Source organism: Vulpes lagopus, chromosome 6, assembly GCF_018345385.1.
Source record: "Vulpes lagopus strain Blue_001 chromosome 6, ASM1834538v1, whole genome shotgun sequence".
In the NCBI taxonomy this organism is placed as follows: domain Eukaryota; kingdom Metazoa; phylum Chordata; class Mammalia; order Carnivora; family Canidae; genus Vulpes; species Vulpes lagopus.
Window position 1 is genome coordinate 130911542 of NC_054829.1, and position 107851 is coordinate 131019392.

General features: G+C 38.2%; 2 protein-coding genes and 1 pseudogene across 3 annotated transcripts; 2 read left to right on the forward strand and 1 right to left on the reverse strand.

The window, feature by feature from the left end:
* Nucleotides 1-904: 904 nt before the first annotated feature.
* LOC121493856 lies at nucleotides 905-1688 on the forward strand (annotated as a pseudogene).
* A 6564-nt stretch (nucleotides 1689-8252) lies between these two features.
* On the reverse strand, nucleotides 8253-13965 carry NDUFC1 (NADH:ubiquinone oxidoreductase subunit C1). Its single transcript, XM_041760274.1, has 4 exons — nucleotides 13806-13965; nucleotides 13337-13440; nucleotides 10540-10619; nucleotides 8253-8566 (listed from the first exon to the last, which is right to left on the reverse strand). The coding sequence occupies exons 1-3, from the start codon at nucleotides 13888-13890 to the stop codon at nucleotides 10560-10562; spliced, it is 249 nt and encodes an 82-aa protein (XP_041616208.1). The 5' UTR covers nucleotides 13891-13965; the 3' UTR covers nucleotides 8253-8566; nucleotides 10540-10559.
* A 6817-nt stretch (nucleotides 13966-20782) lies between these two features.
* Nucleotides 20783-104471, forward strand: NAA15 (N-alpha-acetyltransferase 15, NatA auxiliary subunit). Of its 2 annotated transcripts, none has more exons than XM_041759080.1 (20): nucleotides 20783-21131; nucleotides 52560-52644; nucleotides 54943-55047; nucleotides 58430-58587; nucleotides 59423-59557; nucleotides 60734-60887; nucleotides 64793-64912; nucleotides 66249-66344; nucleotides 66495-66601; nucleotides 68907-68979; nucleotides 71597-71766; nucleotides 74024-74176; nucleotides 74715-74843; nucleotides 75926-76139; nucleotides 84883-85076; nucleotides 89562-89670; nucleotides 92324-92422; nucleotides 98560-98703; nucleotides 100006-100103; nucleotides 102031-104471. In XM_041759080.1, the coding sequence occupies exons 1-20, from the start codon at nucleotides 21078-21080 to the stop codon at nucleotides 102229-102231; spliced, it is 2598 nt and encodes an 865-aa protein (XP_041615014.1). In that variant the 5' UTR covers nucleotides 20783-21077; the 3' UTR covers nucleotides 102232-104471. The 2 variants fall into 2 exon arrangements, with proteins under 2 accessions (XP_041615014.1, XP_041615013.1); XM_041759079.1 differs by having other exon boundaries at nucleotides 20784-21131; nucleotides 98557-98703.
* Nucleotides 104472-107851: the final 3380 nt, after the last annotated feature.

Genomic DNA, 107851 nt, shown 5'->3' on the forward strand with positions numbered 1-107851 from the left:
TCTTCTAGTGTCAAGTTCTCTTGGCATGTTACAGGCACATTTGCACATTTTGCTGTGCGAATAAACACTCCTTAGAGGTTCTACTTCTGCACCCAACTCTAGTAATATTTGACATACTCTCACTGGAAGAATACAAAGTCAATGATCAGAACTGATTTTTTGATACTCAGAGTAGCTAGCTATCCCTAGTGATGAAACTTTTGAATAAGAGTAATTAGGTGGGCAGCCGGGTGGTTCAGCGGTTTAGCCCCACCTTCAGTCCAGGGCCTGATCCTAGAGACTCAGGATCGAGTCCCACGTCAGGCTCCCTGCATGGAGCCTGCTTCTCCCTCTGCCTGTGTCTCTGCCTCTCTCTGTGTGTCTCCCATGAATAAATAATAAATAAATAAAATCTTAAAAAAAAAAAAAAGAGCAATTAGGTGATCTGTACGTAACGAGAGATCAAATTTTGGTTTCCAGACAGTGTGAGAAGGGGCTAGGCCTCCACCAAGGAGATAGTCCTGATAGTAGCAGAAGGCAGGTTAGTGCATTTACTACGTTGAGCAGCATCAGGCACACATCCGTTGGCAACTAGAGATTAGCTATCTCCGTGGGGTGTGGGATGTTTAGTGCACTGCTAGCTGGTAGGACCAACGGACGAATCAAATCAAATCTGCCTTCCACTATGGCTCATTCATTCCCTGGTATACTTGGCGATGAATTTTTACTTGGTTGCCAGGGAGAAGTAGTCAAAGGCAATAAATGCATTAAATGAATTAATGCGTGCGTTATATTATTATTTAGTGTGTCAGAAGCTCCCCTAAAATGTTTCTTTTTTTCTGCCTTTCCTTGCTACCCAGGGAAGGGTCCATATGGCGTTGTTTTGCCATATATGTTTTGCAATATGACAGGGGAAACTTTCACAATGTCTGGGGCCCTTGATGTTCTGCAAATGACGGAGTTGGAGGCCCTCAACTTCCTTGCAGCAGGAACCCACTTCGGTGGTACTGACCTTGACTTCCAAATGGAACAGTCACAGGGAAAAGTGATGGTATCTACCTCCTAAATCTGAAGAGAACCCGGGAGAAGCTTCTGCTGGCAGCTGGTGCCCTTGTTGGCATTGAAATCCCAGCTGTTGTGTCACATCATCCAGGAATCCGGAATTTGCTGCTGCCGCGGGAGCCACTCCGATTGCTGGCCTCTCTGCTCCTGGAACTTTCGCTAAGCTGATCCAGGCAGCCTTCTGAGAGCCAAGGCTTCTGGCGGTGACCAATCCCAGGGCTGATCCCCAGGCCTCACCTTAGCCTGCCTCCCGTGGCTCTAACACAGACCCTCCGCTGCGTGGGCATTGCCATCCCTGCAACCAAGGGAGCTCACGCAGTGGGGTGCTGGCCCGGGAGATCCTGAGTGTGTGTGGCACCGTGTCCCCTGAGCACCCATGGGAAGTCATGCCTGATGTCTGCTTCTGCGGAGATCCTGGGGAGATGGAAAAGGAAGAGCTGCTGACCAGGCTGTGACCAAGGAGGAAGTTCAGGGTGAGTGGACGGCTCCAGCCCCTGAGTCACTGCAACCCAGCCTGAAGTCGCAGATGGTCTGCAGGCGGCCTGGGGCCCTGTGCACCTATTCAGCCCCCCTCCCCCAAGGACTGGTCTGCAGCTCCTGCTGCTCAGGCCACTGAGTGCATAGGAACAACTGCGGAGGGGTCTTAAGCTGCTCTTCTACAGAGGCAAACAAAATGGAAATAAGGTTGATGGAAAATAAACAGTTTCTAAAAAGCAAAAAAAAAAAAAAAAGGATTTTTTTTTTTCTGAGTAAATATTTGTAAATGATGGTGGCTCTGGGGACACTGTTCTAGGCTCCTCTTCAGAGTGCAGTTGTATTCTCTTTCTGGGATAGTCTGAGGTCTTCTGGATCACCTCCAGGTTGCATAGTAGTCACCCCATCTGTCAGACTCTAAGTGGGTGTCAAAATGCTCACAAGATGCTACAGACCGTGCTAGACGCTGGAGATTGGTCGTAATTTATCTCACAAATCCTTACCGAGTATTATTACGGTAGGCACCGTTCCAAGGCACTCTCCAAGGAACAAGACAAGATTTCTGCTATCACAGAGATGTTACAGTCGCAGGTATATGAGGCGGAGAACCACCTTTTCTCAGAGGTAGCTACCAAGCCCACTGTCAGTGGGGCCAATGATCACAAAGAAATCTCCGATCGGATATTAATAATAAATGTAATCTAAGGCCTTTGGTTAAAACCAAACTAGGTTTTTTAAAAAAATATTTTATTTATTTATTTGAGGTGAGTGAGAGTGAGAAAGATCACAGAGGCAGAGGATGGGGGAATAGCAGAATTGCCACTGCCACTGAGCAGAGAGCCCAATGAGGGCCTGGATCCCAGGCCCCTGAGATCATGACCTGAGCTGAAGGCACATGCTTAACCAACTGAGCTCCCCAGGGACCCCTAAAACCAAACTAGTTTTAACAACGCAAACCGATTGGTTTAAATGATGCAAGAATAACACACATGTATAGGACTTTAAAAGCTTTTCCTAAAGTATTGCCTCATTTATTTCTGTACTCCATCCTCTTGACAATCCCAAGGGATATTGGGTAATGTTGCTTATTCCTTTATTATCACTCATGAGAAACACTGAGGTAGTATAGTAGTGTGGTTGGAAGTGTGAGTTTTGGAGCCAGATACCCAGTCTGTTTTACTGGTCTGAGTAAAATGTGGATAATTCCTTTATTCATAGGGTTCATGTGAGCCCTAAGGCACATTAAGTAGGAAACGAGCTCACCTAGTTGGAGGAGGCGTTGCTAGATTCCGGCTACCAGCCCAAGCTGGAGCCCAAAGCTCCTTTTACCATATTCTGCTTTTCTTTCCTTCCTTCCTTCCTTCCTTCCTTCCTTCCTTCCTTCCTTCTTCTCTTTCTTCCTTCCTTTTTTTTTTTTTTTTAAGATTTTATTTATTCATGAGAGACAGAGAGAGAGAGAGAGAGAGAGGCAGAGACACAGGCAGAGGGAGAAGCAGGCCCCATGCAGGGAGCCCAACGTGGGACTCAATCCCGGGTCTCCAGGATCACGCCCTGGGCTGAAGGCAGACATTCAACCTCTGAGCCACCCAGGCGTCCCTCTGCTGCTTTTCAATGCACACACGACAGGACCCATTGTATTCCACTCTCTTATCATATGGTAAGATCTAGTGGGGTGTCTATCACGTCCTCTATGCTGGGTGAGGCCTTGCCAGCTGAGAGAGGCCAGAATTGTGAGATAAATAGTGCCACTCTCCAGGTCCTATCCATCTTAGTTAAAAGCTTAATGCCTCTTGTTTGTTTGTTTTGTTTTGTTTTTGTTTTTCAAGTAAGCTCTGTGCCCAACGTGGGGTTCGACCTCACAACCCTGAAATCAAGAGCCTTGTGCTCCAGTGACTGAGCCAGCCAAGCACCCCAACCTCAGTGCCTCCTGGATTGAAGGGGACTTTTCTACCTACTTTACTGCTCCTGCAGAATATGTGGCTTTCCATTTTGATGGCAAAATCTTCATATCTTGATGAAATATTTCCTAAGAGAGGACATGCCCATGGGTTGTCAAATTCACTCTGTGGTAAGCTGTTTCTCCCAAACACAAGAGAATTTTAACATGGGTCTTTGGATAGAGGACTGAGAAACTCAGGCAATAGTGTCCCAGCTGTTGGCCACGTTGTTGATAATACTGCCCTTGAGCACATCCTTGACATTTTTCGTGGTCTGGTTGGGAAAACAAGAATCAAGGGTCAGAAATAATTCGGCTTACCTAAAATGGACTCTACCTAATTGTGATTGTTGACAAAGAAGATATTAGCCTTGAATACCTATTGTAAGGGGCCTGTATTGGCAATATTAATCATACTTACTCAAGGCTTAAATACTATAAACTAAAAGGAATTTTCAAAGACGGAGTGATTTCCAGGACTCCATCAAAAGTTAGAAAAAGCTTTGTTTTTCTTCCTTTTTTAAAAGAATCTATTGATTTACTTATTTGAGAGAGAGAGAACACAAGTGTGGGAGTGGGGGCCAGGGAGCAGAGGGAGAGGGAGAAGCAGATGAGGGGCTCAATCCCAGGACTTGAGATCATGACCTGAGCTGAAATCAAGAGTTGGTCGTTTAACTGGCTGAGCCACCCAGGCCCCCCACAGCTTTGTTTTTCTTAACATTAAATTCTTAGGCTATCACCTGTACTTTCAACAGATCAATATAAAGTGTGCTTTATATAGATCAACATAGATACACCTACAGGAGTACCTAGGAAGACAAATTGGCAATGAAGAAAGCCCTGATAAATGCCCTTTTGATGGGCCAAAATATTTAGATAAAATGACGGAGAAAGGTCATCAAAGGTGGTAAATGCTTAAATTATTCTTGGAGGTGACTCAGTACACTCTCCACCTACTCTTCTTTGGCAAAATAAACATGAGATGCCCTAGTACTTCTGTATAATTTTCCCAAGGTTATCATAGCACGTTACTACAAATTTGGATGGCTCAGGACAGCAGGAAGAGATTCTCACAGTTTGGGGCCCTCAAAGCTCGAAATCAAGATGTCAGCAGGGCCACGCCTGCTCTGAAAGCTGTAGCGGAGAATCCTTCTTTGCTTTTTCCAGCTTCAGAGTTTGTAATAATCCTTGGCTTGTAGCTGCATCACTCCAATCTCTGTCTCTATCATTACACGGCCGTCTTCTCGGTGTGTCCGTGTGTCTGTCTCTTCTCCTAAATATGCCAGTCGTACCGGATTAAGGATCCACTCCATGCCTGTATGAGCCCATCCTAACTAATTACATCTGTGGTTACCCTATTACCAAGTAAGGTCACATTCTGAGATACTGAGGGTTAGGACTATGATGTTATCTTTTTTGGGGGGGGGCAGTTCAACCTATTACTTCTTATCTTTTGGGGGGGGACACAATTCAACCTATTACTTCTTATACTTGCAACTGAGTTTATATAGCTTATTTTTTCCATGGCAACTTAAGAAAATAATTTAGGGACACCTGGCTGGCTCCGTCAGAAAAGCATGCAACTCTTGATCTCAGAGGTGTGAGTTCAAGCCCCATATTGGGTGCAGAGCTTACTTAAAAATGAATGAATGACTAAATAAATGACCACCTCACAACTACTAAATATGAAAAAAGCTCTACCTGATTGTCTAAAAAAGACTTTATTTGGGAGAAAGAGGGATCCCTGGGTGGCGCAGCGGTTTGGCGCCTGCCTTTGGCCCAGGGCGCGATCCTGGAGACCCGGGATCGAATCCCACGTCGGGCTCCCGGTGCATGGAGCCTGCTTCTCCCTCTGCCTGTGTCTCTGCCTCTCCCTCTCTCTCTGACTATCATAAATAAATAAAGATTAAAAAAAATGTTTATTTGGGAGAAAGAGGATAAGGGGGTGGGAAGGAGAGGTAGGGAGAGGAGGGAGGGAGGGAGGCAGGGGCACAGGGAAAGGGAGAAGCCAACTCCTGGCTGAGCAGGGAGCCCAACCTGGGGTTCCATCACAGGATACTAGGACCCCAGGATCCTGACCTGAGCTGAAGGCAGCTGCTTGACCAACTGAGCCACCCAGGTGCCCGATTTTGATCTGATAAAAAAACAAACAAAAAAACTTGACTGTCATTAAAGGATTTTGTCTGCATCTTCTCTTTAATGGAAACTCTCTTATATTATCACTGAAGAAACCATCATGTGACCACAGTTCCTCTTGGGAATTCAGAATCAGAATGATTCTTGTTCCGTCCAGCTACGTTCTTCAACTAAGATGTAAAGCTAGGACCTATGGACTGTGGCCTCTTACAATGTGGACCAGGTTAGAAAATTGTGTAAAGAAAACAGACAGCAGGACCAAGAGCAAGTCTTGATAACATTGGAGTTCCAGACCCATTATGACTGGGCCCAGGTGCATTCCTGTTCTTGGGGTCTGTATCCTCGGAACTCTTTTTTGGCTTAACCCAGTCGGAGTGAGGTTTCAGTATTTAACTTAGGAGGCATTTCTCCCAGTGCCGCTGTGTACAGGGCTCTAGGTTAGTGATCTACATCCGTGCTATCCAGGAAAGCGGCCGCCAGCCTCATGTGGCCATTTAAGTTAATGAAAATGAAATATTCAAAATTCAGTCCCATTAATCATATTCCAAATGCTCAACAGCCACACGGGACTAGTGGCTACTATACTGGAGAGCAGACAGGACGCGTCCGTCAGTAACAGGAAAGTTCCTTTGGACACCCTGGTCACGAGGAATGGCTCCCCCTGGAGTCACACAGGCAGTCAAGATCGAGGTCCACACCGGGGAGGCAGCTAGGTTTGCAAAGCCTGACATAGAGTGGATATTGTTTATATTTTATTTCCAACTAAGGGTATCAGTTTCTGGAATTTCAAGTGTCTTGGAGTTTTCAATTCCCTTTTGGGAGATGAATTTCTCAGGGTTTCCTTTAGTGGAACACGGTTTGATTTGGAGTTGATACCTGGACTGCTTGTTTTCGATTACCATGTGGTGCTGCTAGTCCCCTACTGCTACCACAACAGTGTTTTAAAACAACACAAATTTATTATCTTACAGGTTTTTTTTGTTTGCTTGTTTTAGGTGAGAAAGCCAACACAGTTCTTACTGGACTAAAATCAAGGTGTCAGTAGGGCCGTGTTCCTTTCTAGAGGCTCCAGGGGAGAATTTGACTTTGCCATTCCTCGGCTCTTGGCCCCCTTCCACCTTCAAAGCTAGAAACGGCCAGCTGTGTCTTTTTCACAGCACATCACTGACACCCTCTTGTGTCTCCCCTTCCACTTACAAGGACCCTTGTAATTTCATTGGGTCCAAATGAATAATCCAGGATAATCTCCCCCTTCAAGTGTCAAATTTAGTGATTAGCAAACTTAATTCCATCTGTAATCTTAATTCATTTTTTCCACTTAATCTAACATATACAGATTCCAAAGAGTAGGCAATGGGCATCTTCGGAATCTATCACATGTACCATAGTGCTGTTCAAATCACTCTTCGTCTCTGGTTTTTGCATTTGTATAAATATGACATTGGTCTATATAACCCCCAAGGTCCTGTCTAGGTCTATCAGCTAGGGCTCCAAGTCAACAAAAGTTTATAGTAACTATTATATCTGGTCTTTCACTGAACTTGCATCATATAATTAATCTAAAAATAATATTAAACAAGGAATCCCTGAGTGGCGCAGCGGTTTGGCGCCTGCCTTTGGCCTAGGGCGCGATCCTGGAGACCTGGGATCGAATCCCACGTCGGGCTCCCGGTGCATGGAGCCTGCTTCTCCCTCTGCCTGTGTCTCTGCCTCTCTCTCTCTCGCTGTCTCTCTCTGTGTGACTATAATAAATAAATAAATAAATAAATAAATAAATAAATAACCTATACTGAGCAATTAAGATTAAAAAAAAATAAAAATAAAAATAATATTAAACTCAATTTATGTTCAGAAGTGACTTCCAAGGATATTAGGCCATGAATCTCCCAGAGTAAGTGTTGGCCACAGCCCAAAACACATACAAAACCAATTATAATACAGTAAGTCTTTCCACTTAACATCAGAATGGAGACCTTAATAATGAACTTTCAAATGTATGGTACCCTAAGCATTTAAGTCACAAATGAATGAAGCAGCATATAAATAAATCTTAACTGACACACAAGAAAGGTTCCCTTCCTCCCGCCAAGAAAGGAAGATTTTTTTTTTAAGATTATATTTATGTATTTATGAGAGACCGAGAGAGAAGCAGAGACACAGGCAGAGGGAGAAGCAGGCTCCATGTAGGGAGCCCGATGCGGCACTCGATCCCGGGACCCCAGGATCATGCCCTGAGCTGAAGGCAGACGCTCAACCGCTGAGCCACCCAGGCGTCCCCACAAGAAAGGATTTTGATGAGGGATAAATGAAGTGTATTTTATTTTGTACCTATTAACCCTCTTTCCTCTCCCCCCCCTTTCACAGACATTTGCTAAATCATATTACAAAAAGAAAAAACAAATCGGTGCCATAAGTGGTGAGTACAAAAGCCATCCAAATGACAATCATTGAAATTCAAGGAAGTAAGAACACTCTAGTAATAAGAGTAAGCGATTCACCTTTCTGACTTAACGGAATGGCTTCTCTCAAAGAAAACAGTATTTGGGTTCTTAAGTATTTTGAAAAATAATGTAGTTTTATCACCTTAACACACTCAACAATATTTGGATTAGAAATGAAAAGTTGGTATACGGAGTAAATCCTTCAGCAGCGATTTTTTTTTTAACAGCGATTTTTAATTTATCTCCTTAACAAGTTTTCTTACCAACGTACCCTTATTACCACCGACCCCATTATCAGATGGTACTTTCTCCATCAGAATACTTCAAGTTATGTACTTTAGAACTGACATTTTCTACATAGTTAAAATATGCATAATCTGAATACATCAGTATTTTTATTTTTTCATTTAAAGATGCAAAACACAAATGCTGAGTTGGCATACATTCACATATTCACATATAACTTTTTCTCTCATGTTTACAACTTAACAGGTTGCTGAATCCAAAGGAACTAGTATAATCACAACGTGGAGCATACCTATAACGAAGAGAAAAAAATTAAAACTGTATCATTAACCAGCAGAAATAATATTAAACTGAAACCATTCTGAATAATTTACCTTAGAGTATCTGGTAAAGTCTAGAAAGTAAAATCCACAAAAAGTATCAATCCTTAATTGTGTTGTTTTAGCAAAAAAAATTTTTTTTAAATTTTTATTTATTTATGATAGTCACAGAGAGAGAGAGAGAGAGGCAGACACACAGGCAGAGGGAGAAGCAGGCTCCATGCACCAGGAGCCCGACGTGGGATTCGATCCCGGGTCTCCAGGATTGCGCCCTGGGCCAAAGGCAGGCGCCAAACCGCTGCGCCACCCAGGGATCCCCTAGCAAAAAATTTTTATGTGACCTATAAGAGTAGCAAAATCATCCTGATTTAAATATGTACTTCATTTTTATCAATTGATTGGCTGACTGTAGTAGGGATAGCAAGGTGATATTAATAGGAAAAGAGAAGTGAAAAAATTTGGATAATCAAACCCTAGAGAGCCGAGCTTGAGAGTTGTTACGTATTAAAAAAAAAAAAAAAGTGTATGCTAGTGATTACTATTATCAAGCAGATTATAACTTACCTACTTTATTTTTTAAAAAGATTTTTATTTATTTATTTGACAGAGAGAGAGAAAGAGCACAAGCAGGGGGAGCAGCAGGCAGAGGGAGAAGGAGAAGCAGATTCCTTGCTGAACACAGAGCGCGATGCTGGCACGATCCGATCCTAGAACCTGGGATCATGACCTGAGCCAAAGGCAGATGCTTAACTGACTGAGCAACCCAGGTGCCCCAAGTTACCTACTGAAATCAATCTAATCCTTATTAAAGCTGAGATGTATGTGATTTTTCATTTTGCAAAAAGATTAATGTAAAATTTCTTTAAAAGGATTTTCAGAAATAAACTATGCATTTACATATATGTAGACATATAAAGTAAACTCATTCCTTCTTTTTTCTTTTTTCTTTTTTTTTAAGGTTTTATTTATTTATCCATGAGGGACACAGAGAGAGGGGCAGAGGGAGAAGCAGGCTCCATGCAGGGAGCCTGAAGAGGGACTGGATCCCAGGACTCCAGGATGATGCCCTGAGCTAAAGGCAGACGCTCAACCGCTGAGCCATCCAGGTGTCCCTCATTCCTTCTTTTAAATCACAGAGCATGCAGAGAAGAGTACCTTGTTCACAGCTAGATTTTACTAGGAACTGTCCAATTGGGTGTTAGTTGTAACAATCATAAAGAAATGGTCATATGGTAAACGATTTCCCAATCTATTGCCCTCATACATTCACCTGTTCTAAAAATACTAAATTACCAGCAGGCCCAAGCACTGGGCAATTTGCTGAGTACATTATGATTAATAAAATAGGGTTTCTAGTCTCATGAAATTTACTCAGGTGTCACATATAACAAAGAGATATTAAGAAATACATGAATAATGGTAACTTGTCTTCAATGTTATGAAGTCATTGTATACATTAGGTTCACAAAATGATACGATTTTGATTTCATTCTTAAGCACAACTTTCTTTGAACATAGACAAAGCATGATTGAAAATGATGCTAAAAATATTTATGCTGAGAGATGCTTCAGCTAAGGTATTAAAATTCATAAATTTGTCACAGACAGGAATATCAGTGCTAAAAGTATAAACTCAGTAGGGGCACCTGGCTGGCTCAGTTGGAGTTGCATGCAACTCTTGATGTCAGGGTTGTGAGTTCAAGTCTCACATAGAGTTTAGAAATTACTTAAAAGAAGTAACAATAAAAAAAAATAAAAATAAAAAAAAATATATAAAAAATAATAAAAAATTTAAAAATAATAAAAAATAAATAAATAATAAAATAAAAAAGAAGTAACAAAAATATATATAAACCCAATAAAAAAAATCAACCAAAATACATTATTTAAAAAGAGGTCAAATTAACTTGCATAATTTATTAATCCTATAAAATTGCATACTTACTATATTAGTATTTCAATGGTTTATTCCAACCCATTTCTTCTTTTATACTCTAAAACATCTTCATTATGTTTTTTGATTAGCTAGAAGTAGATAACAATTAGAATTAGAAATATATATATAAATTATTCTAGTTAAAAATAAAAGGCTAAGAGATGCAAGTCCAAAAACTATGAATGGTATATACTAGTTCATTTTAATCTAACATACTAAATTTGAGGAGAAGATAGCCTTTAGGAGTTTATTTTTATTTATTTATTATTTTTAAAAGATTTTATTTATTTATTCATGAGAGACACACAGAGAGACAGAGACACAGGCAGAGGGAGAAGCAGGCTCCATGCAGGAAGCCCGATGTGGGACTCGGTCCCAGGACCCCGGGATCATGCCCTGAGTCCCCCCAGGCGTCCCCTTTATGAGTTTAAATTCAACTTCTGTCAAATAAATTATTTCATTCAGCAGGTAATTAACGTAACAGAGTAAGTTACTACAGAGGAGTTAAACCAACACAACCGACCAGAACGGAGTCATTAAATGAGGCCCATCCTGGTTGCTGTGTTACACCTCTAACCTTAGATGCCGGACACTGTGAGTCACCATCCCCATCCCCAATTGTCTGTGTGTTAATTCAATGTCGCGGGACATAGAAACTTTCTTAGAACCACCGTCTGACAGAATCTGCAACCAAAACAATGGTCGATACACAAGGGTGACATTTGCTGCAAAGATCCAATTACACTCAGAGTTCTCGGCAGCAATCAAGCTTTTTGGGGAAAGCTTTAAATTAAAATTCATTATAACACGGGGATCCCTGGGTGGCGCAGCGGTTTGGCGCCTGCCTTTGGCCCAGGGCGTGATCCTGGAGACCCGGGATCGAATCCCACGTCAGGCTCCCGGTGCATGGAGCCTGCTTCTCCCTCTGCCTGTGTCTCTGCCTCTCTCTCTCTCTCTGTGACTATCATAAATAAAAAAAAAATAATAATAAAAGAAAAAAAAATAAAATTAATTATAACAAATATTTTTTTAAGACTAAAAATTTTTTTTAGGGATCCCTGGGTGGCGCAGCGGTTTGGCGCCTGCCTTTGGCCCAGGGCGCGATCCTGGAGACCCGGGATTGAATCCCACATCAGGCTCCCGGTGCATGGAGCCTGCTTCTCCCTCTGCCTGTGTCTCTGCCTCTCTCTCTCTGTGTGTGTGTGTGTGTTACTATCATAAATAAATAAAAATTAAAAAAAAAAATTTTTTTAAAGATTTTATTATTTACTCATGAAAGACAGAGGCAGAGACACAGGCAGAGGGAGAAGCAGGCTCCCCACAGTGTCCCATGCAGACCTTGATCCCAAGACCCTGGGGTCACGCCCTGAACCCACGGCAGACACTCAACCACTGAGCCACCTGGGCATCCCACAAATATTATTTTTGAAAGGATTAGTTACTATTGTTATGTTGTAAACCATGTCCACCATCTCTTACTCCTTCCCATTATCAACAAGCCATTTTAATGAGAAAATTCAAAACGAGAGATCTAAGCATTGGAGATGGGAGGCAGTGGAGAAAGCCCCAAACCCATGAGATAAAAACAAACAAATCTTAAATACTAACATAGCACACAGCCTTTGAGTCAACTTCAAAAAAAGGTGTCTACAGAGAGGCAGTATTTCACGGTGGTCTACAGTGTAATTCTGAAGTCAGGGAGAATCGGGTTTAGCCAACTGATTTCTCCAAGTGTTTTCTTTTTTTGTTTTTTAAATAAAATATTTATTTATTCGTGAGAGACACAGGCAGAGGGAGAAGCAGGCTCCGTGTAGGGAGCCCGATGCGGGACTTGATCCCGGAACCCCGGGGTCACGCACTGGGTCAAAGGCAGGCGGTAACCGCTGAGTCACCCAGGGATTCCCCTCCAAGTGTTTTCTTTACCTATAAAAAGTCAGTGATAACAGTACCTATTACACAGTGTTGTTGAAAAAGATTAAGTGAATTTTTATATGTAAAGCACTTGGAGGGCGGCCCAGGCGGCTCAGCGGTTTAGCGCCGCCCTCGGCCCAGGGCTGACCCCGGGGTCCCGGGTTGAGTCCCACTTCAGGCTCCCTGCATGGGGCCTGCTTCTCCCTCTGCCTGTGTGCGTGTCTCTCTCTCTCTCTCTGTGTCTCTCATGAATAAATAAATAAAATCTTAAAAAAAAAAAAAGCATTTGTAATACTGTAAAGAGAAAATAAAAAGCTGCTACACACAGAGTACGATTTCCAACAGTGCATTTACCCAAACGTTGATTAAAAGCTTGTGTTTTGGGAGTCTAGTGGGGCTTAATTTGTATTGCTTGTCCATTGATGATGTGTCCGTATAGCATCTGGAAAAAAAACGTCTTCGTAAAACCCAACGGCAGGGAGGCCCGGGTGGCTCAGCGGTTGGGCGTCTGCCTTCGGCCCAGGGCGTGACCCCGGGGTCCCGGGTTAGAGTCCCACGTCGGGCTCCCTGCAGGGAGCCTGCTTCTGCCTCTGCCTGTGTCCCTGCCTGCCTGTCTGTGTCTCTCGGGATGAATGAATGAATGAATGAATGAATGAACCCAAGGGCAGCCTCCATCCTCATTCGCCGGTACAGGACAAGCCCTCCTCAAACTGCCAGCTAACGACCGGCCTAACTCCGAGGCTGCTGCAATCTTCCTTCCCTCTGCTGGTCCCCGGGTTCCGCTGTGAGGTCGCACGCGCTGAGCCCTTCCGCGAATCCGCGGCTGGGTGGGCCCGGCCCCGCGCCCCGCCCCCCCACCGAGCGGGGCCCGCGCACCACGGAGGCGCCAACTCACGTGGATCCACAGGGCGGCGGCGGTGCCCAAGGTCAGCCCGACCTTCAGCCAGTCGGGGCGGTCCCGCGGCGGCTCCCGAACGTAGAACTTCCACCGCGCGCGAGCTGCAGGCGGACAGCGGACGCGCAGGTGCCTCAGCGTCTCTAACCCTCCCGCCCCGCCCCCCCCCGGCGGAAGTGGGCCTCGCCTGCCGCCCCGCCCCCACCCCGGGCGGAAGCGGGGCTCGCAGCTGCGGGCCCGCCGCCCCCGTCCTCCGCGCCGCCCTCCACGCCCGGGCACTGGCCTCCGCCGGCTCTCGGGGGCCCCGAAGGCCGTTCGCAGGGACCGAGAGAGGGCGGCGGCGGGCGACGCCGAGCCTAGAGTCGGCGCTGCGATCCGCGGCCCCGACCCCGCGTCCCCGCCGGCTGGGCCCGCCCCGGGGGCGGCAGACGGGCAGGCCGGGGCAGCCTGCGCCGCCAGGAGCACTCACAGGCGCTCGGGAGCCGGGCCGGAGCCAGGAGCCGGGCCGGAGCCAGGAGCCGGGAGGCCGAGCGGGACAGCACGGGCGGCGCCATCTTGCCGGGCGAGGCTCCGCCTCCTTCGGGGGCGGGGCCGCGGGGCGGGGCGGCCGGGCGCCCCCTGGCGGAGCGCGGCGGGAGCTCGCGGGCGGGGCGGCCTCGCCTGGTGGGTGGAATGGGCCTCGGGAGGCGGTGGTGGAACGTGGAGGGGGGGGGGGGCCATTTATCCACTTGGCTGCCCCGTTTCAGGCTCCTGCCCCAGGGATACTCAGCAGATCTACTAAAAATCTTTTTTTTCTTTTTTAAAGATACTTATTTCTTTATTTCTTTATTTATTTATGAGAGACACAGAGAGAGGGAGAGGCAGGCTCCCTGCAGGGAGCCCGATGTGGGACTCGATCCCGGGTCTCCAGGGTCACGCCCTGGGCTGAAGGCGGAGCTAAACCGCTGACCGCCCCCCCCCCCCCGGGCTGCCCAGATTTAGTAAAATCTTGCAACATGAGCCAGAAAACTGAAAATGAAGCGTCGAGCAACAACTAGCACTTTGCATTCTGTGTTCCTGACGCTGTGCGTTATGCATCCTACTGGTTTCTATGCATCATTTCCTTTCACCTTCATAACGACCGCTTGACAGGCCTTACTATCCTCAGGTTACAGATAAAGCTCCAAGAAGGCAACTGGCTCGTGCAAGGGGACATACCGTCTATTTGGAAAGACCTTAGTTCCGGAAGCCTGTTCACACGCACTATCCTAGTGAAGCTTCCCGAGGCTGCGAGGAAAAGAGAGAATTCTTCGTATTTCGGAAGTGCCCTGCCCTGCCCTCACCTGCTCAGGCTTAGGATCCCACAGCCAGGGGAGGTGGGGTTCAGATTGGGGTCTTCTGAGCCCAGCTCTGCTGATCCTCAGTAGCCCACCTGGCAGCCTCCACCAGTCCCGAGCCCCCGAGCTGTAGAGAACAAGGTTACAAGAGGCGAGTTTATTTTTTTTTTTTTTTTACGGATTTTATTTATTCATTCATGAGAGACAGAGAGACAGAGGGAGAAGCAGGCTTCCTGCGGGGAGCCCGACGCAGGACTCGATCCCAGGACCTCGGGGTCACGCCCTGGGCTGAAGGCAGGTGCTAAACCGCTGAGCCACCTGGGCTGCCCTTCCTTGTGCTTTTAAAATCTTCCTAAATGGCATTAAGTTTAAAAGATTATAGTGTTAAATTATTTCTATTACATATATACATATTTTTCATGGCATTTAGATATCAGATTGGATTGAGAAGTGACTGCACAAAATCTGGCTCAATTATGAAAGATAAAGCTTATCAGCAGTACAATGTCTTCGGTGGGCAAAATCAAATTGTTTACGACTACCAGATACTTTCTAAGCTCCCCAAGGACCACATAGGATAGGGTTTATGTTACAGCTGTAATACTGAGGCATAGAGACAGTAAGTAATTTGCCTAAAAATCAAAAGCTGCGAGGCTTTTGATCCTGGAGACCCAGGATCAAGTCCCACATCAGACTCCCTGCATAGAGCCTGCTTGTGTCTCTGCCTCTCTCTATATATCTCTCATGAAAAAATAAACACAATGTTTAAAATACGAAAAAATAAAAGCACAATGAATATTAGCAAATCTCTTTTCCTTCTCTCTATATATTTTTTTAATTTTGTTTTTCTTTCTTCCTTTTCAAGTAAGCTCTGTGCCCAACATGGGGCTTGAACTCACCACTCTATGTCCAAGAGTCTCATGTTCTACTGATTGACCTAGCCAGATGCCCATCTCTCTGTTTTCTTCAGCAATATTACTGGGAAAAAAATAATAATTATTGTCCAATGAATAAAATCATCGTACGATGCTTTCTTGTTCATTTTTACATGCAATTGAATGGCTAACTAGATTGCTAACTGTGAGTCACATTATAGTTTGTAACCTGGTTTGAGCTTCCTGGCCTCATGCTCAAGTAAGCAAACCACCCAACTAACATGCTGAGTCAGTTGTTGGTTCTCAACTTCTTGTCCGCTCAGCAACCTGACAGTTGAATATTCTTTCTACATCGTCCCTTGGAAGCTTGTCCTGACACAGCTTTTGCTAGTATCTAACAAGTCGAAACAGAAGCCGTGTTTAGTCAGAGCATACAGAGCCAGGAAGCAAATTACCAAGTTCAGTACTGCTGGTGGAAAAAGCTCGTTTGTTCTTTTGGTTCCTGTATCCTTTTACTTGTGTATATTTTGGGAAAGTGATGAAATACAAGTACATTCCTCTCCGCGTGTTAGAGCTGATGGAACCCTACACTTGGGAGGAGGCAGCTGTAGGTGAAACTCCATCTTGAGAAGAATCCTGATGAAGCAATTCCGGCCAGGAGCTCATAGCCACAGATATTTTGGTAGAAGTTGCTACATGACATGCACTTAAGCATTTCCAGAGTTTGAATGCTAAAACCTTTATGACCTAGGCAAAAGGGGAAAGGATTTGAGTTAGCAGCTAAAAAACTACAGTTCTAGTCCCAGATTTTTTCCATTGGGCAACATCTTACTCAATTGACTTCTCATTTCTAGGGAGAGTGAGAGAAGAGCAAGAGTTGAAAGAGTATAAAATAGAAGGTCACTACACTTACGTTTATTGATTTATGATGCATGAGAATTTCATATATCAAATTCAGCATCTGGAGAGGGATGTAGTTCTGATATATCCGCACACCTATTTTTTTTTTAAGATTTTATTTACTTGTTTGAGAGAGAGAGAGACAGAGAAAGAGTGAGTGGTAGGAAGTAGCAGAGGAAGAGAGAGAGAAGCAGCCTCTCTGCTGAGCAGGGAGATCCTTGTAGGGCTGGATCCCAGGACTCTGAGATGATGACCCAGGCAGAAGGCAGATGCTTGACAGACTGAGCCACCCAGGAACCCCAGTTTATCTGCAAATTTTTATTTAAAAGTCGGAAGGGGGCACCCTGGGTGGCTCAGCGGTTAAGTGCTGCCTTCAGCCCAGGCATGATCCTGGAGACCCAGGATCGAGTCCCATGTCGGGCTCCCTGCATGGAGCCTGCTTCTTCCTCTGCCTGTGTCTCTGCCTCTCCCTCTCTGTGTCTCTCATGGACAAATAAAATCTTTATTTATATTTTTTTTTAATTTTTTTATTTACTTATGATAGGCACACAGTGAGAGAGAGAGAGAGAGAGAGAGAGAGGCAGAGACACAGGCAGAGGGAGAAGCAGGCTCCATGCACTGGGAGCCCAATGTGGGATTCGATCCCGGATCTCTAGGATCGCACCCTGGGCCAAAGGCAGGTGCCAAACCGCTGCGCCACCCAGGGATCCCCAAATAAAATCTTTAAAAAAAAATCAGAAGCAGGGGTGCCTGAGTGGTTCAGTCTGTTAAGCATCTGCCTTCAGCTCAGGTCATGATCCTGGAGTCCCAGGGATGGAGCCCCACATCAGGCTCTCTGCTCAGTGGGGAGGGAGTCTGCTTCTCCCTCTCCTTCTGCACTTCCCCACTTGTGTTCTCACTCTCTCTCAGATAAACAAAATCTTAAAAAAAAAAAAAATCAGAAGCAATCACAAAATGTTGAACATTTGTTAAATCTGAGTGACAAATATATTGACTTATGTTGTATTTCTATAAAATTTAAATACTTAATAATTAGGGCATAAAAATGTCAATAGAGAACATCTTACATATATGGAGAGGGAGAATTTTCACTCCACATATCCTTTTCAGAGAACTAAAGTTTGAAGGTAAATTATTTATTAATGGTTAGTTTTTTTTTTTTTTTTGGTGAAGAGGCATTTTGACAATAGTGATATGCAAATACTTAGGGTAAGATGAATGTACTAACCATCATCATCCTCATTGTCATCATCCAGCCTTGGACATATTAACTTCCTGCATAGCTGTCATTCACAGCATATGTGTTAAATGGAATCTCTGTCAAACACTGGGATCTATGAGAACATATTTTATTATTGCGTTCAGGCTAGCAAGTACTGATTGTATGGTCCAACTGTTATCTATGGGTGCATATATATATATATATACATATATATATATATATATATATATATTAGATTTTATTTATTCATGAAAGACAGAGAAAGAGAGAGGCAGGGACACAGGCAGAAGGAGAAACAGGCTCCATGCAGGAAGCCTGATGTGGGACTCGATCCCAGGTCTCCAGGATGACGCCCTGGACTGAAGGCAGCGCTAAGCCGCTAAGCCACCTTGGCTGCCCCTAGGGGTGCATTTTAACTAGGAAATGACCATATGTGTTGATGCAAACTTTGTGAAATTTTGAGTCTTAAAAATTTGTTATCAACCATAAAAAGGGTAACATTTACCAAACTATATTGTTGGCTTGACTATTAGGTGCTCAGCCTTTTGTGGGGAATACTATTTGTTTCAAAGATCAGAAATTTTCTTTCCCGAAAGGGGTGAATAGTGGATATGAAACCAGAGATTTGAAAACCAAAGTTAGTAGCGAAACTAAAATTATCACAAGGTAGATAACTTCTTACTTCTTAATAGTTTAGATGGTTGAAAGAAAGACCTCTTGGGGGCAGTGAAGTTCAAAGGTTATCACTGAATGACAACTGTTTTTGTGAATTGTTTTTTCTTAGATATATATATATATATATATATATATATATATATATATATGATTTTTTTCATTTGCTTATGAGAGACAGAGGCAGAGACATAGGCAGAGGGAGAAGCAGGCTCCACATAGGGAGCCTGATGTAGGACTCGATCCCAGAACCCTGGGATTACACCCAAAGATGAAAGCAGATGCTCAACCGCTGAGCCACCCAGGCATCCCTGTTCTTGGTTATATTTTTAAAAAGTTAAGGTTAAGCTTAGGACGCCTAGGTGGCTCAGCGTTTAGCACCTGCCTTTGGCCCAGGGTGTGATCCTAGAGTCCAGGATCCAGTCCCAGGATGGAGTCCCACATCGGGTTCCCTGCATTGAGCCTGCTTCTCCCTCTGCCTATGTGTCTGCCTCTCTCTCTCTGTGCGTGTGTGTGTCTCTCATGAATAAATGAAAATCTTGGGACGCCTACGTGGCTCAGCGGTTGAGCATCTGCCTTTGGCTCAGGGTGTGATCCGGGAGTCCCAGGATCAAGTCCTGCATCGAGCTTCCTGCATGGAGTCTGCTTCGACCCTCTGCCTGTGTCTCTGCCTCTCCATCTGTGTCTTTCATGAATGAATTAAAAAAAATAAAAATAAAAAAAAAAAAGTTAAGGTTAAAAAAATGGCCACATTCCAAAACCCAAACATGATTTCCTGTAGATACTTTTTTTCAATGAAACTTTTGAAAGAAGGTAACAGAATTTGGAGAACTGCAGGATTTTTTTTTTAAGATTTTTATTCACAAGAGACACAGATAGAGAGGCAGAAACACAAGCAGAGAGAGAAGCAGGCTCCATGCAGGGAACCTGATGTGGGACTCGATCCCTGGGACCCCGGGGTCATGAACTGCAGGATTTGATTGATAAAACCTAAAAACTCATTTATGATCCAGGCAAAAGAAGAGGGCATTTGAGATAGCTAGAAAACCCAAGCATTAGTCCCAGATTTTCACACTGGGAAACATCTCTGACACCTTCCGGGGAGGGTTAAAGAAGAGCAAGCTGAAAGGGGAAACTATCTGGGTAAATGCATTCAAAAGAGCAAAGCTACTGCATGTACAGCGTAACTCATGATGCAGAGGATGCTACTGACGGATGGAGTTCAGCATCTGGAGAGAGATCATCGAAAATAATCAAGTATATTGGGACGCCTGGGTGGCTCAGTGGTTGAGTGTCTGCCTTTGGCTCAGGTCGTGGTCCAGGGATCAAGTCCCACCACGGGCTCCCTGCAGGGAGCCTGCTTCTCCCTCTGCCTGTGTCTCTGCCTCGCTGTGTGTCTCTCATGAATTAAAAAAATCTTTAAAAATAAAATCAAGTATAAAAAAACCGGCTCATATGAAAGATTGTAGATAAAAGGAATGCCAGTTTTAAAATAGTTTTACTTCTCAGCTTAAAATTTTTTAAAAAGTAGGCTCCATGCCCACCCTGGTATCAAAAGTCCCCTGCTTTAGTGGCGGAGCCAGCCAGGCGCCCCTTTAGTGGCAACTGTTCGTGAAATCACTAACACATAGCCCTGTGTGTGTTGGGGGGAGGCCCTGTCCGGTTGTCTGGCCTGCCTACTGCAGCAGTTCTGAGTACCCTTGCAGGATCCTCGGGTTTTTAAGATCTGCAGGTTCCCGGGGATGGGGAGTTCAGCACACCCGCTAGCTTTCAGGCAGCCCCGGGAATTCCCTGTCCCCGAGGTCTCCACCCGCCCCCCCCCAAGGTGACCCAATCAGCCCTGGCCTCCCCGTGGTATGGACTCAGCGATGGAATAAAATGCACTTTAATTCCCGATGCTTCCGCGGCAGAGCAAACACGGCCGCTGGGACCTGGCTCTCCTGCCAGGCGCACCGTAAGTAATGAACGAGGTCAGCGCGGGGTTCGGACTCCCTGAAGCCCCAGGACAAGCCTCCCCCCGCCCCCCAGCCCTGCGCCCCGGGGGGATGCCTGCATCCTCCTTCCTTCCGCCTCTGATGCTTGATCAGGCCGGTGATCAGACGCAGGGCTTCTGGAGCCCCCTCGCTTCGGCACTGCAGGCTCCAAGCACGATCGTGCGGACCCGGGGCGCCCACCCAAGCGGGGAGAGGCCGCTTCGGCAGCTCCGAGCACAAAGTCCGCCCGGGAAGGCGGCGGGAAGCGCAGCTCGCACAGCGCCCGCCGCGCCTGCGCAGAGGCGCCGCAGCGCAGGCGGGGCGGGGGTGGGCGGGGCCTGCCGCGGCCCTCGCCGGCTCCGCCCACCCTCCGGCCTCCGGGCTTCCCAGCAAGCTCCAGGACAGCGGAGGTGGGGAAAGGGGGTCATCGCGCCTGCGCGCTAGGAGGCGTGACCCGGGTGGGAAAGCCCTCCGCGTCCGCCATTTTGGCTGCCTCTGTCGGTCTGTTCAGTTACCACGTGAACCGCCGACGGAGACCCGTGGGGGGGGGGAGGCGGCGGCAGCGTTAAGTGAGAAAGGAAAAAACAGACCAGGAGGGGAAGGGGGTGTCGGGGCTGCGCGGCGCGGTGACACTCGAGGCCCGGAGGCGGCGGAGGCGGCGGTGGGTCGGGGCGAGTCAAGGCTGAAGCAGCCAGGGGCCGGCGGCGGCGGCGGCGGCGGCGGCGGCCGGACACAGACTGACCGAGCCGGGCGGCGGCGGGAGCAGCGGGAGGAGCCGGAACGATGCCGGCCGTGAGCCTCCCGCCCAAGGAGAACGCGCTCTTCAAGCGGATCTTGGTGAGCGGGCGACGGCGGGCCGGCACCGGGAGGGCTCGGCCGGCGCCCGGGCCTGTCACCCCTCCCCTCGGCGCCGCCGGGACCCCGCCTCCGTGCCCCGGGCCGGCGGCCCAAGCCCCCCGGCCTCCCCGCCGCCGCCCGGGTGCGCGTCCGCGTGCGCGCCGCGGAGGCCGGGGATCGGAGTAGGCCCCTACCCCGCGCTCGGGCTCGGGCTCGGGCTCGCGGGCGGCGGCGGCGGGCGGGCGTCCCTCCGCCGCGAGGGAGGGGAGGGGAGGGGAGGGCAGGCCCGGCGGGCGGGGGCCGCGGGGGGCGGGCGGGCGGGAACAGGTGGTGCGGGTGCGGCGCCGCTCATTCATTGCCCGGGCGTCCTCGGCGCGGGAGGGATGCTCACCTGTCCCCGCCCGCCCCGGCCGGACGCTGCAGAGCCTCGGCCTCCCCGCGCTCGCTGCCTCCTCCCTGCACGGAGCAGGGCTCGGACGGGGATTCCTCGGTCTCCCGAGCGGGAAACCGCCCCACCCCGCACCCCGCTCCCCGCTCCCCGCTCCCCCGGCCCGGGGCGGCCCGGGTGGAAGCGTAAAAAAAGTTTACCGAGTTTTCGGTCGGAGACGTTGCGGACACGGATTTTCCCAGAAAGACCCACAAAGCGTATGAACGCCGATGCAGAAAATCGAGCAGCCTGAGAACTTCGGAGATGGATCCTCTGGACTGTAGCTCACACTCCCTTGTTTTCCCTACATATTTCCTCTGTGTGCGGTTTGCTGCCCCCCCCCCCTTTTTTTTTTCTTTTTTTCCCCCTCCCCTCTCTCTCTCTCTTCCTCGGATGCTATCGATTGCAGTGATGTTTGGAGGCATTGTTTACGTTGCACACTGTGTCTTGCGGCTCTGGCCCTGGAAGTTAAGACATTGTGGCCCGTGTCTGGTTTGCCATTTTTAGCGTGTGGGTTGCCCGTCGGTGCACACGTTTCTTTGTGCAAAGAACGAGCTGTTTGCCAGACTTAAAAAAAGAAAAAGACTCTTAAAATTTGGAGGGTGTGTGCATGAATGAGCGTGTTGGCTGTTTTTTCCGTCGTGATTGCTAATTAGCTTCACTTTGTTTGAAAAGTAGAACAGTTTTGGGCATCCCGTCTTGAACTAACTTTGATTTTACAAAGATCTCTAACGTGCCTTACGGATGGAGTCCATTTATGTTGAAAGATTTATCAGAAAGTCACATCCAGTATCGCATAGCTCTTTTACTGCAAAATGCTTATAGCTATTTTTGGCTTGAGAATAACGACTGTAGATGGGACTATGGCATAGTTTTAACACAACAATTTACTTTAAATGTTTTAAAAGGCTGATTGGTGTGGAAGTTTGACTGTAATGTAGTTTTAGGATGAAAATTTGTCTTAAATCTTACTCCTTGACAGTCTTTTTTTTTTTTTTTTTGTGGAAAAAAATTCAAGCAGAAAAGTTGAGAGAAGGGTACAAGGAGCACTCCCAAACCCTTCAGCTAAATTTAGTATGTAACATTTTGCCAGATTTGCTTTCTCTCCCTTTCCGTGCACATAAGAGTAACTTGCAGACATAGAATCCCATCCATAAATGCTCCAGCAAGCATTTTCTGAGAACAAGGAAGTTGTCCTGTAGAGCCATAATACTGTTAATGGTTACTCCCTATGGAGTATCTAGTTGATATTAAAATTATCCCAATTAGAGTAGCAGTTTTTGAAAAACCAAACTTTTTATTTGGAGATAACTGTAGATTTACACGTAGTTTTAAAGAATAATACAGAGATCCCTTCTACCCTTTACCCAGTTTCCCCAGTGCTAATAATGTCTTGCTAAACTGTAGTTCATTATTGTAACATTTTGATATACTCTACCAATCTTATTTAATTTCTCCAGTTTACTTGTACTAATTTGTGTGTATAGAGTTCCATGCAGTGTTATCACAAGTGTAATTACATAACCACCACTACAGTCTGTATACAGAATGGTTCCTTCAGCACAAGGATCTTTCTGTTGCCCTTTTAGAACCACACGCTCCCACCTCCTTTCTAGCCTCTCTAGCCTCCCCAAACTCTGGCAGCCACTACCGTTATGTTCTGTATTTCTATAGTCTTGTCATTTCAAGAATGTTTACTGAGAAGAATCATACACTATATGACTTTTAGGATTGGCCTTGGTTTTCTTTCTTTTTTTTTAAATTTTTGATCTTGTTTTAATGCAATTCCCTTGAGATTTCTCTGAGTTGTTGGCTGTATCAATACTAGTTTGTGCCTTTTTATTGTTGAGTAGAATAGTGTGATATGGATGTACCACAGTTCAGCTCTTCATAGAAAGCATTTTTTGATTAAGCATTTTACGTATTATTTTTTTTTTCTGGTTGTGATAGTGCGGCAGAACTTTTAAGTTCATTGCTAGAATCAAAGTGCTAAAGGAGTTACTATGATAAGGTATATGCAAAAGAAATGCAAAAATTGCTAAAGAAAAGGGGGTGTAATGTTCTTATTTTATTATATTAGGAATGAAGAAAGCATTCCTAACCAAAAGCATGCTTAGTATTTGCTTTTTCACAGTTGCTTCTGCTTTCTCAGTTTTTATGGTAGGTTAGCTCTTTGATTTAAGCCCCATCCCCTCTGAAAAGTTGGGCATATCTTAATGCCTGTAACCAGGTGTTAGGTTGGTAACTGTTAAATCATTCCACCTTTTGGGCTACTACTTTGTTAGTTGTACCATACTTGTTTGTAGTAGGTTCCTTTAGGAAATGTAGTTTGTATTTTAAATACTTAAAACCTCAATTACAGAGTAATTTTATGTGTTTGTCTTAATTTTTCAAAGGAAACTCAAAAAGTTTGTGTAGTGGATTCACTTGGCTTGTTCTAGTTTAGGTGATATCTAAAACTCAGTTTGTTGCAAATTGGGCCCTTTTTTTCATGTATTACCTGTTTTCTGACTAAAGAATTGTAAATTGGTCAAAATGCCTACAAAATGTGTCTTGTCTATAATTTGTCTAGAGAAAGGGCAGGGGGTGAATTTAATATGATATATCTATTCTGTATGGGTTTTAGTTTAAAGAACAGTTACGTGTGTTTACCAGAAGCGGTGTTTTTGTGGGCTTTTTGTTGTAATTATACACTATTTCAACAGTTTGGAAAACGAACTCATTAGAAAATGGTGACTTTGCCTACTCTTGATGGTTTGTTTACTTAAATAGTTTGAGGGAATAAACAGATTTTTACACGACTTTTTTGGGATCTAGGTTAAGGGTGGGGAGAATGAGTTGCTGAGGTGGAATGAGATTCACACCTTTTTAGATGTTAGCCCACTTAGACAAGTTGGATATACCCTAATGCTTTACACTCCAGTGTTACCAGCTTGATGACTATTGCTGCCACTGCTCTTCTTTTCCTAAGGTATTAATGTGAGGGCTAAAAGCCTAAGTTGGGAGTATTTAAAATATTAGTCTATTTTTGGACTTTTGCCTGAATGATTTATGTTGTTAGTTAAAAATCTAGAGGACAGAAATTATCTTTTCTAGAAAAAAGTGGTAAGAGAAGTTAGTATGGCAAGGTGATAGTTTTTGTGATTTGCTGAAAACTTAGCATTTGTGCTGCACGCACGACAGACCTTTCTGTAGTGATGGAAATGTCCTGTATCTGCTCTGTCCAATATGATAGCTATTAGTCACATGTGGCTGTTGTACACCTGAAATATGGCTAGTGCAATTGAGGAATTAAATTTTTAAATTAAGTTTAAATTCAAATAGCCACGTGTGGTGGTATATGGTTACCTTTTTGGACAGTGCACTTTGTGGATCCTTCTTTATTCTTAAAACTTCTCAAAAAAAAAAAAACCTTCTCAAGGTAGGGACATTTTTAAAAAAATTTTTTTTATTATTATTTATGATAGTCATCAGAGAGAGAGAGAAAGGCAGAGACACAGGCGGAGGGAGAAGCAGGCTCCATGCACCAGGAGCCCGACGTGGGATTGGATCCTGGGTCTCCAGGATCGCGCCCTGGGCCAAAGGCAGGCGCTAAACTGCTGCGCCACCCAGGGATCCCGGTAGGGACATTTTTATTAAGGAAACAGACTGAGATTAAGGTTAAAAGCTTAGTGTTTAGATTCAAGAATCAATTTGTTTGTTAGCTCAGGGCATTTGTGTCATACCTGCCTAGTGTTTGTCTATTTCGTGGGGGCTGGGGTGGGGAGGTATCCTATGGAGAGGGAGTTAGGTAAAAGTATTGTAATAATTGTAGGTTTGTAGGTGGCTAGATGTATTGTAGGTACCTGCACATTGTAGGCAGATTCATTCTTTGTGTCTTTCTTTTCTTTTTCTTCTCTTCTTTTCTTTCTTTCAAGATTTTATTTATTCATGAAAGACACAGAGAGGCAGAGACATAGGCAGAGGGAGAAGCCTACTCCCTCACAAGGACCCCGATGCAGTACTGGATCCCAGACCCTAGGATCATGCCCTGAGCCAAAGGGAGATGCTCAACCACTGAGCCACCCAGGCATCCCATAGGCAAATTATTTCATGCAGTGTATTGCGTTTGGAAAAAAGTGCTCTTTCTACAGTTGGATGATACTTAGGTTGGATTTAGTTGCAGGTGAAATTAAGATTAGGAATTGATTGTCAAGTAAATTTTCCGTATGTATGTGGAAATGCCCTTGACTTAAATTTCTATGTGACAATTCTAGTTTTGCAACTGAATGTGGACAGTAACCTTGAAACTGGTTTTAATATGCTTTTGGCTGCCCTGCATGTGTTCAGAATGTAACAAAGAAAAAAAAACAAAGAAATGGAAACAAAGTTTTATCTGCTATGAAGTCCTTTTTCTTTTGCACACTGTAGGCAATCAAATGTTTAAGCTAGACTACATTTTTTCCCTGGAAGCATCCTAGAAATTTTGCTCTAATGTAAATATACTATATTGTAAAATACACCAAATACTTTTTTATTTATTTATTTATTTTTTAAATTTTTATTTATTTATGATAGAGAGAGAGAGTCAGACACAAGCAGAGGGAGAAGCAGGCTCCGTGCACTGGGAGCCCGACGTGGGACTCGATCCCGGGTCTCCAGGATCATGCCCAGGACCAAAGGCAGGCGCTAAACCGCTGCGCCACCCAGGGATCCCCTACTTTTTTTTTTAAGTCTGTAAAAATTTTAGGAGAAAAAAACCATTTGATAATGTGGTGAATTAACGGTTTTGTTTTCCTTTTTATTTCTGCCCTAAATCCTTTCTGGAATGGGATGTAGTATGAATGAACAAAGATATATTTTTATTTAAATTGGCAAAGTGTGTAATTTTTATATTTATTTATTATTATTTTTAAAGATTTTATTTATTAATGAGACACACACACACAAACAGAGGCAGAGACACAGGCAGAGGGAGAAGCAGACTCCGTGCCCTCATAGAGCCAGACGTGGGGCTCAATCTCATTCTGAGATCATGACCTGAGCTGAAATCAGGAGTCAGTGGCTTAACTGACTGTGGCACCCAGACCCCCTAAGCGTATATATTTAAGTGGTTTATTGTGTTAGAAACCTGAAATGTTTCAAAAGTGATTCTTTGGGGTTGAGAGCAGGTTAAAGTACTTCTTTGTACAGATTATTTGGAGAATAGAGTACTCTGGTTTTAAAAAAAAAGATTGACCACAGTTTTTAATAGTTGTAGGCAACACTGTATGTTCTAGTTGTAGGCAACACTGTATGTTCAGAAAAGCATGCAAAAAGTTTAATAGGGAATTGAATTTAATGTTCAGTACTGTGGGTGTTTTAAAGGTTTACAGTCTTGGGTCACTATTGGGGATTACACAAACTAAGTTTTCTGATGATAATAGAATTGCTATCCCAAGTATTACTTTGAAGCACTGGTTAAAAGAGTTTCCACAGAGGCAGGCATGGTGCCCTATATGGCTGGAGGATTGGAGAACTACTGGCCAACCTGCTTTAGCTGAAGGGATCTCTTTGTTTCGCATGCATTATTTCCTTTAATATTTGTGCTTTTGACAATGCAGTTCACACAGAGCATTGATTCAAATATATCTTCTTGTTCATAAAAGTGTTTTTGGACATAAAAAGCTGGGTTATATAAGGGATCATATGCAAAGAACTGTTCAGAATTTTCTCCCCCACATACCTGCATGGCACATTTCTTCTCTTAGAATTCTGTTCAGATGTTCTCTGAATGTTTTATAGAGGCCTGCCTCAACCAGAAGCCCTCCTCAGCTCAATCTTATTTTCTTTACTTTTTTTTCCCCTATAACACTGTATTGCCATATGACTTATATGAACAAGTAACTTATCACTTGTCTTCTATAACTAAAATGTAGATTTTATGATGATAGGGCCTTCTTTCTGTTACTGTACCCCCATTGGTTGAAATCGTGTACCGGAACAGACCCTGGATAAGTACTGGTTGCATAGAATGAGTGTTAAGACACTGACAAGAGAGAAAGCTCTTTTGGATTATGTTCTTACATAAAGGTTTTTGAAAAAGGGAGTTACTGGGCCTTGGCATTGTAGATGGAGTACATTGTTACATGAGGTAATGGTAGGATGGCAGGCAGAACCTGTATTACCCGGTAAGACCTTAGAAGTTTCATTTACGGATGAATCATAGTATTAGCTTGTTTACATGGCCTTTCTCCAGTCGCAGAAGCATAATAAGAGGAAATTTTATTGTTTCTGTTTTGGTTGTTTTAGCACTGGAGGAAAAAAATGGCATCTGAATTAAATGAGGATGTTTGTTGTTAGGAGCCTGATGAATCAGATAGTAAGGCTCAGTCATTTATAGTTTCATAAAGCTCTGCAACTGATTCTAACACAAGTTTGGGGGTGAGGACCAGTGCATATGCTATTATAAAAGGGGAAGGGAAAATTTTGTAGATTAGAGTTGCTTTGTGAGTGTTTTACAGAAAATGTAAAGCTCAACGTGAATTTTTGGAATTGGAAAGGTATGCTGGGAAGCTGGTGTGCAGAGCAAGCCGCATAATTAATCAGTGAGCCTGGCCAGCCATCAGTTTCCACATCTAAATACAACTTTGCTATTTATAGGTTGTAGTCCTGTTGAAGAGAGAAAAACTTAAGATTCTTATTGAAAAGTAGTTTTGAAGAGCATGTCAGTTGCCAATGTTGATGGTAAGAAGAGCAAGTGAAGAGGTTTAAAAGAGTGATGGTTCCTAATAGAAGTATTAGGGTTTGGAAAGGAGGGAATTTTATGCTGTGATTGTATTCTTGACTTTTGAGAATTTCCCTGGAATATCAGCTGTATACCTAACATGTAAGCTGTTTTATAATGCATGCTGTACAAACTTGTGTTGAAGTTGTAACTTTTCAAAAACTAGTTTAACTTGTTGCATATGCCTTTTCCCCCTTAAGTAAGATAGGAATTCTGTTGTTCACTACATAATTTGGAATTAAAATAATTCTTCAAAATTTTAATTTAACAAAAGCAATCTTTTTGGCTATTTAAAAGTAAAATAAAATTGTAGTATAGAAATAAATGAGGGAGTGGTTAGTATTTTTGTTGCCTGATATGCTCTATTCCACTGAAATTTTCTTTGGTTAGTATAACAGGAACACATTTTCAGTTGAGATAATTTGAAATTTCTGTCAAAGCCTACTGGGCAAATTATAATCTTATTCTAAGCCAATGATTTTTTTTTCCTTTTTCTTTTTTAACTAAGCCCTTCGCCCAACATGGGGCTTGAACCCATGACCCCAAGATCAAGGGTTGTATGCTCTACCCACTGAGTCAGCCAGGCCCCTCTACCCAATGATATTTTTAATCTTAAAGATTTCATTTCATTTCATTATGTAGGAGATTATTTAAATAATCCTGTGTGTTATCTGTAAGAGTTGTTCTGTCTACGTATCTTGTATATAAAAGGAGAAATGAAAGTTTGCTTTTAAAAGTATAGACCTAGGGGAAAAACCCCTTAAGATTGGTTGTTTACTTCCACACATGGTTGTTCCAGTTAAAAAAATTTTTTTTCTTCTTTTAATAATGGCTTCTACTTAGTCTGGTACTCTTTATTTTTCAGAGAGATCTCATTGGAGATTACAGGATCATCTTTGATTCTCATTGCTTTGGAATTGAGTCAGAATCTTTAAGAAGAAGGAAAATGAAGTAAACTGGCATTTATTGAATATCTATTTTGAGCCAGATTTTATGCTAAGCTCTTCTTACACATTAGCTGATGTAAATCTTCCATCTTTCCTTTAAGGAAAGTGTAATAAGTATAGCCAGTACTTACATTATTGTTAAAGAGTAGATTTCTTTTCTTTTCTTTTTTTTTTTAATTTCTTTTTTTATTTATGATAGTCACACAGAGAGAGAGAGAGAGGCAGAGACACAGGCAGAGGGAGAAGCAGGCTCCATGCACCGGGAGCCCGATGTGGGATTCGATCCCGGGTCTCCAGGATCGCGCCCTGGGCCAAAGGCAGGCGCCGAACCGCTGCGCCACCCAGGGATCCCCAAAGAGTAGATTTCTGATTGCTTTATATACAGTCACTTGTGCTGTATCGGGACAAATGAGTTCCTAAAAGTCACTATACTGTGCAAAATTATGCAATTAAAACCACAGGGCTTATGGAAAAAATGGGGTTAGGCACAACACTCAGAAATTTCACTAGTGAAAAAAAGCAAAAGTAAGAACCGAATTAAAATGATAGCACAATTTTTACATATGTTAAATGGTTAACAAATACATAAATACTATAGAATAAATACTGCACTTTACTTTGGAAAAGACCAGAAGTTTGTTTGTGGAAGTGAGTGTCAGAAGGGTTGCAGTTGGTGAATTATTTTGAAGTAATGGATGGAAAGTTATCTAAAATCTGAGGGAAAGTTGTAACACCAGATATGGATGGGTGTGGCTCATAACACAGCCAGAACTGATGTGATTGTAGCTGCTAGATGTTTGAGGTGTATGTCTGTTCTTTACATGCCTATGTGGCTTGTTGCAGCTGAATGCAGTTTTCTTTATTTTTTCAATTTATTTATTCAATTTATTTATTCAAACCTAGTACTTACGTGGACAAAATCCCACAATTATGAAATTTGAAAATTAGTGTGTTCAGAATATTCCTTAATATGTCAGTGATGTTGGAACAAATGTGTTTTCCAAGCAAGCATTATAGCAGAACTGACTGTACTTTATCTTACTTAGTGATGGAGTGGTCTGGGTAACTCTTCCTTCATTCTGGCATGTGATTATTTCCTAAGCTTGAACTTCTTGGGTTTAGAACCCGCGATAGTATCACATTCTTTGCCATCTTAGTTGCCACAGCCACTAAGAAGACAAACTTATTTCAGTGTTTTCCTTCCTTATTTATTTATTTATTTACTTACTCATTCATTCATTTATTTATTTTAGTGTTTTCCTTCTTAAAGAGAAGCTTTGTTCCAGACTGTCAAAAGTTACTGGCCAATTCATCTTAAAGATTTTTTTTTTTTGTGGGAAGACAGTATTTTAAAAACAAAACAAAATATTACACATTTCTTCAAGTGGTGTTTTGAAACAATTTTGATGTTCAGTGGAGTGAGCCTGGTGTGGAAAGAACAATAGAAGGATGGTGGGTTTGAATCCTGGCTCTGCTTTGTTTTTTATCCCTTACTCTCTTTAAGACTCAGTTTGGGGGATACCTGGGTGGCTCAGTGGTTGAGCATCTGCCTTTGGCCCAGGGTGCAATCCCGGAGTTCTGGGATTGAGTCCCGCGTCAGGCTCCCAGCATGGAGCCTGCTTCTCTCTCTGCCTGTGTCTCTGCCTCTCTTTTTCATGAATAAATAAATAAAATCTTAAAAAAAAAAAAAAAAGACTCAGTTTGCAATTCTGAGTAGAAACAGAGATAAAACAGTATTTTTCTGACACACTTTACTGGTCAGGTAGCGAGCTATGTTTAAAAGTGCCTGGCAAATGATAAAGCATGTGAATTAGTACTTGTTTTGTTGTAGGTGTAGTCTATTAAGAACTTCAGTTTTTTCATTGATCTCATTTTGTTTTATGTTATTATGTGTCTTACATTCCATTTGATTTTTTTGTTTTGTGTATTTTTTCGTATTTAGGAAGGTTTATATTTTTGTTCTAGTCAGTTATCTTTGTATTTTTACCTTTGAAAAGTTCCCTTAGTCGTCTTTTTTTTTTTTTTTCTTATTTAGGCTTTTGCTATTTGATTTGTTAGCTGTAAATTAAATCCATTCAGTCTCATTTTCTTATGTGTGAGGCAATGGATGAGCTTCTTCTGCTTTACTTCTTTTTCCATGTCTCTTTTTCTTTGACATTTTAAAGTTATTTTTAGTGTGCCTGAGAGGCTCAGTTAAGTGTCTACCTTCGGCTCAGGTCATGATCCCAGGGTTCTGGGATCAAGTCCTCCATCGGGCACCCTGCTCCACAGGGAGCCTGCCTGTCTCTCTCTGCCTCTGCTGCCCCTCCCCCCCCCAAGTCTCTCATGAGCAAATAAAAATTTTAAGTTATTAAAAAATTAAGTTATTTTACTGGTGAGAGTATGTCATTTTTTATACTCTTCTTTCACCCTCATCAATATCTTTGTCTTAGATTTAGTTCTATGACTAAATTTAGTTTATATTCACAAGCAGACCTTTAGCTGAGTTTTTTTTTTTTTTTCTTTTTTGTTTCTTAAGATTTTACTTATTCATGAGAGACCCAGAGAGAGAGGCAGAGACACTTGGCTGAGGGAGAAGCAGGCTCCCTGCAGGGAGCCTAATGCAGGACCCGATCCGAGGACTCCAGGATAACTCCAGGATAACGTCCTGGGCTAAAGGCAGGCACTAAACCACTGAGCCACCCAGGGATCCCCGCCCCCTTTTTTTTTAAAGATTTTATTTATTTATTTGAGAGAGAGAGAGAGAGCATGAGCAGGGGGAGAAGCAGAGGGAGAAGCAAACTCCCTGTTGAGCAGAGAGCCCATGGACCCAAGGTAGACTCTTAACTGAGCCACTTAGGTGCCTTAGCTGAAGTTTCCCCAATCATCTGTTGGTTGGATGAACCTCATTGTGTTACTAGAGATTCCTCAGCCATGCTTGTGGAAATCTTCTGTGGTTAGACTTTTTCTGTAGCTTTGATATTTGAAGGACAGTTTGGCTGAATGTAAAATATTTGTTGCATATCTTAATTTTTTTGAAAATGTCTTGCTGTTTATCCTATTGTCTTGCTTGTTTGTTGCTGATGCCACTGGTTTTCTTTGTGAATGATTTGGTCTTTCTTTTTGGAGATCTGAGGGGTTTTCCTTTATCTGTAGAATTGAATCATTTTACCAGGATTATGTGTCTGTGTCAACTGTTCTGGATAAATTTTCCCTGCTACATCATGTGGTTTCAAGTGGAAGAGTGAAGTTTGTTTTAAATTCAAGAATTATGACTTATGGGCAGCCCGGGTGGCTCAGCGGTTTAGCGCCGCCTTCAGCCCAGGGTGTGATCCTGGAAACCCGGGATGGGTTCGAGTCCCACATCCGGCTCCCTGCATGGAGCCTGCTTCTCCCTCTTCCTGTGTCTCTGTCTCTGTCTCTCTCTCTGTCTCTCATAAATAAATAAAATCTTTAAAAAAAAAGAATTATCACTTATCAGTTCTATTTTATTCGATGATCTTTGCCCATTGGATCTCCTTTTCCTAACTCTGTCGTTTCCTTTTCCTTTGTTAATTTTCATCTTTTTTTCATTTATTTGAGAAGCATTCCTATTTTCTATCTCTTAGGATCATAGATCTCAAAGTTTTGTTTTCATTTCTGAGATGGAGTTGTCCTTTGTTTCTTTAGTTCAGTACCTGTTTTATATTTTATTATTGTTTGTCCATTTAAAATTTTGAACATCTGATTTGAAGTCTTCTTTTATGTGTTTATTTGGTATATACTTATTTTTTTCCAGTTATTAAGGAGTAACTGACATACCTCACTGTAAGTCATACAGCATTAATTAATTTGTGATGGAGTTGTATTACATGTTTCCCCTTTTTTTATCGCTAGGCTTTTTCGGGTGTGTTTTAATCTGCCACAAGGTTTTTTTTACTTTTTCCATATAAGTAATTTGGTACAGATGCTAGGTTCTTTTTTTTTGTTCAGGTTATGATGGATTTTACTAGATCAACAGTATAGACCGTTTTATCTTTAGGTTGGGGTTTGTGTGGCTTCCTCAACCTCTTAGTTCAAGAGAGCACCCTCTTTTGCTACAGCGAATCATTTTTTAAATAAATGTGTCTCTTCCACCTCTTTCCAATTGTTCTGTCATAATTTTAGTAGTCTTCATCTTCAGTGACTTCTCTGTGAGGCCTTCAAGTGTGAAGGTGCTCCTTCTCCTTGAAGGCTATGCTTTGCTAAAACCACTACCTTTGATTTTTTCCCCCCAGTTTTTTTTTTCCCCCAGTTTTTGTTTAAATTCCAGTTAGTTAACGTACTGTGTAATATTAGTTTCAGGTGTGCAATATAGTGATTCCACACTTCCATACATCGCTTGGTGCTCATCACAAGTACACTCCTTTTTTTTTTTTTTTTTACAAGTACACTCCTTAATTTCTATCATCTATTTCTCCCATCCCCCTGCCCACCTCCCCTGTGGTGACCATGGCGGGGGTGGGGTGGGGTGGGGGGGGTGTTTAAGCCTTATTTATTTATTCATGAGAGACACTGACTGAGAGAGGCAGAGATGCAAACGCAGGCCGAGATGCAGGCAGAGGGAGAAGCAGGCTCCTCGCAGGGAGCCCGATGTGGGACTCGATCTTGGATCCCGGGATCACGACCTGGGCTGAAGGCAGCCGCCCAACTGCTGAGCCACCCAGGCATCCCCATCAGTTTGTTTTTAGTAGTTAAGGAGTCTGATTCTTGGTTTGTGTCTCTTTTCCCCTTATTTGTTTGTTTCTTAAATTCCACATGAGTGAAATCACGTGATATTTGTCTTTCTCTGACTTATTTCACTTAGCGTAATACATTCTAGTTCCATCCATGTTGTTGCACATGCAAGATTTCATTCTTTTTTATGGCTAGTAATATCCTATTGTATATATATATACCACATCTCTATCCATTCATCAGTCAGTGGACATTTGGCTTCTTTCCATTATTTAGCTATTGTTGATAATGCTGCTATAAACATTGGGGTGTATGTGTCCCTTTGAAATAGTGTTTTTGTGTTCTTTGGGTAAATGCCTAGTAGTGTAATTGCTGGATTGTGGGGTAGTTCTATTTTTAACTTTTTTTTGTTTGTTTTTTAAAGATTTTAGTTTTAAGTAATCTCTTTTTTAAGCAATCCCAACTTGGGGCTTGAATCCACAACCTTGAGATCAAGAGTTGCACACTCTACCAGCTGAGCCTTCAGGCACCTTTATTTTTTTAACTTTTCAAGGACGCTCCATATTATTTCCTACAGTGGCTGTACCACTGTGCGTTCCCACTGTAGGTACAAAAGGGTTGCCCTTTGGTCCACATCCTCGCCAATACCTGTTGTTTCTTACATTGTTGATTTTAGCCATTTGGACCTGTGTAAGGTGACAATATCTCCTTGTAGTTTTGATTTGCACTTCTCTGATGGTAAGTGATGTCCAGCATCTTTTGTGTCTGTTGGCCATCTGTTTGTCTTCTTTGGAAAAGTGCTTTTCATGTCTTCTGCCTATTTTTTAATTGGATTATTTGTGTTTTGGGTGTTGGGTTTTGTAAGTTCTTCATATCTTTTGGATACTAACCCTTTATTGGTATGTCATTTGTAAATATCTTCTCGTTCAGTAGATTGCCTTGCTGTTTTGTTGATTGATTCTATCAATGTGCAGAAGCTTTTTATTTTGATTGTAGTCCGAATAGTTTGTTTCTGCTTTGGTTTCCCTTGCCTCAGAAGACATATTTAGAAGTTGCTATTGCTGATGTCAGAGAAATTACTGCCTGTGTTCTCTTCTCGTTTTTTTTTGTTGTTGTTGTTGTTGTTTTTTTATGGTTTCATGTCTCACATTTAGGTCTTTCATCTGTTTTGAATTTTTGTGTATGATGTAAGAAAGTGGTCCAGTTTCATTCCTGTGCATTTTACTGTCCAGTTTTCCCAACACCATTTGTTGAAGAGATGGTCTTCACAGACTTTTTAAGCCTCCTCTTCTTGACTCTAGTGGCCATTGCTCATCCACCATGTCTCTCAGGAGGTCTTCCTTTCAGGATGGGGCCTTTCAGGATGAGGGTGAATCCTAGTTAATATTAATATTAATATTACATGTATTCAGTCACCACTTCAACCCTATTGTATTGCTCATTTGGACAGTTCCCATTGAGGTGTCTGATCTTGGGTTATTTTTTTTTTTTTAAAGGTATTTTTTTAAATTTTTATTTATTTATGATAGTCACAGAGAGAGAGAGAGGCAGAGACACAGGCGGAGGGAGAAGCAGACTCCATGCACCGGGAGCCTGATATGGGATTCGATCCCGGGTCTCCAGGATCGCGCCCTGGGCCAAAGGCAGGCGCCAAACCGCTGCGCCACCCAGGGATCCCTGATCTTGGGTTATTTATGCACATACATGTAAGCTGGAATTTTTAGATGTCTTTTTTTTTTTTTTAAAGACTATTCATGAGAGAGAGAGAGAGAGGCAGAGACAAAGGCAGAGGGAGAAGCAGGCTCTCTGCAGGGAGCCCGACGCGGGACTCATCCCTGGACCTGACCTGATCCAAAGACAGACTCTCAACCACTGAGCCACCCAGGCTTCCCTAGCTGTCTCATCTTCTTAATAATGCTGGTTTTGTGTGATTTTGTTTGCTTTCTTTCTTGGTCTGTATGATTTTGATGAGGAGTTGTGGAGTGTTTAGAAGTTAGGGGGCAGTCATTATCCTATAAAGAATTTATTTTTAGTTTTAGGTGCTATGCTTGACAGTAATGGTGGTTTTTTAAATTACTGTTCAGATTTTATATATGTAACTTGAACAAGTTTGTTTTTTAACTATCAAACTTCTATAGATACTTTTGAGTTTTACTGAATTGTGTCCTATTCCTAGCATTAGATTTCATAGCTTATAACATTTCTTTAGCAGAATTCTATTGAAATCTTTAACTTCTTTCTCAGGTGACATAGCTTAATGCTGAAAAAAAAGTAAGATAAAACACATTTTACAGTGCATTAACAGTGGCATAGTATCCAGAAAGCAGATGGTGATTGTCACATTGAATTCTGCTGCTAGTAAGGCCATATCTAATTTTAACTTTTGGGTCCAAAACTTAGTTGTAGACCAATGACTCCCTCAGGCTGATATGCTACAAAAATATTGGTGTAAAATTCCCACAGATCTTTCTTTTATTCGGAGATTGTGTATTTGTTCCTTTTGTTTGTTTGTATTTTATTTTTTTTTTAAGATTTTATTTATTCATGAGAGACACAGAGAGGCAGAGGGAGAAGCAGGCTCAACCGCTGAGCCACCCAAGTGCCCCTGTTTATTCCTTTTAAAGGACTGACATGCCTTTGATTTTGCCAAATATGAATGACAGATTTTTAAAAAAAATACTTAGAAAAAACAAAATTTAGCAACCTCATTTAAATTATCCTTTTTGTGTGTGTGTGGAGATTTTACTAGTTTTGAAAAAATGTACAAGTATGGAAACAATACCATATCAGCCTCAGAGAGAAGCCCAGATTGTTGAAGGACTTAAAACTTTCATATGAGGAACAGTTAAAGAACAAAGATGGTAAGCTTGAAAGAGAAAACTGAACTCTTACCGAGCTAAAATCAGTAAGCAGAAGTTAGAGTGAGATAAAGTTTGGCTCAGTATATATGAAAATGATTTAATAAAGAGTGAGCTGGCAGCAGACAGGGGCTGTGTGACCTCTTTTGCGACATTGAAGGTCTCCTCCAACTGGAAACTATAAAGTAGCCTTGACTTGGTTAGTCTTCCGTCTTATCTCAGTGGATCTTCGTTTTGCTTTTTTTATTGTAGAAGAGAAACGTTGTAAAAAATAGCGTAAAACTAGGAGGAGAAAAGTCATCCACGGGATTTGTTTTCACGGTTGTAGTTTGTCAGAAATTGTCTGATATGAAAAGGACAACATAATGTCTGCAAGTGGGAGTTCCAACTATAGTAATATTAAGAAAGGGAGGATAGAAAGACCCTATGTTCTTTTGTTTTTTAAATATTTATTTATTTTTAAAGATTTTATTTATTCACAACCTAAGCCAAAGGCAGATGCTCAACCACTGAGCCACCCAGGTGCCCTAGAGATTTATTTTAGAGAGAGAGAGTGCAACAGGAAAGCACAGAGGTAGAGGAGACTACTGAGCACGGAGCCCAACTTGGGACTTCATCTCCTGACTCTAAGATCATGACCTTACCTCTAAGCCAAAACCAAGAGTTAGATGCTTAACTGTGCCACACAGGCACCCCTCTGTGTTTTCTTTAAAAAAAAAAAAAAATTCTCAAAAATTAAAGTATAACTTACAGTAAAATGCACAGGTGTCGAGTAGACTGTTTTATTAGTTGTTTTGAAGGTAGTGTTCTATTCATTTTGAGAATTGCATATACCCCAGGATGCCTGGGTGGCTCAGGGGTTGGGTGTCTGCTTTCAACCCCTGTTGTGATACCAGAATCCGGGATCGAGTCCCGCATTGGGCTCCATGGGGGTAGCCTGCTTCTCCCTCTGCCTGTGTCTCTGCCTCTACCTGGGTGTCTCATGAATAAATAAATAAAATATTAAAAAGAATTGCATATACCCCATTCAAGATGTAGAACATTTCCATCATCTCAGACCCTTTGTTCCCCTTAATTGTATAGTTTAATTTAGTTTCTGATTTCATATTTCCTGCATTTGGTCAGGCTGGGTCAAATCTAAATGTTGTAAGCTGTAACTGATATCGTAGTGCTTTATTAAAACTTAAGAATTTTTTTTGTAAGTAAACTCAACCCTCGTCGTGGGGCTTGAACTCACAACCCCCAGCTCAAGAGTCACGTGCTCCACTGATTGAGTCACCTAGGTGCCCCTATTTAAACATTTTTATTGAGTGCTTATTCATGTTCTTTATATATGTTTGCATTCACTTCTCACAACCCTGCACGTTTGTTGATACAGTTGAGGCTGCTGTTAGGCCATTGATACAAAGCTGTTTATTAAGTGGTTGCTAAGATTTGAACTCCAGACCATTGTTGTCCAATAGAACTTTTTGTAACGATGGAAGCATTCTATATCTGAGTTTCTAGGACATTAGCCATTGTTCACATGTGGCTGTTCAACACCTGAGGTAATGGGTAGTGTGACTGAGGAGCTTTAATGAAGAATTTTAATTTTTTTTTTCTAGAAGAGAGAGCGGGGAGGGGCAAAGGGAGAGGAGGAGAGAGGGAATTTTAAGCAGGCTGCACGTTCAGCGTGATCTCAACTTGGGGCTCGATCTTACAACCCTGATACCGTGACCTGAGCTGAAATCAAGAGTCAGATGCTTAACTGACTGAGCCATCCAGGTGCTCCTGAAGAGTTTTAACTTTTATTTAATATTGATGAACTGAAATGTTAAATGGCTACAGCTCTAACCTCTGACTCCTAAGGCTTTTTGTGCCCTCTCCATACCTTTCTGCTCTACAGCAGTAGAACCACTAAAGTAGCTCCAGTACACTGGCACTAAGTGCCAGTCAGCTTCCTGGAGAGTGAAGAAATGCTCCTTGTTTTGCTTTTGGCATACCTAAGACTCGTTTTCTTTTTAACTTTTTAATTGTGAAAAATTTCAAACAAATGGAAATAAAATAATGAACCTATCTCCTAATTTCGACAGCTACCAACTTTTGGTTCATTCTTTTTCTTTTTTAAAGATTTTATTTATTCACGAGAGACACAGAGAGAGAGAGGCAGAGACAGGCAGAGAGAGAAGCAGGCTCCATGCAGGGAGCCCGATGTGGGACTCGATCCCTGGACTTAGGGTCACGACCTGGGCTGAAGGCAGGCGCTCAACCACTGAGCCACTCAGGGGTCCCTGGTTCATTCTTTTTCATCTGTGACCTCTCCCGCCTGGATTATTTTGAAGAAATCCCAAGCATCATTTCAACATGATTGACTTTTAAAGCCAAGTTTGGCTTTTATCATTTAGGTTGGTTTGAAGCTGTGTTCCTTTTAATCAGTTTCAAAGAATGAAATGTTTTTGCATTAGTTGAAGGAAAGCAATGGAAAGATAGATATAATACTACAGAAAATCAAGCAGTCTTAATGCCAAATCTAAATTTTATGTACAGTTTTTGCCTAGTTTCTGTATTTGTCCTGTGATAGTTCCCACTTCTGGGGAACTTTTTCCCTGTAACAAGGATTTGGAAAAAGATGATGAAGTTTCTTTCTGCAGTAGATAAACTTGTGTAGTTTTTCTGGGCTTTTCACAGCTTGTCCAGCTATTCTATTCTCTGTATTTATTTTTGTTTACCTTTTAAAGATTTATTTATTTCAGAGAGCACTTATGCGAGTGGACAAATGGAGGGAGGGACAGAGGGAGAGTCTTCAAGCCAGCTCCTCACTGAGCACAGAGCCCCATGTGGGGGCTCGATCCCATGCCCCGTGAGACCATGACCCAATCCAAAACCAAGAGTCAGTTGCCCAACTGCCTGGGCCACCCAGGTGCCCCCAGCTATTCTATTTATACAAACAGCCACCTATTTTGGAGATTTCTTAACTGTTTTCACATTCATTTTATTTTATTTTGTGTATATATTTGTGTGCATATGTTTATTTATCTGTGTGTGCTTGAGATAAAGTGCATGCAAGTGGGAGGATGCAGAGGGAAAGACAGAGTCCCAGACAGGCTCTACCCCCAGCGCGGAGCCCACTGGAGGGTTCGGATCCCACGGCCCTGTGATCATAACCCAGCGGAAATAGAGTCAGACACCTAACCACCTGAGTCACCCAGGCGCCCCAACCTCCTTCGTAATCTTATTAGTCAAATTAGAAATCATTTTTCTAGGAAGAACAGTGGAACAATTTTCAGTATTATTACAAAAGTTCTGTTTCTTAATATCAGTTTAATCTGCTGTGATCTCATAGTACCATGGTGCCTCAGCATGGTGCTGATGACCTATGCTGGGCCATCAAAAGGATCCCCTTCTGGGATTTCTCTGCCACAGGTGCTGTGGCAGTTTTTAAAAAGTCTCTTCTCTCTCTGTTCTTCATATTGGATAAATTTTACTTATTGATCTACCAGTACATTGATTCCTTCCTGTTGTCTTCATTCTGGTATTAAGCTCATATGATGAGTTTTTTTATCCTCCTAAAAAAAAAGTGTTGCAAAGTGTTCAGTAACTGCTTCCTCTGTTATTTTTAAATAAATCTCTCCTATCTCCACATTGGTATCTGTAAATTGTCTTTTTCTTGCAAGTTGAGATTTTTCCTGTCTCTTCACATGCCATATAATTTTGGATTTTATCTTGGACAATTTGAATATCAGCTTACCAGACTGGGTCTTGTTGAGAGCCTGTGGAGAATGTTAGTTTTGTTTTAGCAAATCTGGTTAGATTCAAACTGCAAATCTCAACTCTTTGGGCTGTGGTTCTAATGGCAGTACAGTTTTTAAAATCTTTGTAGTCAGTTTTAAAATCGTGCTGATGTGTCACATAGTACCTAGTCTGAGTCCTGGACAGTGTATCTGTTAGTTCAGTTCTCAGTCTTTGGTGTCAATAGGATCAGATCTATGCATGCACAGTTTAGAGGTGAAACATGGAGTTCATAAATAACTTTATGGGGTTGCCTTCTCCAGTTTCTCTTTCTCTGTGATATTCTTGATACTTTGTTTCCCTGAGTTGTCTTTTTTCATCCTCTGGCTAGAAAGCTGGGGTTCTAGTTTCCTTCACTATACTATGCACTTTTATGATTGTGCCTTTGTCTGGCTAGAGCTTTTCAAATTCATTGATCTCCAAGAACTAGCTTTTAGTTTCAGTGACTTGCTCAGTTTTTCTTTTTTCTCTTTCATTGATTATGCTCTTAACCTTTTTTGTTTCCTTTCTGCTTACTTGGAGTTTAATTTGCTCTTGTTTTTCTAATTTTTTTTAAGGTAGAAGCTGAGATAATTGGAGATCTTTTATAATAATAGGCTTTTTTTCTAACTAGTTTTATAATTTTCTCTTTTGTTACTTTTCAGCATTGGATTGTGATGTGTACCTATTCCCCTCCCATCTTTTTTCAATTTCTCCTGCTTGTGGTTTGTTGAGATTCTTTGATCTGTGGATTTAGAGTTTTCATCAATTTTGCAGTTTTTTATATTTATCCCATTTTAATCTTTTTATCTTTTAGTAGCCCTGTTACAGTATATGTTAAACGGTTAGACTACTTGATATTGTCCCACAGGTCATTGAGTTTCTCTCTTTTCTCTCCTTCCTTCCCCCTTCATTTTCACCTTTGAGCTTCCATTTTGGATAATTTTAGTTACATGTTTTCACTTTCACTGAAGTCACTTTAAGTTCTCTTAGTGGTTTTACATTCACTATATTGGCTTCAAATTCACTGCAGTGTCTAATATTTTAAGGCTATATTAACTTTTCATTTTTTGGTATTTTTTTATTCTACAGGCTCCATTTTTAAAAGACTTTATTTATTCATGAGAGACAGAGAGAGAGAGGCAGAGACACAGGCAGAGGGAGAAGCAGGCTCCATGCCGTGAGCCCGGTATGGGACTTGATTCTGGGAATCCAGGATCACACCCTGAGCTGAAAGCAGATGCTTAACCCCTAAGCCACCCAGACATCCCAAGGTTTTATTTATTTGAGAGAGAAAGAGAGTGTGAGCAAGGGGAGGGGCAGAGGGAGGCAGAGAAGCAGACTCCCTGCTGAGTAGGGAGCCCCACTCAGGACCCAGGCCCCTGGGATTGTGACCTGAACTGAAGGCAGACGCTGAACCGACTGAGCCACTCAGGTGCCCTATAGTGCCCACCCCTCCTTTTTTAAAGTTTTTACTTTTTTTTAAGTATGTATGTATGCTTTTATAAAGATTTTATTTTTAAGTACTATCTATACCCAATGTGGGCTGAACCCACAACTGCAAGATCAAAAGTCTCAGGTTTCATAGACGGAGCCAGCCAGGTACCCCTCTTTTCTTTTTTTAAAATTTTTTTAAGTGAACTCTCCCCAGAATGGAGCTTGAACTCACAACCTTAAGATTGAGTCTTTTTTTTTTTCCCCCTAAGATTGAGTCTTAATGCTCTAACAACTGAGGCCAGCTAGGTGCCTCCCCTAGCACTTGCCAACAAGTTTCCATTTTTCTATTGAGATTTTCTGTTTTTCTGATTGGGCCCATGTTTTCCTTTCAGTCCTTTTATATTACCTAGTAGTTAACCTTTAAAATCTTTGCTACTTCCATCATCATTATTTTTGCATTTCTGTTGATTTTGTTTTCCCTATAGGTCATGGGTCGCAGTTTCTGCTTTTTCACCTTTCTAATAATTTTTGTTTTTTCATAGTATTGAATATTGCAGACACTAGGATATTGAATGTCTGGGTCCTGTTGTCTTTCTTAGTAGAGTTTTGTTTTGATAGACCATTAATTTGCTTCTGCATCAGCTACTCTCCAGGGCTTGTTTTAAGGCTTTAATAAAAGTGGGTCTAGCTTAGACTTATTCCTAAAATGCAGACTTTTTAAGTCTCTACTAAATCTTGGAGTATTTAATGAAGTTTCTAGCTGGATATTAGGAACTAAGATGTCTCCTCCCATCTTTGTATGAGCAGTAATAGTTGTTCCACTCATGTGGTTGGTAGTTGTCTTTGCCTACCTTTAGTAGAATCTTTCAATGAACCCACTTAGTTTATTTAATATTTGACAAAAGATTCAGGGGTGCCTGAGTGGCTCAGTCAATTAAGCATTCAGCTCTTAATTTTGGCCCAAGTCATGATCTCAGGGTTGTGAGATCTAGCCCTGTGTAGACCCTGCGTAGACTTTCTGGTACTCTGCCCCATAAATTCTAGTTACTGTAGCACTTTCTAATTCAGATTATTTGTTTAGATCGCTGAGACTGCCATGTTCTGTTTGTGCCACGCCCCCCCCTCCCCCATTCTACAGTGTGGAAAATGCCCTTAGGCAGAGAAAAGGATTTTCTTGGGATTTACCTTGATTCCCTTCTGAGATCAGTCTTGTATTGGCTCTCATCCAACATCTGAAAATAATTATTTCATATTTACTTACTAGTTTTATGCTTGGCAGAAGTTTCATATTTTTCTTTTTTTTTTTTCCCCAGGAGTATTATTTGTGTTACTTACTCTTATACATTTGGAAGCAGGAATATCAGTGTATGGTACCATCAGTTAGCACATGGGTTTTTTTATCTATTAGAACAATTTATTCTAATTATATCCTATTTTGCTCTACTATTTCCTTTTTTGTTTTTATTTATTTATTTATTTATTTTTAGAGAGAGAACAAGCACAATTGGGAGAGGCAGAGGGAGAAGGAGAGAGAATCTCAAGCCGACTCCATGCTCAGTGTGGAGCCCAATGTGGGGCTCTATCCCACAACCCTGAGACCACCAGCTGAGCCAAAACCAAGAGTCAGAGGATTAAGCAACTGTGCCACCCAGGCACCCCATGCTTTACTTTTTCTAGAGCATAGTGTTAATATTATAAAATTTAACTCCTAATAGAAGGTAATGGTCTACAATGTTCTAGTATTTTTGGAAATATTATGTCTAATTTTGATTTAACATATATCCATTTTATAGGCAAGAGAATACAGCACTGTGGCATTCATTCCATACCAAGGGAAACCGGAAACCCTTATAGTTCTGAAATTTCAAGAACTCCCAAATATAGGAGTTTTAGAGATAAGATTGTAGAATTAAGTAGGATGCTGGGCTTGAACTCATGACCCTGAGATCAAGACCTGAGCTGAGATCAAGAGTTGGATACTCAACTGACTGAGCTGAGATCAAGAATTGGATACTCAACTGATACTCAACTACTGCCCCTGTAGACTTGAATTTTTATTTAGTTGGATGGTTCCACTGTACCAAACTTACTATCTCTGCCTACCATGTTGTTTTATAAAACCTATTTTAAATGAATTGAATGTGAAACTTTTTCCTCAAAGTATACTATATATAGTGTTTTGTATTTTTCTTTTCCGAAGTAAAAGTCAGTTCCCTAAAAACTTACTTTCAGCCTATGGAGTTGGTTAAGGCATTAAAAATCTTATCATAAAAAAAAATAAAAATCTTATCATGATACCTTCCTTCTTTATAGTTCTATAGAATTAACTTTAGTGATAGTGTTATGTGGGATTTTGAAAAATAAGCAAATCTTTTTTTCACTTTGCACATCTATTCTTTTTTGAGTGGTTCAAGAAAGGACCTCATATCCACTTATATTTTAAGGCTGCTTTGTAAGATACCATTTTAAAAATTGTGTGTTCAAGCTGAATTATACATAGAGCTGGTCTTACATATTTGGGGGAAAATTGTTGAATGAAATATGATATACTATTTCCTATTTTTCTTTTCTTTTTTTTTTAAGGTTTTATTTATTTATTCATGAGAAACACACAGAGAGAGGCAGAGAAGAGAGAAGCAGTCTCCATGCAGGGAGCCCGATGTGGGACTCTATCCTGGGACTCTAGGATCCTGCCTTGAGCCAAAGGCAGATGCTTTAACTGCTGAGCCACTCAGGCATCCCCCTATTTTTCTTGTTAAAACAGTTTGCCACTAGAGTTTCTCTTGGGGCAAGAGCAGAAATTTTATGGAAATTCTTTGGTACAAACTAAGTTGGATATTTCTTGTTACTTTTTTTTTATTAAATTAGAATACTACTCACTCATTTGTAATGAGTGACGTGTTGTAGAAGTAGTGCTTTTAGGAGAAAAGAGATTCTTCTCTTAAGGGATCATTTCCTTAAGTACACACTGATTCTTGAGTATGAAGAAATGAATCCTTAGCGGTTTTTTGGAGGAGTATGCCATTCTGAATTATTTCTGTAGGTCACATTAACAGATAATTTAATAACATTGAATATCATTTCAATATGGAAGACTGCCAGATTTCATTAATTGAGAACACAATCATTAGAAATTGAAACTTAATTAGTTGCTGGTCTGAAATGTGATAAAATGAAAAGCTAGGGTAGTATATAGTATTACACATTTAAAGAAAGTGGAGTTTGGTTTTTAATTTTTATTTGGTAAACTCCGTTGTTTGGGGGAATTATCCAGTTAGTTAATTATTCTGTGTGTATTCGTTTTTCTCACTTTGCTTTTGTCATTTTTATTGCCCACTTAGGGTAGCACAGTCTGTTGCTTTTAGCTTATGTCATGATCTTAGGGTCCTGAGATCAAGTCCCGGGTTGGGCACTGCACTCAGAAGGGAGTCAGCATGAGTTTCTCTCTTTGTCTGCCTCTCCTTCCCATCATACAACTCTCTCTGTCTAAATAAATCTTTAAAAAAATAAAATAGAAACAAGGTAAGATAAATGTTTAAATTTGATTAGAAGATCTGTTAAAATACTATAGGCTTTTACGTTTTTATTAATTTTTCTGTAGGCTCCATGCCCAACATATGGCACTTAAACTCAAAAACCTGAGATTGAGAGAGTTGCATGCTCTATTAATGGAGTCAGCCAGGCACCCCAAAACTGTAGGCCTTTTTTTTTCTTCTTAAAGAGAGCGTGCCACTGGTGTGTGGGGATGGAGAAAGAGGGAATCTTAAGTAGACTCCACACCTAGCACAGAGTCCAATGTGGGTCTCCATCTCAGGACCCTAAAATCATGACCTGAGCTGAAATCAAGAGTCAAACACTTAATTGACTGAACTACCTAGGCGCCCTCCCACAAGCTAAACCCTCTAATAACATTTCTGTTAATAAAATTTAATAAAATTTCTGTATATGATGGAAGGAGCTCTCCTCTGGGCCTTGGAGGGCTGCGAATGTAGTCTCAATTTTGCTACTAACTAGGTAAATTGCTTGTTTTCTTAATCTTGTACAATAAGGATTGAACCTTTTATGCTGTTTACAGGAGTATCATGAAGATTAAATGAGATGTTAGTGTGAAATCCCTTTGAAAAATGTGGTGCTGTAAACAATGTAAGGTATTTCCAATAAGACCAAGAGAAAAAACAACTGGAATCCTGAGTATTTTAAGTTCAACTGTACAAAATAAAGTCACATTATGCATGTCAAGTAAGAATATAAATATTATTTTTATATGCTTGTTATGAATTATTTATGCAGGTTCACATTTATACTATAAGACAGTAGACTATTCTGTAGTTTTTGGATTAAAACTTTGTTTAAAAATCAGAATGTTAATAATTGCCTCTGTAATGAGATCTAGCTTAATTTTTTCTCTTTCTCTCTGCTGCCTGTCTGCTTTCTACAGTGGCTTTATATTACTTGTGTTAGAAGTTTTCTTTCTTTCTTTTTTTTTTTTTAGAAGTTTTCTTTTTAAAAAATCCTTTTCTCTTTTATCCTAATTTTTTTTTTCTATTGTACACTACTGAACTGTAGTAGAAAGATAGTTAAAATGACTAGGTGTAATGGCTCTGAATCCGGATAGTCTGGGCTTAAATCTTTTTTTTTTTTTCCATCATTTAGCTGTGTGACTTTAGCCAAATAATATAATGTCCCTGGACCTCAGATATCTCATCTAAAATGAGTATAAAGGGGATCCCTGGGTGGCTCAGCGGTTTGGAGCCTGCCTCTGGCCCAGGGTGTGATCCTGGGGTCCAGGAATCAGGTCCCACATCGGGCTCCCTGCATGGAGCCTGCTTCTTCTCCCTCTGCCTGTGTCTCTGCCCCTCTGTCTGTGTGTCTCTCATGAATAAATAAAATATTTAAAAAAAATTAGTTGGGAAATTAAAAAAAATAAAATGAGTATAAAATTTCATTCTTCTTGGCTAATTAATAAAAATAAATAAATAAATAAAATGAGTATAAAAGGAGTACGTACTTCATATCATTGTGAGATTAAATGAGTTTTCTCTGTAGAGCATTTAGCACTGTGCCTGGCATACAGTAAATGCTCAGTAAGCATTAGCTGTTAGTACTAAGTGTTTTACATGTCTTTTCCTGACAAGTTATGTCCAAGATTTAAAGACTCTCTGATACTCAAAAAGTACTTAAGACTACATAACTAGGTTGTTTCTGTTTGTTTTTAATATTTTATTATTTATTTTGACACATAACATAAGGAGGGGGATTAGCAGGCAGTGGGAAAGGGAGAAGGCTCCCTGCTCAGCCTTGATGTGGGTCTTGATCCCAGGACACAGGGATCATGACCTGAGCCGAAGGCAGACGCTCTGCTGACTGAACCCCCATGCACCCCATCACTAGTTTTGTTATCTGAAGTCATTGTTTAAAATCAGCTATTTGGTTCCATCGCTCTTCACTGTTTGACTAATTCCTTGAAGTAATTATTTCCATTCATAATGTTACTAGTATATAAAAATTACCTACAAATATGATCTAAGATTATGACAGTGGTCACACTTTATATATTTGTTTATTTTAGCAGAGAAGACATAGACACCTCTTGTACCATATTTGTTGTATTGGCTTTGATAAATTTGAGCCTTAGGTATAAAAGCAGTTTTTTAATCCGAAGTAAATTAAAAGAGACTATTATGCTTTTGCTGACTTACTACTATTAGGTCAGGTAGGTTATTAATTTAGGTATTCTTTTTTGTTGCTTTCATGTATGTTTTTGTAATATCACCTATTAATAAATGTTCATATTTTTCCTGTCTTTTGGGAAATGTTTTTATTTCTGTTTATTTTGATGTATTTAAGCGCCTTTAATGTATTTATTAGCTGTTAGGATAACCTCTTTTGGGTGCATTTCTTCGAGACCCTTGCTGAGTTTTTTGTTTTTTTTTAAGAAGAATTTTATTATTATTATTATTTTAAATTTATTTATTCATAGACAGAGAGGCAGAGACACAGGCAGAGGGAGAAGCGGGCTCCATGCAGGGAGCCCGACATGGGATTCGATCCCGGGTATCCAGGATCACACCCCAGGGCTGCCCACCCTTGCTGAGTTTTTTAATGAGCTATCTATCTTTTTGATACTGACTCAAAAGAGTTCTTTATATATTCTAGATAAAGGATCTTTGTTGAGTATTATATACGTCTTCTCTGGCTTGCCTTTTTGAAACACTATCTTAAACATTTAAACTTTCCTGTTTAAGGGATTAAGGCGCTTGTCGACCCAACACATAATGAAGATATTTTAAAATGGTTTTTTTTGGGGGGGTGTCTTTATGGTTTTACTTTTTTCATTTAGATTTGTGATGCTCTTAGAATTTATTTTTCTTTTGTAAAGAAGGGTCATTGTTTGACCTCATGAAGTTACACCCTACATATTTAAACCTTAGTACTTAATTTTTAGCAACAGATGCATGGGGACTCTACTAATTTATTTTTTCTATCTTTTTTCTCTATATTTCAGCTTGGGTAGTTTCTATTGCTGTGTCTTCCATCTCACTGATTTTTTTCTTCTGCAGTGTCATAATAGTTTTAATCTGATATTTTCATTATATATATTATATTTTTCATCTCCAGAAGCACTGTTCAAAAAAAGAATGCAGGTTCTTTTTCTGTATATTCTGTTCTCACATGTTTATATTTTCTTTAAACTCTTGAGCATGTAGTTGTCGTGTTATCTTGACCACATAATTTCATCATTTCTCTTAATTCTTCTGGTTATGGGTCTTGTTTTCTTGCTTCTTAGTTTATCTGAAAATATTTTATTAGATATTGGGTATTATGAATTTTACATTTTTGTATTGAACTTAACTGTCTTCAAAGAGTGTTGGACTTTATTAATAGGAGTGAAATAGGAAGTGACTTGTATACATGTCTAGGCCTTTGTTTAGGGAGGGTCTAGAGTATACTTACTCTAGGGCTAGTTTTTGTCTTCTGCTGGGTAGATCTTTTTATAGTATTTACTGAATTCTGCAGGTGTTGATTGAAGACTCCATTCTGGCTACTTGGAATTCTCAGTACCATGTGAGCCCTGAAAATTCTTGAACTTACTGCTCCTTAGTCATTCTTTGGCCTCATGAAGTTTCCCTCTGCATATTTAAGACTTAGCACTCAACAGTTTTCAGCATCTAGTGCATTTGGTTCCCCTGCAGATTTTTAAATTTCTCTGAATAATTCCATCAGCATTTGCTTTACCATCTGGTTGGCGTTATTTTTTTTTTTTAATATATTTTTTAATTTTTCATTTATTTACGATAGTCACACAGAGAGAGAGAGAGGCAGAGACACAGGCAGAGGGAGAAGCAGGCTCCATGCACCGGGAGCCCGATGTGGGACTCGATCCCGGGTCTCCAGGATCGCGCCCTGGGCCAAAGGCAGGCGCCAAACCGCTACGCCACCCAGGGATCCCCTGGTTGGCGTTATTGAACTTCATTCAGTCTTTTGTCTCTTCAACTCTTTGTGGACTGTTATGCTCTGTTTGGGATTCTTCTCCCTGTGCTGTGTTCTATAAGCAGGGGCATTTCTAAGCCTATCATTACCTCTCCCATGGTTCACAATCCGGTGCTGCCAATTGTCCAATGTCTGATAATGGTTATTTCATATATTTTGTCCAGTTTTGTTGTTTACAGTAAGTGGAAGGGCAAGGTTAGCCTCACTTTCCTTTACTGTATTTTTACAGAAATAAATTTTCAGAGGGGCACCTGGGTGGCTCAGTCAGTTAAGCATTTGACTCTTGATCAGGTCTTGATTGCAAGCCCCATGTCGGGTTCCACACTGGGCATGAAGCATACTTAGATAAAATTTTTTTTTAAATTAAAAAAATAAATTTTCAGAAAGCTAAATGAGGATTTTAAGAACAACACCCTTAAACTATTCTTTGTACGTATATAGTTCCTGGAAAAATTGACACATCAAGAGTGACTCTTTTAACTAGTGTTTATATCATAGCTGTACATAATTATTGTTATAAGAAAAAAATGATTTTTGCTGAGTAAATAGGAACACTAAGTTTACTTAGTTATGTTTCTTTGCATATGGTTAGTGATAGCCCTAAGTTGTTGCTTGTGCTTTCCCTTCCTTATTCCCCAGATCACTCTGCCTGTTAAGTGTATAGTGGACTGTATATGTGTTGGGGAAGGGGGAAGCAAGGAATTAGGAAGCTATTTCAGAGAAATTGGGACTAATGGTACATACTAGAGGATAGAAGTATGAGTGAAAGAAAGCACCAATGATAAATAGGGTTTTATGTGTACGTGTATGTGGGGGTGGGTTTTTGTTTGTTTGCTTCACATCTAGTTGGGTGAGTTGGGAAAGCATCTACTGAGATGATGAATTGGTGGAACAGATTCTGTGGGAAAAATTCAGTTGTGTTGGATATATTAAGTTAGAGATGAGAAACGGTAAAGTAGAGATGGTGAGTACATAGTTTGTTATAGAACAGTTCTATAGTTGGCTCTAGCATTGAGTTTAAGCAGTTGATTTCTTTGATGCCAAATGTAAAATTTTACATTTTCATTGTTTCTACACATTTTTTTTCTGCTATGATTTTGTCATTATTTGCATTAAGTCTCTCAAATTTTGAAGATTCTGTTTGAAAAGTTGTGAATAAAATTTACTTAAATTTATGACAGTGAATAGATTAATCTGCTGGCATAGACTATCATATCTCTTAGATATAGGCTTTTTTCTATAACAAATAGAATGGTTTAAAAGATCATTTTTATTGAGGCCCCTGGGTGGTTCAGTTAGGTAAGCATCTGACTCTTGATTTCAGCTCAGTTTTTGATCACAGTGTGGTGAGTTCAAGCCCTGCATTGGCAGGAGCCTACTTTAAAAAAAATTTTTTTTGAATTACTATTATTAGTGAAACCACATATTGATACCTGAAAGTCAAATAGCACTGAAATATTTACAAAGGAAAAATAGGTCCTCTTCTTTTCTACCCCTTTACCCCTCACCTTCCCTCTTCAAAATCAAGCACCCTCTTAGCCATTTTCTTTGGTATTTATCTTGTTGCTTAATAATATACCACTATTTCTTGGTACGTGACTTTTAGACAATTCGTTGAGTTAGAAAAGAAGGACTTAGAACTTCATCATTCACAGATACGTCCACTTTGCTTTTCCTTATTACCTTGTCATATTGTATCACAATATTTTGATAAACCAGCACTGAATATTGACGTTATATAAAAGGACTTAGAACTTCATCATTCACAGATTTGTCCACTTCCCTTTTCCTTATTACTTTGTCATATTGTATCACAATATTTTGATAAACCAGCACTGAATATTTATGTTTTAATAATTATCTATGTATTGTTCACTGTTAAGCTAAATATGCGAAGACCATACTTTCTCTCATACAGGCCTGTATTTCTCTTAGAGATAATAATTTGTCTCATTTTTTTTTTTTTATTTATTTATGATAGTCACAGAGAGAGAGAGAGAGGCAGAGACACAGGCAGAGGGAGAAGCAGGCTCCATGCACCGGGAGCCCGATGTGGGATTCGATCCTGGGTCTCCAGGATCGCGCCCTGGGCCAAAGGCAGGCGCCAAACCGCTGCGCCACTCAGGGATCCCAATAATTTGTCTCATTTATTCAGTTGCCTGGTTTTCTGTAGACCTATTGCTCATTTTCCCCAAATGTGTCTGAATTAATGTCATGTGCTTACAAATAATAATTTCCATATTATGAAATATTTTGGTTCCATTTTTGGCCTTACTGGGAACCTATTCCATGGTGGCATTTGGCTTCTTTTTTTTACTTTGGAGTGTTTGTTTTGTAGTTCTTTTTTCTGCATTAGATTTATTTACCAACTGCCATGTTGTCCTTTTTTGTTTATTTTGATTCCTTTTTAATGGCTTCTTAAGGAAGAGTGTATAGAGATAAAATTTTAGCTTTCTGAGGAGCCTTTAAGTGTCCTTTTCATACACTTGATAATTTGGCTGTGTAGAATTCTAGGTCAAAACTTGATTTTACTTTGAATTTTGAAAGCTGTTTATAGATGTTTTCTGGTTTTCAGCAGTATTCTATTATTACTTTGAAATAAAAGTTCAGTGCCATTCTAATTACAGATCCTTTTTATGTGACCTTTTTTTTCCCCCTCTGGAAGTTAAGGACCTTTCCTTTATTTTCAAGGTTTTGAAATTTCATTATGATGTACCATGATATAGGTCTTTTTTTCCTTCTTCATTGTTTTGCATGCACTGGTTCATCTCTTCTCCTTCAGTAAGAAGGAAATACTATTTTAAAATACAGTTTTCATACCTTTATTTTCTTTCAGCTTTCATATTCTGTAATACTTGTTGGGCATTTTTGGGTGAGCTGATGATTTATTTTTCCTAATTTATATTCTCTTTGTCTTGTGTTTACTTTTTGTATTTGAATCTTCTCTATTTTTTTTTTAACTGGAATTTTAGTGGGATTTAGGAGAATATGGAAATAACATTTGATCATTCTGTTGTATTTAGCAAACAGAATTTTAGGGTTAAATTGAAAATGGTTTTGCATTTCTTGCTGAACACAGATTTTTCATTTTTGTTTTGACAGAGATGTTATGAACATAAACAGTATCGAAATGGGTTGAAATTCTGTAAACAAATCCTCTCCAATCCCAAGTTTGCAGAGCATGGAGGTAGGTATACTTGGTAGTGTCAGTAAATAAGGCTCTGCTAACTTGTCTGGCTTCACATATTTGGGTTCTATAACTCTCAGCTGCCTTAACTATTTTTCAGAGAGAATGGACTGACCTTTGACTATTGTGTGAAGGTGTTTAATATGTAAAGTACAGTTTGAATTCAATGTCAAGAAAACCAACATATTCTGCTTGATTTCTGGGTTATTCCTCTTTTGAAGATTAGTGCTATAAGAAAGGCAGAGGAAATTAGTAGGGACAGATACGCTTAAGTTTAATAAGTAAACTCATTTAAGATTTAGAAAAATTTGTTTTAGAACGTTTGTTGAGCTGGAAAAATTTTGATTTCTTAGACTAAGCTTATTCAGAAAGTGCCTGTTTGGTCCTTAGTTTTTGAGCCAGCATTTTTTTTTTTAATTTTTATTTATTTATGATAGTCACACAGAGAGAGAGAGAGAGAGAGAGAGGCAGAGACATAGGCAGAGGGAGAAGCAGGCTCCATGCACCGGGAGCGACGTGGGACTCGATCCCGGGTCCCCAGGATCGCGCCCTGGGCCAAAGGCAGGCGCCAAACCGCTGCGCCACCCAGGGATCCCGAGCCAGCATCTTTTTATTCAACATTATATCTTAGTTTTTCAAGATGGTCATGTTTAAGATATTATTTGTATATTGTAAAGTTCTGAAAATTTACATTGCTTTTGCCTTTGTGAGGATAGAATATTGGACAGTGAGATATTTGTAGGAAAAGAGGAGAGTAGCTAAACTTGTGAAGACACAAAGGAAAACTAAGCTTTCACAAGTCTGACTTGTACAATTAGGAAACAGGGCTCTTCAGTAATTTGATAATTTCTTAAGTATTGAAGAAGAGGGAGAGAGCAATAGTTCTCTTTCGGCGCCCTCTACTCCTTTGTACTTTTCACTATAATAAAATTATTTGGAGGTGGAAAGCAGAAATAAAACTACCTAAATTTATTTTTTTTTCTTAAGTATTTTTTTGTTAGGTGGATGGTATGTTGTATGAAGAGCCATAATTTAATTGAAAGTATTTTAACAGTAGATAAAGTGATGGTTTGTCTTAGACTCACTGGCAATCCAGAGTTTCATTAATTAAAGCACTTTAAGATGTTTGGTAAAACTTCTACAAATAGATTTTACCTATTTAACAACAAAGAACTATTTTATATGGTACTGTTCTAATTTGGCTATTTGCCAAATATATTTTGTTTCCTTCCTTTTCCTTTAAAGTTATATGTGATTTATAATGATTTATATATGAATTTTTCCCTCTCTTTCCTATTTCTTTGTATTTTTTAAATTTTAAAAGAAAATTTTTTGTTTTTAGATTTTATTTATTTATGAGAAAGAGAGAGAGGCAGAGACACAGGCAGAGGGAGAAGCAGGCTCCATGCAGAGACTCAATCCTTGGGCCGAAGGCGGTGCCAAACCGCTGAGCCACCCGGGCTGCCCTGTATTTTTTTTTTTTTTTTTTTTTTTTAACAAATGATGACTCCTCCTCAGAGTAATACTTTTCTTTAATCTTTTACCTTTTATTCCTAATTAATTTTTCTATAAGCTTAAATTTTAGTCCTAAAATTAAGAAATTATAATGAATATTTTTTATTGTTATATGCTTTATAACATGCAGATTATAAAAATTAGAAATATTTTTTTCTTTTCCTTTCTGAGAACTTAGTATTTTCCTGAACTCTGTTAATCTTTTGATTATGAATAACAGGTACCTGACATTTTCTTTCTTGTGTATTTGGTAGTAATCCCAAAGAATCATTTAAACATTTATGAAAATCAGAAATGTTAGACAATTTATATGTGTATGGTTCGATCATTGAACAGTGATTTTAATCTTAATGTAACTTGGGTTCACAGAAAAAAAGTCTGTTTTAGGGTCAAGTTTTCTATACTTTAAAACAGGGATTGATTATATGAGGTGACCCCATGGAATTCTCTTGAAGAATAGTAATAGTCATTGTATCTTGCTAGCACATGAATTACCAGATATTCATGCACATTTGTATCTTTTTATTTAGAAAGAAAAATCTGAGGATGCCTAGACTGTAGAAGTGTGTGTTTGCTTGGTTTGTCAAATTTTAAAATATTTTAATTCTGTAGAAATTTGAAAGTTTTCCAAATAATCTTCTCGAAGGTTTAAATTCTTAGGATAATGCAATATTTGTTTCTGAGATTATGATTACTTAAATTATTTTTAATGTTTAATTACTTTCTTTTTTCTTCCTTTCTCTCTCTCTCTCTCTCTCTCTCTCTTTCTCTCTCTTTAAATAGAAACCCTGGCTATGAAAGGATTAACATTGAACTGTTTGGGGAAAAAGGAAGAAGCTTATGAATTGGTTCGTAGAGGTTTGAGAAATGACTTGAAGAGTCATGTGTGTATCCTTTTTGATTGGATTGGAATGTCTTAAGCTAAGACAACAGTTTGGGAGTCGGAAGTGTTAGATTCCTCTTACTATGTAACTCTACAGGAGATGATTTCTTTTTTAAATTGATTAACAGCTCTCTTCATGGAACATTTTTATGTACCTACCCTGTTTAACATTACTTCTATTCAGATAAATTGGACTTGCCTTTTAAAACACCATAGTCCTACCTTCTCTGCAGTTTGCTTTCTGCACTTTCAGTTACCCAAGGTCAACTGTGGTCTGGAAGCATATGATCCTTCTGATGCATTGTCAGATCAGTAGTGGTATTTCACTATATCACAATGCCTGTGTCATTTCTCACTTCATCTTGTCACGTAGGCATTTATCATCTCTCATTACAAGAAAAAGGGTAAGTATGGCATAATAAAATATTTAAGAGAAAGACACCGTGTTCACATAACTTTTATTATAGTGATTATTATAGTTCTATTTTGTTATTAGTTACTGTTTTTAGTCTCTTTTATGCCTGATTTGTAAATTAAACTTTATTGTAGGTATGTGTGAATAGGAAAAAACAGTTATATATAGGCTTCAGTATTGTCCACTGTTTCAGGCAGTTATTGAGCCTTTTTTTTTTTTTTTTAAGATTTTATTTATTCGTGAGAGACACAGAGAGAGAGGCAGAGACATAGGCAGAGGGAGAAGTAGGCTCCCTGCAGGAATTCCTGTGTGGGACTCAATCCTGGGATCATGCCCTGAACCGAAGGCAGATGCTCAACCACTGAACCACTCAGGTGTCTCAGTTATTGAGATTCTTGAAACCTATCCCATGGCAGGGGTGTACTATATTTATGAAAGTTCTTCCCATGTTTACAAATAAATAAGTACCCTGCAGATTTTATCATCGTTACAAATTCAGAAAAAATACACAATAAAGAATAATAGGCAAATAGTATATTGATGAAGAGCATGGGCTTTGGAGTATGTTTCTTTAGGTTTGAATTTTGTCTCTGCTTCTTTGTTTGATCTTAGGGCTTAGTTACCTCATGTATAAGATGAAGAGAATCATACCCACCTCATTGTGGTGGTGTGAGGATTTAATGATGAGGTATATTAGATGCTTAACAGGGTCTCTGATAATGCTAAGAGTACTATACTAGATAAATTTTAAGAGAAGTGTGAAGTTAGGAGCAAGTACAAATGTCTGAGGAAGATAGAGAAAAAATTGTGGGTTGCTCTTTTTTAAACAATTTTTTTTCAAAAAAAATTTTTTTTTAAGATTTTATTTATTCATGAGAGACACACACACAGAGGCAGAGACACAGGCAGAGGGAGAAGCAGGCTCCATGCAAGGAGCCCAGTGTGGGACTCGATCCTGGGATTCTGGGATCATGCCCCTGACCTAAAGGCAGATGTTCAACCTCTGAGCCACCCAGGTGTCTCTAAACAATTTTTAGATAAATATTTCTTACCTATTTTGTTAACTGAAAAAATTTTAAGTGCTGAGACACCTAGCAAAATTTCAAGCATTTACCAGGCCTCTGGCATACTACAGATGAAGAAAAGTTAAGGATTTTGCTATCAAAGAATTTGCAGTCTGGTGAAAGGAAGGTGTACTTACTAGCAGCATATACAGACCATGTTTGAGTATTACATAAAGCTTTACAGCTTGTTCAGATGTTATCATTAATCCAGTAAAGCAGAAGTGAACTGGGAATAAGGAGAAACCATAGGGTAATCAAAGGACTAATTATTAAGACTGTTGTAGATATCTTTTCATCATTTTAAATGATTGTGTAATGTTCTATATGCATTTACTTATGATTTATTTATGTTCCTCTTGATGGACATATGTTTCTTTTAAATTTCAGCAATGTTAAGCTCCATAGGTATAGAGTTTTAGGAGATGTTTAGTTAAAAGATTGTTGCAGTGCTCAAGAGCGGTGATCAAGTCCTGAAATAAGTAATGGGGGCCAGATTACGAAGGGTAGAGTGTCTTAGGCTTTTGAAAACATGTTACGCTTTACTTTGTCACTTATGATATGAAAGCAAGGATTTTGCAAATTAAATTTATGTATTTTTGGTTATATGTGCCGTTCTGGACATTTTGTATTTAACTGACTCTTTTGAGGATCCCTGGCATAAAATTTGATGGATTGAAAAGTTTTAATCTGAACTGAGAAACACACAAGTTTCTGGAAAGGGAAGTGAATTCTTTGCTTCTGATTTTAGTGTTTTTTGTTGTTGTTTTTTTAAGTTATTCTGGAAAGAATAAAAGCAGAGACACTGAAGGTGGAAGATGGGTGACTGCAATAATCAAGATCGAAAGTGTAAAGGACTTGTATTAGGGGAGTGGGGCTATTTACATATTTTCCCCCCTTTATTGCATTTTTTACAACCTACTATAGTTTACTTATCTGTGCCCTTACTAGACTCAAATTTTTTTGAATGCAGAAAACAGTCCATTTTGGTCACCTTTTTTCTGGCTATTAAAATATTTTAATCATTTGCTAAGTGAATTTTTATATGTAATTTCTGTCTTCCAAGTGTTGACTTTTAGAAGCTTTGTTCTGTGCTATGTATTCGACACTAAGGATCTTGTTAGCTAAAGAAAATATACATGATGTAAAATAACTATATGTCATGAATCTACTCATTCCCTCTTTTTTCTTTTAGAAATAAAGTTTAATTCCAGGTGCAACTGGGTGGCTCAGTCGGTTAAGCATCCGACTCTTTTTTTTTTTTTATTTAAAGATTTATTTATTTATGATAGACATAGAGAGAGAGGCAGAGACACAGGAGGAGGGAGAAGCAGGCTCCATGGGAGCCTGACGTGAGACTCGATCCCGGGACTCCAGGATTGTGCCCTGGGCCAAAGGCAGGCGCCAAACCGCTGAGCCACCCAGGGATTCCCAAGCATCTGACTCTTGATTTCAGCTCAGAGTCCTGAGATGGAGACCTGTGGTATGGAGCCTGCTTGGGATCTCTCCCCACCCCCCTTATACTCATGTGTGGGTGCATGGGTGCTCTCTCTCAATAAATAAATAAATAGATAATTCCTAGCATTTAGTGAGCATTCATTTTGTGTTGATCTTTTCCATTTAGTTGTGAAACTGTGCTGTATAGACTTAATATTTACATTTTTTAATTAAGGAAACAACAAGACTAACTTACTCAAGGCCACAGCTAATAAGACAGGTGAGACCTTTTTTTCTCTGGCTCAAAAAGCTGTGCTATTTTCCATCTACTGTTAAACTATCTTTATATTCTCTCCTTTTTAAAAATTAAGCTTATAATTTTATAATTAGCTGTAGTTTTCTGAGTTTCTTGAGGAAGATTTTTGGAATATTATTTCTTGACTTGTAGGTTGTGTCCTTAACTAAATCCTTTAGGTTGGCATGTTTATGGCCTTCTCCAGAGGTCAGACAAGAAATATGATGAAGCCATAAAGTGTTATAGGAATGCGTTAAAATGGGATAAAGACAATCTTCAAATCTTAAGGGACCTTTCTTTACTACAGATTCAAATGAGAGATCTTGAGGGTTACAGGGTAAGTAAAATAGTGAACTTTTTTTATTCTAAGGGGAAAGTAGTGTTAAAATATTTAAAACTTTTGAGTACTTACTGAAAACAAAATTTTCTGTTCTTAAACAGAATTTAATGAGTCTTACTCATATCCCCCCAGTAGTGTTTGTGTATATGTTATTACTGAACTAATCAGATTTTTAAAATAAATTATCTTACTCTGAGGCTGAATTGGATTACTGTGTAGAATGGAGTTAATTCAGTCAAAATTAACATTGATGTTCCTCAAATAGACAGTGACTTTGTATGCATTTAACAAGTAAATACAACTCTTAGTTCTCACATTTTCCTGGAAAGCAGATTTATTTCTTCTTTTTTACTTCCATTGAGACCATTCTGTCTTTGTGCCTATATTTTAACCCTTAAATTGGGTCTATATAGTACATGTAGTACTTGCTCAGTTGTTTTCTATAGATCTTAACTTGTAGTTGGGCCCTATTTTTTTTTTTTTTTTTTTGGGCCGTATATTTTTAAAAAAGTTTTTCTTCTGTACTATCTTTTCTATCCTGTCTCCTTTAAAAAAAAATAGTTCAGAAGTAATAAAGCATATCTGGTCTTAACTTTTAAAAGAGTTATAAGATTATCTTGGAGTCTTCGATGTACTTCTTAACAAATACTGTTTTGTTCCTACAAAGTTACACAATATGAATGCCTGAAGCTATTTTCTATTAATTATTCCCAGTATTGTGTTGCAGATTGCTCAGCATTGTTGAGTAAATTAATAAATGCTCTTTTTTTAGGAGCATTTGCTTTCATTCACTGTAAACCTAAGAAAAAGTGGTTTTTCCCCCCCCTTAAAGGAAACGAGATATCAATTACTTCAGCTTCGTCCTGCACAGAGAGCGTCATGGATTGGTTATGCTATTGCTTACCACTTATTAGAAGATTATGAAATGGCAGCAAAGATTTTAGAAGAATTTAGGAAAACACAACAGGTAAAAGCCAGAAGTCAGACCTTGTAAACTGGGTCCAATTCTAAGTATAATGGTACAAAAGAAGTATATGTAGACTTGCTAACTTTTTATTTTGAAATAATTTCAAACTTTGAGAAAAGAATAATACAAAGAACTCTATAGGACTTGAGTCACATTAACTGATTGTTAATATATGACACATTTACTTTACAATCTCTTTTATCTACTTATCTCTTTAAATTTTGAAACATTTGAATGTAATGCAGACACCATGATCTTTTACTCCCAAATCTGTCAGTGGGATATTTCCTAGGAATAACTCTATATACAATACAACATAGGCTTATCAAAAATTAGGAAATTTAACATTGATAGACTGTTTATTATTTAATCTACAGCCCATATTCAAAATGTATTAGTCCTAAGAGGTTTTTTTTCCCCTGTTACTAGAATCCTACCTTGCACTTGGTTATCATTTCTCTAGTCGAATTTAACCTGGAAATTTTGAAGGCTTTCTTTGTATTTCATGACATTGAAATTTTTGAAAAGTACAGCAAGTACTTTTGTAGAATGTTCATCAATTTGGATTTGTTTGATGTTTCCTCATTATTAGATATATAGTTAACATATTTTTGGCAGGAAACTACAGAGTTATGTTTAGCCCCTCTCAGTTCGTTACATTGAGAAACTCTTAAGATCTGTTTGTTCCATTTAATTACGTGGTTAAGGTGGTGTCTGCTAGGTTTCTTGACTAAAAAATTACTATTTTTTTCTTGTTTATAATTAGTAAACAGTTTGAGATCTTATGAATAGCCTGTTCTTCATAAAACTTTCCACTGGTTTTAACATTCACTGATAGTGATTCTTGCTGAATCAACTGTTTTATGATAGTTGCAAAGTGGTGATTCTGTAACTCTTATTTTTTCTAGATTTATTATTTGACATTTTACTGTTAAGAGCTTTGCTTTCTCATCTCTTATTATATGTAAGGAGCTAGGGATTCTTTATTCTTTATTCAATGGGTTATAAGTTAATATCGTCATTATTTACTTAGTTGTTTTCTAGACACTTAAGAATTTTTAAAAAATGAATTTTATCAGTCATTATCCTTTGACTTCTTGTATGTATTTTGAGTGTATAAATAGTTTTCTAATATAAAACAAACTTACTGTTAGTATTCCTTATATCCATATATAGACATCCCCTGATAAAGTGGATTATGAATATAGCGAACTCCTTTTATATCAGAACCAAGTTCTTCGGGAAGCAGGTCTCTATAGAGAAGCCCTGGAACATCTTTGTACCTATGAAAAGCAAATTTGTGATAAACTTGCTGTAGAAGAAACCAAAGGTATTTTTAGATTTTTATTTATTTATTTTAAAGATTTTATTTATTTATTTATTTGAGAGGGAGGGAGGGGGTGTGCACAAGTGAAGGGAGGGGCAGTGGGAGAAACAGACTCCCTGCAGAGCAGGGAGCCCAACAAGAGGCTGATCCCAGGACCCTGAGATCCTGACCTGAGCGGAAGGCAGAAACTTAACTTACTGAGCCACGCAGGCACCACGAAGGGTGTTTTTTTTAAAGGGATATCATTTATTCTAGTATTTAATTATGACAAAGCAAGGCTAAAAAAATCTAGTTGCTGCTGATAATTGCATATAATTCAGCTTTTTGGTGATGGAAAAATCTTTTTCTTGCTCATGTACACTTTGAATAGTTTCTAATGTTGGAATACACATTTAAACAGGATATTAATATAGGAAAGAATAATTGCAAACATAAAACCATTAAGTGATTTTATTCTTCAGTAGGGATTCAATAAAATATTTTTTTTAAATGTTTTGGCTTGAAAATATTAGTGTTCAAAGCACATGAGGTAATTGTTATATGACAGGAATAAATTTCTTAGGAACAGCTTATTAGCAAAACTGAATATGTTATTAACAGTAATATTTATTCATAAATTCATTCTTTTCTAAGGGATATAGGGGGCAATCATGAGGTCTTTCTATTTTATCTGAATGTCTTTCTGGACATAAAAAGAATATGAATTGAAACCAGAGATACAGCTTTGTGTGTGTGGATTGTGATGACAGGTAAATTCCTAAATAAAGATCTTCAGTAAAAAAAAAAAAAAAAAGATCTTCAGTGCTACCATTTATTAGAGGGCTAAGAAAAAGGAGTCTTAAGAGTTTTATATTTTAAAGATTTTATTTATTTATTAGAGAGAGACAGAGACACAGGCAGAGGGAGAAGCAGGCTCCACGCAGGGAGCCCAACGTGGGACCCGATCCCAGGTCTCCAGGATCATACCCTGGGCCAAAGGTGGCGCTAAACCGCTGAGCCACCGAGACTTCCCAGGAGCTTTAGAGTTTTAAAAGTTGAGTGAATGATTATGGAAAATGAAAGAAGTAACGGAAAATAGTACTTTTCTAAGGATTACTATCTGAGATGTCACTCTGCCCCGGGTGGTCTAGGGAACTGATGTTTGCTGGTTTCAAATTCCTTTGGCTCCTGTTGAAATTGAACACTAAAAAAGTGCGATACTTGGGTGCATAGTAGATATAACCATTATTTGCCACATGAGCTATCAGCAGAGGATGATGGTACTGGCAAAAAAAAAAAAAAAAAGATGTCTCTACCGCTGCTGGAGCTCATTTGTAAACTATAGATCCAGAGAAGCCAACTTTCATTTGAGTTGATCATCCCTAGTCGTCTATTAGTTATAAAGGAAATGGATTTCTGACTTTATGGAAAGATCACAGGATTGGAAAAAACTAGTTTGGATTCCTTCATTGGCTACTATAATTGGCTATATGACTAGGCATAAGACTTGGACCGTTGTTTCTTTATCAAAATACATGATAGTTTTCAAAATACCCTTACGTACATTATCTCATTTGATCCTTTTGTTAACTCTGTTAGCGAGAATGATAGATCAAATTAGATGAGGACTCAGAATTGATCAGTGGATATTTGGAAGTCATTGGTGACCTTAATAAAAAACATTTTCTGAACATTTGGAAGGAGGGTGGCAAAAACTCAAACAAATCAAGTAGGATTAAATGACTTTGGAAGTCAAAGAATTAAAGATAGCATGCATAGATGACTCATAAAAAGGAGTTGTATTGTCTAGGGAAGCATAAGTGGGGTGTTGCTAGATGAAATGGGATAAAAGGTTTGGGATGCTTGGGTGGTTCAGCAGTTGGGCGTCTGCCATCGGCTCAGGGCGTGATCCCCGGAGTCTTGGAATCGAGTCCCACATCGGGCTCCCCACAGGGAGCCTGCTTCTCCCTCTGCCTGTGTCTCTGCCTCTCTCTCTGAGTCTCTCATGAATAAATAAATTAAATCTTAAAAAAAAAGGTTTTTTACAGTTTGTGCTTATGCTCACTAGAGAATGATCCAGCAGAGAGAGAATATTTGATACAGCAGAAAGGATATGATCTAGGGGATAAGTTGAAAGATTAGCTTTAGATAACAGCATGAGTAGTTCACAGGAATAAGAGAGGGTAGGATATATAGACAAGTAGGTATATAGACATAGTAGATATGTGGGAGCTCTCTTATTGCTCCAGTTTCTCAGTGAAGTAGGAAGCAGCTTCCAAAAAGTAGGTATTGAATACTTGCAGTGAGTCAGGTGATGGGGACAGGGTCTATAAAGAGAATAGAAAGGAACAGAGAGTAGTACATTCATCTTTGGAATTTCAGCAATAAAGGCATTGTTCGTGGTCTGAATAATTTGGGAACTTCTGGAGTGGGTGAGTAGGCAGAGTTAAGCAGAAAGTTTCACTGTTAATTCTTAAAGCACCAATTCTTTCTACAAAGAAAAGAAATGTCGGATGGGTGTAGTGTAGGGGAGAAAAGTTGTTTTTTTTTGTTCTTACTGAAGTAGGCTTTTGGTTGGTATAGACCAGGTTTGTCAACATTGGTATTGTTTTGGGACCGAGACATTGGCGATGGAAGTATCTTGTATCTTGCAGAATGTTAAGATACATTCTAAGCTAGATCCCTAACTTCTACCTATCAAAATACCAGTAGCATCACCCTATCCCTTACTGTGATAACCAAAAAACGTCTCCTGATGCTGCCAAATGTTCCCTGGGTGGCAAAAGTGCCCTCGGCTGAGAACCAGTGATACAGACATTAAGACTGCTTTTTTAGGCAAAAAGTTACTTGGACTCAAATCCTGATTCCGACAATTATCTGAAAGACCCTCAGCAAGTTTACTTAAGTTCTCTCTGCTTTAAAATGATGAGAATTCTAGTAACCTATCAAAGAGTTTTGAGAATTGAATTATTTAACGTATGTGAAACGTTTAAAAGTAACTGGCACACAGTGAACACCCAGTGTTCATTTTTATTGTCTGATGAGAGCAGAGGGTGCAAGGGCGAAGTCATGGTTTGAAAATATACCTTTGGTGGATGGAAGCCCAAAGTGTACCTAAGCAGTGTTTTGACGCTTTTTTGATTTTGGAGCTCATAGATTTCTAGTGAAACTGATGACTCTGTCTGTTCATTTGTTGATTTGCTGCTTCCTTTTGTGAGAAGGTGTGTAGCAAGCAAACATTTGGGATGATCCAGGTCCTAAAATTGGTAAATAAGAGAGCTTTAGGTTTTGAGACTGATTTTGATATTTGGGGCTGCTAATGTCTTTTAGGGTTGAAATTGGCTCTGCAACCCAGGGAAAACCACTAATGTGTGTATGAGTTATGTCAGGGCCTGAAGAAAAGGGAATGGTTTATCTCGAAGATTAAAGGCTAGGATTAGTGAGATAAGAACAAGCTAGACAAGACAGTTAAGCTTAAAACAAGGTAGGTGCCCTATTTGGTAGTTGGAAGAGCGAGAAAGTAGGTTTTGAATGTGGCCATGATGCTGGGCTGCTATAGAAGAATCCTGATATATAAGTGATTTGGGGATCATAAGGTTAGAGTGTTGGATTGGGTCAATGTGAAATTGTCTTATGTCAGGAATAATTAAGTAGTAAATGGCTTGGTGACTGGTGAATTTGGGGAAATAATCTGGAGTTAGACAAATATCTGAATAAATTGAGGATGTGCAGAGGACAGCATTTCTACATATGAACTTCTAAAAAAGAAACAATAAAATAACATGGTAGTCTTGTTGAAGGGTATTGGGAACTTAGGAGGATACCAAATCTATTTCCCAACATTGAGGAGGTTTTAAGAGAAAGTTTAAGGAAATTAGTTAAAGTTATAATCAAAATATATTTAGTTAAATTTTTTTTTTTTTCATTAGGGGAACTTCTGTTGCAGTTAGGTCGTTTGGAAGACGCAGCTGATGTCTATAGAGGATTACAAGAGAGAAATCCTGAAAACTGGGCCTATTATAAGGGCCTGGAAAAGGCACTCAAACCAGGTAGTATTGTTTAAAACTTTTTAAGTTTTAATTGCTCCTTTTGTTGATAAGTATTTGTTAACTCATTGAAAAACATAACTAGAAAAAAGTGGTTAAGAATTGGTGCAAAATCTGAATACAAAAGTACAGTTGCAAAACTTCCGTTTAATATGGCAGATTGATCATTTTCTGAAATATCTCTTCTACACATTATAGGAATAGTTGAAAAAAAGAATTTCAGAAACAACTTTGAAAAACTCACAAATGTCATGGCAGCATCAAAAAATTAAAAGGGAAATTCCTACTGACAGAATTGTCTCCTTACTGAGACATCTCCCTAAAGGAAAGAAGCAAGTTTAACTTCTGTGGTCACAGCAGCATGGTCTGCCAATGGCATGTGAATGTAGCCAAGCTGAAAGAGCACCACTGTTTTCTATGTGGGAAGAGGAACTAAATTTTCATCAAATGAACTTGGGTCTCTCCTCACAACGCCCCCCCCTCGCCCCCCACCCCAATGAATGGGACCCACTTGTGAGTAGAGACCCAGAAACATGTCGCCTACAGATAGGGTCTTTAGCCAAGATGATCTGATTTGAGGCTCTCTCTCTTTCTCTCAAGACTGATAGTGAACCATTACTGATACATTGATATATGCAAGAGAAACCTTGTAATAAAGAATATTGTATTACTCTGGAACACCAACACAGGAATGGTAATTATTACGCCAGCAAAAGGGAATAAATGGAGTAATCTAGGATGAAAAAATGGAATTGCAGCCATATGAAAGATTATGAGAAAATACCAATTAGGAATCTAGGAAATGAAAAGCCTACCTCTTGACATAAAAATTTTAATAAATTGATTGGAAGAGAGGCCACAGCTGAGGAGAAATTAGTGAACTGGAAGATTGAACAGAGGAGAGCTCTCAACTGAAAGTAAAAGAAAATATAAAAGAAATACGGAGAAAAAAGAAAAAGAAATATGGAGAAATGGAAGTTTGGGGGATAGATCCAAAAGCTCCAAAATAAAGGATAGGCTGAAGAGAATAGTAGAATCTATGGAAAGATAATAACCAAGCCTTTCTCAGAACTAACGTGAAGTCCTCAGATTCTGAAAGATAGGTAAAGCAGAAAGCATAAAGAAAATTATGTATTTTAGATGGCTATAGGCATTTAAAATATGAAAATATTAGAAAATATTCTAAAATCATTTTTGGTATATTTAGGTGGTTAGATTATAAATTTTCTTTTCACCTTCAATTTTTCTGCTTAATAAGAATTTATATATACTTTGAGAAATTTGTAATTTGCTAGAAAACACATCAAGTTATATATATAAAATTTTTGTTTGTTTGCAGCTAATATGTTAGAACGACTAAAAATTTATGAGGAGGCCTGGACTAAATATCCCAGGGGACTGGTGCCAAGAAGATTGCCATTAAACTTTTTATCTGGTGAGAGTAATTGCAAAGAAATGAAAATGATGTTAGGATTTACACTTCGTTTCCTTGGTCTTAGATATATGAGTGTGCATATTAATATTAAAGTATACATTTTAGAGTTGTCTAGGTACATGCAAATCAACAGAATTTTTTTCTTCCAAGGTGAGAAGTTTAAAGAATGTTTGGATAAGTTTCTAAGGATGAATTTCAGCAAAGGTTGTCCACCAGTCTTCAATACTTTGCGGTCATTATACAAAGATAAAGAAAAGGTAAAGCAAAATACCATTTGTTTTCCTCTATATTTTCTTTGCTCTGCATTTGGAATAGTTGATTCTTGATTATCTGTGCACATAGTACACATTTTGTGAATCTGGTATGTTTTCCTTGTTTGCAGTCTAAATTTTAGGTTCTGTGCCTTTTACTTTTTTCATCCTTTTCTGTTTTTAGTCAAGTAACTTATTTGCTTATTTTCTCTTCTATTTCTGTTATTTACTTTGAGTCAGTTTGGTATAAAAAGTTGGTGAGGTAGTTATTTCTTCAAAATTTTTTCTAATCCTTGTCCATGGTAAAAGAAGTGATTTTTTTTTTTTTTAAGATTTTTTATTTTTTCATGAGAGACAGAGGGAGAGACACAGGCAGAGGGAGAAGCAGGCTCCATGCAGGGAGCCCGATGTGGGACTCGATCCCAGGACTCCGGGACCACACCCTGGGCCAAAGGCAGGCACTCAACTGCTGAGCCACCAGACATCCCAGAAGTGATTTTTAAACTAAGGTTTAGCTCAGTAATCATTCTCCTTTTTTATTTGGTAGAAAAAAATTCTGCCAGCAGAATTTGTTTGGTGTCCCAGTAAGCTAGTTAACTAGACTCTTTAGCTGTTAATGATACTCAAATTGCTTATTAAGACAGTGTTTTAATCTTAATTCAGATTATTTTGCTTGCAAGTACAGTGATACCAAGACATGTTGGTTGGATAAAAAGAAATCAGTTATAGTGAAGGATCAGAAAGATGGGACAAATTAAGCATGGTAAACACTTTAATGTAATTAAACACTGAAGCACAGAAGGTGTGCTTATTTTCCAGTCTTTGGTTGAGAGGCCCGAAATATGGGCTTCATTGATGACTTTCACTTTTTTAAATTACATGAATCACATTCATAAAATGTATTCTGTTTTCAGTTTCAGTAGCATGGGAACTTGATGCTTATGAAATAGTCTTGATTGTAGAAGCAATATATATTACGATTTTCCCCTTTATGGTTGTATCATTGAAACCAAAATTGATTTGAAGTATCTAATTTAGCCTTGAGTCTTTCCATATCATTGAGTCTTTCCATATCATTGAAACCTAAATTGATTAGAAGTATCTAATTTAGCCTTGAGTCTTTCCATAGTATTCAACTTCAGTTTTTTCTTTTGTTCTTATTTCATAAGTTTGCATAATGAAATTCTATAATGATAATAAATGCAACTGATTCAAACAGGTTTGGGAAAACAAAACTCTTAGTAAACATGTAGCTCAACTTGTGGGAGCAGAAGAACATGGGCGCACCAGAATAACCTAGCTGTGACCATTCAGTCCTCAATTTTCTGAGGTAATGGAGAGAGCTGGTGTTAATCTGTTGTCGGTTAAGTTGAGGTCATTTAGGAGAGCTTCTATAGTAACAGAAATCCATTATAGATGGATTAAGTGAAGAAGGGAATTAATAAATTAAAAGTATTCACAGATCTCTTACAAAGTCAGGAGCAAGTGGTATAGTCATGACTCAGGAGAAACCAGAACCTGGACATCCACTCGTTATCCTGGATTTCAGAAATCCACCCACTCTTCTATGTTCCAGTTCACTAATGCATTCCCTTGGACTCTAAAATTGAGAGTTGATGCTTTTGTATACTTGGAATTTCTCTTTTCACATAGTTTTGAATTTGATTCCTGAAGGACAGATGTTAATTGTGGGTGTTATTTATGTGAGTTGAGATAAAAATGAACCAAGATAAATGTCATCCACAATATTACCTCTTTTAATCCAACCTTTTCCTGATTTCTAGCTCAGCTTGATGCACTATTTTCTAGCAGGGAAGGAGTTGCCACTAAGTTTTAAGTGTGTGTGTGTGTGTGTGTGTGTGTGTGTGTATTTTTTAAAAATAAATATTTATATATATATTTATTTATTTAGAGAGAGTGAGCAGATATGAGCAGGAGGAGGATAAAGGGAGAGGGACAGGCAGACTTGCCTCTGAGCATGGAGCCTGATACGGGGCTTGATCCCAGGACCCTGATATCATGACTTGAGCCAAAATCAGAAGTCGAATGCTTAACCAACTGAGCCATCCAGGCGCCCTAAAAGTTTACCTTAATACCTTAAAAAAATAACCCCTTCAAAAATGTATGGTTTACTTGTTTTTAAGTTTTTATCCATAGGTTAAGAGGTTTATAAAAGGGTGTGTGCATGTGTGCACGCGTGTGCATGTGTGAATGTTGATTTAGCTAATAGTAAATAACATGTTTTTGTACAAGAGTAGTAACTGCATGTATATATTTTTTATCAAAATGTGCTTGTGTGTTTGTACTCTAGGTGGCAATCATAGAAGAATTAGTAGTAGGTTATGAAACGTCTTTAAAAAGCTGCCGGTTATTTAACCCTAATGGTAAGTGCTCATGTTTTATGTTTAAAAACATCTTGAAAATTTTAATATATTATGGAATTCTTAATCAGAAGGTCATTATTGTTCATAATTTAGACAGTAAGCCTAGTATATTTAAACTTTTTAAGGATGGAGATGCATTAATTTGCACATTGTGTGAGAATAGTTGGCCAAGAAGAGAATCATACTGTCTTCTTGACAAAAAGTGTAGAATTTAAAACATCTTCAACACTAGATCTAATCATACGGTGATCCTCCATCATTTACGTACCCTCCAACTTCAATAATTTTTAACTCCTGGGAAAACATATTTCATCGATAGTCTTACCTACTTCCCTCTGTTCCCATGTTATTCTGAAGCAAGTCCCAAACATTGCATCATTTTATCCATGATTATTTTAGTATTCTAACGATCATAACCATAATATCATCACCACTCTTGAACATTAATGCTTTCTTATTGTCAAAGAAAAAAAAAATCCCATGCTTCCTTACATTTCTAGTTATCTTAGAAATGTCATTTTTCCCTCCTCTTTGGTTTTCAAGTTTGTTTGAGTGAGGACCCATATGAAATCTATACTCTTGAATTTGATATATCTCAACTCTCTTATAAAAAATCTATAGGTGTTCTGTTTGCTCTATTTCCTGCAATTTATTTGCTTAAAATTTTTAATTTTTTTTTCTTAAGTTTTCTACAGTCTAGATTTTGCTGAATGGACTTGCATGGTGTTGCTTAACATGTTCCTCTATTCTCTGAGTTGTTACAAATTGGTAGTTGGCTGTAGAGCTGTGCTGTCTAGTATAATAACTGTTAGCCAAATGTGATTATTAAAATTTTTTAAATTAAGTAAAATTAATAATTCAGTTCTTCAGTTGCAGTAGCCACATTTCAGGTGCTGCTCAATAGCTGTATAAAGCCCATGCCTACTACCATAATGGCCAGGGCAAATACAGAATGTTTCCATCCTTGTAGAAGCTTCTAATGGACAGGTCTAGGTAGAGGCTTAATGAGATTCACTTTTTTGTTTGTTTGTTTCTTTTTAAATACAGGGGGTGAAAAAGGTTATTTCATGGGTGTGGTGTAGTATGTTCTTAGACCAGGAGGCAGTTAGTGTTTGTATGTTAGCAACTGTCAGGAATTACAAGCTAGTGATAATCTGTCATTCATCTTTTATTATCTTGAGAAATTTCCCTTCATCTGTTACCTGTTTATCCAGTATTTTGGTTTATATAGGAAAAGCAAGATAAATGCTGCTGCTTTCCCCTGTATCTCATACTTTTTGTTGTTGTTCTTTATCAGTTTTCAAAATAATGAATTCATTTAGTAGCATCCTTCAAAGATGCCAGAGCACATTTTAAAGGTATTATAAATTCATGGGTTTAAACATACTTGATGTTTTAAATCATTGCAGTTTCAAATGGTTCCAGCCTTCACGTAGCTTTTTTGCAGTTTGGTATGACCAGATATTCCAGTTCATCTGGTACACTGCCCATAGCAGACCTGGAATCACTTGTTTTTCCAAAGGAGCCCTGGTTCTTAGTGGGAAAGCCCAGTATGGGACCTGGGATGCTCATTGCTATTGGGTTGATCATTGTTTCTAGGTCTCAGATTAATTTTAATAATACTTTTTAGAAGGCGTTACCATGGTTTCATTGGTTAATCATCATGATGTTCCTTTGATTATCAGCATTTTCCTACATATTTTACAAATGTGGAAGAGGTTCAATGACATGCCCAAGAATATGCAGCACTTTAGTTGCAGATCTATCAGATCGGGAGTTGGTGAGTTCCACTCCTATTGTTTGTCCACTGAGCCATCCTACTTTTACTAGGATAAAAATAAGCAATCCATTGCTTTCTTTGAAAGCAAATGACAGTTCTTAGATTTTAGATATTGGTATTAAAAAACTATTTTATAATGTGTGGGTTGTATATTTAACTTACACATTTTCTTGTGAGTGTATAAAAATTAAATTATGAACTAAAATGTAGAGTAAGCATTTTTACTTCTGTCATTTTTGGGGAATAGTTTTTATTTGACCTAAATTCTGCATCGTTGCATATCAGCATAATATTAAAATATATTAATATTATAATCACCCCAAACTCAACCACATTACAAGTATATTTATGTATAGTTTAGTACATTAGCTAGAAACCCAATTAAGCAGTCAGGCCTTTTTTTTTTTTTAAATTTCACATTAATGGAAAATCAGAATATTTTTGATACCTTTTTCGCCCCTCATAAATAACATCCTGATCATTACACTTTCATAGCACTAGCACAACTTGTCTACCCCCACTCCTTTCAGTTTCTTTTTTTAGGTAATTTTTAATATCTTTGATCTCATTTATCTGCCGTATTTATTATATATATAAAGTTCTTACTAAATTCAAGGCATTGTGTTAGGGGCTGTAATGATACAGAACAGACAGCATGATCCCTTCCAAAGATCTTATAAATTTAAGGATGGTTTTATAACTAGATACATAAATAGTTCAAACTGCTTTTCCTTATTAATAAAGATAAAGCCATTTGGAGGTGGGTACTCTCATCATATATGTAATGACTAATCTTGGCTTATTTCCTCTCCCACCCACCTCTCCCACTTTTTAAAGATGATGGAAAAGAGGAACCACCAACCACATTACTTTGGGTCCAATACTACTTGGCACAGCATTATGACAAAATTGGTCAGCCATCGATCGCTCTGGAATACATAAATACCGCTATTGAAAGTACACCTACATTGATAGAACTCTTTCTTGTGAAAGCTAAAATCTATAAGGTAAAAATATTCCCCCCTTTTTAATAAGGTAATGAGTCTTTTAAAAACTGTTTTCTATACTTTTGTAACAAAAATGATACATTTGATGGCTCGGAAAACTTGGGATAAGTGTAGAACATTTCTCAGTCTGTTTATTTTTTGATTTGTCATGGTCATGATAATTTACTCATATCTCTACATACACATACAGATATACATGCATATGATTATTCAGATATTTTGTTGTTCATATTATATATTCTTTTTAAAGAAAGATATATTAATTAATTAATTTGACAGAGAACACGCATGCACAAGCAGGGGGAGCAGGAGTGGGAGAAGCAGGCTCTCTGCTGAGCAGGGAGGCTGATGTAGGGCTCAATCCCAGGACACTGGGATCGTGACCTGACTCAAAGGCAGACACTTAACCAACTGAGCCACCCAGGCACCCCCATATTATTTATTCTTATACATTCACACATACACACGTCTGGTTATTTTCTTGGTTTTAAGTAATAAGAGTATAGATACTCAGAAGTATTTAATTTACTGTGACAGGTTTGTTTCTCTTAGCATTTGAGTATGATCATGATCAGTATCTGGTAATTTTAATGAAATGAAACTGAAGATTATACTATTGTTCTTGTCTTCTTAACTTTTTAAAAGATTTTATTTATTCATGAGAGAGAGGGAGAGGGAGAGAGCGAGAGAGAGGCAGAGACATGGGCAGAGGGGGAGAAGCAGGCTCCATGCAGGGAGCCTGATGTGGGACTCAATCCTGGGTCTCCAGGATCACGCCCTAGGCTGAAGGCTGCGCTAAACCGCTGAGCCACCCAGACTGCTGTCGTCTTAATTTGTTGCTGTTACTTGAGAATCTTCAATTATATGTTTTAGCATGATCTTAAAAGAAACTTGGCTCTTCTCTTCTTAATACAAATAAAAGTAATAAAAGCTCTTTTTAAAAAAATTTTTATTTATTTATTTATGATAGTCACAGAGAGAGAGAGAGAGGCAGAGACACAGGCAGAGGGAGAAGCAGGCTCCATGCCCCGGGAGCCCGACGTGGGATTCGATCCCGGGTCTCCAGGATCGCGCCCTGGGCCAAAGGCAGGTGCTAACCCACTGCGCCACCCAGGGATCCCGGTAATAAAAGCTCTTAGGGAAGAGATTGTGAACTTAAAATTTATTTACCAAAAAGGGATGCCTGGGTGGCTCAGAGGTTGAACATCTGCCTTCAGCTCAGGGCTTGATTCTGCGGTCCCAGGATCGAGTCCCACATCGGGCTCCCTGCATGGAGCCTGCTTCTCCCTCTGCCTATGTCTCTGTGTCTCTCATGAATAAATAAATAAGATCTTTAAAAAAAGTTTATTTACCAAAAAATAATGAAATTAAGTGTTGTTTTAAAAGCACTTTAAAAAGCCAGGTTGTGCTCATAGTTTTGTGGCTTTGACAAAATGGACCAAGAATGTAAATTAGAATATTTACATTATTAGAGCCTTGTGGAATGTCCAGTAATAAGGAATAATGTTTCCGTGGTTCCTTTAGGGTAGAAATTTGGCCATACTTTTGCCCTTTTTAAAAAAAAAAAAAACTTTTCAATGTTGATGAATAATTTTTTTAAATGAGTGTTCTTTTATGTTGACAGAATTTCTCTTATGCTCAGACATGATGCACATGCTCAGAAAAACGTTGTTATTCTGACTTAAAGATTTTGCTTATCATTTATTCTTGAATTCAGCCATTGTTTTTGAGTATTCATTATGTGCCAGAAACTGATACAAGCAGTGAAGTCTAACAGTAAACAGTATTATTAAAACAGTTCTTGGGATCCCTGGGTGGCGCAGTGGTTTAGCGCCTGCCTTTGGCCCAGGGCGCGATCCTGGAGACTCGGGATCGAATCCCACGTCGGGCTCCCGGTGCATGGAGCCTGCTTCTCCCTCTGCCTGTGTCTCTGCCTCTCTCTCTCTCTCTCTCTCTCTCTCTCTCTCTCTCTCTCTGTGTGACTATCGTAAATAATAAATAAATAAATAAATAAATTAATTAATTAAATTAAATTAAATTTAAAAAAATAAAACAGTTCTTTACTGTCAGCCTATGTTCTACATGCCCAGAAAAGTATTAAAATATATGCATCTACATTGATCAGGGTCTTAAGATCAGTCAGAAGAATACCTTTTTTTCCATTTGTGTTTTAGGTATTTATCAATAGGTAACAGGTAACTAATTACCTGCATAGTAAAATTAGCATACTGACTGGTTTATTTTGCTTTTCTATAAGCATGCTGGAAATATTAGAGAAGCTGCAAGGTGGATGGATGAGGCGCAGGCCTTGGACACAGCAGACAGATTTATCAATTCCAAGTGTGCAAAGTACATGCTAAAAGCCAATCTGATAAAAGAGGCTGAAGAAATGTGCTCGAAATTTACAAGGGTTTGTACAGCTTGTAATCTTACAAATAAACAGTTTATATTTGTATACATTGCTTGTTTTTTCAGAATTTGTTTCTAGCATTTTTAGTATCAAAATGGGATTTTAATTAAATTGCCTTATCAGGAAGAAACTGAAATCAGTATCAGTATAAAACATAATTTTATTTTTAGTAGTTTGTATGATGGGTTTTTAAACTGATTTATATCAATGTATGTTTATATGAGTTTTTTTAAGGAGGACAGGAACTAATGTTAATTGACTACATGCTGTGTGCTAGTTCTATTTCTTACGTTACTCTCCAACCCCAGTTATATAGATCTTTTGATTATTTACAAAGGAACTTTTTTTAGTGATTAGAAATATAATTCTAATTTCTTACACATAATAGCAGTTCTCTCTTACTCTAAAAATGGTTAAAGAGATAGAAATTGATTTTGAAAGAATTCAAATCGATTGACCATATTTTCCTTCTTAAATTCTATGGTAAAATGGTTTATTTGATAAGAAATGGTCTTGAATGTATGTAATTTTCATATAGGAAGGAACATCAGCGGTAGAGAATTTGAATGAAATGCAGTGCATGTGGTTCCAGACAGAATGTGCCCAGGCTTATAAGGCAATGAATAAATTTGGTGAAGCACTTAAGAAATGTCATGAGATTGAGAGAGTAAGTACCATATATGTATGAGTTTCTCATTTTATTATATGTTGAAGGTTTTGGACAATTACTGTTTTTTCCTTTCTTTATAATTCACAGTAAGTGACTTCTAAATATTAGTGCTCACATTTTTTTCAGTTTTTTGATGTTAATGTTATAGACTACATTTTCAGCAGACTTGCCCATTGTCTGCTTTTCAGCAAGAATTTATGTAAAAAACTTGACTTGATGGAAAGTTTGTATCTTGGTTATGTTTTTATTGACTTTTGAATGTTTCTTTCAAATTGTTGTTGCATCTTCAGTAATACAAAGCTCATTAAGTTACCCTAGAAAGCTGTGTGGTATGGGGTTGATTGGTGATGCAATATAACCTTGATAATCATAAAGTACAAGGTTTGAATCCTTTATTACAGTATTTCTGTAGCCTATGTAATTCCTCATTTTCTGATACATTCATCTTAAGTTCTCTTCTGATTCATTTCTGTCACTAGTGGTTGGCTTTCCTTTTCTGTGTTTTTCACAGATAAAGATAATTTATATATTCATGCTGTTCTCTTATCAAGTCGAGAACCCCAGAGCTTAAAGTGTGTTAGGTTCTGGTTGCTTGACTTACATGCTAATTATTTCTCTCCCACAAAACATTGTGTAGGACTAAGATTTATATTTTCAGAAAAATTACCAAATACTACATACAGTCTTTGCATGTCATTCTGAATATAAAAACTGAATGTTTAATGTGTAAATGTACTGTATCATGTATACTAATAAATTATGTTTTGATTTGTTATGCTAGCTTTATTTAAGTATGATTAAGGAAGGAATAAATATATATGTTTAAAATCATGTGTTTCTTTTTCATTCACCAAATAATTCAGTCCTCGGTGAATACCATATACTCTGCTAAGGAATAGCCAATTGTATTTGCTTATTTGATATGCAAAATATTGATACTGGGTGATTGTAATTTTTAATGTTTTTTTACTTTACTAATTTTTAATGTGTAGGAAACAAGTAATTCCAAGACTTTGATTTCTGTAGTTTTCTTTGACATTGTTATACTTCAGTATAATAAAAAAAGATAATTTTGTTAGCATTTTATAGAAATCACTGATGACCAGTTTGACTTTCATACTTACTGTATGAGGAAGATTACCCTTAGATCATATGTGGACTTATTAAAACTAGAAGATGTTCTTCGACAGCATCCATTTTACTTCAAAGCAGCACGAATTGCTATAGAGATCTATTTGAAGCTTCATGACAACCCGCTTACAGATGAGAATAAAGAACATGAAGCTGATACAGGTATAATATCCAAAGATTTCTTTTTGTTTGCTATGGTGTATATATGTGTATTTGTATTTTTGGGTAACATAGATTTTTCTTGAGCTTTTTAGTAAGCACCTTGTGGGAAGATGTTTAATACATGCTTAGAAAATGGTGATGGACATTTTGTGGATTTCTCTAAGCAATAAAAGAAAAATACTGTTTATGCTTTCAAAAGTTAAGTAAGAATTTAATTTGTAACTGATTGTTAGCTTTTTAGGAAGTTGAATTCCATGAGTTTAACATTTAATATCTGGTTTACACAGTACTATAAATTGCTAACTGTATCATTAGTGTCGGCACTCTACTTTATTATTGGTTGTCAGTGTATCTAGTTATTCTTCTTTGTAATATTTATAATTAACTTACTGAAAGGTCAATGTTGCTTGAACATTAAAAGCCAGCTTGGAATTAAACTAGTAAAATTGCTAAGTGATTTATCATTTGGCCAGTTTTTAAAGTGCTGTTTTTATACCATGATGCCAGATAGACATCCTTAGATAATTATTTGGAAAAGGATCTCAGAATAAAAATGATCAGGCATGTAGAAGGATATAAATTAATTATACTCCTAAATATTTTGTGAGTTATTCATGGCAAAAATGTAACATGAGGTGGGGCAGAAAAAAAGTGTATCAGTAACATACTCAGTCCTGAGCTTATTCCTCTTCTGAAGTTATGGTTGGTTGTTTTCTGTATCCTTCCTGATAAAGACCTTTGGATTCTTTTGTTAATTTTTATTAAAATTTAAAATCACACATTGAAACACCTGTATAGATTTTACTTGATCCTCTACCTGTGGTTGCCTCTTCAATTAGAAAGAAAATGCCAGTAAGAATCTACAAAACAATTTAAAGCTGAGAGCTGTGATCCTCTGGCTTCTTTTATCTTTTTGTTCACTCTATTCCTCCTGCCTTTCACCTCTTCAAATTATACAAATAAAGTACAATTTATGTGCATTTGTATACAAGTTATGTACATGTGTATATTTGAACTCTAACTGTACAAAATTAATTCAGAAGTACACTAGCAATTGTAAAAATCCCCTTTCACTATTCTCCCACCCATAGATAATCTTCTTTTAAGGGTTATCCCTATAAAAGGTTCAGTGTCCTTTGTACACAATTACATATTCCAGTTTTATGTGTACGTAAACTCTACACACACATTTTAGGGAAGTTCTTTGAAGTTGTTTGGTTTTCATTTGTTTTATTTTTTTAGCCCTATAAATTAGTGATATTATCTCCAGTATTCTGCAACTTAGACTTTTTTTTCATAGTTTTGCTCCACGTCTGGACATAACTTCTTACAATCATTAGTTTTTTTATTTTATTATTTTTTTAATATATATATTTTATATATATATTTTTAAAGATTTTATTTATTTATTTATTCACAAGACACACACAAACACACACACACACACACACACACACACAGAGGCAGAGACCCAGGCAGAGGGAGAAGCAGGCTCCATGCAGGGAGCCTGATGTGTGACTCGATCCTGGGTCTCCAGGATCAGGCCCTGGGCTGAAAGCAGATGCTCAACCGCTGAGCCACCCAGGCTGCCCTCATCAGTTGTTTTAAAAGCTATGTAGGAACCTATGTGGGATCCCCCCCACCCCCACCATTGCAATACTATAGTAAATGTCCTTGTATAACATTTTGCACTTGTTTATTTACCGTGGATCGTAAGAAGTGGAAATTACTGGGTTAAAGAGTATGAGAATTTGAAATAGTGTCAAAATTGTCTTCCTTAAAATGTTTGTCAGTTTTTATTGCCACACATACTATATTGAGCTTATCTTTTACTTTATTGCTAATGTAGAAAATTATCCATCCTTTATGTTTTTGTTATTTTGAGGAAAATAACTGATTTATAATTCCTAGACTTTTTAAAGAATGTATGTATGTATGTCTTTATTTATAAAGGAGAGAGAGAACACGCCCATCTTGGAGGTGGGGCAGAGGGAGAGAAATCCCAGGCGGGCTCTGGTCTGAGTGTGGAGCTTGATGTAGGGCTCAATCTCACAACTCTAAGATCATGACCCCAGCCGAAACCAGGAATCAGACGCTCACCCGACGACCCCGCAGGCACTCTTCATCTGCAGTTAATTGTTTACATAAAGATGTGAAGTAGAAGGCAGCTAATTACCCCTAAATAGGCTGCTGATTCCTCAGCGGTATTTGTTGATAGGTTGTCATATTCCCCACTAATTTAAAATACCACCTTTAAGGGTGACTGGTTGGCTCAGTCTGTGGTAGATGTGACTCTTGATCTTGGGATTGTGAGTTTGAGCCCCATATTGGGTGTAGAGATTACTTAAAAATAAAATCTTTAAAAAAAAACATGCCACCTTTATCATGAACTAAACTGTGAAATACAATGAGTGGGTTGTGGGTATGGTATCTGATTCTAACATCAGAACTTACTGTAAAGACATTAATACTGGGCAGCCCCTGTGGCACAGCGGTTTAGCGCCGCCTGCAACCCAGGGCGTGATCCTGGAGACCCTGTATCGAGTCCCATGTCAGGCTCTCTGCATGGAGCCTGCTCCCTCTGCCTGTGTGTGTCTGCCTCTCTCTCTCTCTCTCTCTCTGTCTCTCTCTCTCTGTCTCTCTCTGCATCTCTATGAATAAATAAATAAAATCTTTAAAAAAAAAGGACATTAATACTGTGGTTATTGACATCGGTATACAGGTTTATGTTCTTATGATCTCTTTGTCTCTCTTTATAACTGTCTTTAGAATTTTCTACTGAGGCAGCCCAGCCCGGGTGGCCCAGCGGTTTAGCGCCGTTTTCAGCCCAGGGCCTGATCCTGGAGACCCAGGATCGAGTCCCACGTCAGGCTCCCTGCATGGAGCCTGCTTCTCCCTCTGCCTGTGTCTCTGACCCCCTCTCTGTCTCTCTCTCTCCCCCTCTCTGTGTCTCTCATGAATAAATAAATAAAATCTTAAAAAATTTTTTTTTCTTCTGTATGAACTTGCTTTTATATTTGAACTATAGAATTAGCTTGTCTGTCAGAAACTTTTGGAATTTTTAATTTGAAATGATTTAAGATCCAGATTACCATTTGGGGTGGGGATATCTTAATAATCTTGAATCTTTGCATGCTAGAATGCACTGTATCTTCTATTTATGTTTTCGTGTAATTGTCATATAACTTTGGTGAGTTTACTACCAAAACTCTACATGTCTTTTATTTCCATTTCGGTATTCTAAATGTATATTAATAGTTTTTGTCAAGTTGGTATCTGTTGAACTCTGATACCAGGTTTAGTAGTTTTTTCAGTTGATTTAAAAATTTTTTCTATGTAAGCTATTAACATTAATCTGTAAACATTAGTAGTTTTTGTATACCTCTCTTTTCCATGCCTTACTGCATTGATATGGGTTGCTAAAACTGCTAATTAATGGGAACAGTAGCATGATTGCTGCATTTTTATCTTTAAACATAATGTTTCTAATGGTCCACCATAAAGCTTACTATTTGTAGTAAATATCTGATAGTTACCCTTTGGTTGAGAAGTTATTTTTTGCTCCTGTTTTTATCTTTTCAGTAAACTTTAAAAGTCTTTATGTGGCCAGATTTTTTAAATTTTGCCTTCTTATGTGAATGTTGATTTCGCTGTATAGTCTAGGTTTAGATGTTACTGGCTATGTATACACATATATGAATGCACACACATACATATACATACAGTTTTTTTTAATAATTTTTTTTTAATTTTTATTTATTTATGATAGTCACACACAGAGAGAGAGAGAGGCAGAGACATAGGCAGAGGGAGAAGCAGGCTCCATGCACCGGGAGCCCGACGTGGGATTCGATCCTGGGTCTCCAGGATCGCGCCCTGGGCCAAAGGCAGGAGCCAAACCGCTGCGCCACCCAGGGATCCCTACAGTTTTTTTTTTAAAGACTTTATTCATAGAGACACATGGGGGTTGGGGGGGGGGCAGAGACAGGCAGAGGGAGAAGCAGGCACCATGCAGAGAGCCTGACATGGGACTCGATCCAGGGTCTCCAGGATCACGCCCTGGGCTGCAGGTGGCGCTAAACCGCTGCGCCACCGGGGCTGCCCAGTTTTGTTGTTTTTTTTTTTTTTTTTTTTTTTTAAGATAGTGCAACATTCTAGCATAGTAGAATTCTCTAAAGCAAAAATTCGGAGTCTCTATTATATTCACACAGATAATAGGTAATTCTGGTAAAGTTGAGACAGTGCTTATCCAGGTGTAACTAGTGTTACATTAAGTGAAACAGAATTTGAACTCTTAATTTCTGTGTTAATATCTAATGTGGTTATTCCTTTCTCTATTTTTGTATGGCAACTCTATTGTTATGAACTAGGTGAGTCCTTTCAAGGCAGTGGCAGATAATATAGAATAGGGTTACAAAATAGCAAGTGGACCAGATCTGTACTGCAGTTTAATTTGATGAATAAAGTTTTACTGGGACATAACTGAGCCCATTTGTTTATGTATTGTTATGGCTAATTTTATGCTGTAGTAGCTGAGTTTAGTTAGCACCAGAGACCCATGGCTTACAAAACTGAAAATATTTAGTATTTGGCCCATTATAGAAAAAGATTGTTGACTCATGGTGTAACATAGTGGAAAGAAAGAGCCTAGACTATGGAATCAGAGTTAGGTGGATTTAAATCCTTGTCCTGCCTTTTATTATTACTCTTGAGTTAATATTTTTCCTCTGAAAACCTCAGTTTTCTCATATGTTAAATAATACTATACTGTAACCCACGAGATTATTGAAGATATTAAATAAAATGTGTGCATGGTATCTAGTGTGTAGTAAGGATATAAGTGGTAACAGTTATTTTACAAGTCCTTAAAAGGCCGTAATTTTTGTGGTTATTCATTTATAAATGTCTTGTATTTCCAGAATGTAATTTTTGGTCCTTGTTTGAAATTTTCTTTTTTAGTAGCAAGGGCTTCTTTACTAGGAAGAGAGAGAAACAGGTGTGTATTTGTTTTTGATGGTTGTTATCTATTATCAATAGACACATAATAAATTTCCCTAAATTTAGCAGTTTAACTATTTCTATAGTTTAGGAATTTAGAAGCATCTAGGTTGTTCCAGCTCAGGGTCTTTAATAAAGTTGTAAAGGTGTTGGCTGGGGGGCTGGCGTGCCTGGGTAGCTCATTTGGTTAAGCTTCTGCCTTTGGCTCGGGTCATGATACCAGGCTCCTGGGATGGAGCCCCACATTGGGCTCCCTGCTCAGCGGAGAGCCTACTTCTCTCTCTCCCCTTTGTGTGTGTGTGTGTGTGTGTGTGTGTGTGTGTGTGTGCGCGCGCATGCGCGCGCTCATTCTCTCACTTTCAAACTCTCAAAAAAAGAAAAAAGATGTTGGCTGAGGCTGTAATCATCTGAAAGCTTAACTAGGGCTTGAAGATCCGTTTCCCAGATGGCTCACTCACATGGCTTTTGTAAAGGTGGCTTTAATTCATTAGTCTCTCTATAGTGTTTCTTCAGTTCCTCAAGACTATAGTAGCTAGCCATGAAAGCAAGGAAGAAGCCACACACTTCCAAAAGTTCTGTTCTCTTGACATAACACTCCATCACTACCTTCATGTTCTGTCTTTGTAGAAGTGAGTCACCAAGTATAACCTGTATTTGAGAGAAGAATCAAATAATTTGTAGACATATTTTTAACTGCCAAGTTCTGTATTCTGGACACAAATCAAATTATTTACATCATTCTTACATGCAAAATACACTTGCCCCTTCCAAGGCCTTCAAAAGTCTCATTCCATTACAGCATTAGCTCAGAGTCCAGAATGTTATATTTAAATGAGGTTCTAGTGCTGATGAGGTCTTGAGTATGGTTTCTTTAGTATAGCTAGTATAGCTCTTCAAGTATAGTTCTGTGCCTAAGTATATGTCCAATATAAACTGATTGCAGAGGAATAGAGTACCATTGTCAATATTCTTGTTCAAAAGGGGAGTGGTGAGGGGGAAATGGGAGGTACACAGGATTCATGTTAGTTCTCAAGTCTAGTTAGGTTTAGGATAGCAGTTGTTTGTTGATTAGGACTCACAATGTAGGATTAATTCTCTAATGGTTCCTGGTTCTTATCCCTGGGTCCTTGGTTCTACCTTCTGCATCATATTTCCTTGTTCTTAAAAGTTAGCATTTGTGTGGCGCCTGGCCAGCTCAATTGGAAGAGCTTGCAACTCTTGTTATAGGGATTGTGGGTTCAAGCCCCATGTTGGGTGTAGAGATTACTTAAGTTATTTTTTTATTTTTATTTTTATTTTTATTTATTTTTTATTTATTTATTTATTTTTTAAAAAAGTTAGCATTTTTTGCATCTGAGTAGTTTTTCAGTCTGCTTCCAAAATTTAGGGGTGTCTTTAAAATTTTTTAATAAATTTATTTTTTATTGGTGTTCAATTTGCCAACATATAGGATAACACCCAGTGCTCATCAAGTGCCCCCCTCAGTGGCCGTCACCCAGTCACACACACCCCGCCCCCCCCCCCCCCCCCCCCCCCCCCCCCCCCGCCCACCTCCCCTTCTACCACCCCTAGTTCGTTTCCCGGAGTTAGGAGTCTCTCATGTTCTGTCTCCCTCCCTGATATTTCCCACTCATTTTTTCTCCTTTCTAGGGGTGTCTTTTATACTATCTCTGTTCCTTTTAATCTAAATGGACAGTCTGTTTGGACTAAACTATTTGCTGTTTCTGCCCATAGAGTTCTCTTAAAACCTTTAGGGATCTTTTGTAAATCTTATTGGAAGCCACATGCGCAAATATCTTTGTTACCTAGAGCTTTTGCTGAAAGGACAACATGCTTGAGTTTCTTAGAAGCTCTGTTTGAAAGAATCTGTGAATCACCCACTTAAAATTTTTAAGAGAAGAGAACCTTTGGGTGACTAATAACTGAGGCACCATCTTTTCTGAGTTCTGAGTCTTAAAAAATTTAAAGCCAAACTCTGTTTTCTCTGTTGACATATTTTTTTGGCAGTGCTCTGAATTTGATCTTTGCTCAGCAGCCCTTCTGAAGAGGCTGAGAATTTTGAGAACTGTCAAGTTCTTGTTCCATTTGTTTCTTTCTCTTGCGTTTTTATTGTAAGCTGCAAGAGGAATCAGGTGCTACCTTAATTACCCCTTTTTTTTGGCCTGAATCCCTCTAAGCTAGATCACCCAGTTAATTTGATACATTTTATAATATTATTAAATGCATATTATTAAACTTTCTGTCTCTGTATGACTATCATGTTTCATTTGCAGCCTCTTCAAAATCTAGATTCTGTTAAGTAGTCTGAGATCCTTTGAGCTTTCATTAATCCTTTTTTCCAAGTCTTTCTACCATTTGCCATGCTCTAGAACCAAAGTCAGTCCTACATTTTAGATTTTTATTGCAGCAGCACTCCACTTCCAGGTGCCAAAATCTGCCTTAGTTATCTATTGCTGTATAACAGATTGCTTACACATAGCTTTAAATAACAAAAATGTATTACCTCAGAGTTACTATGGGCCAAGAACTCAGGAGCCACTTAGCTTTGCTATATGACCTTGAAAGATGTAGAGTCTCTCAGGAGATTGAAGTCAAGATGGCAGCCAGAGCGTCTGAGTGGTTGGAGTTGGAGAATCTGCTTCCAAGATGGCTTACTCTCATGGCCGGGGGCCTTTTTTTGGCCACATGGGTCTTTCCGTAAGGTTATTTGTGTATCTTCACAGCATGAGGCTGGTTTCTTCTAAGTGGTGGTCCAGAAGAAAGCAAGGAGGAATCTACCATACTTTTATGTTCTGATCTTGGATGTCATATGCTTTGATTTCTAGTATATTCCATTCGTTGGAAGTGGGTTAAATATAGCCCACAATTAAGGGAAGGGGAAATAGGCTCTACCTTTTGAAGGAAAGAGTTTATGGGCATATTTGAAAGTTAACACCGTGGTATATTTTAGAATGACCTTTTTCATTTCTTAGTATCAATAAGTATTATCTAAATAAATACCAGTTGCACATGTAACTTTCAGATTTATTGCTTGAAAACTAAACAATATAGGTTTTTCACTTTATTATTGCGTACTAGTGATTTTCAGTCTTTGTTTTGAGACATTCCATGATTTATACCACAAGAGCTGTTGTTAATTTTCAATGTCAGACCTTTAATTTACCATATAGTTATTTATTATTCTATAACAAATATTTGAATATTTTCTGTATAGCAGTAGGCCCTGAGAATACAAAGATTTAGGAGTAAAACTGAGTCTCTTCCACCAAGGAATTCACTGTCTGAAAGGAGAACCACATGTATAAACAAAAAGTATTGTGACAAGCAAAATATATGTTGTAGTGGCAGCACCAAGTAGAGAATGAATAATTGATGAGTTTAAAGAGGTATAACTAAGAAAAAGCAGAGTCTACAGCCATAGAAATATGAAACAGCGTGTTACATTTCTAGAATTTCAAGTATAATATTGCTGGAGGAACTTGTATACTTTTATGCTTTGCTATGGTTGTGGCACCAGGTCTCCATCTGTTTTCAAAAAATTTTTTTGAAGAGATCAGAGTGTTCTCTATCATATGTGGAACCATTAAATGTCTAGGTACATATAGGCACATGAACATGTGTAAAATGTATTTTTTATGAGAGTTTTTTTTTTTTATGAGAGTTTTAATGGAAATATTCAGTTAGTGATTTATCATTACTAACCTGATTAATATGCTTTTAATTAATTAAAACATGTTGCCTACAGCAAACATGTCTGACAAAGAGCTAAAGAAGCTACGAAATAAACAAAGAAGAGCCCAAAAGAAAGCCCAGATAGAAGAAGAGAAAAAAAATGCAGAAAAAGAAAAGCAGCAGAGAAATCAGAAAAAGAAAAAGGATGATGATGATGAAGAAATTGGAGGTCCAAAAGAAGAACTTATCCCTGAGAAACTGGCCAAGGTACTTAATAATAGTGTTTAGCACAATTGAGTGAAATTTCATGACCAACTGTTGTCATTTTATGCTGTTTCATTCAATTTGATTATAGATTTTAGAGTGAAGAATCATTTTAATTTTTTGTCTATTTTCTTTCTTTTTTCCCATATCATATTTCACATTTAAAACTTGGAATATTAAAAAACAAAAACAAAACCTTGGAATGTTGCTCCGGATCCAAAGTAGTGTAATATGGTATAGTGGAAAGTTTAGGCTTTTGAGTCATTCTGATCTGGGTCCGCATATTGGCACTTACGCTTTACTTTGTGTCTTGGACACTTTGTCTAACCTCTCTGATGGTTGTCTCATGTATAAAATGGGACTAGGAAAAAAAATATCCACTAGTCAGGAGTGTTAGGATTAAAGGAACTATATGTGCAAAGGATGTAGCATCTGTTATAAGTGGCAACATGCAGCTTTTTATTTCTAGGCCAAATAAAGCTTATTAAAAAGTGAGTGTATATGTTTATCTCTCACTCATTTGTCAGTTTATTTGTTGGACTTTGCCATTTGAACCTAATTTCCTTAAAGTCCCTATATATTTTCCCCTAAATCAAAATCATATCTGCCATTTTTAACCATTAAGCTGAAACCAAAGTATTCATTGTCACATGAATATTTTGATTAGTAACATACCCTTATGCACTTTTCTTCTGTCCTTTGGTGTCAGCTTCTCCGTGTGAAAATAATTGCATAATTTATCATGTTAAAGCAGTAAATATAGTAAGCACATTGCCCTAGAGTTCAGTATTAGCCTGACTAGTAACTAAAAAATCAAAATCAACCACCTTATAACTAGGAAAAATTATAATACCTAATAAGTAGAGTTGGAAAATAGTTTTAACATAGAGCAGGTGGATAGTAGTATCTCGTAGCAGTATTGCTATTTAAGAACCATAGGGGAAAAAGAAAAAACCATAGAGAAATCTAGCTTGGATTTCAAAGGATATATTGACATCTTTTCACAAACAATTGTATAACTTCTACAAACAAGGATACTACCTTTTTATTGTTGGGAGTTTATTGAAGGAATATACAGAATAGCGAGGAAGCACAGAAAATTGACCTCGTGGAGAATTGCAGTTATTCAGGTATAATATAAACTTTAAGGGCCTTCCATCTTTATGCTTCAGCTTTTTTTATTACTACCACTTTTACCACTGTCACTGACTGCCACCATCATTCTGTCTGCATGCTTTCTTTATAGCTCATGACTTTTCTTAATGACTTTTTTTCTTTGTAATCCTACATATCTTCCATTATACTTCTTAAAGAGAGGATCTATTTGGATTGTTTAGTCACCCTCTAATAGAGGTACTTACCCACAGAGCAGAATTCTTATACCAGGCCTCCTTATAGACTGTTGGATTTTCCTTGTGTCCAGCTTATCATGGCTGCTTTTGGGCCAGATGTCAAGTTATAGTCTAGATATTTATAGCTAGAGGTTTGTAGAGTCTCAGAAGAAAATAATGCCTACAGAAATTCTCTTTATTTGGAAAGAGCCCAGTGGAAGGGATGGACTTTCATAGGCTGCTGTTAAATATATATTATTCTTAAGTATATGCTATTCTTACCTGTTACGCACATAGCACACTTCTCTTCCTAGGAAAACTGCCACCAGCATGCCCACTTCTAATATAGTGTCCACACTTGTATCTCCAGTATAGTGGCAGTGCTTGATTACACCAAGCCATCATAATAAGGTATGGCATTGTAGGGTATATTAAGAGCTGCCTGCCAAGTCTGGATTTACAGTTTCCAGATTGTGATGTTTTGTGATTCTGTATTTTATCATTTTTCATGTTATAAGTGGTATATTTAGTGTCACCAGTTCAGGATTTTATATATATAATATAAAAGCACTATTAAGTTAGCAGTAATTCCAGTTAAAGGAAAAAAGGAAAATAGGAAGAGGTTTAGTTTAGTGAGTTTAATATTCAGTTAACTGATCATAAACCTGAAGTCTTTATTTCTCCCAACTTAACCATGAAGCAGTAATTGGTATCTATGATTTCCCTCTTGTACCATCCATCCTATGCTCCTCCTTGCCTCCAGGTAGTATTAATCTCAGCTGGATTATTTCCTTCTGTGCACACATAGTTCCTCCTTATCAGTGGGTCCTTAGTATTCTGTCTGTATAATGTTGAATAGTTGTAAAACTTTTTGTTGCTATGCTGGGAGTATAGGGAGATGTATTCCTATACAACATATTGTAGTGCAGATTAGACTGCACATTATTAGTTTATAAATTTAAAAGTTACATATGATCAAAACTGCTCTTTGCAGATCTCTTATATTGCCCATCCACACAGTACAGCCCCATTCTACATCTCTTTAAATTTAAGTAAATTCAGATCTTCATTACTGGTTGTAATTTTGTTCTGAGAGACAGAAATGAGTATGCATAAATCTGGCAATTTCATATAATACTCCACTCAGTGAACACAGGACCCCAACTGAGTATAAGATGGAGGAAGTATTACTCCCACTTGGTTAGACTATGTCAGTTCCTGTATGCCTCTCCCAGCAGGAACATTTTGCTACAATGATTATTATTTTGGTACTTAATATAGTTTCCATGCAAATACTGGTAAATACTCATTTCTATACATCTGTCTTTACAACTTTAGGGATTTTTCAAGTGTAGTTTTTATGATACTCTTTTTTTCTTGATCTTAAGCATTGATTTTAGAACTCATCCCTGTTGATACACTTTTAACCCTAAACTTCATTATGTGTAAATGTAGAACGTATTTAGCTTCCTTGTGGTTATACATATGTTTAAATACTCAGATTTAGCCTAACGAAAATCTTACCTATGCGAGGCACACAGAAACATGTGTAGACAGCATATCCAGATTTCTTGTGGAAGCATATGTTCTCATTTATTAGAATTGAAAGCAGAATTTCTCATTTCTTTTTCCAAGTTTAAATACTTCATTTCAGTAAGTATAATGTTTGTATTGACTCTGCTTCCCTGTACTTCTTGTTTCCATTCTGTGACAGCAGCCATATCTCTCTGGTAGTAACTTACCCTGGTCATTACAATGATCCTCGGTTCAGTCAATGCTCTGAAGTTCATGTATCAAGATCGATACAGCTCCATTGCAATTTCAGTTTCCAGTTTCCAGTTCTTTACCTTTCCCTGGTAGAAATTTCTCTCCTGTCCACTACAAATTCCAACTCAGTAGGACATAGAATCAAAATCTTAGGAAAAAAAAAAAAAAAGAATCAAAATCTTAGGACACAGAAGCAAAATATTTACAAATGTCTGAGAAAGGCATACTTAGGAGGGCCCCTCTCCCATCTGTCTTTTGGTATCTACAGCTATTAGAATGACAATGCCATATATTGATTTCTTGTTCAGAGCCTGTGTCCTTCAGAATAATGCCAGCGACCTTACATATTAGTGTAAGGTAAATATCATAGACATCACTTTTTTGCTTAAGTTTTTTTTTTTTTTTTTTTTTTTTTTTTTTTAATGCTGTGAAAAAATTTCCTTGGCCAGAATCTGTTGGTGAAGCCACAGTTACTGTATTAGCAGAGGCATGTTGGACAGGTATGGCAAATCCAAATTCCATCAAGGATAAATTGTTACTGCTTCTGTGATGAGACAAGGCCAATACAGGCACAGATGTTCAGTGCATTTCTGATAAATGTGGTGGTGGTCCCCATCTTTGTCTACAGAGAAGAATTTTGTCTAAATACTCAGTCTAGGAGTTTGTAACAGTAGCATAACTATGTACTAAACCTATACCTGCTCAGGATATATTACAAGTATGTAATTAATATGACATCTTATGTCATTAATAAAGGGTGGTAGAAACAGAGTTCGATAAACATAAATCTTATCAAATGCCATCTCACCATTAGTATGGCACTGGAATAAATAATGGATTCTATAGAATATAATTTTGAACAAAGCAAGATAGTGAATATTGTACTGCTTTTTTTCTTAATAGCTTGATCGTGCTTCACTTTGAATTTAAAAAGAATGTTAACTGATTCTGTAATATTCCCTACTTCTCCTTCTTAACCCCTCTTCATCGTATTTAACATCTTTCCTCTGTCCTCCCCCCATCACCCCCACCCCACCCCCTTGGCTCTCTTACCTGTTCATCTCACTGTCTTTGTTTCCCTGGTTCTGTTTTATCTTTGTCTTTACTTGTTGGATAGTTTCTATCCAGAGATCATGTAGTCTCTTTGGGTGAAGAGTTCTAGAGTTCAAAATTCTCTTCCTTTAGATTATGGGAGGTTAAAATATGACGTATTTTTGGGTAATGGGTAAGTGTTTTTCACCAAAAATTAAAAAACAAACAAACAAACCAACAACAACAGCAACCAACCCAGAAAGTGAATTGTTTATGACAGAATAAGATCACATCCTTCACCCCCTACTCCCTCCCCTCCTTTTGCTTCCATTTGTATAATATCTTTTATTTTTGTTAGGTTGAAACTCCATTGGAAGAAGCTATTAAATTTTTAACACCGTTGAAGAACTTGGTGAAGAACAAGATAGAAACGCATCTTTTTGCCTTTGAGATTTACTTTAGGAAAGGTAGGCAATTAGGGTATAGTGGCCCTGATAAAATTGATCACTGTATTTCTTAGATATAGACACCCTAATCCAGTAGTCTCACCACTAGGATTTTTTCCCCCAATGCAACTTCTCACAGAAATGTGTGCTATATGTACAAGATGTTGTGGGGAGGTAAAATGATACTAGTATCTCTTCTAGGACTGTTAAAATCAACAGTAGATATACACCCATAACTCAGATGAAGATCAAATATAGTAGTTACCACGTGCCTGTGTGAATGAAATTAGTTAGTGACATAGAGCTTATATTAGTGCCTGATACAAAATGAGCATTGAATAAATGTTGGTTATTTTTAACTGTTGTTAGAAAGTGTGGTGCTTGAGGTGTATCTTGAAAGATGGATCACATTTCTAAAAGAAAAGATACATAGAAAGGAAGAAGATTCATTAAGAAAACTAAAGTGTGCATAAATAATATAGAGGTTGTATTGCCTCAGTCAGATCAAAGATAAATGGAGGGTCTTGGTTGTCTTACTTAGAATGCCTAGACTACATATAGATACTGAGCCTTTGTGGTATTAAATTGCTGTAATCTAAGTGGTTCATTGAAAAAAACAAACAAACAGTGTATCATTAAGGTGATGCATGCCTAAGGGAAGAGAAATTGGTAAGATCTGATAGAAGGGTGTTGCTCCACGCAGAGTAACTGTTCTGAAGGCGATTGAATGAAGTGGTACTTCTGTAGAATATCCATTAAAAAAATCATGTTTATCCAGGGACGCCAGGGTGGCTCAGTGGTTGAGGGTCTGCCTGCAGGCTCAGGTCATGATCCTGGGGTCCTGAGGTCAAGTCCCACATCAGGCTCCCTGCATGGAACCTGCTTCTCTCTCTGCCTCTGTCTCTGCCTCTCTTTCTGTGTCGCTTAGGAATAAATAAATAAATAAAACTTTAAAGAATCATGTTTATCCAAAGTAATTAATAATAATGTTGGGGGAAAGTTGGTATATAGCATTGCTTGAAAAAAGGACACGAAACTATAGTTTGATTTTAATTTTTATTAAGATCTTTACATGGGTATATAAGATAGGAAAAGGTCCAAGGGGAAATAGATAAAAAAATAACAGATGGGCTTTTGATGGATTGAGTGATTACAGTGTTTTCTATGATATTTCTGTTTTCCAAAAATGATTGTGTTATGATTCGGAAAATAAGTTTAATAATAACCCAGTAATTAAAGATTTTATTTATTTATTCATGAGAGACAGAGAGAGGCAGAGACAACAGGCAGAGGGAGAAGCACACTCCTCGCAGGGAGCCCGATGTGGGCCTCGATCTGGGAACTCTGGGATCACCTTCTGAACCCAAGGCAAACACTCAACTGCTGAGTCAGCCAGGTGTTCCAGAAACTTTTCTTTTAAAGAACAGTTAAGGGATGCCTGGGTGGCTCAGTGGTTGAGCGTCTGCCTTTGGCTCAGGCCGTGATTCCAGGGTCCTGGGATTGAATCCCTCATTGGGCTCCCTGTGAGGAGCCAGCCTGCTTCTCCTCTGTGTATGTCTCTGCCTCTCTCTCTGAGTGTCTCTCATGAATAAATAAAATCTTTTTAAAAAAAGAAAAAAGAACAGCAGTTAATACAGCTCCCCTTTCCTTTCTCTTTCTTTCCTTTTTTTCTTTTCTTTCTTTCTTTCATATGCAAACAATGTGGGAGTAAGGGGACAGTGGGAAAGAGAGAATCTCAAGCAGGTTCCATGCCCAGCACAGAGCACGATGCAGGGCTTGATCTCACAACCCTGAGATTATGATCTAAGCTGAAATCAACAGTCAGACACTTAACCGACTGAGCCACCCAGCCATCCCCATACAGTAGATATTCTTAAAATGGAATCCTGATATATAAAAAAGCTGTTCTGTTTAAAGTAGAGAAGGGCAATCTAAATTGCTTTCAATTGGCTTCTTGATTGTGTTCTATTTGGAATTCACTGTAGTAGAGTGAAGTGGGTAGTAACAAAGTATGGCAGTATTTTCAGCTTTCTGAGTTTTGGAAAAAGATTAAAGGAAAAAGAAATATCAGAGGAGTCTGGAGTTTTGAATTTTGTTATTTGGAGAATGCTACCAAATTAGGGAAGTCTTAACAAAGAGGTGTTTATAGATGGGACTTGAAAGTACAGTGAGTACTCAGGTGAAATTTCCATTCAGTGGGTGGAAATATTACTGAGGCTTGCGAAACATGGGGGTACAGTTGTGGGGATGGTATAGAAAGATATTAGAAATCACTGAAAACAATCTTGGTGAACACTGACCTTTCAAGGAGGAAGAGGATCCAGGAATTGATTAGGAGAAGACGGTCAAGTAGGAGGGAAGCTATTTCACATGTCATAAAACCCAAGAAAGAAGCTAGTTTCAAGTATAAACAAGGAAGTTTTATAAGTAGTGTGGGAAATCCCTTTATTTTGGTTAAAGGAGGTTAAGAAATAAAATGGCTTCAAATTTTGTTTATATGGCATTAGTTCAAATACTGTTGAATTTTTTGTACTTCATAATTGCTTCACTCATGTTGCAGTTCAGATGTGATTGACTCTAAATTAGTTTCTCTATTTGTAAGGTCTTAGTTCTCCAAAGGAGGCAGCTTATTTTATCAAATGATCAAAATATATCTTACTTTTTCTTTTTATAGAAAAGTTTCTTTTGATGCTACAATCAGTAAAGAGGGCATTTGCTATTGATTCTAGTCATCCCTGGCTTCATGAGTGTATGATTCGACTCTTTAGTACTGGTATGTTTTGTTTTACATTACTTAAGTATTTGATTACAGTAGTTGATAGTGACTGTATAAGTGATCTATATAAGTTTGTCATAAACTCAATCATTTTAAAGCTGTTTTGTATTAAATTAGCTAAGGGGAAAAGCAAGGTTCGTTTCTTTGTGATGAAGTTCTTTATTTTAAGGCTAGAAATGTTACTTCATTTTGATATAGAATTGTTTAGTTCAAATACTTGAGAATCACCTTTCTTTCTGTTCCTAAAAAGTTACATGTAAGTTGAAATTTCAAATCATACTTATTATGTAAAGCTTTTTAGTAAATTGTTCCAAAATGGACAAATCTTTGAAATTGACTAGCTAAAATTTTTGTTACTAAATATATGTTTAAAGATATAAAAGCTATGCCATTGTTCCTTTAAGGCAATTACTGTACTTTTCAAATATTTTCATAGTAAGATCCATTATCATTACTTTTAATGTGAAGTAGAACTACAGAATTTTAAGAGTCTAAAAGGTGGAATTTCATGCTAATTATTTTTCATTTTATAGTTGAGAAATCTGGGACCTTAAAAGATTAAATGACTTATTCAAGGTAACACAGATAATTAGTAATGAAGCAGGAATGAGAGCTCAGGTCTGAATATTGTTCTTTATTTCTACTACAAGAACTTTAAAGTACTTCTGTAGTGAAGTGGTAGTAGTGTTTTGATTTTTAAGTTGATTGGAGAGGGAAAATTGAATCCTTAATAGAACAATCTGCAAATACTGTTCAATTACCTATTGTATTGCTAAATACCCATCCACATATGAATCCATACATATCTAAATAATGAGATTAAAACAGGCATCCCAATCAGTCTTTTGAAAAATGCTAAATTATTCTGATTAAGAACATTGTTTTGACTTCTAAGAAAAAGTAAAATCTTATGTATATTTATGCTTGGTCAAAAAAATATGACTCTTGTTATAGACACTGAATCATAGAGATGTTTTTCAGTTTCTTAAATTCTGGAAGTAATAAATAGCATAACCACCTTATAGAAAATAGAATTGCTTTATGTAGAGAAAATTTAAAAATTTTTCTTTCAGTCTCTCTTACTGTATTAAAAAAAATTTTTTTTTAAATCATGAGTCACAGGGGATCCTTGGGTGACACAGCGGTTTAGTGCCTGCCTTTGGCCCAGGGTGCGATCCTGGAGTCCCGGGATCAAGTCCCACATCGGGCTCCTGGCATGGAGCCTGCTTCTCCCTCCTCCTGTGTCTCTGCCTCTCTCTCTCTCTCTCTCTCTCTCTCTCACAATCATAAATAAATAAATAAATCTTAAAAAAAAACAAAAAAAAAACAAAAAACACGAGTCAGAAAATGAAGGCCAGAGGTAATGGTTTTAAATCCATTCTTGGGGAGAATCCCTGGGTGGCTCAGCGGTTTAGCGCCTACCTTTGGCCCGGGGCGTCATCCTGTAGTCCTGGGATCTAGTCCCACGTCGGGCTCCCTGCATGGAACCTGCTTCTCCCTCTGCCTGTGTCTCTGCCTCTGTGTGTGTGTGTGTGTGTGTGTGTGTATCTCATGAATAAATAAATAAAATCTTAAAAAAAAAAACATTCTTGGTTAGGATGGAGTGCATTTAACCAATTTTTAAAATTAACACACACACACGGGGATCCCTGGGTGGTACAGCAGTTTAGCGCCTGCCTTTGGCCCAGGGCGCGATCCTGGGGACCCGGGATCGAGTCCCATGTCGGGCTCCCGGTGCATGGAGCCTGCTTCTCCCTCTGCCTGTGTCTCTGCCTCTCTCTCTCTGTGTGTGACTATCATAAATAAATAAAAAATTAAAAAAAAATTTAACACACACTTTATTTTGTATAATCAACTCTTTCCTAAAAGGCAGTAAAATAATAAATATAATTATGGATTTAGAGATTTCACTTTGAAATAGAAATTAAAAGTGGCTTATCTAAATATATTTGCTTACAGTAATTGTGGATTAATGAACATAGGACTGTTTTCTTGGAACAGTTGTTTCAGGAATTAAAATGCTCATGGACTTCAGAAGAACAAAGGCAGGATGATCCTGATGTAAAAGTAGAATTATTTAGTGTTCCCGTAAACTATGCCATTGTTCCACGTGTTTAACTGACAGCATTTTCAGGAAGAGAGTTACAAAGTAATTCTTATTTTGACTAAATTTAGGCAGTTAAAGCAGTGATAATTTGGAGTGATAAAGATGCACTCTTTTTTAAAAGCTTTCAAGAAGTTGAGTAGACAGCTTATTACCTTTGTTAAGAACAGGTGTGTACTGTATAAAAATATTTGTGAAACTATAGAAACCTAGACTAGGAACATCTTTGATTATACCCCACAGGATTAATTTTATTTCATTTTATTTTTTATTTTACTTTATTTTAAGATTTTATTTATTCATGAGAGACACAGAGAAAAGCAGAGACATAGGCAGAGAGAGAAGCAGGCTCCATGCAGGGAGCCCAATGTGGGACTCGATCCCAGGACTCCAGAATAATACCCTGAGCTAAAGGCAGGGTATGCCCAACCTGAGCTGAAGGCAGGTATGCCCAACCACTGAGCCACCCAGGTGTCCCAGGATTCCTTTAATATATTAGTTAAGTATGGGGGAAAATGATGTTTCAGTGCCTATTTTATTGTAGAAACTTCTCTAAGTAAATACTCATTTTAGCTGGTTACAAGTAACCTCCAAATGGGAATGTTGTTATACTACCAGTGTAATTAGTATTGCTATATAGGTCAGCTTCTCCTCCTCTTTTTAATTATGAGGATGATTTGGTATGTACCCTTTTCAAGTTTTTCACTTTTTCTTTTTAAGTTGTAGGACTTAGAGCAATTTAAACTACATTTCTCCTCAGTGCTAAGTAAAGGGTAGGAGCTTAGGTATTCAGTTGTTTTATTATTCCCTTACATGCTTTTAAAAATCACTGTTTGGTCACATTGTTCTACAATAAATTTTATGGCTTTTCCTCTCTCATTTGTACAAACTCACTTATCTGCAGGTTCTTTTTCTTTTGTATTTATGCATTTCCCTCCTAAAAACTGCATTAATACTCTCATCTACCTATTTTGCCATTTTGAGTGGTAATCACTTAATAGGTTGTGCTGTAACCCAGTAGTGAGTAGTCTTTATCTCACACAAATATGAGCATTTTCTACCCAAATTATTACTTTTAAATTTTCCTTAAAAAATATTTTATTTATTTATTTATTTATTTATTTATTTATTTATTTATTTATTTATTTATGACGCACGTGCGCGCGCACACACACACACAGAGGCAGAGACACAGGCAGAGGGAGAAGCAGGCTTCATGCAGAGAGCCCAACACGGGACTTGATCCTGGGACTCCAGGATCACGCCCTGGGCTGAAGACAGATGCTTAACCGCTGAGCCGCCCAAGCATCCCTCTACCCAAATTATTTAAAAAATGCCAGCTACTCTAGGAACTCAGGGTAACTCTTTTGGTTAAAAATCAGCCCCCTTTTCAATGTGACTTTTGACCGTTGATGATTACCAAATTAATTCAATCTCCTAAAAAGCTAATAGCATTAACCAAACATTTTATTTATTTATTTATCTATCTATGTATTTATTTATTTATTTTTAAAATGAGAAAAAACAAAAAAATAAAAAATAAATAAATGAGAGACAGAGGCAGAGACATAAGCAGAGGGAGAAGCAGGCTCCTTGATGGGGAGCCCAATGTGGGACTTGATCCTGGACCAGGATCATGCCCTGAGCTGAAGGCAGATGCTCAACTAACTGCTGAGCCACCCAGGCGTCCGCCAAACATTATTTTTAATTTTAAGATCTCAAAAGACTCAAATCCAAAAGCCTCATAGAAAAGATTTTTTTTCCCTTCCCTCAATCAAGTATTACTTTTCCTTGATTCACAAGACTTAATTATTGTATCAGAAGATAGCAAAGAAGATAAGTAGTCTGGGATATTTTATTTTCTGAGACCTCAATAGTGTTTTGCTAGTTTTAATCACTTTCAAAGGATTTTTATTTATTTTATTTTATTTTTTTTCAAAGGATTTTTAGATTGATTCCTCCCCCTACCCCCTGCCCACTAGTCTTCAGCAATAAAAGCCTATCTAACAAATCTGTGACATTTGAGGTTGCTTCTTTCCTTAAAGATATAGGTAAAATTGCATTATATAGAATTCCATACAGCATTCTAATTTTACTGCCGTACTTTTTTTTTTTTATGTTAGTGTTTTCCTGGAAATTCCAGGTCCAATCTACATAATGTAGGGAAGTAGAGTCAGCCTCAAACATTTTGTGACTTAGTGAGGAGATGTTTTTGGAAATAGCTATTAATGGAAGTTGGGATTTTTATATTTTCTCTTTATACATCCCGAGTATGTGTGTGTCTATGTTATATATGTATGTTTTTAATTCTGTGGGCTTTTTTTTTTTAAAGCAGTTTTGATTTTTCTGGGAAGATTGTTTTAATCTAAGGAGGGTAATAGAAAACATGAAAAGCTTAGCTTCCACCTATAAGCAACTATAATGTGACTATGCAGTTATTTTCCCACCTGCATATAGTCTCTAAAAAGCACTTCATACAAACCAACAAGGCCCATGGAAATAACATTTTTTGGAAAACCTGTGATTTTTTGACATAATATTCATTGTAATTGGCTGTAATCTATTTTACCAACCTTTCTGTAGGTTCTCTCTGTGCTCCTGCTTCCCCTGAAAAACAAATACTGATAAATTGCCAAAACCAAGTTGAAAGTACAGCCATAATGGAGGTTAAGCTAAATTCTTTAATAACTCATTGAATTGAAAAAAAAAGAAAAAACCTCATTTAATTGAACCACCCAATTCTATAGACTGATAGAAGAAATGTTATTTAACCAACAAAGGGCGTATCAATCAGTTATTCAGGTATTAATTATATATAGAATGTTTCATACAGATGTTTACTACTCAAGAGTTCAGTGTTTTTTAAACTTAAGGTAGTGATCCATTAGTGAGATAATGAAAGCAGTTTAGTGAGTCATCACTACCATTTGAAAATCTAAAGCAGAAATAGAATAGAGTAGAAAATATTTGGATGTGTAGCACAAAGTTAGGGTTAGTGTTCTGTGCAAGTTTTGCTTCACATAATTATGTATATAGGATACATATTCATCAGTATGTTTGAAAGCGACCACCGTAGTTGCTAACCATAAGGAAAATATGTTTTCAATCTATGACAAAAATAAGAACTATATTGAATTATATATTTAGCTATTATATAATTAGCTCTTTCATATATAACTTTTCCTTACTGTGATCTTTTTAGGTTGGGTATCTTCTCAATTTTACAGATGAGGAAAAATAAGTTCAGAGTGGTTCTGACTTGTCCAAGCCTAGATCCATACCCAGGTCTGTCTGGCTCAAAGCTTCAGACTCTGTCTCTATACCAAAGTAATAATGAAAAGAAGCATACTAATATTCAGTCAGTGAGGTTGTAGGGGTCAGTCTTTCCGTCTCAAAATCCCATTGCCTGGGAATGTGATTACTAGTGTGTATTCATTAAAGGAAAATACTACAGTGGTCCTTTGGAGTTTATTATATAGTGATAACTCAGTTTGCATAGCCCCTGCGAATATAGGTCAATGAAGTCAATATTGTTTTCTTTTAAAATTGATAAATTTTGTAATACCTTACTTGGGTACAGAAGCTGGAGAAGGTAAGGAAAATTTTTTTGTCTTCAGCACTGCATATGCTATGACATTTTTTATCAGGTAGGTGTCATCAAAGCCCCTGTTGTACAGACTTGATTTAAAGTTGAAGGGGGCAGTTCCTAGGACCTTAGAAGGCTACAGAACTATATGTTTCATTATGTATCTTGCTTTCTGTTTTTTTTTTTTTTTTTTTTTCTGGAAATGAATCATTTATCAGTGAAATGCCTTTGAATGCCGTTAGAAAATGATTATTCTGCTGACACACATCCTTTACATTTATATACTAAGCTCTTTTAAGTGTTGAATTATAAGTAGGTTCATCTAGTATTTACATATAATTGCTTTGTTTCATTGGACTCCTTAAGTAGATTATTTTTTAACTTCTGCAAACAATATCAGAGTATCTAACTGCTAATTAAGTTTCTTTTTAATTTGTTCAGCAGTGTGTGAAAGTAAAGATTTACCTGATACAGTTAGAACAGTATTAAAACAAGAAATGAATCGTCTTTTTGGAGCAACGAATCCAAAGAATTTTAATGAAACTTTTCTGAAAAGGAATTCTGATTCATTGCCACACAGATTATCAGGTAATCACTTTTTCTTTTTGTCTTAGCCTTCTAAAACAATTTCAGTTTTTACCTTAATGGATCAGTGAGAGATTACACATTTTTCACATGGAAGAGGCATTGTGATTATCTCACGTTTTAGTCTTAGGAAAACAGGCAGCTTAAATATACTTCCTATAAATGTTTCAATTTTTTAGACAAAATTATTACTCAAAATTAAGGTCAGTAGTTTCTCCTGGTTCAGTACAGGCTTTACAACAAAGCAGGTATACTGCATTTAGCTATATAATGAAGGAGGGAGGAAGTTTCTATTTTTTCTTTATCCCTTCAACATGCTCTTAAAATTCACTTAGATATGACCATCATCTTCTGTTTCTCATACTTATGTAAGATTTCTCATGCTTTGGACTAGATAATGCAAAACACCTGAAACTGTTTCATAGGCAGGCATCTGTGGTAGCAGTCCAAAGTCAACTTGATGGGACCATTTGGGTAGTGTTTTTTTTAGTAGGATGCTTTTAGAATACCTGGCTAAGAAGCCCAGCAGCTTTTGTATGCCTTTGTAGAATTCTGATTTCAGCTTTTTGGTCATACCACCAGGGTTCTGTATCTACAACCATACCCCCCCCCCCCATCCCTACACATAGCCCCAAATTATGTTCATTTTATTTCAGAGATTTTATTTATTTATTCATGAGAGACAGAGAGAGAGGCAGAGACATAGGCAGAGGGAGAAGCATGTGGGACTTGATCATACCCTGAGCTAAACGCAGACAATTGCTCAACCACTGAGCCACCCAGGTGTACTGCTATGGTTAACTTTAGAAAGAAGACAACTATCCAAGGTCCCAGAACACAAAGACAACTATTACTAGAATATTTATACTTCTTCATAGTTTTTTTTTTTTTTTTTTTTTTTTTTTACCTTAATTCTAGTTAGGCTATTTTTGGTCTGTCATCTCAGGATTTTCTTTTTTTTAAGATTTTATTTATTTGAGAGAGAGAGAGAGGGCACAAGCAGGGGGAACAACAGAAGAAGAGGAAGAAGCAGGCTCCCTACTGAGCAAGAAGCCCAACATGGAGGGCTCAATCCAGGACCCCAGGATCATGACCTGGGCCGAAGACAGACACTTAACCAACTGAGCCACCCAGACACGCCAAGGATTTTTTTTTTTTTAAACAATGCTTCAAATGGCTATTCCCATTTTTCTGATTAAGTACCACACTCTATGTGCCCATGTATGTTCCATCTTATGTTTGAATGGATAGAAGAACAGATGCTGGTTTTACTTTGAAATAAATTTTCTTTTTCTTTTCATTTAGCTGCCAAAATGGTATATTATTTAGATCCTTCTAGTCAGAAGCGAGCTATAGAGTTGGCAACAACACTTGATGAATCCCTCACTAACAGAAACCTCCAGGTAAAGAGTTTTTGATAATCACCCTTTTTTTTTTTCATAATCTCTATTAAAGAGTACCTGACTACTTTGTTTCTCTTCACAAAGAGAATAATTTTCACTAAATAATTGTTTGTTATTTATGCATACTATTTCCAAACTGTTATGAGTCCACATCAGAACCTAACCTTACCTTAAGTTTATTTAGGACTGTGTGTGTGCACACACATACATAGCAGGCTATTTGCCATTCAAGAACTAGTTCCACATCTGTTACTTAAAATATTTTTTTTCTAGAAATATATTTTAGTAAAATAATATATATATTCCATAGTTAATTTTAGATTTCACTTCATTCATATCTGTGTATTTTTAAAAGATAATTATTTTAGCGAGAGTAAGAGGGCATGTGTGCATGCATGCACAAGTGGCAGAGGCAGAGGGATAGTCCCAAGCAGACTCGTCACGGCTTGCTGCTCCATCTCAGCACCCTGATATCGTGAACAGGGCTGAAATCAGGACTGAGCCACCCCGGTGCCCCCATATCAGTGCATTTTTGAGCAAGCAGTGGTTTCAGTGAGGAATTTTTTTTTAAGGATTTATTTATGTACTGTGAGTGTGTGCATGTGCATATGCAGGATGGGTGGAGAGGGGCAGAGGGAGAAGAGAATCTTAAGCAGACTTGTGCTGAGTTACTCATAGAGCATTTTATCACCACTCTGAGATCACTTCCTCGGCTGAAACCAGGAGTTAATTGCTTAACTATGCACCACCCAGGTTCCCCCTCTGAAGATTCTGACATATTGAACATGTATGTACCAGGAATCAAATTAGAGCACTCATTTTGTAACTTGTAATATGAGATTAAATAGAGTAAAAGAGAAATAGGTGTGTTGCAATATAGGTATTCTAGTTTAGACTAAAAACAAAGGACATAGCGCTATTTCCTGTAATAATTAGCCATATTAAAAAAGCATCTGATATATTCGTTTAGTAGCAAATGAAGGAAATATCTTCAAGAAACATTGGACTTGTTGATTGTCAATTAATACATCATTTAGATTAAAACATTTCTAGACTGGCAAAATTTGTTGAGTACTATATACTGCAACTGTATAATATTTTCCAAGTGAGAAGATGAAGAAAGAAAACATGAGAAATGCAAGTCAAAATGAATCACTGTAAAATATAAAAAGATCCACGAAGGGGTTTGGTTGAAACAGTTAATCAATTTGCATGAACAGATTTTTTTTCTTGCATATAAGGAGACCTCCTTTTCCACTTAGTAGACAAACCTTCAATTTGAATACAAGGATGAAAAGCAATGTTTGATATTGCCAACTGTCTCTAAGCCTCTAAAAAAGAAAACTATAAAAGATTTAAGTTAAGTAACTGACACTACCTTGGAGATTTTGACGTTTATACCCAGGGCCAGCCTGGGCTTAGGCAGGGTTGCTGCCTGGGGTCAAGCACTTGCTGAGAGTGAATGTGTCATTTTTTTTTAAGATTTTATTTATTTATTCATGAGAGACACAGAGAAAGAGAGGCAGAGACCCAGGCAGAGGGAGAAACAGGCTCCATGGAGGGAGCCCGATGTGGGACTCAATCCCGGGTCTCCAGGATCACACCCTGGGCTGCAGGCGGCGCTAAACCGCTGCGCCACCGGGGCTGCCCTGAATGTGTCTTTAAATGTAGCACCCTACACACCTTGTTTGCCCAACATTTGTCCTGGCCCTGTTTATATATAACTCATCCTTTTGTATAAACCCTGCAAATCTGAAGAAAGTAATTATTGTGGAATGTATATGTGGAAGTAAAATGCTTTTGTGTATCTTAGATAGGTACCTATGCCTTTTGTTTAGAAAATCTGTGGCTAATGAAATGTCTAATGAATTCATAGTAAAAACTTCTTTTTGGACAAGTTCTAACATGACCTTTTCTCTTTCTTTAGACATGTATGGAGGTATTAGAAGCCTTGTGTGATGGTAGCCTAGGAGACTGTAAAGAAGCTGCTGAAGTTTATAGAGCAAATTGTCATAAGCTTTTCCCTTATGCTTTGGCTTTCATGCCTCCTGGATATGAAGAGGATATGAAAATCACAGTTAATGGAGATAGTTCTGCAGAAACTGAAGAACTGGCCAATGAAATTTGAACATCATTAAACAAGCAAATGGAATGACTTTGGACCATATCTAGTGTATAATATTTTTGTCACGCACCTGCTGCATTGCTCTAACTTACACAGAATGAGAAGAGTAAATGTTCTTGCCTTCAAATAGTGTTTTACGTTTTTTATCCTGCTGAAAAAGTATATATAAAATATCTAACATATTACAGGATATAGGTTCAGTTTCTTAAAAAATTAAAAGCTGCTAAAATTGAGGGATTAAAAAAAGATACCTTATTCTATTCCTACCTACCCACCCATGTTTTTTAACTAATTTATATAAAATCTGGAGGCTGTTACAGCTAACAAAGCAGGTGTGTGGCAGAAATATTACTTTAAAATTTGTCTTGTGAGATTTTACTATATCTCAGACAGCATAAACGCTGTTTTAGCACTGGATTCTTTCACTGAGCACAAAGAGTTGTTGGGGCTTTAGCATCTGACTGATTTTGTTACGGGGTTGATTCTGACCATAGGAAGTATGCAATGTGAATCACTATTGACAGAGAAACCTACAACAGATGCTTGATGTTGTAGAGCTGGGACATATAGATACCAAGCAGAATTATAAGAAACCTAGAGGGTGTTCAATACGCTTGTTGTGTTTCCAAAATTCACTGTACATGATCAGTTTGGTGTTCTTGTACCACAGTTTTTAACTGAAGGAACCAGTTGGAACAATCTCAATTTTAACTAAAACTTGAAGAACTAAAATAGCAATGCAAACCTTTCAGCATTGTTTTGGCCAAACTTGTTAAAACTGTAATGCAAGAACCAAATGCACTGTGATGTGGCACCAACTAATTAGCACGCATGAATTTTTTCACCCAAGAGTGAAAAAAAGAATCTACCATGGCTTGAAGTTAAAGAGCAGAACTCCTGACTACCATTCTATGACTGATCAAGAGACTAATAGTTAAAAACCTCAGCAGGCCTTGTTCACGTTATGCAGAAAAAAAAGTGCTGCAGTTTAGATACCTCTGGAATTTTTCCACAGTGTCACAGGTTTGTAATACTTGAAGCCCTACATTTCTAAGAATATATTTCTTGCTCAGTTGTTTCAGGCAAGCCCAAGACTTTGTAATTTTTAAAGGGCCCAAGATTTTTTTTTCAATAACAGACCAGCTTCTTTTTCCTGCAGTTACAGATGTAATTTCCTTTTTGTTGTCAAACATAAGGTACCAAATATGATGCAATAAATTGTTTTGAAAAACAGTTGTGTGAATATTTCAACTAATCTGTGTTGGGCTTCTGTGAAAATACACAGGTGGAAACAGAGGTGCAAGCCAGAGGCAATGTAATGTGCTATAAACTAGTTCAGATGGGAGCATTGAGAATGGGCTGAGTGCCGATGTCAGGGGAACTCCATAATGCAGGTGTAGGTGTCCTGCTCCTCCTGCATTAAGATTTCATTGAGGGCTAGGATGGTGGCAGGTACTATGAATGTAGTTCCTAACTCATAATTTTTAAGGAAAACTGAAAACTGCAATTTTGATGGAGATAATATGAGCCTTAAAATGTTAAACCTAGCTACTGAGAACTGGCCTCAGGCTCAGTATTCTCATTGCATTTGCAAGATCTGAGTAAATTAAGTAAATTAGTCAATTGTATATATAATTGACCTTTTGTGGTACTTTTAGTTTATAGGAAATACATTCTAAAGGGAATTTTCAGGAGACCTTATCCTTCTACTGATTGAACAGTTGTGCTAAACTCAACTTTTCATAGTACGTGACCTGCATTCTGCGTCCCAGTCTAACGATTTAGTGATATAAAGAGAAGTACAAACTGAACTCCAGTGCTTTGTCATGTTTTCTTAACTGGCCCTGTCTCAGGAACATCTTAACAGATGGCAAAAAAACAAAAAAACAAAAAAAAACTTTTTCAACTTCTCCTATGAGTGGCAACTGAAGTTCTCATTGTTGGGAAAGAACACTAGTGCTACCTCTGCCACTGCTGAGGTGTTGGGAGGAGGCACCAGCCATATAATAGGGGGAGTGTGTGTGAATTATGTTCAAACTCTACTGTATATTGAAATGAAATTCATATATTTGTCTTGATGATGTTCAAATGATGTAGATTGTCTTAGAATGAAAATTCATAAATATTCAGAACTCTTGATGCGGATGCCACCCGTGAGGAGATAAATTCCTAACGTGTATATTGTACTCTGACCCAATTTTACTGGAACTATTGAATAAATATTTTATTTTCTTTCAGGTTTACTTGATAGTGGATACATTGTCTGGTGTCAGAGGACCTTGAAAGGGTTCATTTTATGTCCAGACAGCACCCCTAAAACATTGTACTGTACTGTCTTGCTCTGAGTAGTATCAACTGGATCATCTCACATTTGCCTCATTCACTCTATTAATTCCAAATGATACTGTGGGGGAAAACAGGGTTAGAAAAACAAGTGGGGGGAAAAATGCAGTGATGTTGTATTCTAAACAAGTGCCTTATGTTTATTGCTGAGAACTGGTGTTATCAACCCTTTTCAGAAGAAAGGGTCCCTTGACCTGTATTAACATAGGAAAGTAAAGTTATTTTTGTTTTTCTTTATATTTACTACTCTTGTCATTTCTCATTTAAAAATTAAAATCTGACTAGGTTAGTTTACTCAGCTTTAATTAGATAGTTGAGTCATGCATTTTCAACATTTTTCTGTATTTATTATGCACAAAAATAAAGCGTGATCTATAATAGCATGGCTAAAAGTAGTCCCAATATTAGTGAACAGCTTTTCTGTGGGTTTTATCAGGACCTTGTTTTCCAGTGATGTTTGTACCCCATGGTGTGTTGCTGTTAGAGCTACGAAATGAAAGCTGTGATTGTAAGAAGAAGCCAGAAGAGTGTGGTTTAGTTTCAGGTAGGTGGTGATAAATTCAGGGAAGTCTCTCTCCTGCACAATTTTTTAGGAATATTCCAGTTGCCATGTGTAGCATCTGTTTGGGAAAAGGTAAAAAGTGAAGTGTTAAATTTTCTTATACCTGTATACTTGTCTGAGTAATTACTAGCCTTAAATTTTTAAATAATTCTTGAGAGTTCAAAGAAAGACTGACCTGTCAGATGGTAGGCAGTCTCCTGTTCTAGCTCCTGCTCCACTTTAAGTTACAGGCAAGGTTTCTTGATTCCATTCAGCTACTATCTAAACTTTGTTGAATCCACTGCCAAACCTAAATTAAAAAACAAAGTCACATGAAATGGCTGTATTGCCCCATAGGGAGCCAAAACCGTAAGTTGTGTTCCGATTTTGATGACTAGAAATATCACTACTTGTAGCAATAAAACATTTTTGGAAAAGACTATTGTTCCTTATTGAATTGCACTTTCACCTTTTAGTATGCAATCTACAGGGTGGATATTAAGTTTTGATAGCGTGCAGGAGGTTTTGGAGAAAAGGCTCATTTCAGTGAAGCAGAAGAGTATCGGTTACATACTGTAGGTTTTACAGCTGAGTTAACACTGCTACCTCCATCAAGACCTACTCTTTAAAAAAAAAAAAAAAGACTACTCCTTTTATGATACAAAGATGGGCAGGATAGGGAGCAGTGTGTGGTAGAAAGTGGGTCTTCAGGGTTTCCAGCCTCAGTTTATCCAGTTGCCTTTGAAATGACACCATCTTCTGATTGTAACCAGAAGAAAAAAAATGATACTGTTTAAGTTAGAACTTTTATAAATTGCCAATGGTATACAAGCTTGCAATCTTAACGTTGAATGCTTTCTATGGAGTTCTAGGTGCCAAAAACAATACAGACTTTATTTCAAGGTGGCTTGTAGCATAAGTAAAGTTGATACATGGCAATCTAAGGAAGACTGTAATGGAGTTCCTAACATTTTTTTATATTAGGCCTTGTGCCTATTTTAACATCTGTATTATTTCACACAAGTGGTACAATTTTTAATTGAAAAAGTGATCTTGATGAATGTGATGAAAATTTTCTGGTGATACATAAAAGATTCTGGTGTTGCTAAATCAACTTGGTCTCAATAAGTACAAAGTATCTCATTTAGAAACAGAAGAGCAAAGAGATTTGGGGAATATGATTTGGGCCCCATGGCTTGCTTTCAGCTGAGAATTACATTTGCCTTCTATATCTGGTTACTTGTGCATTGTCTTAACAAGAAGCCTTTATCCACACCTTTCTGTTATTTTTCTAGTCCACTGTAGTTTCCTAACGAGCTCTTATGAATCTGCCACTCGTTTACTTTTATCTGCAAGTGTATCAGGTCCATTGCCTAGTGCTTGATGTTTCATCACAGTTGAGATAGGTGCTGGGTTTTCTAAAGTGTTGTTCCAAAACACTGGTGTTTCTTCATTACTTATGAATACTTAAATTAGCTCCACTTTTCATCTTTCAAACTATTTTCAAGTAGTCAGACTGCTGATTGATATCTTTAAAAATGAAAAAGGAACCATTTAAAGAAGTAAATAACATCTCCCAAATGCTTAAGTTTGAACTATGGAATACAAAATACTAATTCTTCCCTTCATTAACTTAATAAAAAAATATGCATTAATAACAGTAATAGAAGTATTGAGAACATGTACTCAGCATTGTTTACTATTAGCATAGTTTGCTTAGATCTGATTTAGAGTATTAGTGTTCATCTTTTGCCTCTTTGTTGGTCTTGAAGAATTTCCTCAAAGTACCACAGGTCCATTATATTTTACTTATGTTGAATACATTACTCACATCTAATTTTTGTTTTTTCCCTATAGTTTGTCAATGGAATGATTGTGACTGGCGTTGTAGGAAGCAGATGACTGGAGGACCATCCTCTAACTTTTTCAGTTTCCTGTTCATTGTCGCATAAGTTGGCAGTGAATCTACTCATCCTTCATGTCTTTAGCAACCAGCCACCCAGGTAACATCACATCTAGTGGAATACTACAGAGACTGTCATTCTCTGTCATTCATTAGTTGCTTTTCATCTTTCAGTTTGAGGGGATGGGTAACACACACACCAACCACCTCCCTAGAAAGCTCTGTTTGCTCTAGCCTATTATCTCTACTTTAAGTGATTACAAGTAAGGAGACACCGGGGTAGAGTCTGCAGTGGTTATTTCTAGACACATGACCTATAGCTAGTGTTCATCACAACCAGCAGCTGTGGTCCACAGTTGGTCTTTACTTAGGATAGGCAACTGAATCCTTTCAAGTCATAAACTTAACCCTGTTTGTTTATTAGAATTCCAGGGGAGCTGTTTAAGAAACAAACAACCCTCAATGCCTGGGCCTACCTACTGAGAGAATGATTTGGAGTCAGGCCTGGGCATGGGTCATTATCTCCCCTCCCCTCAATCCCCAGTGGTTTTAGGATGCATCCAAAGTTGAGGCCCATTGTCCTTGATGAATTTTAAAAATGCTTTATAGTATTGAGTTTTTTCCTTAGATTAAAAGAAGCAGGTAACTGTAAGTACAAAAAGATTAACTTTCCCCTATCTTACATTAAGGGGAAGAACTTATGTTTGAACTTTGAAAGTCCATGCCTTTCTCTATGTAAGTCCTGCTGCTACTATACTACATGAGTAGTATTCAAAGGGAATTGAATCCCTGGTATTCAAAGGGGGAAAAAAATCATAGTTTTGTTGGATGTCATG

Excerpts from the sequence above, each read along its gene's own strand:
- NDUFC1 (XM_041760274.1), bottom strand. The coding sequence starts at position 13,890 with ATGGCGCCGCCCGTGCTGTCCCGCTCGGCCTCCCGGCTCCTGGCTCCG. Across the intron at positions 13,441-13,805 it reads GGCCCGGCTCCCGAGCGCCT|CTCGCGCGCGGTGGAAGTTC; the intron begins GTGAGTGCTCCT and ends GTCCGCCTGCAG. Across the intron at positions 10,620-13,336 it reads CCGCCGCCCTGTGGATCCAC|CTAATCAAAAAACATAATGA; the intron begins GTGAGTTGGCGC and ends ATCTACTTCTAG.
- NAA15 (XM_041759079.1), top strand. The coding sequence starts at position 21,078 with ATGCCGGCCGTGAGCCTCCCGCCCAAGGAGAACGCGCTCTTCAAGCGG. Across the intron at positions 55,048-58,429 it reads TGACTTGAAGAGTCATGTGT|GTTGGCATGTTTATGGCCTT; the intron begins GTATCCTTTTTG and ends TAAATCCTTTAG. Across the intron at positions 76,140-84,882 it reads AGAACATGAAGCTGATACAG|CAAACATGTCTGACAAAGAG; the intron begins GTATAATATCCA and ends TGTTGCCTACAG.